The sequence below is a fragment of the Denticeps clupeoides genome, chromosome 12 (assembly GCF_900700375.1).
Source record: "Denticeps clupeoides chromosome 12, fDenClu1.1, whole genome shotgun sequence".
NCBI lineage: Eukaryota > Metazoa > Chordata > Actinopteri > Clupeiformes > Denticipitidae > Denticeps > Denticeps clupeoides.
The window spans coordinates 4,739,443-4,869,437 of NC_041718.1; the positions used below are offsets into that span (position 1 = coordinate 4,739,443).

Below are 129,995 nucleotides of genomic sequence, written 5' to 3' on the forward strand. Positions count from 1 at the left end.
TACCTCTGGCGAGCACATGGAGGGCTGTGCGGCCACCCCACACCATTACAGACCCACCGGCAAACCAGTCATGCTGGAGGATGTTGCAGACAGCAAAACGTTCTCCACGGCGTCTCCAGACTTGTCACATCTGTCACATATGAGCTCAGTGTGACCCTGCTTTCATCTGCGAAGAGCACAGGGCGCCGGTGGCAAATGTACCAATCTTTGTGGGCTGTAACCCCCACCTGAGGACATCGGGCCCTCATACCACCCTCATGGAGTCTGTTTCTGACCGTTTGAGCAGACAATGCTGGAGGTCGTATTGCGGGTGGTAGTAGCCTAGTGGGTAACACACTCGCCTATGAACCAGAAGACCCAGGTTCAAATCCCACTTGCTACCATTTTGTCCCTGAGCAAGACACTTAACCCTAAGTTGCTCCAGGGGAGACTGTCCCTGTAACTACTCTGGATAAGGGTGTCTGGTAAATGCTGTAAATGTAATGTAAATCCTGGATGAGCAGCACTACCTTACTTGTGTGGGTTGTAGACTCCGTCTCATGCTACCACTAGAGTGGAAGCACCGCCAGCATTCAAAAGTGACTGAAACACCAGCCAGAAAACATAGAAACTGAGAAGTGGTCTTTATTGGGGATGTCCCATAATTTCCACCTGTTGTCTATTCCGTTTGGACACCAGCATGTGAAATTGATTGTCAATCAGAGTTGCTTTTTTTTAATTATGAGAACCAATTGGACTCATGAGGACTCATAAAAATTGGAGCCACGTTTCAATAAAGGATATAAGTAAAATCATGTATATTTAACTGGTTATCTTTGAACGGTTCATTACGGCTATGGAAGTTCTGCTGAAACTGGAGGCTATACTCTTTTTGAGTTCTTATTGTTCCTCATGTAATAACTAACCATGCTTAAGTCCACAGTTTTACCTGATTAACATAAAAGGCTGGGAAAACATTTCATCGTGCAAAACACAAAACTTTAAATAGGGTCTTCAAGTCATCAGGTGTAAACTCATTTCATTGCATGAACATAATTACAATATTTCACAACATTAATTAATGATTGCACGGTAAAAAAATAATTTAGTTGCAGTGCATGCTGGGAAAGACCTCTGATAAGGTTTCCTGCTTGGACAAGAGAGCATGATTGGTTCAGTCAAATTACGAAACATGTCTTTTAAAAGAAGTTCATCTTAGGCAAAGTGGGACATTGCATATGTCAGTCAGAATGCAGGTCCAAAAAAAGGTAAGAGTACAAAATGTGTGGAAGTATTCAGTAAAATCACTTATACTCTTACTTATAGCTTATAGCTCTTATTTAATTAATGTCATGTGCAGCAGCCAGCTAGTCAATTCATTAAACATTGCTCAGAAAAAAAAGTGTTATGGAGAATATTATTTAATCTAATGTCGATGGTCAAGTTGTAAATAGTCTGGCCAAAAGAACATGATCACCAAAGGATTATTTTGTTGCGCACAAAATCTCAAATTTTTACAAAACAAATTATGTCTTTAATGAAACTTTTTATTTTTTTATTTTGTCATTTTAATCATTTTACAAATGCAAGAAAGGTACGGCATGCCCTGGATTTTATTTGATATAATTATTTATGATAAACAGGTAACATAGGGATCAGCATGTTGGAGCGTCGGTTAGCGACGTGGCCTTACAACTCCAAGGTTGTGAGTTTGAATCCTGACTCAGACCTTGTGCTCTCCTCCTATTCTCACAGGTTTTCTCCCACCATCCAAAGGCACGGACGCTCAGTGAATTAGTGACTCTAGGTTTTGTCTAGCTGTGTGTGTGTGTGCCCCCTGTGGAAGGCTGGCACCTCGCCTTGACCGAGTGCCCAGGGTCCCTGAGTAACAGGACTAAGTGGTTAAGGATAGTGACTGAGAGAGGTAAGGTGGGATAGGATAACATTTAGCACCTAGCATTTACAAAACAGATATAAATGATTTGTTAAAAAAAGATGAACAAAATAGGCATTTCAATATGAAATTTATTTGAATTCATTTTACAGTACATCTCATAGAGACCATGTTTAGTATTAATACAACAGTATTAAATCTATTGAGGAAAATCATAGTTATCTGTGCAGAAAACAGCAATTAAAAATGAACAAGAAATTCGAATTTCAAAAAATTAAACAAATACTATATATAATAATAAACAAATACTAAATTAAATATATTATTCCTTAAATATCACATAATTATGAATAACCTGTCTACTCGTACTGGTTCAGGAGGCATGTCATGAGCGCTGATACCAGTTGCACATTCTGTATATTGGAAACCATAATTTCATGGCACATGGGTGGAATGAGGCACAAATACTGTACTCAAGGTATGAGGTATTTCTAAATACATAAACTGACAATTCAAAAAAGAACAAGTAGCATTTCATGTAAACTCATATTTTAAAAGTCCCACCACTAAAATTCCCACCTCTTTTCCTTATGTTGGCTACAAATGATCCTCATCTACACGAAACATCCAAAGAGGGCAAATACAGCACAGGTTTCATTCCCTGTTTATATGGGATAACATGTCTGAAAGACAGCACTTCTCACCTCCTCTTAATTCCTTCCATACAGTGTAAAGAAATACAGGTCTTCTGGTCCCTCTTCCCATGTTGAGATCATGAGATCTCAATGTTTATTCAAGTCTCTGCATAACTATGCATAATCTCGGGATTTGAGAATGTTCGTTGTGTTCATTTGATGTATATTACCATCCTAAATAAAAAAGAACGAAATTCATATCAATGTTAATACTGCAAATTTGGTTGGAGACCTGTACCACTTTTCTAAAGTTGTAGGTAGTCATGTCCTCACAAAAAGAAAAACCTCACACACGCACAATAACCTTAAAAATGAAGTTTGCATATTGAAATATTTGTGACAACGTCTTGATGTAGCTGTTGTCATTTCAAAAGACTAGATCTTACGTGGGCTTAAGAAAAAAAAGGTGGGCAGTGGTGGCCCCATAATCAGAAGGTTGCCGGTTCGAATCCCAATCTGCCAAAGTGCCACTGAGGTGCCACTGAGCAAGGCACCATCCCGACACACTGCTCCCCAGGCGCCTGTCATGGCTGCCTAAGGGTGATGGTTAAAAGCAGAGGACACAATTCATTGTGTCACTGTGTGCTGTGCTGCAGTGTCTCACAATGACAATCGCTTCACTTTCACTTGTGATTAAAAGGCTGTTTATCTGTGCAGACATAACCTTCATTGTGAATGTATGGAGAGCCAGAGGGGCACAAGTGACATTTTGGGTGAAATAAATAAATAAATAAATAAATAAATAAATAAATATATGCTGAAAACAAATTAATTTATCAGTTTAGATTTTTTTTTAATAATTTAAATTTGTATACAGCATTGGAAAAATATCATTTACCTCCTCTGGTTCGCACTCTTTGATAAATATTTACATTACATTTTGAGGCCTTTTTATGTAGAGATATTTGCCATCACAGAATTCTGGGGGCACAAAATATTTACACTCTTACCACTACACTACCACCGGCATTTTCATGTCAGAAAAGCAGGCTGCACGTGAAAAGAACCGTTGTGTAAGGCAATGCAGCTTCATAACCAGGACCATAACCAGTAAAACCCATACTGTGTTATTACATGATTTCAAACCACTCCTGTAGAAACAGCCACGACAATACAAATACCAAGATACATATGTCCGCTGTTTTACGTCCTCTTGAATTCAGACCTGAAAAACAGAGTGGTGGGGGGATATAAATGTCAGTACTTGAGGGTACTTCATCCTGGAGGTGAGAACCACAAGGGCATTAGTGACATTTCACCCAAACAAAGCATGAGTCCTGATTTAAATATATAAAAACTTCAATTCACACAAAATGTCACTTATGCCCCCTCTGCTCTTTTCTTAAGAGTAAATTAAGAAATAGTACAGCGATGCAGAATCAGACAGCCACAGATATTTTGAGATATTTTAAAATCAGATCTGGTTTAGAACTCCATTTAATGTGACTTGAAATGGGGTGGTAAAAGCTGAATGGGTAACACACCTGCCCATGCAACTATGGATAAGGGTGTCGGCTAAATGTGTGCACTGCCTGATCTACACAAAAGCCTGATGTGCACCAGTAGTGACTGTGCAACACATTTCATAATTTTGTCAGATTTCCAGAAGTTTGGTATGAATAACGACTGCAGAAAAATACATGCCCTCAATGGGATGTACCAACACACTGGTACAGTTACTGTTACTCAACAAGCCTGGTGATTAGGATGATTTGTTACATTACATTGCAACCATAATCATGGCATTAAAACTAAATAATATTGTTGTTGGGCATATCTAACCAAATTACAATGCAAGGTCAGAACTAACTGGGGTCTAATAAAGCTTGTTACCCATTAGCAGTGTTATAAATGTTTTTACTGTGGTGAAGTGATCTGCTTCAGTTTATGACAGAAGAATATCCAGTGAATAATAACACACGATGCTGAAGTTCATTAAAATCTCATGGTCGGCTTAATAGGTCTCTGAACAAGGCTCAACCAGTCAGATTCAAGCAATGCATTGGACCAGATTATTCCATTTACACTGTGATTTTTTTATTGAGCGTTTGTTGTTGATCTCCTGTCTGTTCTTTTTTTTTTTTTTTTTTTAAGTAGATGTAGTATTCTAGACCCAGACTTATTTTTTTCAGGAGGTCACTCTGGTTACTTCACATTCATTCAAAGCAGAAAATAAATATGCCTGGCACCTTATACAGCTCTAATGCATACCTAGCAGCCAATAAGTTTTGAGTATTCATCCAATCCATGGTGTAAGAATTAATACTTCATTTGTAATGTATTCAACAGGTTTTAAGTAAATCACTAATACTTTATCTATACTCAATATACTGGACCTACTAGACATCTTTGGTATCCTGATCGGCCCACTGCTGCTGCCATCCCCTCCTTCACTCCGTGACCTGATCTCGATGAGGTAGTCCTCTCCAGATGGGACCTGTAGCTCAACCGATGTCCGGTTGGTCTCTACTATACTGGTCCGGCCATGCCAGTTCTGACGGTAGACAACCTGAACATGAAAGAAATGAAGAGTATTCATGTATTTTAAATACTGGATAAGTAAAAGCAAATGGGGTTGAATTCCGTGCCGAAGGAGTTAAGCTAATCTCTTCCACAAGTTAAAAAAAAAAAAAAAAAATCCAAAATGCATTATATTAAAAAGAGGGGGAAACAAATTACACTGACAGGACAAACACCAGCAGCAGCATGGGACTTTATTTTTCCAGCCATGCTTGCGTAGAGGTTATAGCAGTTAATGCTATTACACTACTGGCCCTCCACTGAGAATGGCATGAATTGCAAATTATTATTGGAGGTGCTTGTGCATCCCCCGTGGCGCCATGCAGACATGGGCCTGAATGAGAGGCTGTCTAAGAAGAGACCATCAGAGACGTCCAGCTGCTTTCTCGCCCTCAGCCGCACGCTACTGAGGGAGGCCGGCATCAATTAGGAAAGATGCGCAGCAGCAAATTAATTTTTGAAACTCTCTCTCCCTCCCTCCCTCTTTTTCCTCTAGCTCTCTGCCTCCGTTTCGCGTGTCTGTTAAGGCCTTTGAAACTGTATAACAAGAACCGGCGCCAGATTGAAAAGGATTTGGCTGCTTCTGATGTGAAGACACCCACAAAAGCCAGCAAGGAATTTGTTTGTAGAGTGGTAATCAGAATGCATTTTAAATAGGAAATGAGGGAAACATCAAGAGGAGAGGAGAGGGTGTCCCCTGCTGGCCTACTGACATAAACCCGGTACACGCGGGCTGTGGCTGCTGTTGAAAGTGAATAGGAACGCGCAGAACAATTAAAAACCCACTTGTGACCGTAAGAATTCCCTCAACCTTTAAGCCCGGCTTAAATGTCACAGTCCTCCAGTACTGACATTCAGTGGGCAGCCTGACCTTGTAACCCGTGACGTCTGACTCATTGTCCATGGCCTTCACATGCTCCCAGTTCAGGAAGATCTTCGAGTTGGTCAGGTTCCATTCGATGTTTCCTGGAGGCTGACTCGGAGCTGAAAGAAATATGCTCATCCTGAATGTTTATACAGCGGGAAAGGTATTCATGGTCGAGAGACAAACGCAGCCCGAGCTCTATATTCTGTGTCAAAATACATCCCTCACTGCTTCTGCTTGTCTATTAAAAAGAGCAGTTGAAAAAAGAACCAGGGTGGCATTAAAAAAAGAAACGATGCGGAACGTCATTCTGTCATTTTGTATTGTCCAGGGTAATTACAGCTCACATTTAAATGCATTTACTACTTACCCAGTGTAAGGACGTACTCAGAACCACAGCTAGTGTAGAGCTAGTATAGCGCTGGTGCTTGTAACGGTGGCCCCCATGGCACCTTCCCGCACCAGTTCCGGAAGTTTCTTTTCACCACACCAGCTTCTCGCATTATAATGGGTTGCCTGGCCAAGTGTTCCGGGTCATGTATTGAACCACTGACTGCACGTTTGCTAAGAGTCTGAGTCCTAGTCTGAGTGGTGTTTATGTTTTCCTTCCTGGTCCCCGTTACCCATTGCCGATGTCCTGTTACACATTCTGTGTTCCCCAATATTGTTTCCCTCAACCCATTTCCAAAATACTGATGCTGCATGAGTCTCTAATTTTTTTAATTTAGTTTTTTTTAATAAACACCTTAAAATCTCCCCCTGTTTTTCTATCTAATATGGGCTGCAACTCCCTAATAAGATTATTATTCTCTATTCACATTTAAAAACATGATGTACCACTGTATTGTCAAATTCTGTAATTTAATGGATATGTGGCAGCAAAAGTTAGATAAAGAGATAAACAAAATAATTTAATAGAAATAAAAAAATAGATAAAGAGATAACTAATGTGGGAGTTAGGCAGCAAAGTTGAATAGAATCTAGACAAAAAGTGGCAGCCAAGCGGACTTACCCACATTACCACATTACTACCTCAGACAACCTAAAAATATTGTTGAAATTAGTGCTGGTTTGTTTTTTTTGGACTAGTTTTTGTGATTACATTTAATAAAAAAAAAAGATTTGACCTGAGATTTAAAGTAGCTCTTTGCAGCTGTCACACATGCATTATTAAAATAAGCTATGCCATTACTTCACTCATAATTACTGGGTCATGTCTGGCTGAATGTAATACCAGCCTGCAGTCAGAGGTGGGAGGTTCAGGTTCAGAAAGTAAAAAAGTCCTCACCAGGCTAGTTTCAGCCTCCAGAAAAAAGGTGAGTGGTTTGACCTATTGAACCCGAACGTCCCACCTCTGCCTGCAGTATGGATGAAATGATCACTATATTCTTCAGCAGTGTAAACTTGCATATGGAGCTCCACTGGGCTATCAGTTGTCATAATTCGGTACTCCAGGCACACTTTTTAGAGAAATTAGAAGTCACATAGAGAAGTTAGAAATAATGAATAATAAGGTTTTGCCAAGTTTTATTGCTTCTTTAATCAGAGCAGCTGTTTTCAGTTGTAATAAGATAATTACTAGTAACCCAAACCAAGCTTTACGAATCATTTAGCTTCCACACACCATTCCACTGAGGCTCAAGACTATTTGATACTGATAAATTGTGACTGATTCCTCTCTACTAGTGTTGTTTTTGTGAACTAAATTCATGAAGAAAATTTCTTTGTCAATGAACATTTTTGACGTGAAGAAGACAATACGTAAATGCTGGTCATGTGACAATAAATACAATGAAATACACATTTAAAATTATGGTTTAAAATATGGTTTTCGAGATGTCTCTTCATTTTCGTTGACCACAACAACACAAGGAGTTATTTCTTTGCGTTTAATCTTCTCCCATCCAGTCACACAGATGACATAATTTCTGCAATACGCAATCGCAGCATCAATTAGATTTCGGTGAGCCGATGGCAATCTTTTGACTTAATTCATTTACAATAAAGTGGAGAAAAAAACCCTGAATGTTTGTGTTAAAAAACAAATACAAAAAAAAAAAATCAGAGAATCTTCTATGTCTGGAATGAATGTAGTATATTCTTGAGTCTATAATGTAACAATAATATAATAATAATAATGTAACCTTGTTTTAATTATGAAATGGGTTTGACTGAAGGAAAATATTTTTTTTGTCTGTTCTACTAGGTACCTGTACTATATTGACTGGGTTAGATAGAATTGCATTACTAAAAAACAGACTAAAAAATATTTTAATTGAATAAAATTCTACTAAAATGTCATAAGTTCTTGACATTTTTAAAACTAGGCTAAAATGTCATCAGTATACATGGATAATTTTGACTAAAATGTGGCTAATTAAATTTTTTTTTTATAATAAAACGCTTTTTTATTTTAAAACTCTTAGTCTAGACTTAAATTAAAACAGGCCACCAAAAACAACTCTCCTGGCTACATACAGTATATGCAGATGTTCCATCAACAGACATTTCCAATTACCAGAAAAAAAAATAATAAGTGAAGTGATTGTCACATGTGATACACAGCAGCACAGCACACGGTGCACACAGTGAAATTTGTCCTCTGCATTTAACCCATCACCCTGAGTGAGCAGTGGGCATGACAGGCGCCCGGGGAGCAGTGTGTGGGGACGGTGCTTTGCTCAGTGGCACCTCAGTGGCACCTTGACAGATCGGGATTTGAACCGGCAACCTTCTGATTACGGGGCCATTTCCTTAACCGCTAGGCCACCACTTCCCCAGAGTCATGTACAACATGATCAAAAGATGTTAGATGTTATTGTAATTGACAAAACTATTGTTTTCTATAGTTATTTCTAGAGTATTTAATAATTTTTATATATTTGAGTGTTAAAACTGCAAAAGTGCAAAAAAAAAAAAAGGTTCTCAAAAGAAGACTCACGTGGCTTTTTGGTGGTGACATTGACTGGGGTGCTGAAGGGCCCATTCCCAGCACTGTTGCAGGCGCTAACGGAGACAAGGTATGGAGTGCTGCCCTTCAGCCCACTGATGGTGACGACGGTGTCCGTGACCCTGAGTCTGCCAGACTCATCTTCAGCTGCCTCCCCCTCCTCTCTCCACACAACCTGGACCGGACACACCAAGGTCACCGCACCATCTCCTACTGTGAGAGGCAGATGTGTGTGTGTACTTGTGTTTATATAGGTCTTGTATGCGTATGGTGCTTGTTGATTTTAATTCTGTGTCTCGCAACCAGAGGCTGCAAATGACTTTCTAGGCTTTTCTCTGGCGTGTGGGGCTCAGCTGCCCGGTGTGTCCTTATAGGGAACCCAGGGTCAGAGAGAGAATGGGCCATATCCTCAGGGCTTTTCCCTTAGTGAGGGACGACCTGACTGTTGAGGTGTTCCACAGGGGAGGGGCTGGAGGGGAATTGATGTATGATGTTCACACATCAGAAGGGTGATTTATACTAGAGCGCTCAGGCAGCCAGGCTACTGGGCTCCTTGGGAGACATGAGCAGCTGCAAAACAGACCTCTTCATTCTCCAGATTACATGTGAAAAATGGGCCTTTGTAGCTCTGTTTCAGGGAAGGAGATTGAAGAGTCTGCCATCTGTTTTATCAAATGAATGGATGCATTAATGAGCTCTGATGATTGGGAACTTTACAGTCCTTTTTTTACCTGGATTGGATACTAGCACCTCACCTCATAACCCAGGATCTTTCCACTGCTGTCTTTCCAGGGGACGGGCTCCCAGTACAGTTGGATTTCTGAGGCAGACAGAGCATGGGCCCAAACCTTCGAGGGGGCTGATGATGGCTCTGAAACAGCACAAGACAGAAAGAAATGCTTGCATGATCGCCTGCTGATCGGCTCATGATAGCTTCCGGTTCATCTCTATAAACAGAAATGCCATTAATTTCATCACAATTTCACAGACTGAAAAAAGCCAAAAACCACAGCAACAAATTTGGTTTTAAACCAGACAAGAACACAGAGCATAATAGAATGAGCAATCTGTTGATTTTAAGTTTCATTATCATGTAAGTGCTAGTTAAGCCGGAATTTAAATGCAGTGAACAAAATCACATGAGGTATGCTGTAGTCAATTATCACTGTGGGATGGAGGGGCACCGCAATACTAAACATGTTTAAGGTGTCACGACTATAAATTTGCTGATACATGAAAACAGTGTTAGTTTGTGTGTATACATATTCATGGAATTTGCAGTGCCATTGCTTCCCATACACACAAGGCAATCCCCATCTATGTGGGTCTCATCCGTGATTTGTAGCTTCCAATCATGACCAGAACAGCTTCTTCACTCACTAACTTCATGTATTAACAGATTGCATCCTCTACAAAACTAAAACCATAGAGCACATTTATCACTCATCAAACCACATGAATTATCAAAGTAATTGTTAGTCCACCCCGTAAGTAACTTTATATGACTTTATATCACTTTATAGAGGAGGTTGGATGAATTACAGCTTTTCCCATTCCATTCCATTCCATTTCAGTAAATCCTGATGACAAATTTGACGTTTATGTGAAATATTTAGAAGAATTTTACTAGTAGCACTTGTCCTTACAAGCTGTGCTACTTAGTGAACTGTTAAGAAACTTTGATTAACCTTATTTGCACTGCCCTTAGTCCTAATTAGAGCCTGGCCTGAGCCTGACAGAATCTGACCTGACCCGGCACGGCAAGTAAAAGCCTGGTTTCTTTGCACACCCTATGAGTGTTAGACTAGGAGGGAAAGGAAATGTGCAGGGAAGTAAGCGGGTGTCACGGCCGACACCACAACATCCTCAATAAAGGACAGTCGGACATCTTGGGTGCCGCCCACTCTTTTCCCCACATTGACGCTAGCATTCTTATTGACTTTTACTTTTCCTCTCATTGAGGCTTTGGAACAACCTATTCTGATACTGAAAACACACGTTGCCGACCCGTTCTTCTGTCCCAGCCAAAGACGTCACCATAACCAAACCATGGCCACAAATCTGTTCACCCCTGCCCCGGTAAAACCAATCTGTTCTCTCCCTGCCTTGTGTCTCGCTCAACCCTTCTGAACCGCACTCTTCCACTCCTGCCGCATCGGCGCTTCCCAGCTACTCTCGTCATTGCCCCTCACCTCCAGTCTCCAAATGCCACCATGCTGCCTCCTTCCTTGCCTCCGTGTCCTCGTCCAATGTCCACTGTCCTCTCCTTGTCCAGCTGTACAACCGCCCCACTGTCGCTAAGTCTGCTAGTGCTAGCCTCTGTTTCAGCATCCATTTTTTAATCTCTCTTGTGATAATTAAAATGCATCACCTGACAACATTGGCCCAGAGTTTCAAATCAAATGAACATTCCATTAAAAATAATTAACATTTAATAAAACAAATTTTCAACATAAACACTTTTACCAGCCACTGAAACAAATTCATGTGCAGCGAATTATACGGAAAGGACAGGTTCTATAGACCGGGCGTTTGGTGTTTGATAACCGATCATTTCCCGTACGACCCGACCTGGGCTATGATTTACAGCTCTAGTCCTAATGATTTTATATTTCTATCCCAATTAGCATCCCAATAAAAAACGGGAAGTTTATCACTCTACTGCCACTTACCCTCTTCAGCTGAATACACTGTCACGACATCGCTGAAAGGTCCTTCTCCAACATTGTTGTAGACTCCGATTTTTGCCTCGAACAGGGAGAGGGGTGGAACGCTCTCATTCTTGAATGTGTACTTTGATGCCTCGGCTGAGGCCACCACAGCTTTTTTCCAGGTCGCTGTGCCGGTGCGCCGGAAAGCCACTATGTAGCCAAACCCCGCTCCATTCTGCAGTTCCTCTGGAACAGGCTATGTTTAAATGAAAAGAACTACTGCGTGAGTTCGAACAGACCGTACCGTCGGAAAAAAATGAATCATTCATGTGAGGCCGCAAAAAATGAAAAATTTGACATGACACAATGAGCATGACAAGCACGTCTCTGGATTCTGGTACGTATCGGTTCCTGGCAGCATTAAGTGTTTCACTGACATTCAACCACAGAGCTAATATGTCTGTGCTAGAGATTAAATATATATCTGTGAAAGTTAAACGCCTCATGCAACTCCCAGGCATCACAGAAACATAACAATTCAGTGTGATATGCCTCCTCGTGCTTTAAAAGCACCCCCCAACAGAAAAAAAAAAAAAAAAAAATCATTACAGCACATTCATGCACATCAAATATGTATCATTACAGGATCTTCATTTCGATTCGTGCATTGATTCCACCAAAGCGCAAACCTAAGGAGACAGCCCGGCTTTTAATTAAAGCTCGACTCATTTTAAGGAGGATCACCACGGGGAATTCCATCAAGATTCAGAATCATGTCAAAGGACTGATTGGCAACCCGTCCTGCCGTAATGAAGACGTTCGAACCAATCAAGTTGGGAGATGCTCTTACCTCCCATACGATCACCAGTTCTCCCCGGTTCCCGCCGCCGCCGTTCACGCTGGATGGTGCAACTTCTGGAGCTGCATGTGAGGAGAACGATAACAGCGGCGGGTTAACACAAGGGGTCAGCCTCAAAGAGCCCAGACAAGTGGCTGTCCCCTTGTTAAAGTGGCCCAGAGGGCCTTCTGAGGATCCACCAAGCACACGTCACCCAGAGCCGCCATCAAAACCAGAATTCATGTTTGTTGTGTTCCTTTGTTTTTTTTTTTTTGCCCTTCAGTGCCAGGCACTCTTTGCATCCTTATTACCCCATGAGTCTGTGTTTGACACAGATGTGACCAAGCCAGCCTTCAGCTGGCAGTGTGCATGTCATTGCATTGGTGAGTGGGAGGCCTCGAGGAAAAAAAAAGCCACTTTCCCTTGTGATACAGCGATGTGGCGCTGCATGAAAAAAAAAAACAAACGAAAATAGAAGCCTTTAAAGTTGCAGCCTGACGGCGTGTGTGGGCATCACATGATCAGCGAGGGCCGCAAACATAAATGAATCTTCTCTCTGGGTATTCCTGCATGTCAATGGCGACCCGATCTGAGTGCTTTTTTTTTCTTCTTCTTCTAAATCGAGGATTAAAAGGCGAGGGCTTCTGAAAGGCCTTCAAAACACAGGCGTATAACAAAGCTGCGCCACGGCGTAGGCACGGGGTTCCTGTGCCTTTTGTCACCGCGCTGTCTCGCTTGCCGTCAATTACAGTACTCCTCACTACAGTGTGCCTCTTAATTGCCCCTTAATTGTGAGGAGATTAGCCGGCGATCAGAACAGAGCATAAAAAAAAACCTGACTGACATCGAACAGCAGAGCTGGATTTCAAACGAGGAGCACTGCCTGCAATTTGAACTAATTAGAGAGTCAAATGACATTGAAGCAGCGAGATTGATGTGTCTGCCAAGGCGGAATAGAGGGAGAGGGATGAAGGCAACGTACCTGCTGCTCTGGTGCGCATTTGCTGAAAGGGCATGCTGGGCTCTCCCACACCCACGCCGTTGATCGCCACCACCCTGAATTCGTAATCCACCCAGGGGTTCAGCTCCACCGCGGTTGCGTGCAGCATCTGCCCAGGTACGTAGTCAGGAACTGGGAATGGACGAGTGGCAGATTAAAAGGAGGATCAGAGATGGGTGTGAAATGCACAAAAAAACACAGCAAGCAGTGCTTGAAGGAAGTGCATTAGTATGCACATATAGGACACCGAGTGAGCGAACCCAGCCCTCCCCCCCGTGCGTCTCATTACAGGCGGCTTCAAAAGACATAGAGTAGATGATTATAAAGCTGCATGCATCGACAATCACAGTGAGATGATTATGATTTGATATTCCAACAAAGGTGAGCAGTTTCACTAACAAGGCTCGCTGTACCACAGTCAGCTTCTGACCTCACTCTGATTGGCTAATGGGCATTTGAAGGCATGCTGATAGGTCATTGACCATATTTTTGCAGATTAGAATGTAAATGGACAAGAATCTAACCACTGCCTGACTGACACTTTTTAGCAACATGACCTACAGTTAGGCCATTGATAGGACTATTTTTCATTGTTTGTAGAATATATCAGCCAGTCTGACACAAGTTACAAAGTACAAATACATGATTACTGTATTTAAGGAGGTCTTAAGTAGGTCTACTCTTTCAAGTGGGTATTTTTTTTACTTGTACTACATACATTATTAACATGATATTAACCTTATACTCATTACTAGTAATGTAACGATGCTCTAAACTTGCAATTCTAAACTTACCATTTGCAATTCTTTTTTTCATGAGAACAAATTCTGGTTTTCCTCAATTATAGTACAGTACCAAATTTCCAACAATTTAAGTGCAGTTTTCTTCAACGTTGCTGTGAGTGAGATATGACCCCTTCTGCACAGTAGTAAATAAATAGTAACCTGATCATTTTATTCAGAATTTTTTTTATTTCCAATCACGTATGAAAGTGATGCTTTTACATGAAGAAGTTATTGCTGATTTGCAAATTTTGTCAACAGCATTTTAACTAATGAGAATTAAATGGAAAAATGTATACAGACATTTATATACATTTCTACATATATAGATTTATACTGTATTGGTCAAATTAAAATTTTATTTGTCACATACATAGTCATACACAGTATGATATGCAGTGAAATGCTTAGACGACTGCTACAGACCACAGTATTGCAAATATTGCAAGTATACAATGAACATAAGACATTTATTTCCTTAAAATACATCTGAAAAACTGGTGTTATTTTAGTCATGGTCTCAAGAAAAAAGCAGTACCATTAAACATCACCAAATATGATATGTTCATTAAATATGTAAATCTAAAGGAAACACTACCTGTTTTGACAGCTTGCCAGCCAATGGAGAACGGGGTCCTTGCCTGAATGATGTAGCTGCTGATGGGACTGTGGTTGTCAGACCCTGGGAGCCAGGAGATTTGTGCACTTGTGGAAGTGAGCTCACCAACGACTATTCCCTCTGGAGCACAAGGCGAGCCTGCCAGAGGCCATGCAAAAGACATGAAAAGGACAGGAGCACTGAAATGCCTTGTTCTCTGCCACAAAAGGCCAGGTGACAAGGTTACAATGGCTTGGACAAAAGCAGGCACAGCTACAAAAGACCATTCACTTAATATTCAAAGAGCGATTTTTAAGATCCTTCAATTGATGATAGGAATACAAAGGTTCTGGTGGAATGTCAAGTGCAGCACTAACAAATTTCAGATTCTTTAGAAAGAGTGAGGTGAGGGGCTAAAAAAATGACAGTGGAGTTGTACTGTGTGGAACATTCCTAACATTTGGGTTGATGAACAATTTCTAAATACAATTACCGCTCTGGAGACGTAAGTACCTCTTACAACAAGGTCAGCTGCCGCCGACACACTGTCCACCAGAGTGTGCACCATGCAGACGTACTTCCCCAAGTGCTTCAGCTGAACGTTTCTGATCATCAGATCACCGGCTGACACCTGCAACCAGATACAAACGTGACTATTGATAGTGACAATTCGCACTCCGTATTCTGCTCATGGAGACTCCATTACAAAGTGGTGGCCAATTTCAGGGTATATTTGAGTTTGTTGCTGCAACACCCTAATTAAATGACTAATTAGAGCACTAACATTTGATTAGGGTCCTGACACCTTGGTCTGAGCAGGTAACCAAAAGGTTATCACCCCTCAGAAATCTGCAGATACAACAGACCCTGGCACAATTAATTGGAGCCCTAGCATAATAATATCTTCTAGACCATAAACTGCTCTTGTTAATTACATGGATAGCATAGGTTATTGATCAGCATGGATGTAAGGCATATAACACACATTTGTGTTAAGCCAAATTCATGTACTGAACTTACAATGGGGCAAAAAAAGTATTTGGCAACCACTGAATTTGTACAAGTTGTACAAATTAAAACTGTGAGAAAATCATTATTGTATTATATAAATTGTATTGTTGTATTATAAAAATTGTATTATTTTTAAAGAATGTATTTGTATAATGTGCTGTTTGGTCAATAGCAAGTGTTCACCTCAATACTAACTAACAGAGGTCAAATGTTTCCTGTAGGTCTTCATCAAGTTTGCACACACACTGTAGCTGGTATTTTGGCCCATTTTTTATGCAGATCTTCTCAAGAGCTGTGATGTTTTGGGGCTGTCACTGGGTACAGATTCTCTTCATCGCTCTCACTGATGGAAGGAGACGTTTCCCCTAGATCTCACAATACATGACCTTAATACAGATCTGTCGTCCTGTCCCCTTTGCAGTAAAGCAGCCCCAAAGCATAATGTTTCTACCCCCCCATGCTTCACAGTGGGTGTGGTGTTCTTGGGATGCAACTCTGCATTCTTCCCAGGTAACGAGAAAAGGACACAAGAGCTTCATAAAGAAGAAGTAACAGGTCTGTGAGGGACAGAATTCTTACTTGTTTGTAGGTGCTAAATACTTATTTTCTGCACAACATATATATTTTTTTTCAAATCATACAATGGAATTTCCTGCATTGTTTAATTGTTCCTGGTCATAGCTGAAGTGTACCTATGATGAAAATTACTCTCATTATTTTAAGTGGGACAATTTGCAAAATCGGTGGCTGCCGAATACTTTTTTGCCCCATGGTATAGCAGAAGCCTTGAACAAGCATTGTTTGTTGCTATGATTATGGAGATGTCAGATCATGCAGTACAGGCACTTATTTCAAGAAACTCAAAATATAGGACCATGTAGAGGAGCTGTCCGTGGTGCTACAGTTCCTGTGGGTAAATTGGGAACAGATGTTGAAATTGTGATTTATTCGTGTCCTTTTGTTAATGCAGCTAATGTTTTTGTGATTAATCTGAGAACCTTGATGCATAATTAATTTTTTTTTGGCACAGATTAATCATATACCCTGATCCCAGCAACCCTCTCCAGTTATTTCACCATGTATTTTTAGTTTTCAGTTGCTTTTACTGCACAATAATGCAAACAGATTTTTATTGAATGGCAACCGAAAACACATTTTGGATTGATAGTGCTGTTTCTTTGGTCCACTTTACAACCAAGCTGGCAAAAACAAATTAATAAAAAAAAAACAATGTTACACACCATGCTGAGTGCACTTATGTTATATTAAAGGTACACTGATGCATGCTTTTGATTGAATTCCTGATGTGAATTTGCATTAGGATTCACTTCGCATTTTATTGTTTATTGTGCCTGTCAAAGATTTGCTAGGGGCAAGACTGGTCAGTAATCTTAAAAGCCAAACAAACTAAAATAATGCGATTCTTGCATAAAATGTAAGCAGACATAAGCATGTAATTAATATTTTAAATCAATTGACACCACTTGTTTTATTGATTGTTTGCTGGGCTTACAGATAAACCTGTGCACAGTCTGATATGACCTGAGAAAAACACCCAAATCCACAATGTGGCAAATATAACATGACCCTATAACATATAGCATGTTGGCTAATGTGGGCAAGGAGTTTTAAGAGCGTAGAGGGCAGTGGGAGATGGAAAAAAGGGATGTGCGGTTTATGCTCAGGTGTCTTAGTGGCTAAAGACTTGTAACCTGTCAGGATCCGGTCCGAAATGGGGGGTTACTCCGGTCCAGGATCCGGACCGGAGTTTCATTGTTGTCATGTGTAATGTTCCCTAATCGTTTTCACCTGTGTTAATTGTATAAAGCTGCCCTGTTCGTTTCTGTCCGCGGTCAGGTCTTTGAAGTTATGTTCTATGTTCACCAGCGTCTTCGTCTCGGATGTCTCCCCTGTCCTGTGATTCACCAATTAAACCCCTGTTCCGTGATGTCAGGTGAAAGCGTCCTTCATTCTTCGTTCCTCGTCACTCCTCGTCCTCCTCTACGTTCACCCGTCGCGTCATTCCCGCATGGACGTGACATAACCAAAGTGTTGCAGGTTCAAATCCTGAACCACCAAGGTGCCACTGAGGTCCCCTTGATCAAGGTCCCATCCCCACATACTGCTCCCTGGGCACCTGTCATGTGTGCCTACTGCTCACCAATGTGATGGGTTTAATGGAGAGGACACATTTTGTTTACACATTTGGTTTAAATAGCCCAGATTTAGGAAAGCAGTAAATTATTTCTATGGGCTCCTCCCTTTTAAACACTTTTTTTGGATACACACCATTAGCTCAGCACTCATCCCAGGACACTGGGCACAGGACCGGGCCTAACCCAGGGTGGGTTACACACACCTTCAGCTAATTCCGAGTTGCCAATTCAGCTAGTGCGGTGAGAAAAAACGGAGCACCCAGAGGAAACCTGCACCAACACACTGAGCTCAGTCCGAGTCTTGGAGGTGTGAGGACACATTGCGAACCACCCTGCAACCATGTGATAGATTCACTCTGACATGAAATGACAAATGTGTCTGTAAGGTTTTTTGGAGTCACTGGTGCTGCTGTTCATCTAAGGATTACAGATATCCTGGGCTTTGGAAATCCCACACCAACACCTGGTTATCTTAAACATTACGAGAGGAACCCAGATCAGAACTTTATCAGCAACAATTAATGTTGAGTTCAAGTGGGATGCTGTGTTTGTTAAGCCACGTCTGTCCCTTTAAAAGCTTTATTCATTGGTACAGCTGGTACAGTCAGTTACACTGACTAAAGATGCAATTCAACTGGCCCAAACCACATCAGCAGATGTGGGTAATTTATTTCAATTAAATCCCATTTCACGGAAAAACAAAAACATGTTTAAATGACCCTAAACATTTGAACGGTAGTGTTCATGCGTTTTATGCATTTTCGCGGTATGCCATATGTCTTGCCTTATGTTATGTAGGAAACATAGCTGTAGGAAACAAGCAAATTTAGTCAGCATTGTTTCTAATAACATAGATGTGAAGAATTCATCTTTTGTACTGTGCCTCGATCTTACCCATTATGAGCTACTTGGGCGTGTGCAGACCAGAGTCAATCCTAAAGTGTAAACTCTCACTGTGGTATAGTAGTTTTCCAAAAATTTTTAGTGTGTGTGAGTTGGCGGGTGGGAGGTGTCATTGACCCTAATTAGTGATTATAAAACACAGAAATGCACCAGATGTCCACACAAACTCGTGCCAGCAATAAAGTTGTAATTCTTGGCCTGAGCCCGAGCCGACCCGTAGTAAATGATCGATCAGCAAACACGAACGTCTGGTCTTTAGTACCTATTCTTTCTGTATGATTCGCTGCTTGTAGATTTGTTTCAGTGATTGGTAAAAGTGTTTTGCATGTTGTTTAAATAAATGTCATTTTTAAAAATAAAATGTTAATTTGATTTGAAACTCTCGTCCACCTTCAACAGGTGATGCATTTTAATCATCAGAAGAGAGCACAACAAAATTGGGCACCTTGGCGACTTGGGATTTGAACTCACAACCCTATGGTTATGCATTACGTGGCAATTAACAATACTTATATTGCAACGTGAAGTGATTGTGATACACAGCAGCACAGCACACGGTGCACAAAGTGAAATTTGTCCTCTGCATTTAACCCATCACCCTGAGTGAGCAGTGGGCAGCCATGACAGGCGCCCGGGGAGTAGTGCTTTGCTCAGTGGCACCTCAGTGGCACCTTGGCGGATCAGGATTCAAACCGGCAACCTTCTGATTACGGGGCTGCTTCCTTAACCGCTAGGCCACCACTGCCCCTTATTGCAACCAGTAAAGGACTGTGAAGACCTAATGACATGATTGTTCATTTGTTGCTTGTATATAAAATCACCTTTGATGGTACACTTGTATTAATTTTTGAAGCCCTGCTTCACACAAGCACTTGCTCTTAAGTTTCAAGAACCGACGAGCTCGCCTGCTCTCTGTCCTTGACTCTCGTATAGTTTCGCAGCCATTCGCCATCACAGGATGTGGTTTCCAGCGGCAACCCAAGGAGGCGCACCCGAGCAGACATGAAAACAACCAGAATGCTTTGCCAAGAATGCATGGACAGAATTGCAACCACACTGGAGCATGTGACGCAACACTTGTTACGTTGACTCCCGACGACGTGAAAGTATGATAATCTTCACACCACAGTGGATCAGAAGTCAGTGATAAAGCTATACACTTGCAAAAAAAAATGAAAAAAGGGTGGGGGTATGAATTATTCATTGCACTTCTGTCCGTGAAAGCTAACGCCCAGAGATTCAAGATCCTGGCTTGTTTTAAGCCTGGTAAGCTGTTAGTGTTAGAATGTGTAAGTGTGGATGAGCAGATCATTCTTTTTGTTAAATGTTCATTTATGAATTTGTGTAAAAATCCTTAAATCCTAAAAAAAGTACCCTAAAAACAAGGTCACTACATTCACGTGTCATATTCTACAGTCACACATACAATGGCGTTAACTAATTCATAATCACAAACCATCCTGTGGATGCCCATTTTTGTCCTATTATTATAACTTTGTTATTAAATTTTACCATGAGACTAGCTCAATCACCATCGATAGCTGATAATTGATAATTAGGCAAAAGTCAACCTTTTATGATTTATTTGATAAAACCTACTCATGATCCAAAGGCTTTTTAAGATGGTTCCTATATACACATACAAAATTTTTTTCTAGAATTTCTTCTTATTTTAAAGTCTTGTTTCACTCATTTTAATTACATCATGTGCCTTTCCATATGTTACCACTGCTCCTTTTAGAGACTTTGCACATGAGAATTTCACTCACATGTACTGTACTAAATATAAGTCACTTGACAACAAAAACTTTGTTGGATCTTTTTAGGTGATTTTGGATGGCCAGAGGGCATAACTAACTACACAGAGTGACTGAGACAAACAAAGAAAACAAAAGTAAACCTGGGGGAGAGAAAATATAGCTAACATACTGTACTATAATCAAACAAGGCTTCAATCCCAATGGGATTTTGTCAGGTATGCAGAATTCCCCTGAGGGATAGAGAAATATTATTTGTCTGACCTGATGCTCATACCCCGAGGAAGTGAAAAATTTTGCTTGTGGAGAGTCTTTTTAAAATATTATTTCCTCACTGAGCATTTTCATTTCCCTCTGTCTCTAAAGACACGGTGCTTTCCCACCCACAGATGCTTGCATGATCATTATTTAGTGGTTGGGCCTCCCTAGAGTCGAATACTTACCCCACCAATCATCTCAAAGTGTTCCTGCCTGCTGAAATCAATGAGCTTGCCGTTGAAGAACCACTTGAATGTGGGCTCCAGCGTGGCGTCCCGGAACACCTCACAGGGCAGCACAATGCTCTCGCCCACGGTGGCATCCATGCTCAGTGGTGGCACTGTAATTTTTGTTGGTTCTACAGGGGGTAAAGAGACAGGGGAACAACACATGGGTTTGTTTTCTGACAATGGAGACCACTGGAGGCGACTGCTCAGATGGATCTCCGACTGCGTGCTCCAGCACAAGCAATTGAAATAGGTCCTTTTGTGATTATGGAAATGTATATTTTATATACTCAACTATTGTTTAACACATGTGTATAGACTGTGAACACTGTGGAGTTATAAAACCACTTTCTAATATATTAGAATTTTTAGGGCAGCACATAAATCATAACTCGGTGATGCACTGGAGCCACAGCTTAAGAAGTCCCCCCTAAAAGCTACATCACATTAAATAAAAATAACAACCACCCACAATAATAAAAGATCCTGAACCTGCAATGGCATATCAAATTTAAATGCTAATTACAATTTAACCGCTTAAAATGATAAAAAGCAAATAAAATGAAAAAGATGTCATGATGATTGGGCCAGTCGTGTGGGCTGTCAAGAACTGTCATTTGTTTGTTCTAATTAATTCTATTTGTCCTACTAAAAATGTAACTGGTATCTATCTTGACTATACAAAGCATTACCTGGTTTAACCAGTTAGCTCCTAGACTTAATACTTGGAAGAAATTAAATTGGCCAAATCAGGAATAGCTGATCGTAGAGGAAGAGAATATCTGAAAACACTGGCCCTCAAGAAGCCCAGTTGGACACCCTGTTTATATAAGGTATGAGTCAACATACCGGACCACTTAGCAGCTCAACTTGGCACATGACTCAGATCCAATTAAACCTTTAAAACTCCAGCGGTCATGACAGCAGTATAATTAGCAACATTGTATTGCATGGGATGGGTTGAAAGGCATTGGTATACCGTCTCTACGAAAAAAAAAAAAAAAGTTTTATTGCAAATTCTTGCAAGTGAGCAATTCAGCTTAATGCAAGTGCTATGTCAACCAGGAGAAAAATGCATATGTAACAACCATAGGTTATTAAACTGACAAAGAAAAGAGCAAACTGCACCAGCAGCACATTTTTAATTAAGCTCACAATCTATGGCTTGGGGAAGGGAAGGAACATTTCTCCCCTCGGTACTGCAGATGCCTGGGACCTCCAGCCCCCACTGCACTGTGTGACCAATAACTCAAAGCTGACAAAACCCAGGATGAGTTATGTCGCTGTCAAACCAGTCAGAACATAAAACAACTATATATTTCATGATCAATTTCATGCTTGGGTTAGTATGTATTGTTTTATTTTATTAGATGTATTATTTTATTTTTATCTTCGAGAAACCCCAAGGGTCAACTCGGCAGCAAAATCTGGATATCCTACCTTTCACCACTAAGGTACCAGTGCTGCTGGCTGTCCCAAAAGGGTTCCTGGCAATGCAAGTGTACCTGCCCCCATCTGATTTGCTGACGTTGGTGATTCGCAGAGTTCCGTCCTCCAGGATGGTTCGTCTGATAAGGAAAGAAGAGAAGGGACAGCTGTCATCGGGCCTGCCTGAAGCATCGGTGACAATGCACAGATCACAGTGGCATTAGTCGGGCAGTGATGCAACAACTAAGCAACTGTTCCTTTCTCTCCCTGGTATTACGTTCATGTCATTTGAAGAGATCCCCCTGCCTGTCTTAATTACACCATGATCCAGTCAAAGAAATATATACTTGTCCACATATTTTATTTATGAGTGCCTTTCAGGGGGTAAAATGAAAAGCAAAATCACAGGCAATTATCCTATTTCAAGCAGAATAAATGTAGATGTGTCTTATAAGTGAGATTACAAATAAGGAGGAATAGAAGAAAGCTTAGACAGATAATTAACCAATTAATAAATCAACCAATTCATAGGGGAAAAGCAAAAAATTATAATCTTGAAAAAATAGAGGTTATTATTATGACAATTATTTTAATATCAACTGACTAGACTAGACTTGCTAATGTTAACATAGTTAACATAAGTTATAATAAATGTTGTAACATAGCTTTGTTGTCTACAACAAAGTGACATTTTTTTCAATATTCGTGTGGATAATCTTGCTTTATTCTTATATTTCTTTTATCGTTTTGCTTGATATTTTTAATTTTCCCAATTAATCTTTGCAATGTGGGTTTCACAAAGCTAAACTAAGGGGAAAATGAATCCCCAAATCAATACATAATGAATTCTCTGATATGTTAGAAGAGATTGACAGCTGGTTATGGGTAAAAAGGATGTTTTTACCCATTTTACAAAACTAAATGGAAACTGTAGCTTGCACATCATATTATTTCAGGATGGTATGCTTGTGCATCATCAGATATTATATTTTATATAGAATTATTTGATCTGAAATGGTTGAAGCGGTATGCCTGAGAAATAGCTGAACCTTTATATGGAATCTTATCACTAAATGCTGTAAACCTGACATTGAGGGGTGTCCCGGACCGGAGTTCTGTGTTGAGTTCAGCATCGTCCTGATTGCCCGATTGTTTGCACCTCTGTTCATGTGTATAAATGTATCCTGATCTGTCACGTCCGTTTCCGATCATGATTTTAGCATTGCTCTTTTCACAGTTTCTATGTATTGGTCTTTTGAGTTTAGTAAATCCCCTTTTTCAATAGTCTGTATCCTGCTTTTCCTACCTGTCACAGATTCCTGACAGATTCCTAAAATATATAAGCAAGTTGGTATCCACACAATAAAAGCCATTTGTCAATGAGAGCATGCAATATGAATGGACACCTTTCTGCACATGGCACGGAGCCGTGTGGATTGGCTACAGGCGCTGGGAACATGCTGGAATACTGTCAGACTGAAATCCTAAACTGAGAAATTGATCCTTCTGTGCAGCAGCAGCCCCACTGAGCTCCTCTCAGATGTCCAAAGGACACTGAGACACAGATTTGGTTTCAATATGAAACAATTTAATAGTAAACACCAAAATAAGGCGTTTTCTAAAAATCACTGAAATTTGAAGCTGTGCGTGGCTAACAAAATCCTAGCCCATAAATAAGCAGTATAGGGACCCCCTCAGCTACCGTGACCTCCGTGCAGCGTAAATCAAGAACCGGCTCCAGGAGGCCAGCTTCCTCAGAAATCAAACGTTTTCTTGGTGAGCTCTTAAAAAATAAATATGTATTCACTGCACCCAGGCTCGGGCCGAGAGAGCATGTCTGGCATGCTCTGCCCTGATTTATTGACAACATTTCAAACACTGAGTGATAGAAGACTGTGGTGAACATGACCTGCAGGGCAATGAGCTGCAAAACAAACAGGAAAAAAAATGAATAGCACTATTCGTTCTTACGAAAGAAAAAGTTTGCCTGCTTATTTATTTATTTATTTATTTATTTATTCATGCCTTTGCATTTACTGGATTCTTGTTGAGGCACACTGGCTGTGTAATCACTTTTTTTTTTTTTTTTTTTTTACCCCACTCTCTGCACTTCTCACCATGACCACCCCATGGAATATGATAACTAATCAATGATTCTCCAAGCATGTTGGGGCAGGGCCAGAGAATTACAGAAGGACTGCCGAGCTCTGGATGCACGTATTGATTTGAGCCCAGTCCTGCACCAAAAAAAGCCATAGATTCAAGATGAGGTGGGTGGGAAACAGAACAACGACAAGCATTTCCAGCGTTCACACTTCCACTGTCAACACCGCACCTCACATCCTTAAAAAAAAGAAGATAATGAGGCTCGGGTTTGCGAGAAGATTGGTGAGAATGAGCTTTCAGAGCACGTTCTTTCCACCGATGTTGCTCTCTCCATCGCCACAAGAAGAGCATATTTTGACATATTTTCAAACGCAGATGTGTTGCAACAAACGCCACGCATGTCCCTATCAGGCCTTTCTGGATGTTTCCTGATGCACCTCCACGACTATGTGTGAATATAGAGCTCGGTGCAGTGTTCTCAAAATGTACATTAATACGTTCATCCATAAATAAAGGTACTGGCCTTTATATCAAAATACATGTGAAATGTGGTCCATACCATTGTTCCACCGTGTGGCCTACAGTAAATACACCTGTGAAATATATGAGACCGGTCATTCTGGTGGACTGATCCGTCCATGATTACACGGTTAATGATCAACTAGGTGTACTGATGTAGGTGTTAATTAACTTAAGCCTTAAGCCTTTTTTCAGGATGGTAATGGCAGGTTTGAATAAAAGATAGGACTATGAGAATGACTAGCCTGCTTGAGGTGGTGATGTCAATGTTTATAGGCAAGAAGGAGGCAATGAGGAGCCTGATGCGTACTGCTACTAAAAGCCAGTGAACTGTGATGATATACAGAAGTTTATAGTCTCCTCGTTCTGAATCTTCAGCAGAAATTTGGAGAGCAACCATTGATGACCATTGTCTTGGCTAGTACTTGTACAGTTTGATTGAACATGGTCGTCCAGACTTTACCTGTATGACACTTTTCACAATTGATCGTCATGAACCAGCATTAGTGGCCTGAATACCTAAGGACCATTCATATTTAAACTTAATAAAGCATTTCAACAAAATTATGTTTAATTAGAGCATTGGAAATTAAATATATTAGCAGTTTTCTCATAGACATATTTTGCCCCAGTTGTCCAAAATTGGCTAATATGTGAACTTTTAGTTGGCTGTCAAAAACAAATCTACTGAAATTGTAAGTGGACAATATTATGGTATTTTTAATTACAAAAACCAATGATATTGTACACCTATTTAAAGGACTTCCTCAATGCTTCCTGGTGGAGCTGACAAAGTACAAAGCCTCAGCAGCTACTTAAAAAAAACGAATCCCCTGAAGTTTGGCCCGTTAAAGGTTTTGAGAACAAAATGGAAGACTAAAGTTGGAAAATGTCTGAAATACTCTAGACTCCTGTAGACTCATAGCTGCAGGTTTATCTGAAGAAAATCACAGTTTTGTGTTGCTGAATTCCCCATTGAGTGAAAGACCTGGAGTAACCCAGAACTCCACCTGGTTATCAGATCAGCAGTAAAAAACAAGCAGCGAAACGGCTTAAAGTGTCAACCCCTGAATGGCAAAAGAGGCAGGGTCAAAGGTAAAGCCCCACTGCACATCATAACCACAGCGAACAGCACCTGTTCTGTACCTCTTAGTGTTTTTCAGGAAATCACCACCTTTCCTCCAGGAATACGAGGCTCTGGGGGACGCATGGGGACGGCACTCAATGACCGCCTCGCCCCCCCTCTGGATCAGTGTGGACTTCTTCACTGGGCTCTTGGAGAAGTCCGGTGGAGAGGCTACAAAAAAGGACAAAGTTCAAGATCCTTGTGATTTGCCTTTGTACTTTTTTTTTGGTTAATGCTTACCCACGACTTTGAGCTCGGCGCTGGCATATATGACACCATGCTGATTCAAAGCTGCACACTGGTACATCCCAGAATCCAACAGGGTGATGTTGGAAATGGCTAATCTACCCTCATCGACTCGTACTCTGTCCTAGAAAGATGAAGGTAACATCACTAGTGGTCATGAAATTAGGGCCATGAAATAATGGGTTATTTGATTTGATTAATCAGTTAATTACAGATTATTTCATATAAACATATGAATCAAATATATTACATTGCTTAATTGTGGTTACTGACATGATAGGTATATTAGATATAGTTGGCTCTGGCAGTTAAGTCATTTCTGCAGCCAACTTGGACTGAAAGCATCTGGCATCTGGCTTCCATGTGTGACGTAGTAATGGGAATGGATTTCAATCTTCCAGAATTGGGAAGTATTGTGTGTTAATAATCACCATTTTATACTGTTTAAACACAGTTCATATTTTTGGGTGTCAGAAATGTCCACACCCTTTCTTTCTTTTATTGTTTACATGTTAAAAACTGAAGACGTGAACACTCTATTTTCATTATAGAGCACTATATGTTATGCTCTATAATTTATAGAGCTACAAAAATCAGACCCACAGCATCCCTCTATCTAAACATGGACATAGGTGTGTGTGAGTGTGTGTACTGGGTTCTCACCCCAGGAACAAAAGGCTCTCCGTTCTTAAGCCATTTGTAGGAGGGCTTGGGTTTCCCGTGGGCGCGGCACTCCCATTGCAAATTGGAATCGATGGCCATGTATGCATCTTTCAAAGTCTGAGCCCAGTGGAGATGTTCAACGTCTGTTGAAATTAATAAAAAAGTGCCCCTTTTGAGCTTCTTCACATTTCTTTTTTCCTTTCTGTCATTGCAGTGCCTCTCCTCTTACCACACAACAAAAAGGTTAATTGGTACAAATTAATACCCGATTATCCTGTCTTTATTAGATTCTCTCTCAGCGTCTGTAAAAAAAAAATGACGATTGTTTGTGCTGCAGCTATTTTAATTAGATGTGCTTTGCTAAACTTTAATAGGATAAATCCGTCCACCGGTTTCAGCTGACTGGTTCTTGCTATTTACTGAGTCGATCCATTATCTCACATTTAATTAAAATACAACTGTACCACGCACTGTATGTGTGACAGCTATCAATACAGCAAACCAAATAAATCTTTTCAAAAGTTGGCATCATACAGGTGCCCTGCCCGCCCATCACACTCTCACTTGAAGTTTCCCATTAGAGCAATGTTTGTTCGGCATACTGTTAAAAAGGAGCCGGCCTCTTGCGATGTTTTTGCCCCTGGAGTTCTCTGCAACGCATTCATACAGGCCAGCATCCTCTGGGCGGAAGTATGGGATTTCCAGGACCCCGTTGGACTGGTTGATTTTGATCTTGCCAGGGAAGGGGCTTCCATCTGTTCTCCGCCATGAGATTGAAGGCACTGGACTGAGGCGAGTCAATAAGAAAGGTCAGAGCCGCCTCATGCGATAGCCTCAACATTGTTCACACAATGTGAAAGGGACAGACACACAACAACACAAAAACAAAGCAATTCACGTGAGAGCTGATAGCCATTCATTCAAACATAAAAATAATGTATCTGGGCAACATATTGACATTATGGAATAATACACAAGATTTCAAATGGATCTCTCCAAAATCATTGAAAATTCCCTTCACCTTCTATGAATAATAGTTAATGTGTGGAGCATAAAGGAGCTACATAATGCGTCAGTCATCACTGTAATTTATTGCCATCTAATGTGTACGTATTTGTGGCATCAGCAAGTTCATTCGCGTTGTACAAAGGGACTGGGCTTGCTGCTCCTGAAAAGGTCCTCAGAGGCCTTGTACACGGCTCTCTCGAGGCCGGGACCATAAGCCAGCAGGAAATGAGACTTACTTTCCTAAGGCAAAGCATTCCAGCTTGACTGAAGATCCTTTGGCCACGTGGACCGTTTCCGGAAACTGCACCTCGATCTTTGGCTCATACTCGCCCATCACGGCTGCAAGAGTGGATGGCAAAGGCAAAATGAACAACAGCTTGCTGCTGCTGTTTTTCCTTTGTAATTTTATTTTTGTACTGAATCAGCGCTGTCGACATCACTGGCTGTTCTAATTGTTCTTTAAGGCCTGGTTCCTGTGGTGTGTTGCTGGGGCTAATTGAACGCGTGGGAGGTTCTGCGTTGTGCTGATGGACTGCAGGCTGAGTCTGTTTTTTTTTTTTCACGTAGTCCCGGGTGGGCAGATGTGTACATCCACACATTCTGGTGTTGTCATACAAATCTTTTGTGGTAGTTGTGTGAATCTGTGCAATCTATGTGATGGCTCATGTGCAAATGTGTGTTTATGGGTATGCGTGTCCAGAGCAGTTTTTATGCGTTAGTACACACTAGCAACTGAACTGTTCTGAATTAAAAAAAAGAAATTTGCAATTATTCTTTCAATTAGTCTTGAAAAGGGGGTGTCTTGATAGAAAAGAAATGCCAGTAACTGGTGGTAAATACAATATTTTACAGGAGTCATCTACCAGTGCTGCTAGATGTGTTGCTGTATCACGTTTGTGTGTTTGTGTGTGTGTGTACATTAGTCTGCATGTGTGCATATGACTTTGCATGACTCATAATACAGCTATTGTACAACAGTATATTATGTATATTATGTGCTTCTATAGACAGGTGATAAATTAAAACACATCCACAAGGAAACAGAACAGCTTCAATATGTCTGGTCACAAATTCTCCAGTGTCTGTTAATCTCTTAAGAAGAGAAATTCTTATGGCTTAGAAAATCCCACAGGATCTAATTAACATCATCAAATGTTTGCACTCACTTTGCATTGATAAGGATAGATAAGGACGCAGGTGAACTGGAAAAAGTCTCACAAATTAGTTTCTCATCTCAGTTATTTAGGTTTTTTTTTTTTTAATCACCATTATGTATGCATGTTAGTCCATATGTGGGACTATAAATGCAAGTGTGTATTTGCGTTTGCATGTGTGTGCACTTCTCAAGATTCTATCTCACATGTAAATGCATCCCAGAGCGCATTGACTGCAGCGCAGCTGAGACAGCATGAATTCACAGATGCTAAACAAACACGGCATGCTACACAGCACCGCTGCTATCTCCACCACCTCCGCCTCCGCACCAGCAGATCAGCTGGAGGTCAGCTTTAGGTCCTCACCATCGGAGCGCAGCACCACCGGGGTGGGGGAACTGTACACGGTGCCGTTGGTCATCATGTTCCACACCACACAGGTGTAGTTACCCACATCTGAGGGCTCCACCTTGGCGATGTACAAATTGCCAGTCCGCTGGGACACAAACCGGCGGTTGTCGCGGACCAGAAAACCAGGCCGCCCATTGAAAATCCAAGAATACTTAATCTCTGGGAAAACAAGAACATTGAACAAATGAACTACTCCATCACTGGCAGTGTAACAGGGCAAAGAGTTTATATCCCAATACAGTTGCGGATGACAGTGATTTAGGGTGCATGATTTATTTTACTAAAATAGAAAACTTATATTTGCTTCTCAGTTCAAATTGAGGCAATAAAAATGATAATGAAAGATTGTTCCGAAGACGTTTATATCATACAATCTATCATAAAAAACTATCCATTCCTGTATACCACAGTATACTACGCTTAAACTTGAATTTTTACCACAGTAGAGGATTTGGAAGATTTTAATGAAGTTAGTTTAGACAAACAGCAACATACAAGAAGCTTCACCAGTTGCTAAAGATAAAGATGACTCATTGGCTACATGAATTTTTTTAAAGTTGATATTAATCAAATAAGAAATGTATAAAAACAAACAAAAAAAAAACCTATTAACTCCCATGGTCCCATTGAAACATATTTTTTTAATCCCAATGTCACTGTGCAATATCAATTCTATTATTATTATAACTAATATATGTTTTTAGTAATAACACATTTACCCACAATTTAATACAACCGTGTCATAAATAAAGAATAAATAAAATGTTAATAAATTCTATTTATTAATTCTATGGCATTTATCAGACACCCTCATCCAGAGCGTCTTACAGTCAGTAGTTACTGGGACAGTCCCCCCCTGGAGACACTCAGGGAGTCTTGCCCAGGAGCACAATGGTAGTTAGTGGGGGTTGAACCTGTGTCTTCTGGTTCATAAGCGAGTGTGTCAACCACTAGGATACTACCACATTTTGATGAAGACGGAAAATGCTTAGACAATTAAACTAATTCTGAACACTTCTGACACTTCTTAAAGATGGTAAAATACAAAAGTTCAAAGGAGTGCTTTTATAATGCCAGCAGTGTGGGGGTTGTTCACTAGTGTTCACAAAGTTTGCGTTGTTCTCACAATTTGTATAATAAATGATGTATGCACATTTTAAACTCTGTTTATGGAAAAATATTAAAGATTGTGTTGTAGGTGATAGAAATAATTGCACAATGACAAAAGTTAGTTTCCCCTTTTCAAGATACAGATAACTACCAGTTGTTTTTTCTTATCTTCATCCTGAGTGTGCTGGACCTTATACTAGCAAACAAGCTCCACACTGGTTGAACTGCGCTTAGCATCAGGTCAAAGTGGTTTAAACACCAATCCAAATTCGATCCCTACGTACCTTAAACCCCCAGTCTAATTGTCAAACTGAGAAGAGAGAGAAAGCCAGATTCGATTGAATCTGTCCTATCACCCTTAAATCTACAGTGGCTCGTTTTGTGCATCCTATCAATGCTACCCCACTGCCTTTCCATTAGCAGGAGCTGGGCTTGTGTGATGGAGCACCGATAGGAAAGGATGACAATTCCTCTATCTGTGCTGCATTTACACCATGTTGAGTACAGAAACCCTTATGTATTTTAATCATTCATAAGGAACATAAATGTCACAATCATTTGCTCAGCAAACATTAACGGTTACGATTCCTCTGTGCAAAATAGACTTCAATGAATAGCATTTCCATATTGAGTGTATTGCAGGTCTTCGACTCTATGTGCGCTGTATGGAATAATAACTAATGGAATAATAAAAAATATTCCAGCCTACTGAAAGCCTCAGTGCTACTTGCAACACGCAATGATGCTCCGATGAGTGCAGCCATGCAACAAACATCATACAGTAAACAACATGCTGCAAATGTGAGAGGCTGCTGCTAGAAATAGAATTATGGGAAGGATGATTGCTCATTTCTAAGCCCACACCAGTTTCCCGTGTTCCTGGTTTGAATACGAAGGGGTGAACATAATACCCATGCCGATGATCTGACCTACACTGCATTTTCAATCAGGCCCCCTTCTCTTCCCGCCGTATTAGAACGGATTACTTTTCTTAATCTTCGATGGTTACGTTCCATCAACATCCTGTGTTTGCCGAGACTGTGGAGTAATGTGAACCTTCGGAAATGCTATCTCCATCTGGACCGTGTCCCTTTTGTCCTGACAGCCCTTTGTCTTGGTGGGCTCCTCTTAATGAGCAGCAGAGAGCAGTGGGGTCTGGGGACATCAATGTCAAATTACCCAGCGCTTATTAGAAGGCAGGGGCAGTAAGGGCGAGGTTGGGGTCTCAGTGACGGGAGGGCGACAGTGATCAGGAACACATTATGTCCTAAATCCACCCCCTATTACACTGTGTGGACAGTGTGAATTCCCAGAAGCCACCCTGGGAAGAAAGCGTTGAATTAAAACCATTAAAGTGGAAGTCAAGGACGAGTGACAGGCTTACGATGATCAGAAAAGGGGTTCTGTTAACGCTCTATACTCAAGCGGCTTTGGTCTCAACACAGCTGAAGACCTTCAGGAAATGAACATCCTGACTCCCAAACAGAGAAATATTTCTTCTCTAGTCTATTTTATAGAAAGGAACAGCCATTTTCTACATAAACCACCAGTCACACCTCCTCTGTGGAGGCCATGGTGACAGACAAGAAAAGAAGTCAGCAGAGAAAGTTTTTGTTTATAGCACAACCTGTATTATTAATATTTTATAGTTTTGAGTTTTAGAATGTAAAATCAGGAAGAACGTAAGAGAGACCCATGAGTAAATAAGTATGTTGAAATTTTGGGATCCATTCAGTGAGCACGACAATTTGGGAGAAGAGCAGTTAAAACAATGCTAGAATCATATGATCCTAAAGAAAAATCTATTACATATCTAATCATTTGTTTGTTTCATGCTACAGTAGTTTTCTTAAATTCATCGAGACCTTTTTTTTTTTAAGTCAGCAGAGGCAGCAGCTTCACAAATGTTGTTTTTTTAATCCTCATCTAGATTCAATGGAGTCCAGTGAGCAACCCAGCTTGTCCAAAACTAATATTATTTTTCTGAAAAAAAAAAAAGATTTTGCTCTCAAGATATATGTGTAGACAGGATTTAAATTATATAAGTCATGATATGAAGAGTTTTGCACATTTTTAAATTTACAGTGTTCATTCTCACTGTCTGTTTCTACTCGCAGCATGTGCAACTAGAGACATTTGTTGTTGCGCTCATTCATGATTTATTGCATCACATATTATGGTATAATGTATTTATTTTTCCCCCATTTCAGTGTTGGTGTTAAGTATCGAGTGGAACTTTGTATTTTCAATAGTTACTGTATTACTGCATGTCCATACCTACAGTGAGTCAATTTTATATGTACATGAAGTGCACAATAATTCAATAAGTAAAACAGCAAAGAGTGTAGGCTGTGGGCTTTTTAGGTATTAGGTAGGTAAAAAAAAAATGGCCAAACTATTTCATTTGAGCCCAATGTTGTGTTTATGACTTCACATCATACTGAACACACACTGAACAATGAAAAACATATTTTTCATTGTGTAACAGTGTGTGTACACCCAGAACAGTGTGTTTACACCTCACTCTAATCAGATCACCGCAAAAGTTGAAGTGCCTGCTTGTCATCGAAACCAATTTTCAGTCTACAGCACCACTTACCCGCTTGCTCTAATACTGGCCATTATACCTGCTCTCCTTACTTCAATCATGGGTAACTAGGCGTCTCTTTAAAACCGGTGTCACCTTGAGACGCAGCCAGAAAGAGCAGAATAAAAAGCTTAAGCCCCACCGCATATATGACGTCGGCTCCGGGCAAAAAAAAAAAAGGCGAAGGGAGGGAGCAAGCGAGCAGGGGAGAGCCGTGGGGCTTCACACCCAGATGAGTGCTGATGGATATGGGCTGAGCTGGAGACGTTAAGTGGGAAAATGGGAAGCGCCGGCGTGAAATTGCGCCGGTAGCGTGGCTCGGCGGCGGGAGTGCAGGGCACTTTGAGGGCCGGCTAATCAGCAGCGCGCAGATGCAGAGCTGCCACACAGCTGTGTGAGGAGGATAACCCACCACCGACTTCAATTACGCGCCCATACCTGCTCTTCCTTTTACCCTGAAGAAAAGACGTATGCTATCTGTCTAAACAAAGATACATCTAGCGTGCACTGTGTATGAGTTGTAAAATGTTGTTATATTGAACACATCGTTCATGTTTTATTGGCATATCCTTGAAGAGTCCGATTAAAAATTACATTGGAACGCATGCACCCTTCTGTTCATTCAGCTGGTCTTTCTTCTTTTGGACCTTGGCTCCTTGTGGTGCTTGTGACATATGCACTCATTTAATTGCTGATCATCAGGAAGCATTTCTGATCGATGTGTGAATTAAGGATGAATAGATCCCAGGTCTAGTTATAAACCTAAAAAGCAAGCACCTAACACAAAGTTGCTGTTCATGCGCCTAAGGCATTTAACCCTATGATTGTCCAGGGAGGGACTCTCAAAATAAGTATGTAGGAATCAGTATGGCTCACAACCATCAGGAAAAGGAAGGAGAAGAAGAGAGTAGTCATCCTAAGATTTGCAGCAAATTGAATAATGATTCAATTCAGACTGTGTATGAGGTCTGACATAGATCGCGGCCAGAAGAAGGAATTAAATGAAGCCAAAGAAAAAGAAGAGCTGGGAGCAAATCAGAGACTGAACAGTCGTACCTCCAGAGTGAGGGGGTGGTCCACATAGTAGAACTACCGCCTGACCTTCTCTTACTGACACAGCACTCCTGGGCTTGCTGCTGAAGCTCCGCAGATCTGGAGGGATGCAAACACACAAAGGGCCTCCATTACTTTTCATTAAGTGCTGCCATGCCTCCGCACCAGGGTGGAATGAGCTTCATTTGGGACCAAAACCTTTTGAAATACCATGGCGGTCCCAAAGGGGGGGGCAGGCAAATATCATCCACAATAAAGTCATCACTCATTTAATTCTGCCATTTGTGTAAGCTTTTTAATCACCCATCTACCACAGAAAAAGGCTGGAACTTTTCTGCCAGCCACATTTATACAGCAGAACACATAAATTTATAGATTTATGTGCTCAGTAGACAGTACAGTACAGCAGAGCACACAACCTCATGATGCCACAAAAAAGCAATTCACAGGACTCATTACTCTTCTGTCATTGCCACTTCCAACTTTTGCCATCAGGCAAAAGATATAGAGCAATTAAAACCTGGACAGACCGCCTTAAAAAATAATTTTCTTTCCAAAAGCAATCTAGACTCTAAACTAATCCACATTTGTCTCCATATATCTCCATAAAATGTGCAATGCAACCTCAATAGGTGAAGTAGGGTGCAATATTATCACACAATGTGCAATCCACTGTAAAAATCCAGTGCAATTTGTATTTTTGTACTTGTATTTTTTTACAATTTAATTAGTATATATTATGTTTATTACAATTTTATTTTATGCCTCACTGAGTCGACTGCACCTTACAATTTGTTGTTCCTTGAGAAGTGACAATGACAATAAAGATTTATCGTACCTAATCTATCTTACCATATAAAGATGTTTCAAAATATTGCATAAGCATAATTTTAATCATTTCACTTAATTTGCTTTGATGAGGTTTAGCTTTTCAGGGAATCCGAGCGATTTCATAGAAATCATTAAAGCATAAATACTTCAAAGACAGCCAAATGCATTCATGCATAAGGAAGAACAGATTGGCCATCAGATGTCCAAAATGTTCCGCTGAGAAATTTAAGTGAAAATGCTTCTCTGCTTGGGAAATGTAAACATGTTTGCATCCTTGGTAGAACCATGATCATGGCCTCGGAAGATTAGGATAAATCAGAGAACCTGTCAAATGCACTTTAAACATTCCTCTACTGAACATTCATTGCACCACAGTTACTGTATTTTAATAAAAGTAGAAATCTAGACATCAGTTGCCAAACGATCAGAGTGTAGTAAAGCGCGGTCAAATTGAGCCCCAAAGCACGGCGAAACTGACGTTGTTTCTACTCACAGGCAAACTCCACTCTGGCCTCGCGGCTGACAACCGTTCCAAAGGGATTGGCGGCGATGCACTGGTACACCCCATCGTGTTGTGTTGCCTGTGGGTTACTGATCAACAGGTTGCCTTCCACAAGGCTGTAGCTGGCGTCAGCGTTAATGCCAACCTCTCGCCCATTGAATTTCCACCTGAAAGCGGCTCGCAAAAATGATCAGCATCATTGTAATTAATTTGTCTTCATTGTCAGACGAAGAAAATTTGCAAACCCAGACTGATTAGAATGGCCAACTTAATACAGCTCACCTATAATTAGGAGGAGGATTGCCTTTAGCTTTGCAGTTGATGAAGACCTTGTTGTCGTCTGAGCTTAAAGGGAAAATGCTGTCGCTCGGCTCCTGGGTGAAGACGGGCCCGTGTTGGGTGTTTTTCTCTGAATGAGGAAACATAACTGTTTTTAGTCACATGAACTAAATCAGGTTAGTACAGGCCGACTTGCTAAATTTCTGATAATGTGAAAACAAGAGATGTTATCTAACAGAACATGTTAGCGAAAAAGTAAGGTTAGCATACAGTACAGTATTTGTTTGGGTAGCTAGTTTTTTTACACAATGCTTTGATGAGTCTATATGATTTAGTTTAATTCAAAAACAGTAACACCATGTGACAATTCAGAGTCAAATTTGACTAACTATTATGATAATAATTATTTATATAAAATTGAAAGTGAAGAGATTGTCATTGTGAAACACTGCAGCAGAGCACACGGTGACACCACGAAATGTGTCCTCTGCTTTTAACCATCACCCTTGGTGAGTCATGATCCGGTCCGAAATGGGGGTTACTCCGGTCCAGGATCCGGTCCGGAGTTTCATTGTTGTCCTGTGTAATGTTCCCTAATCGTTTTCACCTGTGTTGATTGTATAAAGCTGCCCTGTTTGTTTCTGTTCGCCGTCAGGTCTTTAACGTTATGTTCCATGTTCACCAGTGTCTACGTCTCGGATGTCTCCCCTGTCCTGTGAGTCACCATTAAACCCCTGTTCCGTGATGTCAGGTGAAAGCGTCCTTCATTCCTCGTCATTCCTCGTCACTCTTCGTCCTCCTCTCCGTTCACCCGCCGCGTCATGCCCGCATGGATGTGACATGGTGAGCAGTGGGCAGCCATGACAGGCACCCGGGGAGCAGTGTGCAGACCGGGATTCAAACCGGCAACAGTCTGATTACGGGTCTGTTTCCTTACCCGCTAGGCCACCACTGCACCAAGTACATGTAAATACATGTACATGTTAGTAAAAGTACATGTAAGTACATGACCAGGATGCTCAAGTTTTGGTGGCCAGGGGATTGGGGGCGTGAGAGATCTGCCCATGCACTCAGATTCCCTCCGTTATTCATGGAACACGTGCTTGATTTATTCGTAAAACACGCTGTAGGCGTGCAATTTAGTTAGTAATAAGATTTCTTTAGTGCGATAAATGTTATTAATTTGTAAGCGTGAGAAGCGTCATGTCTGAGTGTGTGAGCATGTGAACTTTTTGAAATGCATGTGTCTCACGCTCAATGCGCGAGACTTGAGACCCGGTACATGGCCTTGGTGTGCATGTTCCCACTATACTTCTATACTTCTATTTAATTTAGATGAATTGTCAGTGTTTGCTGGGGTTTTTTGACAGTTAACTGTTACATCACATTGATATTTTGCCAAATATGAAAGATCATCTCATGAAATTGCTAATGATGATGACAACAATTTGCAGAGCAGTTATTAAGGTAAGCAGAGGCTGTTCTAAAGAATCCGATTCCTCAAACTAACTTTTTCAATGCTTCAAATAGGATTTTATTCAGAATAGTATTCATAGCCTCCATACAGCTACTTTTGATTGGTAACGTATGTCATTTAATAACAATAATTCACAAAAGAAATTTAAACAATAAATGTTCTTTTTTTCATTTAGAACCCATGTACAGTAGAAATGATTATCTCCAAAGTGAAAAGGCAGTACTTCACAGCAGGCAGCGTGAAGAGTAATTAACAGATTACGGATACTGTGCATATTCACTCGCACAGTCTCGAACACGCTCTGACAATCCATGCAGAAATGGCTTTTCTTTTCCTCCTGGACTTGAATTCAAATTGACTTTCTCTCTTTCCTCTCCCGTTCTGTCTTTTCTTTCTTTTTTTTTTTTTTTTCTGGCAGACCCGAGACAGGCATGGTAGCCCTGTCAGGTCTGTTATGTCGGCAAGCTTCTGCCAAAACACCAATTCACTGAACTAATTAGCCCATGTTGAGGTAATTACTCCGGTGAAATGCATAATTTCTTAAATGGATAAACACGGGGCGCGGAAGTTAACCGTGACCACTGTCGTAACAGACGCTTTCTCTTCAGCGTTGATTCCTCCCCCACAGCATCTTGCTGTGCGGAAATCACCTGTCTACGCTCACGTGCAAGATAATATTCTTTGTCACAGGTCTCCAACCTTGACGGGGACAAAAATGAAAGGCTCCAATCTCCCATATCGAGCTAATGAAGAGGATTGCCTTAGGTGAGCGCCTCCCTTCGTCGGCTCTGTCAGGATGGTGGTATATTTTCCTCTCTTTAAATGAAGCAAATTAATGATCCATTAAAAGTCTGACTGCACAGCATGGGAAATGGAGTCTTTCGTGTGACTTTTACGGCAACTGAAAAAGTCCACATTAACCTCTGGAGTGGGTGCATTTAAATTTACAGTGCTTACGGAGCATTCATGTGAACGTAATGCTAACATCATTCATTCCTTTTCGTCAAAAGCGCATTGAGTGAATTTGCCATAACCTGCCTAGCAGACATTCAACAAGCCTGAGAAAAACAGACAGCGTGTTCAGTGCTTGTGAAAAATTAGTGTCCGACCATCACTTCATTGGAATTTTTGTCATTGTGACACACAGCAAGCACAGCAAATGGTGCACACAATGAAATGTGTCCTCTGCTTTTAACCATCACCCTTGGTGGGCAGTGGCCAGCCTTGACAGGCGCCCAGGGAGCAGCGTGTGATGACGGCGCTTTGCTCAGTGGCGCCTCAGGACCTTGGCGTGTCAGGATTCGAACCGGCAACCTTACAATTACTGGTCCGCTTCCTAGTTCGCTAGGCCACCCCTGTCCTTTAATCACGACACCTGTTACAGTACCTACCTCAGCTCTGTCTTTAAAACTCAATGAACTTTAAATACACTTGAGACTCCTCTAATTTTTTACAACAATTAAAAAAACCCATAAATAACTTATTTAGGATAAATAGATTAACATAATATTGTTTTTACTATCCTTTAGTAAAAGGACTTTCAAGATTATTTAAAGTGTTTAGAAGTAAATTAAGAACCCATAAAAATGAATTGCTGCTCCCTCAGGTAATGATGTAAGGTTGGAAAAAAGACATTAATTTCTCCTTTCTGTGAATAAGTGAAGTAGGTTATACAGTATATCTTGAAATATGCTAACCAAGAACATTTCTGTGAAAAGTAGATAAAACAATAGCTAGTTAATTTTTTTTCCAATCAAGTAATCAACAGTAATAAATTATATACTTTTTAATCTGTTAAACATTTATTGACTAGTCTTTTCCTCCTGTTAGTGTCTGTACTCTGTACTAGTGTACTAGTAGTTTATGATATGGTTTGCACATTTAATTTAATACAAATGGAATTAAATCTTCAAGTCAACATAATTCTTAAAAAATTCTTATTCAATATCTTACCACCTTTAAATTAATAACAAAAATAAGGATATTCAAATCTTAACAGTCACCTTTTATGAAAAGATTACATACATACAATCTTGGAGGATGAATCCAAACTTGTGTTCCTTTCTACTTAAATCTACTCTAATTCTATATGCGTAATGTAAATTAAAAATCGAAAGCCAACTTGGTCAGCTATCTGGGGCCATATCTATGTCTTAAGAAGACATCAGACAGGACTAGAAGAGGCAATCCAGCTCGGACTGTATAACAAGCAGCAGGAACCAAAATCAGAGCAATCGGGAGCCACCCTTGGCCTCTGATCATCCATGGAGACAGTGTCTGTTACTAATGCACCACAGGTGAATACGTTATATCTGTGCTGGTCTCGCTGTTCCACATTTTCTGCAGTTGTCAGAACACTGCAAGATGCTTGTATGCTTAGATCACTAAGGAGAGCTTAGCCAAAACATTTAACTTTGCGAGGCATTAATTGTAACTAACCTGTAATTTACCTGTGTTAATCATATAAAAAAGATGTATTTTATATATGCAAATATGAGGGCAAAAAGATGTCTGTTTAAAAAATCATAAAATGTCATGTTCAAATCTATACTGTTCTTTATGAGGGTAACCAATTGTTCTGATATATTGCATATGGTCATGCAAAATTATATAGGCGTGTAGTCTAGTATACAGTTTTTTGCACCATTAAATATGGAGTTCCACAAGGTTCAGTGCTGGGCTCCTTATTAATCTCATTATGCATGCAAACTAATTTGGCATGGAGTAAAATGTCTCTGTCAAGCCACACGAAGTTCTCCACCTTTCTAAGTCTTTTTCTGGTGACTTGTTTTAAAGGAGCGAGATGTGGAATAACAGAACTAAAGGCTAAAAGGCTAAATCATAACCGGAGAGCATCCCATTGCAGACTGACACTCATGCAAGTCATCTGTTGTTACCTGCCTAGAACATACCTCTATGGACTTCAACAACAAAACTAGATTCCGCAATATGCTGACAATTTCTGGATTTAGTTCAGAGTTCACTAGGAATGCGGCCTGACACGAACAACCCAGGCTAAACCAGTGCTCACCAACTTTTGTCAGGTGAGGAGAAAACATGAATTAACATAAGAAATGATGAGAGCCAACATGACACATTGTTCCAAAACGCAAGACACAAGTAATCCACAGTGTTTGTGCAAGGATACAACATGAACAAAGCCATGGTTGCAACTGTCTAGACTGTTGAAAGGAAAACCAGAACTGCAAATACAGTATGAAGTGAACCTTCTGTAAAATGCAACCCTTTGATATTTCATCACCAGGACTGATTTATCACCAGGCTGAACTCAGTTCTGCTGGATGAAGATGGCTTTCTACTGCTGATGCAACAAGTTGCACAATCTTAACTTATGCACACACTCATTTTCTACGCATTACATAAAACATATCTGAACATCGCTCAGCAGAACAGCTCGGGGACAGTTTATTCATTCTGAGCACATGTGACAGGACGATTTATGTCTCCACAGGAGGTCTCATTCAAACAGCATGATGCTTATTTTAAGATTGAAGAATGAGAGGAGGTAAAGAGACCAACACTTCCCCTGAGTGGAGCCTATGCAGATCAAGAGTGTTGCATCAAAGGTGACTTACCTGCAAGACAGTCCTTGAGTGACAGAAGGATTAATAGTTCCCATGGCAACAACATCTTCATTTTCCAAGGTCAAATATTTTCTCTTTTTCCCATTCACTTGTCAGGGAGCGATGTTTCCTAGTGTGGATCCTGTTCTTTTATCAGAGTCTAGGGAAATAAAGTAAGGAAAAAGGCAGAGTGTGAACACAGCAGCCGTATTGCAGTATACACTGATGCCTGTTGATAAAGTGAGATAAAGGAACTTGGAGAAATACATGCATCAGGAATACATTAATAATTCATTTATCCAAATAAGAGTGGAGCTAGGATGCAGTGCCATTGGGGCAGCTTGCACTTCATCCACTGGAGCTGATTTCAGGCATATACACTCCACAACTACAGCTGCTCCCAAGAGCAAGTCAAGGGAATATATATATCTGTGGCTTACAGCAGACTGCAACCATGTTTGGATTTCTCTAACAGTATTGGTTCAACATTAGGTGGAAATATGCACATTGCATTTAAAGATGTTCACACATATTTATCACGCCATATACCACAGGAAGAGATTATTATTATCAGCAAGAGGCTATATACTTTTAAAAGGCTAGAGAATGTGATGGAGCAGCATGGCATATTAAATCAACCATCGACTCTCTCTGGGGGATTGGAGGGGGTGGTGGTAACTGGAGAGAGAAATACATCAGTTCAATTCATTCTGCAGCCAATCGGGTCCTTTTGTACACTAGGGTGGTGGCATGGCCATTAGGAGATACAAAGATAAGAAATAATAACCTAACAATGCAACAGTGGGATTGCAGAGCATTAACGTATATTTATAACCATTAGATATTTATACTAACAATCAAATTTTGATGTATATACCAGACAGCAACTGTTATTAGGCTCCATCCACAATCAATGATTTTTTTTCTAAAATGGGAAAATTTGGTTTTGCATCCACATGGAGTCGATGTGTCTCTTTTCCACGTATTTGTGAATACGCTGACATTTTAGCCCAATCTATACGCCTAAATGTGTCATACATACAACAATGGTGGATAACATGTTTGTGATTATGCTGCAGCTGCAGAAGATCATAAAGCTCCTGCATGAAATCCTCTCTACAGTGCGCATTTCTAATGAAAAGATGAAGCTGGAGAAAAACGACGTGTTTAACTCACCGCGGAGGAGAACTAGACAGCAAACAAGGAGAGCACATTGGGTTGAGAGCTGGAAGTTACAGTGCCACTTAGAGGTGTGGGGGAGGGTTAAACTTTTCGGACCACTGTCTGTGTTGATAATGAAATTTCAGATCATTCTCCTGTGTAGATGCAAGATTTTTAGAAATTGAAAACCCTTTTTAGAGAAAAGTGGTAATTTATTACAGTGTACAATGTAATAAATTGTCCAATGAACAATGTAATACAATGTCCTATGCATGGTGATTGCTAATTAATGTAATTAAACAGAATTCTTAATTTGAAGTGCTAACAATTTGTTTATAAAAGCAGTAAAGTTGGTCTTCTGGGTGTCAGAAAACAAATTTCACCAACAAAAAAGGTTTGCTTGGTTGTGTACTTTTTATTAGTACTATGTAATATTTTAATGTTTAAAACTCTTACATGGTTAAAACATACACAGAACCAGTCATAGACTTGCAAGACAGAAGCATATCTATATATATATAGACAAGTGGCTTCAGAATGCGCTATTGGGGATAAAAGCTCTCGATCATAATTGTTCTGCTGTAAGGTGGATATAAGTTAATTCTTATCAATTAACCACATCCATATCTGTTTAATTATGCTTGTTAATTTAGATGTGATATTAGAAAAAAATCCCAATTGGTCCTGTTGATGTTTGACCCTCAATTAAGCAGCAAAATCGTGTCTAATGATGTTTGACATATCAAAATATATCTCTAAAAAAAAATTATGTTTTTAGGATGATCTTACATTGACCTTACAAAAAATAAATAACTGCATCACAGGTGTGACCAGACTGCCACATACACGCTAGCATGAATGCTCTTTGAAGGAAAAGCTGAAGGAGCTGTCAATCAAATGTCACTTGAAGACAGCGATGAATCATTCATGTCACTGAAGTGAAAATAAAGATGTTCTACGGTGAATCTCCTGGGGAAAGTGATCCGATGAGTCAAGTTCACAACCGGGTCCTACTTTCTGCAACTCTACAATCCCATGACGCCCAGGAATATGAGAATGTTTTTCCTTTATTATATGGAATCCAATAAGGAATGGGGCCTAAAAGCACTTGACAATGATGCCTTTGATCAATATTTCAAAGAAAAAAAAAATCCCTCCCACACCATTAATGTAGGTGTTCTTAGACATATGGTGCTAGAAATGAAAGAATGTATTAGGGGGGAAGTGAAGAGTACCAGCCAGCGGAGAAAAATGGAACCTGAGACAGAGGGGAAAGATTATATTAGAAGTGATTGATTATGTTCTTCCATCATCTACTCAGAGGATCTGGGACCCTGACCTTCTGTCCTCCATCTTCTGAGTCACTATCGATTCGAATCACATTTTTTAACCTCTTGTCTTTTGTTTGTCACTCTCCCCACAGGCTTGCAATGAGTCTCAATCAAGCACAGAAGACAAGTCAATAACTGGAAATTTGCTTGATGTTTTATGCAGTTGATGAATTGCCAATGAATTTTGCACACAAAACAATGCCTAATGGCAAATTATATGAATTTCTTCCTACTGAGGCTGGGCATACACTGGTCTACACTACAGTTGACAGGTTTTCAAACTCACCGCAGAGTTTACATCAATGAGTTTATGTTCACATTGTGAGGCGGGTTCTATTGATCGCTTAATTAGATAAACGACCTACAGTCCAGTGTTTTGATAGACAGAATGCCTGACATCTCAAACCTTTTGGTTTGCTGGCAAGTAGCTTAGTAAGTCATTTTCTGCAAGACCTCAATTGTCATCAGTTGGCATGCATTAGAGGTCACAAAGCCATTCAATCCACATCTACAACCGCATCTAATTATTATTAAAGACCGGGTCAGCTGACATACTAGATTTATTGCACAACTGACTATAAAGTTTAGACATTGGAGTAGAGCAGTAGTACAGTCATGCGGTTTTGGTTCTACTTTTTGAATATGAATGTCATGATTTGTCAAAAAATTGGACTGGCATGACATAAGGGTTGATGAATCATATGTCATGATCTGGTCCGGCAGGGGCTACTCTGGGTCCGGGATTCGGACTGGAGTTTCATGTTTGTCCTGTGTTTGTCCTGGTTGTTTTCACCTGTATATGATTGTATGAAGATGCCCTGTTAGTCTCTGTCCGCCGTCGGGTCATTGTTGTCTCCCCTGTCCTGTGCACCATGTATTAAACCCCTGTTTCGTGCTGTTGTGCGTATGCGGCCTTCTTCCTCGCCATGTCCAGCCATCGTCCCAGATCTACTGCCTCGCCATGTCAAACCAGCGTGACATCATAGGTTTTGACCAGATATGGATAGGATTTCTAAATTCAAACAGCATGTACATGACTGTCTTTATCTGCATACATATCCCTATGTTCTTAGTTTATACAATACTGAAACGAAAGTTTCGGCTGACTAAAATGAGACATTTTGGACCTTTGGGATGGCAAGCGGGTTACTGCAATCCATTTCCAGTGGTTGTTCTAACAAGCCCCAGAAGATCTGGGTCATTAATGTTCCTTCTTGAAAAAAAAAGATCAATGTTAATTTGCGTCCATTCCAAGTGAGCTGTCTTTCTTGTCTTCTCACGGGGAGGACACAAATGTCATAAAAGTGTCACATTGAGGAGACAGACCTGCAAGCTGAAGGCAGCCATGATTATGCGCATCAACAAACTACAAAGGGCTGGTTCCCATATAGAGCTCTATCTCTGTCAGATAGTGCCGCTCCATTTTAATGATGCATGGGTCCTCTGCATCCTTGGGGAGGACGTGTTTCCTGGTCACAGTCCAGAAATTTAAAGTAGTTTCTCATGATCCCCATGATTAATTTAGATAGCTGAGAAAAAATACAATGGTAATAATTCTTGTGCCCAGTAGACAGTGGTCGCAGGTGCCGCAAATACCAAGTGGGATGAATCCAAGCTAATGGTGCCTGCAAGCAAAACGATCTGTCAGGGATAATCCCTAATAATGCTGTGGCATGGATAATGTGCTTCGCCCCGCCACTGGCTTCAGATGTTGCGATAGCGCCGCCGAAATTATGCAGCGGCGCGGATATTGACACAGCTATCCACTGCATGCTGCCACATTGATAGATTGCTTGTTTGTTCCATATTAGTGATACGTGTTGTGCGGTTGTACTTTTAAAGTGACAGCGATGCATTGCGTCTGCTCGGATACAGCACAGTTGGGCACTAGCTGTGTTTTATATCACGGTTATTACTCACCTGTAGCTAGTGCGGTTCTGAAACTTTGGTTTATTGGATGCCCAGCAAAAGAAACTCAGATAGATGCTACATCTGTTACCAAGCATTAATAAAGTGCTCTGTAAAAATAATCTCAGCCATTCTTTCAGTTTGGTTTGTTTGTTTAACACGATCTACATCAATGAAAGTTTATTGCGATCTTTCAGAAAACAGGCCGCTTTGCAAGTTTTCTATACTGTGGCTTATTTTGCCTTTACACTAGGTACACAAAACTATTTTCCATGAATTCTTCCATGAAACAACACTCAAGACACCACATTTGTCTCAATGCATGACAAAATAAGCTTATGGGCACTGTTTTGGTGATCTGACGGAGATATTCAGTACACCACACATCCAGTGTCACACATCTCCAGTGCAATATGTGTATATCTACCGACTATGTACATATCTTTTATGTATATACCGACATTTTTTTTATTTGTACAACTTACATTGCCTGTTTTATTTTTTAGGACAATGTATTTGCTTATTTGTGCATTGAACTTTTATATTACAGTGGACATGTCCTATTATTTTTTGCTGCTCTTATCTTGTACTGTTCACTTCCTGCCGTGACAATGTAAATTTCCCACTTGTGGGACTAGTAAATAAATTATCTTATCTTATCTGATGCATAAACATTTCTTGGGCATGTCCAGGTCCATTTTGCTGCAGACCTGCAATTGCTGCAATTGCAGGGTGGGGAAAAAATTATGTTGTATCTCCCCTATTTATTAAACAGTGCATCTTGTGTGGAACATGTATTAAAACCAATCGGAATTGCCAGACACATCGTCTTTAAAAGGCAGAGGCACTGCTATTATGATGGTGTGTTTACCTGAGTAACAGTGGAAATGGACCTGCTTGGAAGGGTAGCACAGTTCTGCCTAATTAGAATGAGGTATGTTGTATGTATGTCCAGCCTGGCCAAGGATATCCAGCAGAATCCATACCACTGCTGTTTTCACCTGTCACCTGTACCTTGAAGCCAATACAAGCGTCTAAAACACAACGCTTGAATAATACTTTTATCACGCTTTTACGTCCTTTAGGCCGTAGAATGGCTTGGGGTGCTCTGTTTTGTGCGTGTTCTCTTTTAGGCTGTCTGCTGGGGGGGAGGAGATTTGGATTTACAGCTCCACCCACCAATTCCCTCGTCAACTGGCAGCCAATCAACGCACAGGACAGAGAACTACATAAGGACCATTCCAGCCACCATTCAGGGCTCATTGTTGTGGAGCCGGAGGAGGAAGCGAGAGGAGAGGTTTGGATTGTGTTAGAGTTGGATAAGAGTTGTTGTGTGTTAGTGATTAGTGTGGTTAGTTGTGGCTTTGTTGTGTAGTTGTATTGTCTCTCCTTTCATGGTGTGTTGTCCTCCTGTGAATTGTGTTGTTGTGTGTTTAGCACTTTTGGTTTGGTTTGTTGTTCACTGCTCACTGTAAATAAAAGCACAATATTTCACTTGGGCTTGGTATCTGTGTCTTCCCACTGCACCCATTCCCCTCGTTTGTTGTCGCGTCTCCTGACCCCTAGACAGGGACGTGACAACGCACAACTGTTTTTACATCAAAGCTCTCGGACTTACCTCTTGCTTACATGCATCCATTTAAACTACTTTAAAAAAAGAAAAAAAAAAATTTACATTACAGTAAGGAAAATTATATGCAAATATATCTTTGTTGCTATCAAATATGAAACAGCTTTGTACAAAACCCAGCATGCCTTTGGGCACCATAACCAAGACAAAGTTTCAACAAATGGGCCTTCTCTCTACTTGCTTAATGACGTAAGTGGCATTTTAAATGGCTATTTTCTTCCTTCTTCCTTGCACAAGTCACATCAAAAGGTGCTTAGTGGCTTCTGATAGAAATGCACATGTCTAATGGTTCATACATAAAGCATTATGAATGAGAACTATTAAAACCATAATGACAGCAAAAAAGGACAATAAAAAAACGGAACCTCCAGAGTTGTCTGTTTGTGGTTCCGGAGCATTTGTTCTGAGGTCTCATGCCCCCTCAGATCAAACCCTGGTGAATGAGGATCAATGCAGGATAACCACAAAATAGCCTACGGCATGGGCTTCACAGCTTTGAAAGTATTCTGGCGTGAAGTTTGCCACATCACCGCCTCCATCTCATCACTTTTGCTCTCCATTCAGAAAACATGTCTATTGTAATGTTTGGTTTTATTGCATAGGTCAGCAGATTAGCCAGTGTCTGGATTCTTTGAGTTAAATATTTAAAAGATTACAAGCTAAAAAGTTTTTTTTTTTTTTTTTTTTTACAGGAAGTGGGTTCTATAAAAGCTGTAGTCACAAACTATATGAAAAGAAACAGTGAAATCATGGAAAAAGTGAATTACGAGGGCCATTCCTCCATAAAAAGCTACACCACAGAACAGTCCACATTGATGGATGGTCCTCATAACTGACTGCAGGATAAAATAGAAGTGTTGTTAGGTTCATATAATGCCCAATTTCAAACTGTCAGGAGTTTTTCCTCTCCACAGAGATGTTAAATGACAGAAAAATGTCTGTTGCCAAAATATTAAGCCTGGTCTTCTGAAAAGGGATACATCAGAGGTGAAATGGTGGAATCTTGTTTCTACCCTGAGCATGCATATCCTGAGCAGGCATTCCAAAACCACCCCTCCTTCTCCTTCTTAAAACTGTATTAACACATTTTTTCACAATTATATTACAATCATAATAGATATAATACTTATAAAATTGCATTATCATCTATGACTGTGCACCCTGGCCTGGTCATTAATTCCATGATGAGCATTAGAAGGATTTTATAAAAGATGCACAAATAGGAGTTTGATGTTGGAAATGATAATATGCTAACATAAAGAATGGCAGCTGCTCAACATCAGCCTGGGCAGGGAAGGCTAATCCGTTATTTGCATGCACTCTCACACTCTGACAAGGAGCAATTTACAAGAAAACACCACCAAATTCAGGGAGTTTTTTTTTTGGTTGTGGCCTAGGGGAGTCACCCATATAATAAGATGTTACAAACACTAATAAGGGGTTCACAAAGCAGATACCCTGCAAAAGTGTATTTGAACAGTTCAAGTATTTAACTGTTTATCATTCTTCATAAAAATAATGTAAAAAAACTGTCATTTTGGATTTAAATTTCATTAAATTGCAGTATATTCCAGTATATGTTAATTGAGTGGATGCCAAGCAAAATTGTAACCAAAAGGTTGCGGGTTAAAATCCCAAAGTGGACCCCATTAAGCAAGGTACTGTCTCCACACACTGATCCCCAGGTACCTTTCATCACTAAGGATTAAATGCAGAGGGCACATTTAAATGTGTGCACCCTGCCGTGCAGTCGCTTTCCCTTTAAGATGTGCTCTCTAGGAGACGGCACCTATATTTGTCAACGGCTTTACATTTCGAGCCAAACATACCTTTAAAAGTATCACAAGAAGCAATCCAGCAGTACTAAGTGTCATTTTATGAAAATGGATGCCTTGTGCTGGGCCAAGGCAACGAAAACAATTTATTGAAATGGAATGATTTACTACCGCAAAGCATGGCTGATTACCGTGCATAATCTTACTTCTGATTGGCTGACACTTAGTCCTCAGTGAATCAATGTGCAATGTCTGCTCCAGTCGGGGATATTGTGTGCTGCTCCCTCTTGGATATTATAGACGCCATCCATAATGTAATGCCACCCATATCTATATCATTTTTGTGTAAGGAGAAGGGTGTCAGTGGCTGGTGTGAGGTGGGTTTTATGATACCGGATAGTAACAGCTTCTCTATTTTGAGGATTTGGACGTTAAGATGAAAGGGCATTGTGGTGATGTGTTAAAACCACACACTTCCTGACAAAAATGTATAATCTTGCTTGTTTGCAGCATATCAACAACAAAAAACTTCATTGCTACATTTGTTAATTTTCAAGGTGATAAGAAAATCATAACACATAACCTTCAAAAAGTCAGAAACCATGTGCTCTAGTAAAAAAAAATTAACACCTTTATTTTCCTGTTTGTTAAAAGAAAGAAGTTTGAAAATTTGACCTCAATTGAGTGACTCTCAAATGGGCAGAAAAAAGAGGGACTGTGTCATATGCTAAATCACTCCATAGTTCTAATAAAAAAAGAAAAATAAATAAATAAACATCAGTTTCAAATAAACGTTGTTAATAAATCCTGGTGAGCAACATAGAATTTACAATTTGTTCAATGGAACACAGTAACTGGAATGTAGTGCATCCCTCTTTAACCCTCCGTCATGTCCCTTCTCCTCTCCTCAATTATTCTCCTACCCTTTTATCACCAAATCAGAGGTGCAAAAGTTTTAAGACGGATTGTCATGCAACCCCCCCTTTTTTTTCTTATACATCTCAAGTATCATGGGAGACTGGGAGGGAATCAAAAAACTGCTAAGTGCCCGGAGCAGGGCATCACATTACCGCTGCCCGGAGATTATGAATGATAGGAAAACTCTTTTTACATTCGTTACTGCGCTGCACATGAATAATGTATCGAATCAAATTACGACACCCCCCAAAAAATATTCAACTGTGTTGTATCAGGTCCTTCATCTCCAATTGGTTACGCCGCATGAAGATGACAGATCTGCTCGTTCATTTGCTGTGCCGAAAGTAAAGCGTTCTTGCTGCTGGGGAAAGCACAAAAGGTTTGCTGTACATTTTACCTTTAGATTGCATTAGATGGCCATTTCATTTATAATTTAAGGTGAAAATGTTATTCGCTGCAGATAATGGATTGCTCAGGGATAAATATAAGGCAAATGAAAGTGTATGGTAGAGCTGGGAAACGATGATGGCAAACAAAACCAAAAAGAATGAAGGGGAGACGATGAATAGAAAGCACAAAAAAACTGCTGATGCCATAACACGGACATCGTCGCGCTGTATTGTGCCACCAGGGATTCTCACACTTCTATCATCTCCATCCTTCCTCATCGGCGGGAATTGCAGCTGTCAGTCACCTGAGTAATGTCACATCCAGCAGTGGTATTTCACAGAAAGAGGAGCGAGTCCATCATCTCTGCGGGGTTATGGAGTGACTATTTCTACTAAAGGTTAGGCGTGAGCTGCGATCGGGCCCCGTGACAGGCCCCTTTGACAAAGCGCCAGAACAACAGCAAAACAGGTCAATGTCAGCACGATCCTGCCTCTCTGGAGCCCAGATGAGATGACAAATTAAAGGGTAGGCCAGGAGGTGTTGGGTGTGGGTTTGATTGTCTGCAAGAAGCTGTAGTAAGCAAGTTGGGAAGTGTTTCCTCAACTGTAGTGAAAGTGGAGTGTTTACCACTGGTTCTCAAACTTTTCAAGAAGAGGACCGACTCCAAAAAGGAACTTCATTATCACGGCCTTATAAGGCAGTAGTACATGAAGATTTTCTCGGAGACTAGAGAATATATTATTCCTCATTCCCATCCATGCCCACATTCATAAACACAATAACAATACACTATGATTATCCACAGCATAATTAAGTTTATATTAATAATTACAAATAATTAAGAGCTTCTGTCTGGTTGTCATTTGTACAAACTTCACCAAAAAAAAATCACCAAAAACTTTCTCTTTACTCTTCATGTTCAAGGCTGTGAAGATGTTAATTAATTGAATATATTTAACATAATAACACAATAGCAATAATAATAACACGTTGTTTTATTGTTGAGGGTTCATTTGTCTGCCATGAAGGGAGCATGTGAGTGGCAACCAATCATTGTTTCTTGCTTGTGCCAACATTTCCAGCTTAACCAGTGACTAATCCAACTGATTGGTGTTCACATTCAGGGAAATTGCAGAAATGGATTTAAATGGCTGGGGCTGGCTCCAAAAAATTAGACACATTTTAACTTTATGTCATAAGTACTGCAAGTGCTTCCCATTCAAAACGAATGGGAAGTGCCTCCATTTACACCTATAGTGCTAAGCCTTATGGCTTGAGCCTTGTTCCCACACTTGTCTCTGTAATAGTTTAAAAAATTACAACAAACATTTAGTCTTAATAATTAATCATGACTAATCATGATTAATTATTTACAAAATGTGTGAATAATTAATTTACAAATCAATTGAATCGATTCACAGCCCTAATTCATTTAATCCAAATTGTGCCTTGTAGATGGCCGGACCCTACATAAATTAGCATTTTGCCTCTCACACTAGTTTTATTTCTCACATTCATTACTGTGGTCTCTCACAAAAGCTAAACAGGTGCTCTTGGCATCCATGTAAAATCAGAGAGTAATAAAAGGACTGTATTCACGAGGCAATAAAAGATTTTTTGTTTGCAGCCATGATAATATGAAAATCAAAGCTGAATCTGTTTTGAGTTTATGGCTCTCGTGACCCATCGTACATCAAGCAATCTTAATGACTTCTGGCGTCTCCTGGAAATTGTGATTGTTTACAATACACAAATGATTCTTACAATAAGAGTCATATTGAGAATCTCTAGGCAGCACAGCTCCAGTGCTACTTTATGCAAGTGTAAAAAGGCTCTTGTTACAATTTGCCAAGGTCAAATGTGCCACCTTTAGAGCTTGAAGTATTACAAAAAGAGAAAAGTAAAAGAAAAGAAAAGAATCTATGAAAAAAATTCATGTAGCTCATTTAACAGCTGTCACTTCATAAATACCTCTGATGGCACAAATGTAGTACAAAAGCGAATGCTTTTATACCATTATGTTAATTACAGAAATAAAGATAATTATATAAAAGAAGGACAAAAATTACAGATTTTGCTTCAGGTTCACTTCCTTTTAGAATGAATGTTTTCTATATTAAATTGCTAGGCTACTTGTGATTGAAACCTGATGTTTATTTTAGATACATTTTTGATGTGGGGAATAGAGATCATGACTGTAGGGGCAGGATGGAGACAAGTGCATATATAAAAACAGAGCATATTCTTTATAATTTTTGTCACAGGGGATCAGAGGTGGCGCACGTCTGGCCCTTTGATTGAGGTGAACCTGAGGTGAGACTGACCTGTACATCCAGTTAACACTGGAAATGGCGGCAGAAGTGTGCCACAAACTGGGAACCACTGTCAGACAGCAGGTTGGCGTGTGGCCTGTGGTGGCAGACTATTTATTTGAGGGCTATGTAGGTGGCTGTGGGAAGGCTGGCAGAGTGAGAAAATTGTTGAATTTTTTAAAACGATCCACCAGGACCGTGGTGTAGCCATTGGAGCCCCGTCATGAAATCCAAGGAAATGTGAGGCCAAGGGGGATGGGGGCATTGGAGTGGCAACAGGAGTCCCTGGGGTCGTTGGTTGTCTGCCTTGTGGGCCACGCAGGGTTGGACATGCGGCCACGTAGGCTGCCACATCTCCCGGTAGGCCTGACCACCAGAACATCATGGTGGTGGGGGTTCTTGGGTATGCCCTGACACCACTTCTTGCAGGAGGGACCATTGTACCAGGGCTAGGATGAGAGGTGAAAGGAGCATAGGTTCTGGGGGCGATGTCTCATCGTTTGCAATGTGCTCTCTGGAAAGTACTCAAGATTTTTGTTGTCTGTCAAGTCTAGAAACAGGCTTCCCTCAAACCAATGTCACCATTCGTGGAGAGGCATTTTAACCACAAACAGTTCCCAGTATCCGATGTCGTAGTTTCGCTCAGCATCTGTGAGGCATCGGGAGAAGACAGATGGGTCCGCAGTGGGTCGGATGCATCAGAATCCAACACGAGCAAACAAGGGCAAGGCAAAAGGCAAAAACGCGTGGGACAAAAAAACTGGTCGGAAACAAGGAAATCAATACAAATTGAAAGGATGCAGGTAAATAGGCTTTGCCGCGACAAAAGGGAGAACCACTTTACTGACCAAACAATTAGCTAGATGGCTGCCGGTCTCTTGTAATGCTCTCTGACCCCTGAGTCATCTTCTTCTGGGTCGGCGACCCCAACTTCTGGCATGGGAACCATGACAACTTTATTTGGAGTGTTGTTTTCTGTTATCAGTACTATTTAATCGGTTAATGCCTAGTTCTATATAATTTATTTCATCATCAGTCCACTGAGAACACAAACCTATTACTAATCATATGGGTCATATTAGTTTATTTCTGAAAGAACCTACATCCCTGGTATAAAAGAATAACCTTTTTACTTTACATTCATTCCATATGCTTTATTGTTCCATTTCAACATATTATTATATTCAGTATTCGAGTGAATTTGACCATTTATCAGACATATTTTGTGCTGATAACAGTGCACATGGTGGGGTGAGTACCCTTTTTAACAACGATTTAGCAACGTTTATTTACCTACCTGCCTTGAATATCACTTGTAATATTATCAAAAGCTTGACTTTATGATCTTTTTTCAATCTGAATTCCCTCAGATCGAGCTGTCCATGCCATTTGGCCATGATGGTAAAATCACATGAACACCATCACCTAGCACCGGCCCTAACAAATTTGGAGCCCGAGGCAAGATTTTAGGTGAAGCCACCAGAACGTTTTTCTATGCCGTAATGGGTGACACTTTACGCTGTAAAAAACTGAACTGAGGGCATGTTCAACGCTTTATTTAAACGTAATCAGGAATATACTGAATATAAGAAACACATTTGTTTCTAATGATTTTAGAAATGTAAAAAAAAATTAAGGTTGCTGATTTCATTTACTGTTTCATGTAATTAATTAAACAATACAATTCTAAGTTGTTCATAAATTGCATCGTATTGTGTGTATAGTGTGTGCGGGCATAATTTAAGGCACCTCAAAGCAAAGTCTCAGAGGTATCAATTAAAAGAAGATTTGGATGTCAGGCCACCAGCAAATCCATTCATTTACCCCGAAACAGCACAAGGTGAGTTCAAGGTGTCACCGTGTAAAAGGTGGTGCATGCCTAACACCATGCCCCTAACATCATGGCCTGGGTTGGTGGATTGAGTTTAATTACACTACACTTCAAATAAATAAATCAGAGGAGTGTTCTAAATTCCTCGGGGGATACAGCGCTCCCATGTCCTCTGCTTTACCTGACTTGGCTTGGCCTGTTCAGCATGCGGCTCACAAGCTTGCTGCCCAGAACGGATTGTCTCCGCGGCTGAGGAAGCGTGCCATTCTCCCGTGACACCGGCAGGCCCTTCGTCCGAAGCGTGCAGAGCAGCATTATCGCCACTTCACCCCTCATCCCCCACCTTTCATCTCCCTGCCATCAATTAAGACACGGTTTACACCGACTTAGCTTGTGTCAGCCCGACCAACGGTGTCCAATCCCTTCACAGTCCCATTTGCACCGTACGAGCCATTAGCTAGGCCTGGTCTTAATTGTTGTGGCATTATCTGCGGTGTACAGGTGGGTGTTGTTGATGTGGTGCGGTGGATATGCAGCCCACAGGGTTGCGAATTTAAAGTGCTATTTTATTACATGCCTTAAATGCTGGAGCCGGTCATTAGCAACAGGGACATCCGATGACAAATGCTCCCCTGTCATTGTTACAGACATGTTGTGTTCTTTTCATCTTATACTAAAACACTCATTTAAGCTGTATATTTAAGAAAATCTTAGGTTCTTATATTCTGACAAAGAATTGGCAAAAGATCAGTGCAAATCTGACGAAAAAATCTGAGCAAAATTATTGGTCTGAAAGTCCATTATTTATACTAAGACAAAGCCACAGTGCTTTGCAAGCAAACTGCTGAGGTCTGACTGCACATCGCCACTGTTGCCTGGAGACCCACCGGGTCTGAGATTAGTATGCAAAGCATTAGGAGAGGCCGCCGAACATGGTGTTGGCTGCCAGGGACAGACGGTAATGAAGCCGGTGCTACCTTATCAACCCGGCGGAAACCAAGAATGATCACGCAGCAACATTTAGTGGCACGCCAGCTGGAACGCTGACTGGAGGAGGGTGGGGTCTGACAGTCAGGTATGGCCGATAGGCCCTCGCATAACCTTTCTGCCGCTATTCTTTTACAAACCTGTTCCATTTTGGCAGTCAATAAAACTCTACTCCGATTAAGGGTCATTCAGTTGATTTCCATTCAAAATATATTTTTGAAAACAAGTACATTTCTAAATGAAATGCTGAATGGTAGTGCATCCAAGGTAAATACATTGGGTTTTAAACACATATTTTGTACCCTAACGCAAAGCATCTCAACAAACAGACTTATTGCAAAGGGAAAAGCATTTGACTTGACAGTGGGACCAAGTCACCACCAATTATTTTGACCCTCGTCCAATATAAAAATGCTGTGTCAATGTCCCATTGACAGCAAGACGCACACAGGGTTAAATTGTGTTCTCTCTTCTACTAACTCCTGAACACAAAGGGTCACAGTTCATAGATTAAGCCTTGTCCTTAAAACACTTTATGTCTAGGACTAAGCTTAAACAAACAAAAAAAGTCAAGTAACTTTCCAGAAAAAAGTAGTTGGACATTAGTAGCTATTTTTCAATGAAAGGTCTAATTACAATAAATGATACCACAATAACTGCAATAAGCATTCTGTTGCTTTGCTGCCTACACCAACCACAGCCTACAGCAGGCTAAAACAGGCCAGCGTTTTCTCTCTAGAAATAAATGAAATGGTCTGGAAACTAACTGCAGAACAAATAGCCTTCTAAATGTATGAATGGGGCAGAATGGGGCAGTGGTGGCCTAGTGGTTAAGGAAGCGGCCCCGTAATCAGAAGGTTGCTGGTTCGAATCCCGATCTGCCAAGGTACCACTGAGGTGCCACTGAGCAAAGCACCGTCCCCACATACTGCTCCCCGGGCGCCTGTCATGGCTGCCCACTGCTCACTCAGGGTGATGGGTTAAATGCAAATTTCACTGTGTGCACTGTGTGCTGTGCTGCTGTGTATCACGTGTGACAATCACTTCACTTTCACTTCATGTTCTCAGTTCTCGTGCAGTCTTCCTCATGTCAGACAGGAAGAGGAGATTCAGAATGACCCTCAGCACCACTCTGCAAAAACAGGTTGATTGGTAGGCGCAAATACTATCAAAGCAGTGATGTCTCAGTATGAAAATGTTTTGAAGACATGGCATCTGGCACAGGAAACCTATGCCCTTGGCATATTGTGGAACAGGTAAGTGTTATTTTTTGCCTTAATTTAGCGAACTTCCACACCTCCCAAGGGTTGTATTGACTAAATAAATCAAGTAAAACCCAAGTATTGACTGAATAAATGAACCTGCTTGTCAGAAATTGGACAATTCTGTATTGTGATTCATGTGATTGATCATAGGTATTTTTTTGAGGTACTGGATTTTCATCCACCAACCAAAAAAATAAATTCTGCTGCAAGTTCGTTAAGGACTTGCACCCACTTCTTTCATCTTTCAATTCTTAATTTCTACAATCTGACCTTTGCTTTAATAGAAAACATGTCCCTGAAGACTTTTCTCCACCATAGTTAATTAGTAAAGATTAAATGCTTTTTTGTGCCCATGAATTTAAAAAACACATCATTGGAAGGAATATAATTAGCAGATTTAATGCCAATGAAACAAATATGACTGTGAAGAGAATTTGTCCATAGATTGCTTCACATTTTCATATTTAGAGAACTATGTATCTTTTTTTCCTGGCAGCGTCTTTCTTTATGGTTATGTTGTTTTCAAGTATATGCTGCGGTTCTTTGGAATTGCACATGGGATCCCTTTGATATAATGCTGTCATTAAAAAGGCAATGGAATGTTAACCAATTAGTTCATGTAAAGCTGGATGGTTTCCATTTTATAATAATTAATACACTAACAAATCCTGGCCACATTTAACATGGGTACAATCTGGGTCTGGAAATACCTTCTGAATACACCTCTGTACGTATTTAGCCATGTTACAAAGAAGCAGACTGCAAATACATGCAGGACAGCATGCAACCCAAGTCATTTATATTCATTATAGCGAATGGAACCGTGCAGGACTACACACCACGCTGCCAATACACAACGTGCAGCGGTTACAATTATCAGAACTTCCCCCCTGCCCCGACAGACGCTGCCGCAACATTGCCGGATTCATAAGAAAGGCCAGTTAGAGTTCATTAAGATGGATCAGCCGAGTTGCCGAGCAAGTCTCTTAGCCCCCTCAGGTAAAAGAAATGTCAATCACATGTCCCAAGTCTACCAGGCCTAGAGGGAACGGGATACTGCTAATGTGGCTTGGGCATTCTCTGTGCTGAATTCCTGTATTTTTTCACCATGGAAATTTGAAAATACATTTAAGTTGTCGTTAATGGTAACAAAAATACACGTCAAGTCAGGGTGGTTGACATATAGTGGCTTGACAAACTGAAGTTTTGTGAATGCATCGTTTTGTTTCCAGCAACCTTCAAATTCCATAAAATGAAATTAGTATGATCAGCCCTTATCCAGAACGACAATCAGTAGTACCAGGGACAGTCCCCCCTGGAGAACCTGGGTCTGGTTCATAGGCGAGTGTGTTACCACACAATTAGTAGAGTGAAATGAAATGAAAATCAAATGGAAATCTATGAAGGGAATCTATTATATATAGAATATATAATGCTTTTGTTTTGTGTAAACCTGTAATGGAAACGCAACTGATGTCATTATAAGTACCTTCTCATCAATTAAATTCATGCAAAACAAAAAAAACATAAGTTGGCCATAACTTTGGTATAGCTCCACATTCCATATTTGGTGAGCGTAGTACTGGGCAGAAGGCTCTACTGGGAAATCATTATGGACCAAAGTCTAATTTAAAACTACTTTAACTCTGCAGACTGTCTGAAAATAGAGTGTGCCTGTTTTGGCAGCCACCGACTGTGATCATTATTTAAACTTATTCAGTCCGGGAATCACGTTTGGACCTCCAGTGTATAAACAGACCGGAAAGACTAATAGTTTGAAAGATATTAATTATTGCAGTCCATTCGTTCCCAGCGCTTTCTACCTACTGTTCCCAGAAACCCTTGCACCGCCTGCTGCCGATGCTATTGAGGGCAGGTCGGTGTTGCAGTGCTTAGTGCTGTTGCCACGTAACAAGATCTGGGTTGGTACCACTGGGCCTTCCCAGTGTGGAGTTCAAATGTTCTTTTCATGTTCTCTTGGGTCTCCTCTGGTTTCTTCCCACAGTCCAAAGACATGCATGTTAGGCGTGCTGGTGATGCTAAATTGGCCGTGTTGTGTCTGTGTGAGTGTGCAATGGACCGAAAAGCCGTTCAGTGTTTGAAGATGGCAGGAATAGGATCTTTTGCATTAAATTTTTCCCCTCCAATTTCCTTCTGCCAGCAGGGTTAGGTTTGTTTACTGTCAGGTCCCTATTACCGCACTGTCTCTCACGTCAATTTAGGAGGCTCGGGATCAGCACCTTCTTTGACACGTGAAGTCATCTGACTCTTGCAGCTGAGCGAATCTACTATAATTGGAAATGCAGGCAAGGGACACCTCTATTTCCTTCTGACGAAACCAATATTTTGCTTTGAAATTTCTTGGCAATGTAAGCCTGAGAAAATAAAGTTCTTAAAGTTCTGCATGGCCTGTTGCCCACAAATGGTAAATCGTAGGACTACACCTCTTGGTCATTAATGGGTTGATGATTCAAAATATCACAAATACGATTCGCAAATCCAAGCGTTGTGTCTCTGGCTAAAAAATCAAACCACTTTAAAGTCAATCAAAGAGTTGATAAAAGGGCTCAAAATGACTCACAATCGAGACCCTGAACACATGATTGAATGCAGTCCAGCCTCATGGTGCTATTCAAAGGTTTTTAATAGGGCTAAGGACCACCAAGAGCCTTGAGATGTCTTACCTTTGTTCAAGCACGTGGTTCATTATCCAGATGGAGATTTATTGCTATTTTGAGTGACCATCATTTAAAGATCACACAATGTAAGACTGATGATCAAATAGAACCTACACACGGAATCTGTGTATCATTTGTTCTCTCCACTTTCAATTGATAATGAACATTTTTTTGTTATGTGTTTGACAATCGGACACAAAAAAGGTTTAAGTTTAGTCTCTGATGAACACTACGAAATGGAAAATTGGACCGCAGGACTGAATTTGCTTGTGTGCAGGAAACATTTATGTCCATGGCTTCAGTCTTTACATTACTGATGACAGCAATGTTGCTATATCTTCCCCGAAATGATGGACACTTCAGCGCTTCGAATCTCATAGCATTACCTCCCTTAGTGTTACGAAGTGCATGGAGATTGTAGTAATTTGGACGATTTACCAAGTGTGCACGTGTCGTACAACCCCACCCACTGGAACCCCACCCAGTCATATAAAGACTGAAACCACGAACCTTTGAAAAATTACAGTGTAATGGAATATGATTTATGGACAGTTTAAGTTTTGTGTTTTAAATGTTTAGGGGAAATCCACAGGCTACTTGGAAAATCCTGCTTATCTTTTCAGTCATCATGTCTTCTTCCTTCTGGACATACACTGTGCGATTTTTTTGTGGTTGTTTACTGTCATCGGGTAAACACCCACCTCAAACTGTACGAATAAATCGGATGCGGAAAAAAAAAAGCTCACGATGCACTATGACCTGACTGCTCACACTACATGAGCCCTATGAACACATCAGAGGGAGAAGAATAAGAAGAATCCACATGAGTAGTGGCCCTGAACAAAGCGAAACGTGCTGATTTGGCCATTTGGCGCCAGCAGGTATGAAAAAACAAATACACATAAATGTATGTGATTTACCATATAAATAACTTTCTCCCTGTTGTTCCGGTCATGATAAGTAGGTGAGACCACCTTAAAAAAGGTTTGTTTGTGTCTGCCACAGCTGAATGAGCCGAGATTCCATGTGCTGCTGTTTAAAACCTCAATTCTGTTTTTGCAGATGCACAGTGAGGAAAAACCTCACAATGGGCAACACATTTCAAACAGGATTGATATTCTCACGAGCAGACAATTTTGGGTCGTGGCCTGGTCAGGAGTGTAAATTGAGGATCGTAAATCATGTAGCTGTACGGTGCCAGGCCAAACCCAATTATCACACGATTGCAAAATCGGCTATAAAATTGAAGTGTTTGCACCGCAGAAAAGTTGCTGTTTTTCATTATGTCATTTTGAGCCAAGACTACAATTAAAAACCGAATATGTACCGTTTTTTGGTATCCGATTCACAAACACATGACAAAAAAGTCACTTTTTTCATTTTTTTATTCTTAATTATCAACTGAAAGTGGAAAAAAAAAAAACAAATTATATGTGCATTAGATGGTTCTACCATTCATGTTTCTTCAAACCATTTCGCACATTTCTGACTTTTTTTTGTATGGCTCTGAGGAAGGTTTGGGGCCAAATTTGGACCAAAACTACTACATCAAATGGAAGCCTTCTGACTGGCAAACTAGTGTATGTTAACACACATTGTGTACTATGCTTAACAGCACCAGGATCATACGCGTAGGTGAAGTGATTGTGATACACTGCAGCACAGCACACGATGACACAACAAAATGACTCATGTGTCCTCTGCTTTTAAACATCACCCTTGGTGACAGGCGCCCGGGAGCAGTGTGTGGTGACGGTGCTTTGCTCAGTGGCACCTTGGCAGTTCGGGATTCGAACCTGTAACCTTCAAATTATGGTTCCACTTCCTTACCCGCTAGGCCACCACTGCCCCATATCTATGTGTTGGTTTATTATTTTTCTTTTGGTATAATAGTATTATTTAAATTTTATAAAAAATTTCCCTACTGTTTACCAAGAAAATACAGCAAGCATCTAAAGAACATGTAAGTGTGTGACCCTGGTCTGATTGCCTGGGAAACCCATGGCCTGAAGCTGTGAGTTTCCTGAAGCGATGAAGCTGTGCGTGTCTGTGTGTGTGCAACTGCTTGAAACTTTATTATTTACCATTCCAGCAAATTCAACCGTCCTGTAGTCTACAGGCAGCTCTATAAATACCACGGCCTCTCTGTTCACTGTTGCTGGTGGCTTTCAGCACAGACTTGCTATCAAATCCATTTCGAGGCGGAGGGGGAAACCGGAGCTGTGTGAAGTTAGTGCGTGTGGACAGTCACTCGGGTCATGGATCACTCAGAGTTTCACTTCTAACAAAACCACACAATTCATCCTGTACCACCACAGCCCAATCCAATATCCTCCGAAAACAGGGTGCTCAGCAGAGACAGAGGGCAAAATCAAAGACAGACAACAGTCTAAACTAATTATTTTCTTTCAGCTGCAAACAAAGAACAGAACTCAATATGAGATAACCATTTTCAATACAATTTTCTAACTGGGTCAAATTACCAACTTTGAGATAAGCCACAAATAGCGGCACATTTTCTAAAATGAGAATTGCTCAAAGAGACACTACATTTGTTTGTTTCCTTTCTCACGGTATTGCTTTGGGGCTTGAATGAAATAATGATGGGTTACATATTCACTGAGAAAATAAATAAAGATACATAGCACTGTAGAAAATGAGCTGGGCTTTAAGATGTTGGCAGAGAAGCTTCAGATCACACTGAAAGCTGTTACGCTGAGTGGAATCATATGCAACACATTTCTCTTTGCCATCATAAAGGGACACTGGACCATTTGCAATTACCCAACATGCGATCGAACAAAGTTACAACAAACAACAAAGCAAACCACCACCTTCAAAAAAAAAAAAGCCATTGCGCAATGTAAGAAAAGGCGCGCTACGTCTACTCAGTAAAATAGTGGCAACTAATTATACGTATGAAACATAAGCATGTTTCAAGCATTCTAAATTCAAATAGAAATCAAAATGGAATAAATTATAATGGAGGCAAAAATACTGCAGTTTTGGTACCAAGTAGATCCAGGAAGGATCAAGCCACCTGGGGAGCTCCCTTGAGATCTAATTTGGCCAAGAACTCATTCCACGTTAAACATTAATTCTGACTGCATTCACATCTGCAGTGTGAACGAACTGCAAACTTTACCAACATCTGTAGCGCCTGAGCTGCATCACTGCAACTATTTGTGTAAAAATGCTTTCTTAGTGTTGATTAGTTCAGATAAGCTTTTATTTGGTGATATGAGGAGCTGAGCACTGGTTCAACACTTCATTACAAAATGCAGTCTCGTCTGTGGGAGATGATTAAACAGTGAGTAACAATTATCTACCCGTAGTCCTGTTACTCAGGGTCGTGCCTGCCAGAAACTGGGAACTGACCTCAGGGCAGGGCGACAACCCACCACAGGAAGAGTGCACACACACACACACACACACATACACGACTTACTCACTCACTCATACACTCACACCTACAGTCAATTTCTAGTTGCAAATTCCTTTTCTTTTTTGCCAATTCATATACTGGAAATTCCTTTGGAGGGCAGAGGAAACCAAAGGAAACCAGGAACCCCACACCAACGTGGGGGGGGGGGGGGGGGGGGGGGGGGGGGGGGGGGGGGGGGGGGTCATGCAAACTCTGCACACACAAGGTCTGAGCCAGGATTTCACCTCACAACCTTGGAGGTGTGAGGCCACGTCACTAACAACTGAGAAAAAAAAAAAAAAGATGACATCCACAAAAGAATGGCACCACAAAGACAACACAATACTGCACACACCAACTATACATAAGATTGTTCAACCCTGAAATGCTGGGCAGTGACAAAAGACTTGCCTCTGCAGAGCACCCAAAAAAACTTTTTACACAGATATATTCAATATCATGTCTGTGTGGAACTACGTGAAAAGAATGTTTTTTTTAGCATTACTGCAATATATTTCATATTTTAGGAACGTTTGTGCATTCATGCATTAAAATGATCAACACAAGTACTTTGTAAAGTGAAGTGATTGTCACACGTGATACACAGTAGCACAGCACACGGTGCACACAGTGAAATTTGTCCTCTGCATTTAACCCATCACCCTGAGTGAGCAGTGGGCAGCCTAGACAGGTGCCCGGGGAGCAGTGTGTGGGGACGGTGCTTTGCTCAATGGCACCTCAGTGGCACCTTGGCGGCTCGGGATTCGAACCAGCAACCTTCTGTTTAAATTTAAATATAAATCTTTTTAATTTATACATTGAAAGGTTGCTGAGAATCTGCCTGGACACATGACAATTTCCCTGATAATTTTTTTTTGCCATTTTAACATTGTTTGTGGAGCCACCCTTCTTTGCGCGTTAGGCCTGTCACCGTTTCTTAGCCACAGAATGACAGACATCGATATTACTTCCAGCTGTTTGATGTGAGCTGGCACCAAGGTCAGTGCTATTACTGTACCCCAGCAGCCGTCAGATCCTTCTGATGATGTCTGTCAGTGCCAGACATCACTGCAGAAAAGAGGGCTGCTGAGTAAGTAATTCGAGTTCCACAGCAGTAAATACAAGCAGCAGGAAAACGCTGGCCTCCGAAATGACCTCATAACTGCGGCAGCACAAAGAAGCCCAAGGTCTCTTTAGACTACGTGTATGTTGGGATTGAAATCTAGCCACGTGATTAACACCAGAAACAGTGAGAGACACATTTCTATGTTGGCCAAGACTAAAAATTGCCCTGTTTAGCCTGACATCATATCATATAGGACACATCAAAATGGAGCAGTGTTGCCAGATCCTAAATGTTGAAGTACCAGCAGCTTAAAATTATCATATTTTGAGAAACATTATTATACGCATGCAATTCTGATGTTGTTCAGAAAATCAAAAACGCATATCATCATAGACTGTGCAAATTATAGTGTGTAGTGCAACTTTTACCCACAGAACGTTCGTAAAAACCTCCTCTGGGCAGAACAGCGCCTCCACCAAGTGCAGGATGAGTCTTTGCACTGAACAGCCAAGAATATCATTTACATGATATTCTGAAGCTTTACTGTTAATGCTAGCTGCAGCCTTTAACCACCTAGTAAAACTGGGGTCTTTCGCCCATTTCATCTGTAAGTCTGATGTTGATGTTGCATATGCGTAATCTATGCAACTCCACCATGCAAATCCGTGCTTAAACCACAGAGATATGTACCTAGTCGTGCTAATGAAATAACATGAAATGAAGGAGTAAAATGATCGTACATTATGGGATTTTTGGAATTATTGATTATACAAAAATTGTCATACGTCTGGCAACACTGAAATGGATGAATAGTACTTGCTAAACAATTAACTTGGTACATGTCCTTGGAGCCAAAAAAATTAAACCTTTGCTGAGAATTTTGTATGCAAAATAGTACAGATGGCGATATGTTTGTTAGTATTGCACATTTGACATTACATCACAGACCAAAATAACAGATAAAAAAGTTGATAGGTGCTGAAAGCTTTACTTATATTGCAAATGAGGTGCACATTATTTGTTGTGGTTACAGTGTTATGTTACAGGGGGTGAAATGTGATGCTCTATGATGGAATATGGATTTACTACAATTAAAAAGCAAGACATGAAAGGGGCCAACACCTTGTAAACCAGGCCAGGCCAACAAACCACCAGAAAACAATCAGAATACATCAGATGCAGGACTAAGTGGGGCAGTGATGGCCTAGCGGTTAAGGAAGCGGCCCCGGTTCAAATCACGATCCGCCGAGGTGCCACTGAGCAAAGCACCGTCCCCACACACTGCTCCCCGGGCGCCTGTCATGGCTGCCCACTGCTCACTCAGGGTGATGGTTAAATGTAGAGGACAAATTTCACTGTGTACACCGTGTGCTGTGCTGCAGTGACAATCAATTCACTTCACTTTCTAAGTACAAACAATTGATTATAAAAACATCAACACTGATATCAGACAATGCATTGACCTTGTTAATTATTAGGAAAGGTAAACTGAGACAAAAGAGAGGGAAAAAAGAGAGGAAGGTGCAAACTCTAGAGTGGGAGCATGGACAGGGGGAAAGCGGACAAGAAGAGCCCAGAAGTTAGTGGAGAAGAACCTCCAGCAGCTGAGGGAAAAGGGACCCCCAAATGAGGTCTGAACACCTCCTTGGTTGCCACAGACCAGGTTGTCCTTTGATGCTTGTGCTTTGTCCAGGCCACCACTGCACAACAGCAACCATGATTTTTTAACTGTTAAATAACCATTAAAATTGATGTTCATGGGATTCAAATAGGGCAAAGGACCCAATTTCCACATTCCACATTAGCATTATTAGTCATGTTCAAAATCCAAATCAGAAAGGCACTCTCATAAATTAAAGTAAAAAAAAAAAATTATCTGATTGAATTAATTTTTTTTAACCAAAGTGTCATGGGCTGAATAAGTCACCAAGCACCAGGATCCCACCGTTTTATAACTGTAACTCACTATTTCAGCTAACAAACCGAAAAAGTAGGTCTATAGGAATCACATGCTATTTCTGCACTGCCAACAACAAGCAATGTTCACTGTCAAAACTCACCTGGCAGCCCTACAGCAGCTGACTTCTTTTCTTCCTGGTGCAGATTTAATTAAATCTCTATATTCAACTTATAATCACTGCTGTACTCAACCTCTGTTCCAACTCGGTTTGAACGGCCACTTCAATGCTTTGTTTCTAATGGTTTGCGCGTTAATATTCAACTTTGACGGCAAAGTCTGCCGAAGATCGCAGAGCGTTGCGCATCCCATTGTGCTTCTGCATTGTTCTCTCCACGTTTCCCTTCTCCTCCATTTAAGTGTCAGTCAGGAGGTCAGAAATAGCTGTAAGCAGCCACAGAAGTGTGACTGCAGTCAGGGTAATTGCTTTTGGAGTGATTCAAATCTTAAAGCGGAACTGGGACTGAAAGGCCTCTGTGATCATATATATTCGCTTGTGCTATTAATTAGCATCCAATTCAGGCTGAGCATCATGGTGAATAAAAAAAAGCAAAAAAAAATACAGTGGTGTTGGTCAACGAGGGAATTATGTTATAATAATTTGAACGGCATCAAAATACGCAAGTGCGACTCGTGAGTTCATCTGTCCACATTAAGATAAGCTTGAGTGAAGATTCAGACGCTCCAGGAGGCCAGTTGGTGCGACGCTGATTTGAATTTGATTAATGTGAGGCCAGGTCTTATAATTTAATCCAGCACATGCTGCCAGTCAGAGGCAGATAGGCTGTAATATAAATATATGGTTAAATCTGCCACGGCGGAGTCACAGCAGTCTGTTTATCCTAAACTCCAGAGAGGGTACCGACCCCCTCCGTCCTCAAAGCTCACAACACACGGCTTTATCTGTGACAGGACATGGCTCGGTCCTGAGGAGAACCGCGAGGAACCTTTCCAACTGGATAAGGGTTTTATCCAGGCTGTGGGCAGCGGCGTCTGTTGATGGGAGACCAACTGTCTTCCTGCCCGCCCTCAAATTACACATACAAACACACACAGATCCACATGGAAACTGGGACTAGCAAATGTCATTACTGCATAAAGGATGAAACACTAACAAAACTGATAATATGAAGATTAAAAACATAGGCTACAATGTTGACAACATTTTATTAAAAATACATGAACAAAAACATGACTTAAACGGGGTAAATAAAGAGGGTACATTTTCCAGGCATTAGTTAAGCCCTAGTGCACTGCATGAGGTCAGGAATGCTGGAATCAATCAGAATTCTTAAAGGAAAGTGTTGATAACCGGCATGTTTGGTTTGGTAGCAAACGTTGTACAGAGATTGTGTTTGTAATGTCAGCTGACTAGTTTCATTAATCTGTCACGGGACCGGAACGTGAGCACGCGTTCGAAGAAACGAGAAACCCCGGTGCGATTGGTCGCAAGGAGGCAGGTAAGTTTCCTCTGGTTTAGTATGCGAACGAGAGCCGGCATGAGCCGCAACACCACACGGACGTTCTAGGTTGAATCGGGGAAGGGCCAGGATGAGAGGGAAGAGTTGAGAGCTGATAAGACGAGCAGGATAATTCTTATGGCTTGAGGTGGAGAAGGAGCCGAGTCGAACGAAGGAATGCCAGTCAATGACTGAGCGGCTGGCAGTGGCCATTTTGCCAATTTATAGGAGTCACGTTACCTCATCTCCGTGTTGGTCCCGGTCACATGGATGGAATCATGTGGTGGAGGGAAAATGCATTCTGTGTTGCCAGATTAAGATGTTTGTATTTGGTTTTCTGCATGATATTGCTTGTCAAAAAAAATCTTTAAGAATGTTGTTGTGGAAGGTAAAGACTCATGAGTAGTTGTAGTTTGGTTTCAGTAGCTCAGTAGTTTGGTTTCTTTTATCATAAACCAAAACTACCCAAACCGAGAAAGTGAAGCATGTGAGAGCTGTCAATCATCACTATAGATTCATGTTTTAAACTTTGTTTAGAGAAACATGATTGAAAAAGTTTGGGCTGTGTGATATGGAATAAAATTGATATCACAATATAAATGTAACCATAGACTGTAGACTTTTACAGGCCAAACGTTTGGACACACCTTCTCATTCAATGTGTTTTCTTTATTTTCATGACCATTTACATTGGTAGATTCTCACTGAAGGAATCAAAACTATGAATGAACACATGTGGAGTTATGTACTTAACAAAAAGTGGAGACCTGACCTCCACAGTCACCGGACCTGAACCCAATCGAGATGGTTTGAGGTGAGCTGGACCACAGAGTGAAGGCAAAGGGGCCAACAAGTGCTAAACACCTCTGGGAACTCCTTCAAGATGTCACGATCCGGGCCGAAATGGGGTTACTCATTTTCATTGTTGTCCTGTGTAATGTTCCCTAATCGTTTTCACCTGTGTTGATTGTATAAAGCTGCCCTGTTCGTTTCTGTTCACCGTCAGGTCTTTAACGTTATGTTCCGTGTTCACCACTGTCAACGTCTCGGATGTCTCCCATGTCTTGTGCTTCACCAATTAAACCCCGGTTTCGTGATGTCAGGTGAAAGCGTCCTTCATTCCTTGTCTCCTCGTCACTCTTCGTCCTCCTCTCCGTTCACCTGCCTCGTCATGCCCGCATGGACGTGACACAAGACTGTTGAGAACCATTTCAGGTGACGACCTCTTGAAGCTCATCGAGAGAATACCAAGAGTGTACAAAGCAGTAATCAGAGCAAAGAAACTAGAATATAAAACATGTTTTCAGTTATTTCACCTTTTTTTGTTAAATAGAAGGAGAAGAGAAGGCCTGTACTGTATATTGGGGTATATGATTTGATAAGTAAATTTTGAAAGTGTAACATGTCCATTATAATAAACTTTTTAAAGATACATCAACATATAGCATAACTGTATACCCGATAAAACCTGGAATCTGGCCAATTCTACTGAAAGAGGACTTTCTGTCACACCCATAAGGACCGTAAAATACCAGGCATTTGTATGATACGAGTGATTGTATAAGCTTTTACGAGTTTACATTAAAGAAATAGTCAGAAAATATTTAAATAACATTATGCTTGTTCCTATTTTATCATCCAGTCCCTCCAGGATTCCAAGATTTTATTTCATGATTTATTTCATATGATTTCATCATAATAACTTTTTTGCACAGAGCACCAACAGGCTAGGACCACCTGTGAGCATTTCCATGAGCACTGACAGTACCCAATCGGGATCACTCTTACCGTACGGTTTTTGCACCTGCGTGTGCATGCGTACTCCGACAGCCACCAGGTTACGGCCTAAACCAACTCTTATACCTAGCCCTAACTATTACGCATGCACATGCATGAGTGGACCCAACTGGGCATGTGGTTCTGACACGATGCACTTAGTAAACCCGGAAGTGTGCAGCGTGCAGTGACTGGCGGATTACTGACAGATTGAAGGCTTATTATTCATTTATTTATTGGGTCTGCAGTATTTTTAAGACCTTTAAACTCTAGATTTAAAGAATTATTAGTCACTTCTAATGATATATAAAGCCTTATTGTGGGGACTTTTGGGAATTTTTAGATCAGTGGAAATCTGGCTTATGTGCTGGCTTATGCTACAAGCAGGCGTAGTTTCGCGAGGAGAGCATATTTCTGTGGTCAGTCGGTATAATCAAAATTTCTCCTGGTAGCCAAATTGATATCGCATACCGTTTATATCATTTATACCGTTTATACCACGCAGCCCTACAACAAGTCTTCTGGGTAAAAAAATAATTATGAACCAATTATTGCACTTATTCTTCAAGATACAGATATATAGAAAGCGGTAATTTGTTTTTTTTTATTGATTTATGTAAATCCAGAGGATGTACATGACCTTAAATCAAAAATTAGAAAAATTAAACAGTGAAAAAAATGGATTTGATGTATTTCTGATGCATCGTATTCGGCTGGGTAGCAGAATTAACGTTTGCTGCTGCAGGTGTTTGTGACAATGCAGTTTTTCACATGGTGAGAAGAAATTAGTAGTAATTAAATAGGTATCACCACAGTCCTATTAGCAACATAAATATGAAACGGAAGATTTTATCGTCTGTCTGTATGTTATGTTGAAATGCTAGAAAACCCCTGCATGTCAATTGGACACACAAAACTGGAGGATGTGTGGACGGATCCCACTCGACACTCCTGCTCTCAGACTGACACCGCATTAACATCCTCACATCAAGCACCAGCAACACCCACTTGAACAGATGAGAGTGGCAAAAGAGAAAAAATACTTAAAAAACCATTCAAACAACAGAAAAATAAACGAGTAAATAACAGCGCCTGTACTGCATCTTCTGCCCGCGACTGAAACATGAGCAACATTGAGAACTGACTCTCAAAGTCATGCGGGTAATTATTTTACTTTCCAGTTCACCGACAACATGGAAGGGGGGAGGGGCGATGAAAAATGTGCGCCCCGGCCATACATCATCCCGGTACGTCTGTATCTGTGGCACCATGCGGTCAAGGTCTTGGCGCGCTCTGACCCTCCGTGTGTTTATTTCTCTTAACCATCTGGCTGATTGAGACCAACAAGGTCACACTTCTCTCTTACTCACCCGCTAAAATCCCAGATCCGGAGCCGCTGCGCTGTCGTGGAGATAAGTCACAAAGTCAGTGTCGAAAATCGCCACCCGCCATTTAAAAAGTCACATTTCAACACCGTGACAGCATGCATTTAGGCAGTCATGACTCTTCACCTATTTGGGGCTTTAAAAGCAACAGAGGAATCAACAGACACGAATCCCCCCCCAAAAACCACACATATATTTCCATCCTGCCCTGCAATCTCCAGGTGTGTGTGTCCTCAAAGTCTCCAAGAATGAGCGAACGAGGCCAAAGTCTCTTCTGGAACGTATACATTATTTACGCCTACAAACAGTTGCGTTCGTAGCACATGGGAAGAGCACAGTGTAAACACCGCCGCACCCTCGTATATATATGCAGGCCCCTATTTATAATTCATAACGCCATGCCAGGCAGAGGTGTGGCGGCCCCCGGTTTGCGGTTTAATGAAAATGGATTCCAGCACAAGACTGAGGCATTTTCACCATATCTACCCAAAAAAAAAGGAGAGAGAAACGATTAGATCAGAGGTTTTTTTTTTTTTTTTTGCTATCGGGAGGCAAAACTGCCTGATCGGATCATCCGGTTTTATGTCGGGCAGAACGTCTCATTTTCAATCTGTCTTCCCAACTGTTGCAACACAGCAGGAAAGCGCTCCTCATCTCAGCCACCATCCAAACACCAATGATGGAGTTTAGGCGTCTTTAGTAGCAGAAAGACAAGCAGTAATCTTCCTGTTGGCTGACTTTAGTTGCACCGTGAAGGTCAGGTTGTTTTTCGTGGAGTGACATAATGACTGGGAATCTTACATAATGCGTGTTGTGGTTTCCAAAAACAATGCCATCGAGCATATTTTGAGTGGAATATAGTACAGTTCTTGTGTAGGACGTACAGCACCAGGAATTGAATTCAGTGCACATCACATCATGTGGGTGGTAGTGGCCTAGTGGGTTAGACACTCGCCTATGAACCAGAAGACCCAGGTTCGAATCCCACTTACTACCATTGTGTCCCTGGGCAAGACACTTAACCCTAAATTGTCCAGGGGGACTGTCCCTGTAAATACTGATTGTAAGTCGCTCTGGATAAGGGCGTCTGATAAATGCTGTAAATGTAAACATCACCCTGAAGCAGACCCAACGCAGATTACCAATGACATCTCCGATCCGTGTGTAGCGCTAAATGAAACATTTCCAGGGAGAACGCACAGTTCTGCTGGATGAATCGATCGCGCCGACGCTGCGAGGATCGAACAAGTCTTCATTTTGAGGACTATTTAATTAAGAGAAAAAAAGAAAAGGTAGCAGGTTTTTCATGGATTTGCACTCTTTGGTGCTCATCCGGTGCAGGGTATCTGAATCTGGGGCGGTTTGCCTGATGAGGTGTGAAGGCGGACGTTTATTAACGCGATGGAGAAGAGCGAGATGGTTTGAGTTTTGGTATTTCGGCAGGTATGTCTGCGCCTGGCCAGTGGCTGAGGAGCAGCAGAGGGGAAAAAAAAGATGACGAGTGTCTCAGCAGTGCGGTCGGTCATAAACGATGTCTCCCAGCTCGGCGCTGTAAAGTCAGAGAGCTCCCATCTGGGTGACTGTCCCTCGCAGAAAGTAATGAGATCATCCCGGGTGTAGTGATGCCGAAAATGAATCACCGTTCCCATCTCCTGACAGCGCTCTGACCACGTCTCCCTTGGACCCCCCCGACCTACACTCCACATCCACAACCCCCTTTTTTTTACAGACCATCCATCTAGCAGGCAGGGGGCAGAGGAGCCTCCATCAATGCTGGAAATACCCGAGTCGAGTTTAGCAGGGTGCTCCAGTCCCACAGTTCCAGGAACCAGGAGGGGTCACATCGCAGGAGGGGTTTCCGAACTGATGCGAAACTGATGCTGTCAGTCATCATGTCCCTGCCATTATAAACTCCCATTATGAAATTATTACACAGCAACTAAAAGGCTCGTTGGTTTCTCATATCCAAGATCCTGTGGGAGCCTGTGACCTTACGCTAGCGAACACACCCCAAGTTTGCCCATACTAGCTGTGCGTCCAGATCACTTGTTTCCATTCCCTGATATTATACGACGGGGAAAAAAAAAAGGCATTCCTCCTCCATCCAGCGTGACTACAGTGTGTTTCACTACAGTGAAACAGAGTGTTTCAGAAAGTCATGTGACCTGTAAATGAGTAAAACCTGATATTCAACCACAGTTCATTTTATTTGCAACAGATTGAAGTGTTTTTTTATTTTAGTTTTTTTTTCCGTAATGTGTATTTTCTATTCTGATTTTATACGGAAATGGTTATTGAAACACTCATAAAACATAGAAAAAACAAACTCAAGCAAAGGCAGAAATCATTCTGCATGCAAACATTAAATGATTTATGATATCTGATGATTTATGTAGGCAAAATAAAACATCTGTGCTGTCTTTCTAAAAAAGATTGCTTCCCCCCCCCTTTCTTTTCTTTTGCATTAATACCAGGAAAAAGTGCATTAGCCACATTCCCTTAACCAAGGTGAGGCCAGGTAATGATTAATACATGTTGGGATAGGCATGGCAGGATTGTAGATCCTCTGTATTACTTCGGTGTCTTCAGGATATGTTTTCTATTAAGAGGGCAATGCAAGAAAATGTCTAGTTCAGTTTAAAGCAATTCCGCTTTTGGCACAAACTATAAAAGCCCTTTTCCCATAGTAATGATATCTCTGAGAACAATCAGAGCTGCAGGCTGGTTCTGATCCATAAGACCTGGCAGGAGCTGAGACACTCCAAAGAGTCTGGGCTCAAAGCCTCCCCATATTTGCATGCAAACCCATGACGCCTTTGGTGAGTGGATAAAGCCCCTCCAAACTGTTTTTGAACATCAACGAGTTAAGTTAAAAGAGGCCCAATATGGTGTGGAAGATGAAAAAAAAATATATATATATATATATATTTTTTTTTTCATCTTCCACCCCAATATATTTTATATACATATTTACAAAAATCAATCAGGTATAATGGGGAAGGACAGTTCAAAGCTCTGGAATAATCATACATGTCAAAAGTTATTTTTCACAGAGGGAAGATCCACGCCTTGCCTCGGTTATGGGCTACTGGCACCAGATGACTCGCAGCATGGTGCGCTGTGAGATCTGACATTTGGGTGCCGATAGATGGGATGGGGCAGAAAGCAGGTTTGGCCCATGAACGTGGAGCAAGTGGCTTGGAAAGAGACAAGCAACCCTGTCACCGCTGCTGTCTGAACGCATGGATCAGCATATGAAGAGCCTGCATGATGAACAAAATGAACCTAAAATACAACTAACATCTCAAAATATGTTGGAAGAAGTGGTGTTGTCTTACATTTGTATTCTGTACAAAACATGATCGTTTTACCCAATGTTTCCAAGAATAAAAAAAATTATGCAGTCAGCAACATCATTTGACCCAATGATAATCTGATGATTAGAGAATACATTTTGTGTTATAAGGTGTTTTTATTTTAAGTTTTCTAACTTTTAACTGTGTAAAAAATGGTTTACTGGTCAAATTTATTCAGAAGAAAGTCACTTTGTAAAACAGGGCAAAGTGAATGAATTTTTGCAAAACTGGGTATTTTGGAACTGCTTCAGTGACAGCACGCAACCTTGGGGTGGTCATGGACCTGTTCTTCCCCAGCCTCTACAGCACCAGCACCATGTCTTGTCACATAAGCCTCCCAAGTTCAGCCGTTCAGTGCCATTTGGCATCTCTGGCTAATCCACAATGCAGGTGCAGTGGCTTGATTTCAACCTTTCCCAGATCTTCTGCATCACACCACAGCGACGCTCCCTCCACAGGCATCAGCAGCTGTCCGCATCAGATTCAAAATACAGAGGCTTGCCTTCGCAGCCAAAAACAGCTTCCTACCTGACTAAAGACCTACTGCCAGTAGCTCCTACAATATATAATGACCCTACAATATATATTTTCTGCTGAGTAGATTTATATATGTAGGGGTGGGAAAAAAAAGTACAATATTGCCTAAAAGGAAATCACCTCATCGGTGAACTGGCCCATTACAAATCCATTTGGTGAGTAATGCATTAATTATGCGGCTGACTTCAGTGCTGCTTCTGTTGATCCATCCTCAATAACCAAGGTCTACTACAGGATTCAATTGTGGTAAAAATGTGTACCTTTCATTTGTCAAATTAATAAGCATCCAGGGGATCATAAATATCCAGTGATAACCATATTGATTACATGCTGACAAATCTTTATTAATCAGTAGTGCAGTAGTTGGGATATGGGGTAAGCATGTTGGCGCGAAGTGCATGCTTAAATATGAATAAATGCATCAAGCATGTGGTCTATCAATACCATGCAATATTATACAAACTGTATAAAAGACACTGTTTCAAGAGACAGGAAGAAAGAATCACCAGCTCAGACAGTGGCCCCATGTTTTTGAATGTGAAACCATCTGCACGAGCACATGAAATTAATATGACACCAGCAATTTCCCAACATATTCCTTGGGGACGTTTCTCTATTACCTTCCCTTAAATTCTGTAGAGTAGTAATGCTCTGACATCACATGTGGAGTTAATGTGATGTTAATACACCTACAGGAGAAGCATTACAAGAAGGTTACGTGAATTAACCTTGATATAAAAATAACATGCACGCACCTCGGCTATACGCCTGTATTATTAACATATACATATTTTAATCCCATCCATATAAATTAAAACAGGATGTGATTCCGGAACATTTCTGAGGACAGGTAATTAGTGCCAAGATTTAAGCAAGACCAGTAAATGCCTGTAAGCAAAAGTTTAATTAAAAAGTTAAAGTCTGACTAACTGCTTTGAGTAGCATGGAAAGCCTGCTTTTTAGCAATGCTTATTCGCTTTCGCAACTTTCTTTACTTTAGCCAGAAATCAGAAATGCACGGAGACATATGATGGCTTTTTATATTTCATTGCATGAAATCAGAATGCATACCCGGTTCTAGGTTTTTGTAAAAAGAAATAGTCTGGGTCGCAGATAATGGGATAACATTCTGTTCTGCTGGCACAAAGGTTCAAGCTTGTCTTGACACCTCTTTTCAAAGTCAAATAGAAGTGCAAACTCCTGCTAAACTCAAGGGTGCACTCCCTAAAATGTTTGTGTGATATATTCCAGTTGAACAGCGCAGCCTCATGAATATATCGCAAAAAAATAAACTAAAATATGCAGCAGAATATGGTGATTCCCCTCTGCATCAGTGAGCGTGACACAATTGTTTGAAGACACGCCATCAACACATCCATGAACGGCCAGGACCGAATCCTCAGAACACAAGGGAAGCAAAATAGAGTGATTCGTGCGGCTTCCAGATGTTGCTCTTGCATACGAAGGCTTCGGCTTACCCAACAAACAAGGGACATGTTCCAAGACATTTGTGGGATCCTTAACTGGTCACCACCACGGCCTTCTTTGCCATATATCGCTGGAATGTTATCGATGTCTGTAACAATTTCTCGCTGAGAAATGCTCCCATTTGGTCCTCCAGATTACGTTCTTATTTGGTACTTCAAAAACACCCTATTTCGGTCCCGCCACAATGTCATAATGGAGACACTGACGGGACTTTTAACATCAAGCATGCTCCGTGCAATGGTGCATGGACAATTTTATGGGCGTAATTTGGGGCTCGTGTTGCCATTCTCTTGTGGAGTTGGTGTGCAGGTGGTCGTCTTGTGTTTTGTTAGCAACCGTTTAAAATGAACATTGGATATGTTGGTGTGTTTGGGACCCTCAGGGCCTTACGACAGACCACCAGCTCCACCAGCACCTGGTAAGGTTAATAAAGCTCTGAATTATCTGCCACGCAGGTGAAGTGGCAACGCATTTCATCACCCCATTCAAATTGAATGAGAAGCGTGCATGTTGGTGCCTACAATGAGTACGTAAGAATCCTGCTATTCTGTTATTCCACCCCCCCTGATTTCATCATTAACAAAAATGTCATTATTACTGGAAGTGTAACTGGTTGAAAAGACAACTAATGATACCAAAACATACTGTAATAATGCATATTGTACTTGGTTGGGTTACATGTCACTTTGTGCCTTTGATGTTTTAACAAAATCATCAGCCTAGTTGTCCCAATTGCAGTCATTTCTAAGCCGCTACAACCATGATCACAAAGGAGCAGTACAAGGGGGGTAGTTGCTAGTAGCTTTGTTGTGTAGTGATTAGTGCGGCAGTCAGGATGGATGCCCGGGTCTTTTCAGACGTAAAATAGATCTTTTGATATTGCATAGTTTTCACAAAGTTACAGCACAAGCATTACAGTGTGCATTTAAAATGGAAGGACTACATTTTAATTCTGTCTTCTGCTTTTTTATGACAATCTAGACACCATAAACCACATGATAGGGCTAGTAAAAATCCCATTTACGGGTTATTAAGCAATACATTCAGTGATCTCAGGAAGGCATTCAAAGACAAGCCCACTGCCCAAGCATTTGTGAACAAAGCCAAAAAAAATTGGAATCACTTCACAGTCCATACAGACAGACTGGCTTTGTAGTTTGTAATCATAACCGTAGCCAAATGTCACAAAGAAAAATATTATACGCCATTTTTCAGCACAAAGCTTTAAAATATGAAACACATTCATGTCAATTTTGTACACATTATTTCTAAACTGTTGGGTTGTTACACATTTTGGTCATTATGTTAATTTCAGCATTTGTGTGATTTATCTGAAGCAAAAATTTTGTTTTAATGTGTAGCACTGTCATCATAGTAACACTGTACAGGTTATTTAGCAGGATTGTTAAAGTGATCATTTCATGTGGATTACATTTATCAGGCACTCTTATGCAAAGTGACATTAATTATGTCTTTAATTGTAATTTATAAGATCATTACACCAATTATGCCACCTTCGGCCTGGCATTATAATTGGCTGAGAGGACTCCTGGGAGAGACAATGGTACACATCTTTTAAATAAATTTAATCGAAAATCACAACGGAGCCGAACAATTGACAGCTCTCATGCATGTTACTTCCTCACTGTAGATGATTTGAACCCGTGAACCCGTGCCCATCAATATACCACATGAGCAAACATCATCATTTTTAGTAAATCCTGATGACGCCTTTGACTTTACACTAGAGAACATGCCCCGTGCGTGGTGCGTAGTGCTGTGCTTAGAATCAGTTCGAAACTAGTGCCTTTATAGAGAGTGAAATTCTCAACACTTACAGAATAGGTCTCCATTCAGAGGGCTTTTTCTCGTGGTTCTGGGCATGATTGAAGACTTGTTAACTTGGATAAAAAGCCTAGAAATGTTGGTCTCTGGCAAGCTCGGGCATCAGCGGATTTGTCGGGTGTCGGGAAAGCTCAGCTCTCTCCTTATTCCGACGGTTTAATCCTTGGGCATCTTGCGCTAAAACCCCTGGAGCCCGCTCACATCACCGTGTACGTTCTCCAGCACTGCTAGTGCAGCTGCCTGAGCTGGATCCCCCTCATTCACACTGCCACTTACTACCATCTGTCCGCACTTTGGACAAAATTGGGGGAAAACATGCCCATTAGATGATCCTTTGCATTAGGTAAAACACATAAAAAAGGCAAAAAATACTATCTAATAATACACATAAAAGAAATATTTTCTATGCAGTTTTTATACGCATTTTTAAAGACAACTTGCAGTTAATTATACTGTATATACTGACACAAATAATAGATTGTAATGTTAGTAATGTTTTTTTTTTTTTTTCCCCGGTATATTAATGGGGAGCGCAGGATACTTTCATTCCCCTTTTCCTCCAAGCAATGACAGTGAGCACCCTGGTTTATTCATGAACCCGGGCCTGTGGTGCCGAGAAGCATTAAATGAAGGTGGTTGACTGAGAGGTAAAAAAAAAAAAAAAAAAAAAAAAGGTGCTGAGAAAAGCAAATTATGAATGAAAACAAACCCGACTTAGCTTGTGCACAATGGCAGCCTCTGTCTGGCGGCCGCTTGGTGACAGAATAACCGTTTGTCTTGACACGAGCAATTAAAGCCCCGCCGCATGTTTTACGACTCGTTCAAGAGAGCGCGTATCCCGCAGTCCATTTCCTAAAGTCCCGCGCGAGACAAGTAGGGTGGGGAAAAGAGGCGCAGTTACAAGGCCCCCGAAAATTAGGCGCCGGTGCTGCCTTCCCGCGTCCTCGTCAGCAGGCTGAGGTCACCCCTCCGCCTGAACGCCGCCCACCCGCCGCCCAGCCACGTGTCCTCCAAACCACCTTTACCTGTCCTCCAAAGTGGAGGGGTGGAGGGTCTGCGTGCGAACGAACAGACAGACAAGCCAGCGAACCGCCGGGGCGGGGCAGAGCGCCGCAGCCGATTATTTACCACAAACCTCGCAGCTTCATTCCGGCTTCGGTGAAGTGGCTCCATTTCGTGCTCCAGCCAGCTGCTCGAGTCAGGGATAAATTCTCTGGGCCGCAATGCCTTGTTTACTTCACTGCTTCTATTCGGGTTTTTTTTTTTGTTGTTTTTCTCCCAACTTAAATCAAAAGCGCGCATTCGCGAGAGCGCAGGAAGCGGTACGGGGCACCGGCAAGTCATTTCAGCGCCGAGGTGAAACCGCATTCACCGAGTTGACCAGGGGGTATTCGAACGGGGTTCAAAACATGGCTGCCCTTGGCCAATGCGCGGTTCAGGCTGTGAGCTTGTAAGGCCTTCTTCTTTGGCTACTGAAGCAGGTCGCTGACCTGCATCCCGGTCATGCAAACCCGGTGGCGGTTTCGAGACGAAGAAAAAAGCACACAGGACTATTCAAAACTTGGCAATTAATTGGAATGGTTGTTAAAAAAATGTGAACCTGTTACAGGTAAGGGGGGGTTGAATTTTGATCTTGAATGACCTTACATGATGCTGGATGACCAACTGTCCTGCATGGAAATTGTATTTTATGGTCATTTGTAGAAAAATTACACAAATATACAAAGCCTGTTATTTATTTTCAACTAAAAAAATATGTTTAATATCGCTGAGAGATCAGAGAAACCTAACTACATATCTGTATATCTGACCCAAAAGTGTGCATGGGTACAACAGACATGGACATTCCAGTCTGCAAAACATGCTCAAAACCAGCATAAAATTCAGATAGATAAATAAACATGAATGAGCGTGCAAATTTGCTATTTACTCTGATATCACCGGACTGAAACCGAAACCGACCAGGTATGATAAACGGTTTATGACTATTGCGGCTCCACTTTCAGCTACTGCTCTCTATGCTGTCGCCCGGTATTGCCTGCGTCGCTTCCGTATTCCAGCACCTCAACAGCCCGGACATCCCAACCTGTAGAAATCCCAACCTGTTCTCATAGATTTGGTCCTTGAGAAGTTAAATAAAGGCCAACACATGCACTCTCTCTCTCTCTCTCTCCCAGTATTCCGTCATGTTCGCGCTTCTCTCGAATGCGCAAAGTACGCATGTTGCACTGGTTTCTGGGGTATTTTGTTGCCATAAATGCTCCATTTAAATAGTAATGTAAACACGCACACAAAATATGCCCATTTTTTCATGATTGTGAAGTTTATGGCCATCATAGATCAAGACTGTATAATCACTTAGTCTTAATGCAAAAGTGTGCTTTTAACGAGGTTCGCCATGCATTTTGCTGTAAGTGCCTCCCTGTTTTTGGCCATTATGTCAATACCATCAGGTATAATCTACGGACAAATTGACCCCAACACCAAAGGAGCCACAATCCTTTCACTCAAGAATGACCAGCTCCAAGTCCTCATTAAGCTGCCGCCGCGGAGGCAGCACTGCTGCAGTTAACACAATTCTCCCAGCAGCCTGCGAAGGAGGCCGGGATAGTGGACCGGGATAAATTGCAGCGCGCGTTTCACCGTCCTGACCCCATTCGCCAACACTGAGCCCAGGATGTTACACCAGCACACCCGCTCCATTCATCACCGTTATCTCTGTCAAGCAGCGAAGATTAGGCCTCCGACACCAAGAGTCTTGCTCGCGACTCTCCCGCGCTGGGTCTGCGAGCGGGAGAACTGCAATATCTTTAAAAAAAAAGAGAAGGGAAGCGAGAAAATCTCCAACTATCTGTGCTCTGTATGTAATGTGAGACGTAAGGCAGGTTTGTATGTTCCGTTACGCAAAGAAAAACTGGTGGATTAGGTGGAGGCCTGCCACACTGGTAGGTAGAAAAAGACATATCACTATCAACATAACATGAATATTTTACATAAATATAGATTTTCAATTAAGTTATTTGTGATACATTTATCCAATTTTAATATGAGTCTCATATATAATTATCCATGTCCACCCATGCGTAAAACCGGTATCGTCATAATAACACCCAAATAACAGCCATTGTTGAATACTCCATTAAAGTTGGTGTGCTTTTTATTTATTTATTAATAACTGATGCACATAGCAGTCAGGTAAGATTTAAAATGGGGAAAAAAAAAACAAAAAAGGCGTTTGGGCATGAGCATGTCCGCAGTTATTGCCGTGAATTACTACAGAACCTTAGCCCTCCAGTTCCGGTCCAGTCCGGTTGCAGAATGATTCGCGAAGACTAGAATCTTGGTAAGGTATTGCCTGATCAAGAAGGCTGGTGCCTGGTGTTGAGGAAGGCTGATGCAAAAACAAGGTTTTCTCTTTTTCGAAAGCTGCCGTCATGAGACCCACAGCCCCTTTGAGTGACTGTTTCTGCAATTGAATTTCATGTTGGACGAACAAAACATATGACAACCATGAAAGACCGACCGAGCAGCTCTTTTCAAGGCGTGAATGGCAGCAGTAAAGAAAAATCCATTTCGCCAACACAATATGTATGTTTCTGCCACATAAAAAGCATTTTATTAGGTTGAGCGTTCAGTTAATTAGCTTTGACAAATAAGCAATTTAAGGCAAATGAAGGCTGTTTAGGTGCAGTCGGTATAGACTGCACCTTAAACTGTGCGCCATTCTGCGAGTAACGACTTCTTAAGAAATGCACGTGTCAGGGGTGCACTGTTCATCACCACAAAAGAACAGCATCTATCGATTCCTCCAACAATTTTTCCTCCCATTTCACAGCCCTCCAATTACTTTGACTCTCATAACGGCTCTCTGTGGCAGGACACCTATATTACCTCTGTGCAAGGGAGTGGGTGGGCGGGTATACGTAACACATCTCACGGATGTACGAAGCACAGCAACCGCATCCGACCCACAAAACACGCCCAAGTTCCGGGGGAGCCCTGCCACCACAGAGGAACATGGCAAACTGCATTCCTAGTGACTGTTAAAACAACGCACCCTGTGATCCTAAACAGTGAAATGGGGGGAATGTGCACCCAGAGGACACTGACAAATGACAATGACAATTTTTTTTAAGGAGCATATTGGCCCAAGTATAAGACTTATTGTCTCAAATTTGAAGTCTAGACAAAAAAGGGAAAGGGGTAAATGGCAAATATAAAGTAGTACTGAAAATGTTTTAATTACAAGTACCTTTGCATTGCTAAAATAATACTCAATGAACTGCCATGGGTTGCCAGATATTCATTCTGAACAGGCTATTTTCATGAACCTAGTTAAAAACTGCCCAATCTGGCAACTCTGTCAGCACACGCCAAAAAAGAAATTACTTAATTACAGTAACATGAATGGTTCTAAATCATTACTTGCACTCCTGAGTAAGCTGACCACCCCTGTTTATTTTCACTTTTCACTCAATATCAATTAATGACAGAAACTAAGACCCATATGTGTGTGTGTGTGTGTGTGTATTCCTATATTTCCTGACAAACTAGGAAAAATAGATGATGTTATCAGTCAGGCAAAGTAATTTGACATGTGTTGTGATTTCCTCAGAGAGGACACCAGGCTGTCCTCCCCACCAACCCACCCTCGGCACAGCAGGATGAAGGAGCCATGGCAGCACTTTCTCCCCCCACCCCAGATCGCCCCACTGGGACGCATTGACAGGCTCGCCAAGACGTGGCAGGTTTATAAAGTCGCTTCTTTAGAAGTGAATCCACAGCAGAGTAGAATAAATCATCGTCTTCTTCATAGCCACTCGTGGGTGCCGGTCTGGGGTGGGGCGGGGTGGCCTGGTGGGAGTAATACAGCTGTGACAGGAGCAAGGGGGGGATCCGTCCAGCAGGGACGAGCTCTCCAGAGACCTGCACCGTGCATTTATGATTTATGATGGCAAACAAGCCCTTCGCTCTTCCTCTGCGTGAATAATGACCTACAGGCTCTTATGTCACCTTATGTCACCTTATGTCACCCGGGCCACTGTTACACTGCTGCACTGACAGCGTCATTGAACCCGCCTTTAATAATGAGTCCCAATCCAATTCATAATCACAGATAAGCACAGACAGACATGGACACCCGGAGCTGTATTGAACGCGTGCTGCAGACCAGAGCCTGTTCATCTTCGGAGGCGTGCGTGCGTGCGTGCGTGCGTGCGTGCGTGCGTACAAACAACCATTCTTCTCCATCAGAATAAAAAGATGGAATGAACACATTTTAAAAACTCGACTCGCCCGCGGCGGGCTCGCCTCCCTGCGTTCAAGTAAGAAGCAAAGTTGCCGAATTTAAGCAGCTCAAAAAATGTCGGGCGATACGTATCGATACGTAAATCGATACACGGATCAATACGCGACGCCAGGACTTTGAATTTTCGCTTTTATTTCGCTACAAACGGCCAAAAAAGAGAGAATTGACAAAATTAGGAAGGACTCCAAATGAAGACAGCGCGCCAAAACCAGGAACGTGCTAACTGCGGGAATAACGTGGAACAGGCGGAGAAGGTGAAGTTTTTTTGGGGTGACCCTGGTAGAGCGACAGTCACGACGTCACGGCGTGTTAAAAAAAACAAAAAAACACCACAACCAGTATCACTAAAAGCATAAATCCCGGTCCTACCTGCTGGCTGCGGCGGCGTCCGCGGCTTCTGCGGACAAAAAAAAGAAACGAACGAAGAACGAAGTAACGAGAGAACCCCGAACCCCCCTCCTTAATCCCTCCTCCCCGCGCAGCTTGTCGCTTCTATCTGCTCTCTCTCTCTCGTTCTCTCTCTCTCACACTGTCTCATTCTCTCTCTATCTCTCTCTCTCACTGTCTCTCTGTGTCTCTCACTCTCTTTCTCTCTATCTTTCTCAGTCTCTCTCACTCTCTCTATCTGTCTCTCTCTCTGTGTGTCTCTCTCTCTCACACACACTGTCTCTCTGTGTCTCTCTCTCTCTATCACTCTCTCTCTCTCTCTCTCTCACTGTCTCTCTGTGTCTCTCACTCTCTCACTGTCTCTATCTCTCTCTCTCTCACTGTCTCTCTCTCTCTATCACTCTCTCTCTCTCTCTCTCTCACACTGTCTCTCTGTGTCTCTCTCTCTCACTGTCTCTATCTCTCTCAGTGTCTCTCTCTCTCTCATTGTCTCTCTGTGTCTCTCACTCTCTCTATCTCTCTGTCTCTGCTGTCTGTAGAGGCAGAAGGAGGGATGCACCACCCAACCATTCCTCTGATGTTACGCACGTCGTTTTTAAATCTCATTGTATTTTTTTTTTCTTTTGATGATGTCACTGTGGAATTCCAATCGGCGACCAGTTCTATCGAATAGTTTGTGAGGATTTTGGGATTCAAGGCGTATAGTTTTTTTTTAGGCTTGATGTTGCGTGATAATTCTTTGAATGATTGATTTGTGTCCACTTTCCCTTTCACCCCGAAATTAAATGAACGGCAGACATTTATGCAAATGTTATGTAAAAGGACAAAACCCCATTGGTTGGCGGTTAATGTATTTTATGTGTTGAAATGCAGTTTCTTGAACAGCAATGACGGGTCCCAAAATGTCCCGAACCTTCAAGGAGAACCGTCATCTCAGCAGAAGTAAAATGTGGTTGGAAAACAGGTTCGCGTCACGGCGGTGCACGAGACGTGAAACACGGCAGGAAACAAGCCGGGTGACAGGTACAATGTTGGACACATTCACGGCGTATTTATCACATCTAAAAAAAATATAGCTGATGACACTCAGGAAACGGCAGGAAGACCCGGTGTGTGACCCGGAGTGCACAGCCTGGGAGGGATGGGCGGCCGTCCTTTTTTCTCTGAGATGGAGGGCAGAGGAGTGGCATAAATACTTCACTAACGTTCGGATGAACCTACAGTCGTGGACAAAAGTTTTGGGAATGAGACGAATGCTGGTTTTCACAAATACAAGTTTGCTGCTTCTGTTTTTTTATTACGGCCTTTTTTTTTCCGGCCCTGCCACAAAAGGAGCGGAGATCATTTCAGTGGCTGGAGCTCATCCTGTCATGCTGACTGAGTTCGAATAGCAGGCTGGATGCTTTAAAAGGAGGGTGATGCCATGGTTACCTGCAGGAAACGCGAGCAGGAAACACGTGCAGTCATCATTGCATAAAAAGGGCTTCACGGGCAAGGATGTTGCTGCTACTAATATTGCACCTAAATCAACCATGTCTCAAATCATTAAAAACTTTAAGGAGAGACGTGTTGTGAAGAAGGCTTCAGGGCGCCCAAGGAAGTCCAGCACACTGTAGCAGCAAACTTTGTATTCGTGTAATTCTCAAAACTTTGTTGGACTGCAGTTTGGTTGCAAGTACAACGAAAAGTACAAAATAAGTTTCTTGCACTGATTGCTTGTGAAACTGCAGCACAGCACACGGTGACACAGCAAAATGTATCCTCTGCATTTAACCATCACCCTTGGTGAGCAGTGTGTGGGGACGGTGCTTTGCTCAGTGGCACCTTGGCAGTCTGGGATTCGAACCAGAAACCTTCTGATTACAGGCCCATTTCCTTACCCACTAGGCAACCACTGCCCTCAATGCCCTTTAAAGCCCTCACTGTGCCTTTTGAGACAGTGAGTAGCAATCTTCACGGAGCGTAGCTCACTTGTGAGTCAATGTGAGACTAGACCATCCAACGTGCATTCAGGATGAAGCATTCAGACAGATGTGTGATGTTCCGAAAGGCTCATTTCCAAACATGATCTTTCTATAATTAATAATGCGTTTGGCAGGTTGTCTTGGTGTGGGAACAGGAAAAGAGAAGAGCATCGCATTCAGAGATGGCAAGGTCTCCTCACTGCAGGTGGGAGAGAGGAAAGGCAGCAGAACACACCTGGTCCAGTGTGTGACCTTTGGCATGAGTTAGGACATGATGGCCGATGTTGAAACAGCCCCGTAGTGACAAAAAAAAAAAAAAGTGGGCAGCTGTGAGAGTCCGTGCAGATTATGAAATCCCGGAGAAGAGGCAGTGGTGGCCGTAATCGGAAGGTAGCGGTTCAAACCCCTAACCACCAAGGTGCTACCGAGGTCCCACACACACTGCTCCCCGGGCACCTGTAATGGCTGCCCACTGGTCACCCAGGGTGACACACTTTTCCTTGTGTCACCACTTTCGCTTCATAAGGACACATCTGACTAGTAACCGGATGGACCCAAGTGGTGTTAAAACCAGTGATGGCATTAAGATCTCCAAGCTTTTATCAGGGATGCAGCGCCGCGACCAGATAAGGGAGGGTTCTGTACGTACACACAGTCTGGAGGACCAGATCACTGTGAGCTCAATTATCAAGAGATCTTGTTAAAAGCATAAACTCTACGGTTATTTATGGCTTCAGGACTGTGACAATAATCTTTGGGTGGTTCTGGTAAAGGTGGGTTCTCATTCTCATTTTATCTACAAATAAAAAAGAAGCATTATTCAGAGATTCAAATTTTTACTTACACAATACATCTTCATTAGTTTCTGTATTTTATAGGAAAGCACACGCACAGTTTCCCTTTCTTCTTAACATTTGTCATCTTAAATCTGTTCCTAAATTTTAATCATCAAATCTCATTATATTCTTGGAAGATTAGTAATTACTGTCACATCCACCTCAAAGGAAGAAAAAGTGGAACAAACAGATGGAACAAACAGATGTCATAAGATGACATTTTCAAGATTTCATAATGGCATGAACAAGCCTGCAAGGCTGGAGTCAAATTATCATAGAAAGATTAGGCATCTGGATGATTAAAAAAAAACTGCATTAAATTATGTTTTTAAGAAACAGTTGATTAGCACTGGAAGATTACACAGAGCTACGTGGAAAACAAGAACGTTCCAATTTTTTTTTAACTATTTAATGAAGTATCAACTAAAAAATTTAGAGTAAATGAAATCACTAAACATTAATAGACTGACAAATATTACCACGAAAGACTATTTGTTCATAATTGCCAAGACCTTGAAATAGCCTCAAACGGCTCTTGAATGAGCGACATGAATATGAAGCACCATCCATGCTAGGAACCGCACCTTGAAGATATCACTTCTATCCTCTGTTCACATACGGTATCAGGATTCCTTGTTCCCAAGTGGCAGCCCATTGACCAAAATAGAACGGATGTGCCAAGGGTAGATCTCGCTTTCATTATCAGCAGAGAATACGCTCAGGATCCAGGAATGCAAACTAGACCGAGGACAAATATGCAGCCATCATTAGCGTATTCATAATTAAGGTATTCATTTCCTGTAATTACCTCAGAATCCAAGTGGGACTTGACGTGTTACCCAACGAACTTCCTGATATCTGTGAAAGAGTTGAAAAGTGTAATATGATAATATGACATGTTACTTTTACACTCACTTTAAAGATATGATACGCCATCACCTTCACAAATGGAACTTCTGCTGAAGATCTGTAGCCTCTCTCAGAATTACAGGTAAATAAGATCGCTTACCATTTACCAAATGCATCATTCATAGATCCCACTTGAATTCACTGTCTGCTATGAAAGGTCTCTTTTGATTTTATCTCAGTGACACACACACACATACACACACACGGCAGAAGTGACCCGGCGGGTAAGGAAGTGGACTTGCGGAGAAAGGTTGCGGTTACAAATCCCAAGCTGTCAAGGTGCCGCTCTGATATCTTTCATCGAGGTACCGTCCCCACACATTGCTCTTCAGGCGCCTTTCAAGGCCTCCCACTGCTCTGCTCACAAAATGGTGATGGGTTAAATGCAAAGGACACATTTTGTTGTGTGCAGCGTGTGCTGTGCTTGCTGTGCGTGTGCTGTGCTTCCATGTTACCATCAATCAAGTGATCAACTCTGGTTCACTAGGACCCCCAACGATGAATACAATCTTTTTATTCACTCTGTTGTAGTTTCTATACATAAATCAGACAATGAGAAGGTTACAAGTTCATCTAAATATTCTCTAAAGAGGAAGGTCTTGAGCTGCCGTTTGTGACTCAGTGACTGAGCTGTTCTGACCTCGAGGGGAAGTTCATTCCAACACTGAGGGGCCTAGACGGAGAAGAGTCTGGATGAGGGTCTTCCTTTTACCTTCAGTACTGGAGGCTCGGAGTGTACGAGGTGCAAATACACTGTGGCCTCAACTATTATCTGCACCTCTTGTAAAAGAATAAAATCAATCCTGACTAACTGTAGAAATATAGTGAACATTTTCCGTACTATCTTTTCTTTTGGAGCACATATTATTGTATAAGCAATATTGTAGAAACAATATGTTCTATATGTAGAAACCATGTACAATTTACATGGTTCTTATTTTGGAGCATAATTGTACAACAATCTACAATCTCATTCCAATTCCACTTGTCTGTACCAGAGTTGATTCATATATCTTCCTTTTTGCCCTGCTGCTCACTTGCTGTTATAACTCCAAATAAAATATTTTAATTGATGAAATAGCATTAGTAATGAAATATTGCTCACAATTATGTGCAAATAATTTTCAGAATTAGATTAAGACATCTTGAACAGATTACCAACACCTCTGCACTTTCAAGTGTGCCATGTTCATTTCTGCCTGAAAGTGTTCTTCCTTGGGGACTTTGGGGAAGTCATTTGTCACGTTGCAGATGTTTGGTTTTGCTAACGCACTAAAACTGGCTCACTTGACAAATTCCCCGAAAGCCTTACTTCAGTATATTAACACATTTCCCAGTAACACAAGCTGAATTTTCACACTGTAAGTCACCCCATTAGTATAACGGTGAGGTGCCAGTTATCCCTGATCCCTGATCAGTGTTCCCCTTATACATGCCTTACCTTCCTCCGTACCTCTGTCACTCGTCTGATGTGTTTTGTCCTGTCACCAAAGGTAGACCACGCTACAGTTTGTGTATGTGTAGGCCCTCCAGCCGTTTCTTCTCCTTTCATTATTAAATGTCAATGTGTCGAGCACATGCGCCTCCTCCATTCTTCTCCACGGCGTGACATCTAGTCTTGAAGGCTGGAATTAAAGTCATTTTTGGTTTGTGTTAGAAATAATGGCAAGCAAGCATAAATCCAGTAAAAGTATAAATCATAACACCAAAATGGGAACATCAACATGAACCAGTGGATCCAAAAAAATGAGACGGAGAGATCATCAAAGAAAAGGAAGGAAGAAGTTGCTGCAGATGGTTTGTATAAAATGATCACACTCCATGTTGTCACGCGTTGTATTGATCGACAGCGGTTGAGACTAGGAGGCATGTCCAGCCAAATTCTGTCCTAGAAAATTGGGTAAATTGTTGTCATTTTTCTGTCTTGTGTTTACTGTGCCAAAGTGGAAGGTGTTGCTTTTTTGTACTGCAGAGTACTGTAAAGTGCAAAATTGTAATGTAGCAATAAAAAGAGATTGTTCCAAAAATATTGTGCAGAAAATTGCATGGTAAAGATGAATCTATTTAGAAAGCAGAGCTGCTGCAAGCCATGCATGATGCACGTAGGTACGTTTCTCTACGGATGAGGGCAGATCTGCCCAGAGAAGAGAAAGACTAGTTTACTGCTGCCGTAGGATGCGTTTCTGGAAACCAGTGCATCGGCCCACTTTACTTTTTTCATGCACGTTGCCCAAATTCTTAAAGAGTTGGTTTGAGCAGCAGCTTCTTGAGTGTGACGTTATTAAGCGCTGTTCGTTGCCATGGTGCTGAATTGGCTGGCATTGCAGGCTGAACAATCACTTATGCCTTCCACGAGGTGACTGCCTGAACATGTCATGAGAGGAAGTGTTGTTCTTTATAAATAAAACACTGCAGGAAGGCTTCAAAACGGCACACGTATCCGAACTTGTGAGAATGTACGAATAAAATGTACCCCTCTGTACTCTTTTTTACATAAATTAAAAAGGAGCTGCTGAATAATGCAGAGTAGCAGGTGCATAGTGTTGATTCCTGGGGTTTTTACTTACCAAATTATTGAGCTGTAACATTTTACATATTGGGTATTTAATATTGCACCTTATTCTGCTATCCTACTCAAAGTGTGATTTTTTTTAACTTTGTTTTTTGTATGAACATTCGATTTTTATCAGATAATAATACAAAATAATACAACAGGACACAGATTGGGCCCTTTCCCTAAAAAAATAAATGTATGCTGCTGTAAAAAGCATTGGGTGCATCTTGTATCAAATGTATCTGAGTGCAAAAGCACACTAACAACCGCTAGTCTTTGCCTTCATTGCAGTATATCAAAAATGACTGGAAACCAGTACATATAAGTATTTAATATGAGTTCTTGTAACCAAAACAAAATAAAATTACAATTAGGGGTGGCAATATATTGAATATACTTGGCCCAAAGAATCAACTGCATACTCACAAGTTTTCCTACTGGTGTTGTACATTTTAGTGAGCGAAAAGGTGGCCGACCATTAAACAAATGTGAGCCACTTCTCCACAACTACAGATCTGTGGTCCAGCAGAACCTGTGAACCTTATATTATATTTCGGTTTAATTGTAAATTCATTATATTGCCAACATGTTATTCAATAATGGGCTGAATATGGTGTATTTGGTGATTTAGAAGATACTTGAAGATATCCATGTATGTAGTTATATAGCTCTAATTTTTACTGTACTGTAATTTTTAAGCCATATTATGCAGCCCTAATAACAGTGTAGCAATCAATCAATTTTATTTCTAAAACACTTTAAAAACAACACAGTGTGTTGTTTGATTGTCACAACCAAAATGCTGTACAGAATTCTATTTAAATAGTTAAAATCAAACAGTATACCATTACAGTTAAAAACTAGGTAAAACAGGACATAAAATATCTAAACAAATTATATACGTAAATAGCAAGGCCATTCAGACGTTTAAAGGTAATTTGAAAAGAATTTTAAAATGACTCCCATAATTAGGCAAGACGGCTCAGCCCAGCCGCTCAGCCATTATTTGCGATTCCTGCAAAATCGTCAAAACAAGTAAGACTGATCCTTAATGTCTCCTGTCCTGTTGTTTTGTCTTTTCGCCCTGACCGTCCCGTTTTTGTTCTCATTTGCAGGTCAAAGCAGCGCAAACTCGCCTACCTCCTTGCGTCCCTCCTCACCAGGGTTATCAGTTCTCCCTGTCCTGTTGCGCCTTATTGTCGTGACAGCCATGGTGTCCTTGGCTCACCAGGTGGCACAAACTCATGTTATTATTATTTGTAATTTATGAAACGTATTTAAGTTGCGGCCGTCCTTACCAGTGTCATTGTATGTGTGTTCGAGTTTACCCCGTGTCTATTTCATCCATTCCTTTTTTTTTTGTATTGGCTGTGCTTTGCACAATAATCTTACCAGTCAAAAGCACATTTACAGGTAACTCAGACCAGACTTGTGGGATAGGCATCAATAGGCAGTGATTGGCATCATGTGTGGAAAGATTGCAATGTATTGAGTTATTCAGTGGGCATAAGCAGGAAACACACACTAAGAGGCTTTGAAAAGAAGTCCGGATTTGGATGCAATGTACTGCTTTAGCGACAAATGACATGCTACCAGAGCTTTATAACACTGTGAAAGAGTTAGTGAAAGTTGTTAATTTTTATCAAGTATAGAATACACAGAGAGATGGAAAGCCAGCATGAACACCTGCATTATCATGCTGAGGTACACTGGCCCTCCAGGGTAAAAAGTGTTATCCTGAGTTCATGAGCTCAGAGGCGAGTTGGCAGGGTTCTTATAAAAAAAAAAATTTAATTTTAACAGTTTCATAGTATTATTAAATTATTTTAACACATTTCCTCTCTCATGTTAAGAAACACTTTCATTAGATGTCTGTCTATCTGATCTAATTATTCCAGAATTTTCATTCATTGCTTGTGTATACTCCAGTGCCTGAGCGGGAGAGAACACTGACAAAGAGCAGTCACATGTCTAGATGTTCTTCCATCACAGTGTACCACTTTCACACATATTGGGCAGAAATTCACAAAGCACTTATCAGGCTGCATATATATTGATTAAGGTGGTTCAAAATGATGCCACCTTAATCAATCCACACCACTTTCCCCCCTTGATTTAAGCGATGTGTCTAAAGGACACCACCAAAGATCACAATTTGACTTAGCCTCACAGTAGGCATGGACTGCACTATGTACGGGCCAAAGGGGGTTGCAGGCTGCTGAATGTTAGATGAAATCTGTCCCAAATTAGACTTGGACTTTCTCTTTCAGTGGCATTATCTCAGGATTAAGGTTAATCCATGGCCATGATAGGCCTTGCCAAAATCATGTCCTCATTACGTTTTTCATGAAACATGAGTATGTTTCATCAGTGAAAGAAGTGCCAAGGTTGAGGTCATGTCTTCTGAAATGATAAGATAGTGAGATGTCCAATGAAAATTATACATATGCAGTAACTAATTCATCTTGTTTTGTACATTAAGATATGACCCTGTTCGGACATTGTTTATGTTTATGATAGAGGGAAATGGCTGTTCATGACTGGAATATCTGCATAAATAAAGCGATGCCCTTAACAGTCCAGCCAGGATTTTTTAAAGGTAATGAGAGATTTTGTGGCATGTTTTGTGAAGATTTGCTATCTTTTTTTGCCCTTAATAAAAGGTCCAAGGTCTACGTAGGTAAGAGGTAAATAAGATTGGTCTACAGATAATTCCTTTGACTTCCTGCTTGGTTTGTGCTCCAAAGGACCTTATATAGACTGGTGTGCGACTTTACAAATCTTTTTTTTTTTCCATAGGTGGACTCCAGATAAGCTGCAGAAACATCTCAAGGATGATCAGGGGAAACAGGATGCACCTAAAATCAATTTTGAGCTTCATGGCAGAGGCTGTGAACATGTGTGTTGTGTCACACGGCATATAACAAAGAGGGTTTAATACAAATAATACAAAGAACGTGCTGCGATACAAGACAGACAAATTGAGGACCCGACAAGGACAAAGCACAAAAGTCAAACTTGTTAAGAACAGCTGCACACGATCAGGGTAATAGGGGACACATACACAATAGAAATTTAGTTTCTGACATTATGAACATTATGAACATACCCATTGAGCTAAGTAAACTTTTTTCACTATGTCATTGTGGGATGTTGTGTGTAAAAAAGAATGCACTGTGAAATACTTTTCCCATGCACTGTATGACATTTTTCAATAACTACATAGAATAATGATGTGAAATTTGAGTCTGGGCCCTTGGAAGTGTAAAGCATTAAATAAGCCAAAAGAAAAGGGAAAACGGTACAAGGGAAATAAGAAACAACAGGGACAGAATAACAGTTGTGAACGTTGACAACTATTGTCTTTCAGCATCTCTTCAGCTTCCTGCTGCTTGCCACCTCTGGCCCATTGAGCTAATGAGCCTCTGAATCTGCAGTAGAGGGATGTTACCCCTTTCTGACAGAAGGCCCTTAGGACGTCTCTGCCTGTTGGCTGGGAGATGGCCACATCTCTGCACATTGCAATCCCGGGCATCCCCAAGGTGCTCTGAGGGGTTAAGGTCAGGAGAGAAAAGCGGGCCAAGGCAACTGTGCCCAGACCGGAGCTGTCCTGCCGCAGGGATGCCAGTCTGCATGCCAATGCCACATTTCTGTGCATCTGGTGGCATTCAGGATAAGAGTATGAATACAAGGTACAAATGTAAAGCGACAAGGCGTGGCCATATTACTCTGTCGGTTAAAGGTACAAAATTGTACCTTTAATTTCAGCTTGTACGCTGCAACAAGTTTCCTTGAGTCTGGGAACCTATAAACTCTATTTATATATAGTACGTTCGGATCACATGTTATAAATTTTACACTTTGAGACAACAGTACGTCCCACCCCAAGACAACAGAGAGATGCTTTTTATATTTGGACCTTTCAATGAGAGCCTGGTCTGCCTCAGATAAGTGACATTCCAGACGTGTAATATATGAGCTGTCTCAACAAATTGCCCCAACGGGGAGTACAGCAACACCAATCACTGAAATAAACCCCTATGTAGGTTGAACCCCCCCCCAACCCCATCCTTCCTTTCCATGTGCTCCATGCACCAAAATGAGCTGCTCTGTCTTCACCGGCGGCTCTAACATGCAAATCTAAGTGGCGTATTTAGGCATTGATCATATTTCTCAGCAGTAACATGCAGACAAATGAAATTACTTGGTGACATTAGCCGGGGGTAGACTAAATCATTTTGGTCGACTCCCACACATCTGGGACTTATTTATTCCCTTTATTTATTGGTATAAAATTTAGGAGGAAGGCGCTACTTTAAAGGGGAATGCTATCTTGCCCTTTCTGTTGCTGCAAGGCAAGACTTTATAAATCGCTACAGAGCTATTTGCTGTATTGCTTAATTGCCTCTTCAGGGATGGGATCTTCAAGACAGGAGGCATTAAACCGTGGTCCTTGACCCAGTTTTGCGTTTGACCGCGCCAAGCCACGGATTGACCTTACAATATCCATTAAGCCGTAATAGTTAACTATCCAGCAGAGTGTTTATCCACTATAGAAAAAAAAGAGAAGAAGCAGGTGTGCAGAGGTTACCACTCTGGCATCGCAATCTATTACCATGCAGCGGGTTGCAGATATGCGAGTCTCGGAATCATGCGAATAGCAAGAGCACCGGAATTAAAATGCATTTAAGCTATTACAGTTAATGAGGGGATTTTACAGATCAGATAGAAAATCAAAGGGTGTTTGGGATGCGGAATAGCTGGTAATGCAATTAGAGTGGTGTGAAAGGATAAAAAAAAAAGAAAAACGAAAGCATTAGAAGGATGCAGTAATTTTGAAGGCAGCGAGATACCCACCGCAGAGCTGTGGCAGGCGCGGCACCCAGGAATATAAACTTCTCTAAAGTGCCTTAACAAGGGCACAGAATGAAAATTACAAGTTGTCAGATGATTGAAAAAAACTCAAATAAACACCCTTTTTTAAAATCACGCACACTTGGATCTTTCAGCAGCTTGATTAATAGTGCAAATGCACCTTTTTTAAAAACAAATTATTATTTGAATCCAGCTGTTCCTAAACTGCTTTGTTCAGTCCGTAGCTGGTCACATGACATGCCATCTTCTGTCTCGCCAAACTATCATGACAATAATTTTTTATTGTATTATATATATATATGTATGTGTGTGTATATGTGTGTGTGTGTGTGTGTGTGTGTGTGTGTGTATATATATATATAAAATATTATATGTATAATATGAAACCCTATTCAAAAACTATAACAAAATTACAACCCTTGACTCACTAATATGTCAATGTACATATTGGTGAAGTGAAGTGAAGTGAAAAAAATGTATTACCACCTAACAGTGACTTATTTTCTCTTTGAACTTGGTGTGCTGCAGCAGTCAGGACCCACTGAAAGTGGCCCTATGAAAGAAATCTGGTAAACAGGCGACATGGTCCCATCCAGCCAAGAATTACTGATGCCAGTTGGGCGTGATGGGGGAATCTACTTAATGTTAGGTGGTAGACTATAATGTTACGGATGATCAGTGTAAAATGCCACGGTCTATGTTGTAATTGGACTTGTAAGTGAGAACTGACACAGTAGCCTAAACCTAGTCTACAGTTCATCAAAATTATAATTGCTAAGGGCATAACGGACGGACCATATCTGTACTTTCAAGTAAGTGCATTCTTTCATGTGTAGGATACATTTAGCCTCGCCAACGTAGACATGATTTGTTCAGCGGGACTCCAATACCATCATGCATTTTAATAGCTGCCCTATATGATATTTTGAAATGTGTTCATATGGCTTAACTATTCCCTCTGTTGCCCCATATGAAAAACAGCAGGCCGTGTCGGTTCAGGCTACACATCCTGTAGGGAGAAAAAAGTAAAGCACCGCTTGGATGTGGCCTCACATCTCACGAAAACGTTATCACTGAGAGAAGACAGCTGGAAGGCCATGGGGGGGTGGAGAAAATTTCCTGAGAGAGCGCTTCCTGGCTTCACCCAACTGGTTTAACAGAGGCCCCGCCTATGCAAGGTAGTGCAGAAGCTTCAACTTGTGGCTCCATTAAAGTTTTCATTGCCGTGTTGGTAATGGAGCTTGAAGAAAGGATCTGGCGGTGAGTAATTAAATGTGATAAAGTTAGCTTAAAAGTGCATGGCTAATGAGCAAGAGGGGCTCTGCTCTGACCACAGATGTGCAAGGAGGAAATCAAGTCCATGTGGCTTTCACGGTGTGATGTTAAAGAGGGAGGGCAAGACAAGGGCATAAAATTAGACTAAAATCACAATCACTCATTTATATTGTTATAAAATGAAACACCACAAGCATTCCAGAGCTATTTAGGGCACAGTTTAGTTTACTGACTTTTTTTTGCATATCATAGTCTTTCCGGTTGGTGTATGCAATATCATTTGTGAGAGTCCATAAAAATAAAGAGAGTCGGCCATCCATATAGTGTAAATGTCATACATGCAACTCAAGCCCTGACTGCAGAGAGCAAAGGTTTATTCACTCATTCACTATCCATAAGTCATCATTGGCTCATGAAGATGTAACTTCTCTGTATCGATTATGCATCTCAACCGGTATAATCAGTACTCTAGGACAATTTAATATAATAATAATGATAATAACAAGCATCATCTCACCCAGGGCCTGCCCACTGTACACACACACACACACACACATTTAGATTCACCAGTTCACCTGGTGTACATGTCTTTGGGCAGCAGGAGGAAACCCCTGCAGTCACGGGGGGAACATGCAAACTTCACACACACACACACACACACACACACACACACACACACACACACACAAATACAAGGTCCAAGCCAGGATTCGAACTCACAACCTTGAAGGTGTGAGGCCTCATCGCCAACCACCGTGCCCCCTAGTGGCCCTAATCAACATCATCATATCCAACATCCTTTTAGTAAGATAAGAATAAAATAAGAACTGCATTTGAAATAAAATAAATGATAAGGGCCTGTGGATGTGCACATTTGCTCTGCTTGCCAGCTTCACACCCCGGGGCATAAATCAGCAAGCGCTTAACAACATCTCAAAACCCTGCATGCATCATTCCTGCAAATATCTTTCGCACAGCATCTGCAGCAGCTGTAGGATTATATACTTTAGATATATTTCATCTTAACTGTAGGTGTGCCGGGTTAAGCTTTATTGGTTGTGATGTGGTTGTAATGGATAAAGCCATGACGTCCACTCATAATTAAACAAACGGGGCTAAATAAATTTTAATGAAGCAACAATGTGCTTTGCTGCCAGTATGGACCTTCAGCATTATTCTGATGACTGTAACACACAAGATCGTCACAGTACAGACTGACCTTGAGAGAATTAATGCAAATGCAGTTCAGTTTGTTAATTGTTGTTATAACATAAAATCTCAGTGAGGGTTTTTATGATTTTTATTCATGTAAACTGCATTATTCAGGCAGCAGCTTGTGTCATCATTCTGTGACCATAAAAAAATATTAAAACAAATCATAATATTCATGACTTACAGAAAAGTCATTAGTCCTCTTTTGATCCCTTGGACTGACCAGTTGAGGGAACTCATTTGTGCCTTTCCATATTTCTAAATGTGCAAAACAGTACTGAGATGAATGAGATTATTTTATGATGTGAGATTATTAATGCTGTGTATTATACCCGCTGGCATTGGTATTCTCATCTCAAGAATATTTCAGTGCTGAGATAAAAAAAAGTGTCATGGAGCTCAGGAAGGGACAAAGTGCATGACTGCGACCGAAGACATGATTAAGTATTGTTTGAGAGCTCTACTCTAAGTAGGACTGCATGATAACCATAATTATTTTGCTCAGCACTGAAGTCTTTGTTAATCACCACAATTGTACAGAAAGCAAGGTCATAGCCCAGAGAATTGAAAGAGTTCAAGCCATAATTCTTATTGTTTTTTATATATATATATATACACACACACACACACACACACACACACACACACACACACACACACACACACACACACACACACACATATATATATATATATAAATAACCTCAAAATTGGCTTGATGTACTGTAAAAAAAAAAAGAATGGTCTGCATTTTTGCTTGATTTTTCATTTTTTAAGCCTTGTATCCATTTAATCATCTAATTGAAGATTTGATTAAGAGACACTTTTTCATTTTTCAAACTCAAGCCTAAATATACTTATTTTTTGGTCTGATTGCAAGTATTAAAGCTAATTTATATCTAAATAGAAATATGACCCAACAACTAAGAGCCTATCATCCCTCACTCTAGTAACCTTGGCGATTTGGATCTTGGAAAGTAAAGAAGTGTGCAAATTAGCCATTAAAATGGAGGTTGCATAAAATAGTGCATTATAGGTCTTGCCTATGCATTGCTAATACAGCCTCCTAACAGGGTAGCTAACAGGCTGTACTAAACATGAATAAATGCAGATTCACAAGCATTAGCATTTCGCAAGCATAAGGAGAATTTGTTCCTATTAAATGAACATGAACTTCTGTCTTCCAAAATATTGGTAGGTATTTCAGAATCAATCCACACACGTCCCTACTAAACAGTGCAGTTCAATGAGCCTCTTCTGTCTAAAGCATTTTCACTGAGCTTGTAGTGGGGTCTTTGAAGTAGTCTTTGCTATCAAGGCAGAAGTGCAGCGTCCCTTGAAAATGCAACCTCAGCAGATCCCCTGGAATGGGTTATGTAGTATTTATGAAAAAATGAACCATTGTCACGTTTTTAGCTTCTTTCGTGCTGCTTTAACACGTTATTGTCAGATCTGTATCCTGGAGGCACAAGTAGGTTACCGTGTCAAAATTTCCATGGCGTCCATCTGAGAGGCTGCAGCGTCTGGCTTCAGGGGGGTCACTTCCCGTGCCTGGTGCTCTGACGAACCGTGGGAGAATATTGTGGGAAGGAGAGGCAGGCACAGGGCCTAAAATCCCAGCTCATGAGCCACTGCTATCCGTACTGGTCCCATCACTCACAATCACTAATTCTGAGTGTCTAGGGAGTAAAAGTAGTACATTCACACATTTACAATATATTCATTTTGACAAGCCTCTCCATAAAGAGAAATGACATCTGGAATGATCTCATTTTCCCTAATTTCTTCAATGTGTTTACCTCAGGGTTTAGTGGGGATTTTTGGCATACACTGCTGTCCCTTATTCGCCTCTGTCATGGCCAACGCGCCTCCAACCCGCTAGAGGGCGCCTCACCAGCCTGGGAGACGACGACCCGGAAGAGGAAATGGAAGCGGGCGGTGGCAAGTATAAAAGTGAGGTAACCCCAAGGAGACACGCCCGCTCTTTGTATGAGTTTACTCGCCAGAGACGCTAGCTCTCTCACCCCCGACCCAAGATAATTGTACCTTCCTGAAATACGACCTTCGTCTGCCCACGACTTCGAGAATTGCCTGACCCCCTGGAAACCACGAAAGGAACCCCGACCGGAACTTCCTGGCTATAACCTCTACCTGCCCCTGACCTTGAACCTACCTGACCCATCGGTTAAGACCGTCCTACCGTCCTGCCGCCCAAGACCTGCTCCCGTCCAGTCCAAGATCCCGGACCATCCTGAATCCTGCCGTCTTACGGTTCTCCTCTGCCCCGGTCCTTCCCAAAGATCCCGAACTGACTCCCCGCTGCGTTGCAGCGCGTCCATTGCTTCCTCATTCCTCGCCAGCCAGGCGTCCCCGGTCCTCCTGCCCCGCTCGCCCAGTGTCCTTTCCCGGTACGACGGCTTATCCCCACGCCCAAAGTATGTCTGCAAGTACGTCATCGAATTCCCCCTGTGACAGCCTCTTATGTGATTATGAGGGTGGTAGTAGCCTAGTGAGTGACACACTCGCCTATGAACGAGAAGATCCAGGTTCAAATCCCACTTACTACCATTGTGTCCCTGAGCAAGACACTTAACCTTAAGTTGCTCAAGGGGGGGACTGTCCCTGTAACTACTGATTGTAAGTCGCTCTGGATAAGGGCGTCTGGTAAATGTAAATTATATTTGCTTATATGTATGCATGTTCGATATGATATTCTATACAATGTTTGCTACAATTGCTTCATCAACATAGTCGCAAACATATTTTCCGTTCAAAGCCACTGTTAGGTGCTCAGTTGTTGAATTTTGCACAAGTAAGACCATGGCTGTATTCACAGATTAACTGGTTCTCTCTGCCAAGAGGATGCTGATGTTTGGGGACCAGGTGAGGAGTGCAAAGGCTGCAACTCCTGAGATGAACATGTCCCCAACGACAAATGGCTTCCCATGAAAAATTGATGTGCGGCAGAAAATAGACCTCCAGCCACGGGAAGACAGACTGTGACTGAGAGACAAGTTGGACTACAAGTTAGGGCATCCTAATTTACCTGAATCAATTACTCACTGCGGAAGAAGGGCAAGAGCGTCGCTATCGGCAACCCAGACAGACAATTAAATAGACAAGAGGTGGGGCGTGTTTGAGAACATGTCTAAAGCAGAAAACAGCAACCGAGCTCCACGCTGATGGATAGCAGCAGGTTATGCATCTGTTTATCTCCCCAGACAGTGTCCTGTGTGGTGCTGGAAATTTGAGAATGACAAAATAATTAAAGAAACGATGCTTGTATTGGAAGAAATTAGTTAGTCATCACCTTTCACTGATGCCATTTAGTTCGAATTAAATAGAGAGAAATGCCATGGGGCTTCTTGTGCTGTTGGTGCAATGTGGCATGAGGCCAAATACATATATGTCTCAGTTTTTATGATGTGATGTATAGAGAAAAAAAACAAAAAGGGCAACTAAATCTTTTTTTTTTTTTTTATTCAGAGGCGTTTTGGGGGTTACACCAGAATGGCATGTCACCTCACATTTAAAAGACAAGACCTGTGGTAGATGCATTATTTACCAGGTAATCCAGATTGGTTTTGGACCTTCTTGTGCACAATGTGAGCACCACTGTTCCACCTAATTATAGATCAGACACATATGTTCCCTGCTACACCGTGAGATGAACAGCATGGAAATGGCTTTTTAAATGTCGATGGCACGAACATAACATTATTCTTGATTCATGCAGCCCTGCTTACGTTGTGCAGGGTTAAATTCAACATTCCAGATGTTAAACTGGCAAATAATAAATAATAGCAAATAATGCTCTTTAAAAAGAAGGGTACCTGTTAATGGGTGTGTCATGAGAAAATAAGCATATGTTTTAAAAAAAAAAGGCAAAATTGGGCCCAAATTTCTTTCCATATGTAAATACAAATATCGTGTTTGCTCATGTTACAGTTGAAGTGTGCTGACTTGATGAAAGCAAATCTTTCTGAGTCGAGCAGGGCAACCCTGCATTTGAGTGTGTGTGTTTTGTGTGTGTATGTGTAAGTAAAAAAATAAAAAAAAAACACCCCAAGCTGACGGACTCCTGGGGCCAGGCCAGTGCTCACGCAAGTGATAATGAGCTGACTCCTGCCAGATTGTGCCGTGCCGTGGACCGAGCTGAAGGCAGATACACAGATAATCAAAGAGTGACAGCAGGTTCTCTACATTCCAAACAACCCCCAGTGCAGTCCCAGCAGTTATTTACAGAGTGTGCGCTGCTCATTCATTTTTTAGCACAGCCTACAGGTCCGGGTGACAGACAAAGCTGACAAGCAAAGCAAGAGAAAAGCACAGTTGTTGCTTTCCCTGCCCACAATATAAAGACTCAACAGTGGCTTTAAGCAAAGTGCTGCAGAATAAAATATTGATTGGGCCGATGCACTCGTCTCTGATTTTATGTATCAAGGTCACCACGTTGTCTTGCTACGTTGTACTTGAAGGATGCGAAAACCTTGGAGAGCAAATGCTGGCTGTCCTTACTACGTCGTTATTTTTCATTTGCTTCTGACTCACCTCTTTTCTCTGAACTCGGCTGGATTCTACGCACCAACTCCTGACTTCACATTGCTTCAGGTTACATAGTAACACTTTGAGATGGAGCAGCATTACTTGGTCCAAGAAAAAAAAAAAAAAAAAAACGTCTTTGAGGTCTATTAGGCATTTTAGGCTCGAATGGCAGGTGTGACCCAGGCTCCTGGCTCATTCTTTGGTTAACGTTGCCTGTCAAGGACACGCCTGTGGTGTCTCAGGGGAAGCATTCCTTTTGTGACACTCGAGATTCATGAGTGAAAAGACACAGTTGGCTGAGGGTGCACGCATGAGGGGGTGCACATGCTTATCTTGTGAATCGGTGAAGGTTTGTTGTGCCACGGTCAGGGATGTAGCACAAAACTCAATCCAAGAGTTTTGGATTGGCCTTCCAGCCAGTGGGGCCCAGGGTAAACATTACCCTTGGTCCCCCATCTACAACACTCACGGCTATGGTTCGGATGGAGCTAAAAGAAAATGGAGAATGGTCTTTTCTACATTCTCCAAGGACAACAGATTCTTTTCAGTAAAGAATCTGACAATGTTAATAATTTCATTACAACACTACTACAATAGACTCTGTAGGCTCTTGACCAATCTTATGTTTAAACTTTAATCTTATATTAAATTTTTTGGTCTAGTTATAAGCTGGGTCTTATTGAGCAGTTCATATTCTTCCTTCAGATTTTTATATGTGATATTATAGTAATAATTACCATGCACTTACCTTAATCTACTGTTGATTGTTCACAGAATTGCCACCACAGCATTGCACCAAAAACATTGTTATTCTATATCTATTATCTTTCTCAAATTCACTTCAAATTCAGCCAGGAAACAATTTAGGTCATTGAAAGACCAAATTACTGAGGAATGTATGAACTAATGAGTACAAATGAATAATTTCTATTCAAATGTAAAAATGCTCTACACTTAAAGGGTGATTTGCACTCAAATTAATTTTATTAATAATAGCAGCAAAAAAGGTACCATGTGGGAGTTAGTACTACTAGGCTAAAGAGAATTTTCCCACTGAGGTGCTTTGGTTGATTAATGAATTTACTAAACCATATAATAGAAGTTTCATCTGTAATATGCTCAGATGTGCTGTGATTTTTCTTTTGTACATGAGTAAATGGACATAAATGCAAAGAGACGTTTTTGATCTACCAAAGAACATCTTTATTGAACTCTCATTGAAGCTGCAGTAAGTGAGCTACTCTGCTCCCTTGAGACACCGGGGACCAGATATGAAAAAGGACTCTGCCTTTAGAGCGCTGAAGTGCCAGAAATGCTGAGAATCACAGGAAAGAGGGAAATTCCAAAGATGCACCTATATGAAGAACGTTACAACTTTGCATGAAAATTTTACATAAAAATCAGGAAATAAGGACAACAATATTAGAAATATCATTAACAAATGACTCACTATCATCAGCAGCAATTATAAGGTAAAAAGAAGCAAAAGCATCATGCTTTGGAAAGCCTCAAATGTTCAATCTCATGCGTGTTATTTCATAATTCCTGTGTGTTCAGTTTTGTGTTATAATGTGGAAATAGACCCAATAAATTAGCGTCCAGTTTTCTGACTAGTAGTGTACTGATCACACATTTGGCATTGGGAAAAAATGCCCTGCTGCAGTAGGTGGTTTGTGTGGTTTGTAAGAGGACAGTGACCTTAAATTAAGGTCTGAGAAATAAATGGAGATGCAAATGTCACAGTGCAACTACGTTGGGGAAAAAGGGGGCAGCACCCCATTAAACAAAAGTCTTGCCCCATTAAATCAAACTTTAAGAAGTTGAGAAAGAAAATTGAACTGAATATTACTGAATTTACTTTAGTAGTAAAGCACATGATGATGGGTTTCATCTCTTGTTTGCTCCTTCCCTCTCTATTCTGTTGGCAGACATCCCCCCAGTAAAACACCCAATCTCTGTTAGTATGCAAATGAGCCAATATCTAGGTTCTCAGTAGGCATCAGATCTGTAAATCTTGGGTCGGCTTAGGTTGGGTCGAGTTCAGGCTCAATTTTTATCACTTTGGTCTGGTCTGGTCTGGTCGAGCGGTAAATGAGCAGTCAGTAAACACAAACTTCTGTTTATTAGTGTCTATCCTTTCTGTATGATTTGCTGCTTGTAAATTTTGTGAAGTGATTGTCACATGTGATACACAGCAGCACAGCACACGGTGCACACTGTGAAATTTGTCCTCTGCATTTAACCCATCACCCGGAGTGAGCAGTGGGCAGCCATGACAGGCGCCCAGGGAGCAGTGTGTGGGGACGGTGCTTTGCTCAGTGGCACCTCAGTGGCACCTTGGCGGCTCGGGATTCGAACCGGCAACCTTCTGATTACAGGGACACTTCCTTAACGGCTAGGCCACCACTGCCCATGTGCCCATTGTTTGTGATTGGTAAAATTGTTTCACATCCTGTACATTTCCCTCTTCCCTTTTCCTCTTAGTTCGTAGCATAATAATAGCCGGGTTTCTCTGCCTCGGGTCAGGTTGGATTATTTCGTGCTTGGGCCAAATTCTGTCGGGCTCAGACTTTTCAGGTCCGATAACAGCTCTAGTAGGCAGCTGTACAACTAGTTTTGTTAATATTGGCAATACAGGCCTGGCAAAGTGCAATCCAATTATATGACAAAAAGAGTTATTAGTATTTGCACTTCCGCCTCTTGCCTACAACTTCTTCACAGTCCTAAAATTTCTTCAACTGACAAAGTTGCTCCTGATCGTGTTTTTTTTTTTTTTACAAAACATTCTAGTTAAATTATTTACATTTAACTCACCCATAAATATGCCAAGATCCGTCACAGACATTTTGAAGTGCTAGAGAAGGCCACATGCAAAAACACATCCAGTCATTTTGCGACCACTGCAATTATTTGATCAGAGGCATATTTGAATGCCATGGGGAGAGGTGGCCAATTTGCATACTTGACTAACAGATGAACTGCTGTATGCAGTAGTTTGACACCCGCATACGTGAATAACACCTCTGCAGCAATGTCAGTTTTGAGTCATTGTTCACAAGCTTTGCCTTCTACAGTCTGTGATTTCAGCAGTCTTTAAAGATCATTACAAGTCACACTGTACAAAATAAATCTAGATGTAGGAATGTAACTATATGGTACAATGGTGAATCATATTGAGGTCATGAGGTAGGATAGAAGAATATGAGTCATAAGTATGAGCCAGTTGTAAATGTAAGCAAGATTCACAAAAGAAATGGGGATCAAGCCATGGCTGGGGAGAGGTGGCCAATTTGAAATGCCTCCATGCCATCTGCTCTGATCAATGTCATGTTTTCATTTGCTGAATTTAGCTTGTACCAGCAAACACACGCTGGGACATTTCTACATATATGACAGAAAGTATCCCTTGCTGCAGCCGAAGACAAAGCAACAATGGTCACGATTGTTAATGTCAGTTGTCTGGTCTAGTGTATGATAATCTTGCTTTTGAGACACTCTAGCATCACTTTGGCCTTGAGCTCATGACAGTCCCCCTGAAAGGTTAACTTTCTCCCTAGCTGTTACTTTTTTGCACACCAAAGCAGGCTTGTTTTTTTTCAATCCATTTCCCCTTAACAAGATACTCAGGCTCTGCTGATGAAAAACATCCCATCAGAATAACGCCGTCACTCCGTGCACTCTGTCTTTCTGTAATGCAATGTTCACCAGGTTTTAATCAAGTTTGACACTGAAAGGTGTAGCGAAATGTCTAGAATTTTTTAGAACTTTACAGTAAGGCAGGATATTTTAGATCCACGACTTAACAAGGGCTAAATGTAAAGCCCCCACTCTGTCTCCAACCAGGAAAGGTAGTCAGAGGTTTAACAAAAAGTGCCAAGAAGGAAGGGTCATATGTGGAATGGAAGACCACTACATTCTTTCTGAGGTTCCATTTTACAAAGCAGAAATCAGAGTATCTGACTGATCTTTGGAAAGCTTAGTGTAGTATAGTATAATGAAGATACCCAGGGTATGGTGGGCTCTTCTTCTTTCAAATGCTCTCTTCTTTATTTCCAAGTTCTCCCAACATGTCGTTATTTCTATTCTCTCTCATTCGGGTCTTTCTGTACGATTTTATATACAATGTTATTGTTTAACTGCAATGTAACTGCAATAATGATTAGTAGAAGTGAGCATTCCTCTGTACAATTAAATTATATTAAATATAATAGAAATAATAAGTAATAAAATGAATAACCTCAAAATATGCCAAGGAAATTAATGTGCAAGAATGACGGAATGAAGTATGTGACACGTCCATTGGTCACACTTCCAACAGCTGTTAAGGAGTCAGATGTCAGTGCGAAGGAGAAGTTGTTTAGTCAGGAGGTTCCAGATTTCACACCTCTGACCTGAGTGCAGAAGTGTGAAGAGTCTTTGTTAGGGATGTGTGGGGTTTGTGAGGATGGAGGCAGCTCTCCTCAGCGAAGGTAGATGCTGTGCAAAAAGGGCAACTGAGACCTGATGATCTTCTCCACAGTCTTATAACACTCTCTGCAGGTGTTTGCAGTCAATAGCAGTAGTGCTGCCGTACCACGCGGTGATGTAGCTGGTCAATGCACTCTCCACAATGCAGCTCCAGAAAATACCGAGGATCTTGGTTGACAGAGCAAACCTTTATGGCGGTGGGGACAGTCGGTGTCTTGCTGAAGTTGACAACCACCTCTTTGGTGTTGGTGACATTGAGAGTCAGGTTGTTGACTCCAAACAAACATTAGCTGTGTTTTTATTGCTGTGTCCACAGATTACACCTTTGTAAAGTGTAATCTGATACTTCTGACTTTTGATTTACCTGAAGTGTTACTTTTTGCCTTTTCAAATCCAAATTCCCTCAGAACCACTGAGCGGTGTAAAAAAATGGTGTCGTTGAGGATTGAACAGTGTTTTTATGCTGCTTTCTTGCAACAAAATGTCATTTCCTTAAGGCATTACATTTAAAAATGTGATATGAAACTGCTGATACTTGGATGATTTGAACTGTTTTTATTTCAGGGGGGATGACAGCCCACCTCAACTCGAGCACTGGTTGTATTAATGAAATCGGACTTTTCATGTAGTGTATCTGCTGATATCTTGGAATAAAAAGAGAATCATTTAACATGTTCACTACCTGCCTCTTGTATATAAGAAATATGCAGAGATCAAATCCAGAATTTACAAATAACTTCTTCAAATTCAGTTCACCTATTGCATATTATGCCTTCATTTACCTTTAGTCAAGCCTCTAGACTACATTTTTGCACTGGTTGCACTGGTGAGTGTCACGACACCAAGAAAGGAGAGGACCCATGCACAGGTGATGTACAAAAAAGTTATATTGTACTATGGGACTACTACTTTGGGGAAGGGATAGAGGAGACGGGGAATGGAAGGATCAGGCCACGCCCGTTTCCCTTCTGTTAACAGTTCCCTGCAGCATGCGCACTTTCAAACGTACAGGAACTGTGGCAACTTCTTTTAGTTGCACTATTTAGAAATTAGGTTGCACTCTAGAGCTATGCTAGTCTGTGGCCATCCTAGATTCTAGGCTTTATTGAGTATCTATTGGTTATTACTGATGTTTTATTAATGGTTCTGGCTACTTTTTACATACTGGCAGTGAAGCATTCACAATGAAAACTGTAAACAAATGTCAGATGTGCAAATTTGTGCTTAAACAAGACTTTCTCATGCACCAGCTAACATGAGAAATGAATGCTCATATACAAGAGCATGGCTCAAGTGGGCTCCCCCAAGAAGCCTGGTGTGTTTTTGAAAGCCTCCAGCTCAATTATAATGTCATGGTTTGAGCCCACCAACTTAAAATATATTTTCTGTAGCTGTAATAAATTCAGTTATGTCAAGTTCAGTTTTTAATAAGTTACAAGGACACAACAAAGCTCATACAAAACTCATCTTATTTGTTGTGCCATTCTTACTGAAGAATATAATTGTGATTCACAAGCTTCATTCAACCATGATGCACCAATTTTATGGCAGTATTAAAAACTCCTCAGAAGCATACAGAATGGAAAAATGCAGGCAGGGACAATTGGTGATTCCTTTAGATCCTGTAAATTATTTTTCCTAATTATTTTTTTTCATGCAAATCCAAATTGATTATCAGATTTTGTTCACAAAATTCACATGATACTACACAAAATTCACATGAAACTACACATGTGAAACATGTTCACCTATTCACCTGGCCCTGGTATATAAACCTTGTCTCTCCTCAGTTCGTGGTCTCTTGTCTGTGATGTCTACCCTGTTTTGTGTGCAACAATGTCATGCAACTGTGCCTCATTTTCTACAGCGTAACATGAATATTTAATTGAAATCTATAACATACCACTGACTTTCTCATTATATTGCAAGTAATAGTGTTATTGTTTGAGATGGCTCTTTTTTAAGATTACCCAAAACGATTAGGAATGACATATTTCAATTTAGCTATTCATAATTCTAAACAAAAGTCCTCAAGAGCCCTATGAAAACGTATGGTTTCCTTTTGTAATTAGTACATCTAACATGTCATTTTGACTAAGAAAGTTGATCTTGTCCCCCTCCTGAGGCTTTGCAAAAATGTATCTCAAGCTGGTCTGACAAGTAGCTAATGCTGTGTGTGATGAATGCTATAAAATCCCACTTTAATACCCCATATGCACTCTGCATGGTATAACCCCTAGGAGATACCCGAACAGCTGCGGGGAATGGCCTTTCCTGCCACAATCCTCTCCAAATGAGGACACACCTGCCACATATCTTTCCTCACTGGCGCTGGTGGTTGTGCTGACGGTGGCACGCAGGTGTGTCTCTTCAACCCTCTCCAAGGAGCTGGGTCTGTGACAGCATGTACCTGGTAATCTTCCTTTCAGACTTCCCCAATACAGCTTTGTAATCTCATTACTGATGCGTGTCTTATTAATTTTTGTCATGGCCGAGTGGCACAGCACCCCTGCTGTCACTGTCAGATACTGTTCTGGCCCCTTTTATCTAAACTGGATGATAATATATTAATATAACATTTCTAATATAACAGAGGAACGTATCTCAGTCATCTTTCTTCTCTCCACTGCTGGAACCGATATCCTGTATATACTGTATATAACAATAAAAGGATTTTATGAAATTAGAAACCATAACAGCTCTTATGCAGTCTTTACTTCCTATCTAGGCTCAAATCATGGTACATAACCAAAAGGTTAGAATGATGGAACACAGAGCCCTATTTAAAACCTAAAAACATTGTACATATGTGACAACATATGACATATTTATCATTATCTTCCTTTTATTTGTTTGTGAGTTATAATTTCTGACAGATGATGATCTATAATGGTGTTTATAGCTTATATGGCTTATGTACATATATATACAGTACAGGCCAAAAGTTTGGACACACCTTCTTATTCAATGTGTTTTCTTTCATGACCATTTACGTTGGTAGATTCTCACTGAAGGCATAAAAACTATGAATGAACACATGTGGAGTTATGTACTTAACAAAAAAAAGGTGAAATAACTAAAAACATGTTTTATATTCTAGTTTCTTCAAAATAGCCGCCCTTTGCTCTGATTTCTGCTTCACACAGTCTTGGCATTCTCTCGATGAGCTTCAAGAGGTCGTCACCTGAAATGGTTCTCCAACAGTCTTGAAGGAGTTCCCAGAGGTGTTCAGCACATGTTGGCTTTGCTATGCTTTGTTTGTTGTGTCTGGATGGACGGCGCCCTTAGTATTTGCCTATGAAATCTATTTTATTTCCATTTTTTCCATTTTTCCGAATTCCATGTTTTCCTTTATAAACATATTTATTGATCTAAAAACTGTGTGATTATGGAGTGGATGTGGAAAAAAAACACAATTGCAGCATGACAAATTACATTTAATCACTGTTCACAAAGTCATTGGGCATTTACTGTTTGCAGCAGTGGTCTACTGTCGGGTGTCGGATGACCTTGCACAGAAATGCTGGAGAAGGCGAGGTGAGCGATATGCTGAGGCGAATAGGCAAATAAGGCAAATAGGAAAAGCACTCATGTAAATAACAATATCCCTAACTTATTGTGAGTAGTGTATGTGATACACAGAGAAACATTGTTTCACCAGAAAGGATCAATTCATAAGAAGAACATCTTATGGTGCCACACACCCTACCCCACCCATCCACTTTATCCTTGACTGTACAAATGGGTATGATTATACTGCAACTTTCATAAGCACTTAAATTGCAGACAGCATAAAATAAGACATCACAACTTGACCGAGTAGAAGGAGGCAACATGCAGGTGTGAAACAGCAAAAGGTATATTTTCAACAACTGTTCACAGAGCATCAGCACTCTCATTGGCAGCACTAGTATATATAGGGAACTTGTGGCAAACTCTGCACACACAAGGTCTATGAGACAGAATTTGAACTCACAATATTGGAGGGGTGAGGCCACACCGCCAACTGCATGCAACTGCGCTGATCCACCACCACCTAATGTTTAAATGCATTGTGCTCAAAGGTCCTCAACTGCTTTTAAATCTGCCTTTTTTAACACTTCTGTCATTACATTTCTTTCAGATATTTAAATATCTCTCGGTTCACAGATTACTGTTCTTAGTCTGTTATAAAAAGCCATTGCAAATGTTCCTCTATAGCCAAAAAGTTAAATTGAATTGGAATGTGTATAGGAATCAGAATCTGATGTAAAATATTGAGATCAAATCTGAACAAACATGGATCGCTCATCTGTACTCTAGATTTTCAAAACTCCCTCAGATTATGCTGATTCAAAGTATTCATTTCTTGAAGTTATAAGATATAAGTGGATTTCTAAGGTGTCACTGAAATGTGCAACAAATGGCTGATGAGTAGCTCAGGGAGGCAAAAGAAGTACATTTTTTTCTACACTGAAAATGATGACCTTTATGGGGCAGGACGGAAATTGTCTCAAATGATGGAGCAGAGTGCTCTCTCTCCTGGTCCTGCAGTGCATGTGATAGATGTTCATTGTCATTCAGGTGCTCTCCTACAGCTCTGAAGACTGGATTTCATTGCCAGAAAAGAATGGACAAACTTTATATGAAGTAGGTAACTGGCACAAATACATACAGAAGTGTTGCATCTTTATGAACTAAATGTGAAAAAAATGATTGTATCTGCAGCTGCTTTCCCTAACTGAACAACTCAAAAATAGATTGTCTGATTGTGTAAAATGGAAAGAAAAAAAAATGGTGTCAAGACAATGTCATGGGGTTCTGGCATGACTGGATTCAAGCAAAGCAGCTTAAGTGTTTACCAACAAGATGGAAGACATGGACTAAATTCAAATCATATTCAATCATAAACGTGCACCTCAATGATCTACATGTCTGAGGCAAAGCACGAGTTAAAGTTCACTGTGAACAAAGAAAACAGACATAAAAGTAACTCTCAGGTGAGTAGGAAACTAAATTGTGCATATCTGTGTGTAGTGTGAGCGACAAGGGAGAGCAGGAGCATGGGTGCTTTAATAAAGATATCAACTAGATCATTAGAAACACGTGAGGGAGATAATTAGAGACAAAACAAGGCAATGTTCTTTTCTCTAGGGAGAGAAAGACAGACAGCATATAGAGAAGGGAGGCCGAGACAGAGACAGAGAGAGAGAGAGAGAGAAAGAACGGATGATGGTGTGGCTAGGTGATGTGAGGCCAGGTTTAAACCGGCCAACCTCACTAGTGCTGGAAATCCTGACAAATGCTAGACCAGAAGTTGAGGAGAGGACTCTGGTGGTGGACCTAGCAACCTTGGTGAGACTGACCAAATGGTGGGAAACGGCTCAGGTTTTGTGAATCTTGAATTTTGGCAGACACTGGAAACTGGCACTAGAACCTGAAGTACAGCGGAAGGGCGTGGCCTGATGTGCTTGAGCTTGTAGACGCTGGTCGTGACGTTGGTGCATTTGGTGTCAGTGGGTGCAGGAGATGACGCAGGAGAGGAACATGGCTTGCAGCTCCGCCAATTTGCCCTGTAGAAGAGTGATACCCCGATATTGGCTGTAATCTGGTAGGTGATTGAGTTCACAGCACGGGCACCGTCAGTCCAGCTACCGGGAGAGCAGGGAGGGTTTTAGAGGGTCACCAGAGCCAGTCATACTCTCCTGGTCCTTGTCACATGTTCAGTTCTTTTCAGTCTCATTTCAGTTCTTTTCCTTCTTATGAATATTAGATGAGGAATGCTTTTTTAAACACTTTGCTCAATGCATTTATAAAATAAAATACAACATCAGTGCATAACCAATTACGTCACAGCCAGCATCGTCATTACCAATCACAGCCCGTATAGTGTGACCATCTCTCAATTTCACCAAGCAACGTAATGGTTAAATAGCAGAAAATTGGCAACTTTTAGTTTGACTGTGACTGGAAAAATATGTCATTATGCTCTTGGCATCAATAGCATTTGATGAAAAAAATTGCATTTATTAGTATTGATTGTTGTTTTATGAATCTCATGTAATTTTCCGAGAATCAGAATAAGAATAGAACAATTTTACATTCACATGTACAGCATTCACCAGACACTTATCTAGAACGACTTACAATCAGTAGTGACAGGGACCGTCCCCCTGGAGACACTCAGGGTTCAGTGTCTTTCTCAGGGGCACAATGGTGGTAAGTGAAGTGAAAGTGAAGTGATTGTCATTGTGAAACACTGCAGCACAGCACACGGTGCACGGTGCAGAATGGTGCAAAATATGTCCTCTGCTTTTAATCATCACCCTTGGTGAGCAGTGGGCAGCCATGACAGGCGCCCGGGGAGCAGCGTGTGAGGACGGTGCTTTGCCCAGTGGCACCTCAGTGGCACCTCAGTGGCACCTTGGCGAATCAGTATTCGAACCGGCAACTTTCTGATTGCGATGCCGTGTCCTTAACCGCTAGGCCACCACTGCCGCTAGGCCACCACTGTCAGCCACTTGGTCCTATCTCCTGCGCCGTTCCATCGACTGTCAAGCAACACAACAAACAGTATTTTATTTTAGAACTACTTCTTAAAGCATAAATTCAATTACGTTTAAGATTAGATTTATAGACATGCTATAAATATACATAATGTAAAATAAACGGTAAGCATAAGACCAAACAAACATTGCAAGGTGTGTAATAAACAGACCATTTGCCCATCTGGTTCCAAACCGTTAATTGTTTTTTTTTTTTGTTCATTTCAATATATGGTTTGTGTCCTCATCATCTTCAGTCATATTCTCACTATTTGATAAACTGGTCTTAAACATGCTCGCTTTTTTGTTGGCTACCTCGTTAATGGACCACAAATTTTTTTTTTTTATAATGCAGTATACTTCATTTGATTAACAACATGCTGCCTTTCACATGCACCACGGAAACTAAAACCACGCTTGTGGAACAGCAAGCCCTGTGTTCTGTTAAAGGGGCCGTAAGGGCGGATGGAGCGAGAGAATCTGTTTGCTGCATGTATATTTATTGAGTTGTATTCCACAGAGATGAAAGAGCATGCCTTTGATTTTCTAAGGCACAGCCTTCTTACACAAAGGCTGTGCAAATATGACCTTTTGCCATGATAATTTGAATTATCAAGTGAAAGAAAACCAGATATGATACGGCCCTGTCTGCACCATGCCATTCATGCAGCACCTTTAAACTGTAACAGAGAGAATGATTGGCATCATTGATTTGCCATCTGTTCAGCATTTTGGGTGTGGCCAGCTTACAGTTACAGTACAGAGCTTTCGAATGAAATGGAAACAAATCATTTAAATTGGCAGTTTAATATAAAAGCCATTTAGCAACGCTACACAATACCATGTAGCATCACAAGTTTTATAAGCGAGTTTTTATGTCATTGTGATACACAGCAGAGCCACAGTGTACACAGTGAAACGTTGCATTCAACCAGTCAGCCTTAATGAGCAGTGGGCTGCCATGAATGGCAGCCAGGGATCAGTGTGTGGGGAAAGTACCTTGTCCAAGGGGACCTCAGTGGCACCTTGGCGGTGCGGGATTTGAAACCACAACCCTTCAGTTCTGAGTCTGCTTCCTTACCCGCTAGGCATACCACTGCCTAGTGTGTATGAAAAACATGTTCAAAATGTAATATTTAATTAGCTAATACACACCAATGTCCACAGTAGGGAAGACAGATGAACACGCATAAAAGCCTGTTTTTCTAGTGCATGCACAGAAAAAAAAAAAACATACTATTAATCTCCTGACTCCATTGCAAGACCTGCTCACTTGGGGGTTTCCATTCACAAAAGTATTCACTTTGCCCTTGCCGCAAGCATTAGTAGGCATGCACTGCTGTAGGTTTTACACGCTCCCTTGAAGGTAAATGGCTTGTTTTTAATTGGAGTGTAAGACTCATGCCTCTTACTTTAATAATAGCATGGTGGTACTGAAGTATCCTCCTGAGACAACCCAAGCTTTTCCTTAGCTTGTTTAATCATCACCAATCAGTTAAATAAAGGTTTTTCTGTGCTCAGGTCTTTGCTGCTATATACGGGCTCAGATCATTAAAAAGATTTTTCAACCCTAAGTGGTGTCAGGAGACAATTTGGAGTTCCAAAAAGGAAGGACATGATGCCACGGTGCCCCTGCTTTGTGCCAGGGTGATTATGACAAGGTTAAATGCTGGTACTTAGCCTCACCCCCTTGTCGTTTGGTACCGACCCGTTTGCTTTGAGTTTTTTTTTCTAAGTGTATATTTAAGTGCATATTCATGTGCCACATTTATTTTTGGTTTTAAAATATTCACTTATTACAATGGTGTGCGCCTCTGCCTCCTTATTCCCCCGCCAAAACATGCCACTTTATTATTAAACTTATTAAAACGTATTATTTTGCCTACAGAGATGACAACGTTTTTGTTTAGTTCTTTCATGGCTGCCCACTGCACAATAAGGGTGATTGTAAAAAACAGAGGACACATTTCATTGTGTCACCGCGTGCTGTGCTGCAGTGTGCACCTCAGTTTCACTTTCTATATTTCAGGTCTTATTGGGAGAAATGGATGCTGTGTGTCCAAAGAAGAAAAAGAACCACCCATTATGTAACTAGTCCAATGAACAAGGTCTGTGACGGCTGTGCCACTGTCCTTGGCAACAAAAACTTATGATGGAAACTGTCATGTTGGGAAACATGACATGACAACAAACAAGGGGAATGTGCGCGGTGGGAATACACAGATACCAGGCCCAAGTGAAACATTGTGCTTTTATTTACAGTGTGTGGTGAACAACCAATAAAACAACTACACAACAATCCACAGAAGGACAACACACCATGAAAGGAGAGACCATACAAATATACAAACTAACCACTCCAACACACAACAAAGGCTTATCTCAAACTCTACAACAACCCAAAACTCCAAACTCCAAAACTCCCAAAGGGAAACACGCACAACACAGAGCACCCCAAACCATTCTACGGCCTAAAGGACGTAACAAAACATTAAAGTACATAAAGACTGTGGAGCAACATACAGGATGTTGGCTTCAAAGTGATACGTTTACCACAACATCCCTGCATATTTCAATGGAAACCCTATTCTGCGCACATTCTTAAGGCATGACTGCAAGAAGAATGTGTGGATCCCTGACCCGACCCCAACTAAAATATCCATTGGCACTTTTTTAAAAACTGGTAATGAAGGACATGCACACTTTAAGACTTGTTTGCAGGAAGAATAGGACAGAAATTCCATGTTTTATTATTTTGAGTCTTTGGTCCCTAAACATATTTTAAGTGTTGTAAAAAGGAATAAAAGTGGCAACCGTTTATAATGTTTTGCAGGGTTGAATAGCGAGAATTTTGTTCTTCGGAGAGACACCACTTTCTTCAAACATCTTGACCAACACTGGATTTATAAAACAAGGTAGAGCACAAAAAGGCCAGTGTCACAGTGAGCAAAGTGCCACTGTGCAAGGCTCCATGATACGGCTGAGCAATGTGGCAAAAATTGGTCACATTATAATTTCCCATGGTTTTCGATTTCTATCACGATGCTTTACTGACATTACCAGACTGAAACCTGTTTTACACAGTGTGTACATTTGCTCCATTTAATTTTTGGCCATAACCAATATGGTGACCGGACCTACACCCGTGGTCAATTTTGTCATCAATTCCTCTATTATGCCTTTGGACAGCAGAAGGAAACCAGAGAGCCGGGGAACCAACGCAAACTCAGTGAGAACATTCAAACTCCACCACACACTATTAATAAAAGATGAAGTGTAAAAAGTGATGACATCTGTAAATGACTAATGATTTAATATTAATTGCACTGCATATTTAACATAAGGTACAATCTTTATGTGACTCCAGTCTCATAAAAATGTCAATGCAATGACAGTAATCATTTGTTGTTTTTAGAACTTTAACAAAATAGAGAATATTGTTTTTCTAACCATGGCTTTAAAAAAATGTAGATTCTGAACCCTTTGCAGTAGTAATGACATGCACAAGCTTTCTAATAAAAGTAATAATAATAATAAATAATCAGCAAATAACAGCATGATTAAACAAATATATTTTTGTATTTCATGAAAAGCCTTTCATCCCCCTTGTACATTTGTCAACAACATTCTCTTTTATGAGATGGAATGGAAAGATCCCTTTTCTCTGCAATATGACTGAAATTGCGTTCTTGCAGGGAAATTACACTACCACCCACAGAGTAATGACTCTGATGGAACAGTCTGGATAGAAAGCACTGGTCCTTACGTCGGTGCCAAACAGCGTTTCGCTGGTAATGTTCCATAATGCAGAAAACAAAACCAAAAAAAACTTTCTCACATATTGGGGTGGGTTAAAACAATTATTGAATGAGTTTCATTACAAAGAACGCTATTCCGCTCTACGGTGCTATTAATCATGCCTGTGTCTTTAAAGAATTTTACGCCACTAATTATAATGGACGTGGCAGATTTAATGGCTCCAACATTCTGTGCTCCCTGACCTGGCAGACTGACTGTGGATGTGCTGGAGGGGACAGTTCATATTCCAGATTCCGAGCGGTTAATTAGAGTATGGAGCCAGAGCGATGTGGTGGAGTGAGAGGAGGGCAGGAAATGCTGCATTTTAACCACAGATCAGCTGTCCGAGAGCTCCGGCTCCCGCTTCGTACCGCCAACCCGACGCAGGAACAAAATCCATATCAAAACATTCCTTGCAAGAACAACAGAAGAGTAAACACTTGCTTCTTTCTCAGAACAAATAAAAGGTCTGAAAGACATGGTTTTTCTCCTGGCAGTCTAATGCGTTTACAACCTCAGTCCTGGCAAAGATCTGCGCTGCAGTTTTCTTGTCCACTGACATGTCTGTTGAAGCAGTTCAATGCACAGACACTTACCACACGGCAGTGCACTCATATCCATGGAGGGCGTGCTTTTACCCTCAACCGAAACCCATCAGTTAGAATGGATGTCAAAAAAAAGTGTCTTATTTCTTTTCCTTTTTTTCAAAGTCAGTGCTGTCAGGCTGTTCAATACAGGGCAGGCTTTACCTCAGGAGACACTTGAATCCATCCTGGAGAACAACACTGCTCTGTTCTCCAGTGTGACAGCCTTCAAGGTGCAGAGATAAGAAAAATGAGAAATGCCACCTTTGGGGAACATGGGCTCTATTGTTCGGATAATGAGCTGCTGGATGTGTTTCAAGGCATTGTTTGTTCGGTTTGTCACGCTTTCAAACTCGAAATGCCTTTTTTTTCTGTAAAAATGCTGTAAGGACGCCAAACTGCAACTTTTGGCCCTGGACTTTTTTTTGTTGTTGCTGCAAAACATTCAAATGGTTATGCATGACTTGGCTATCTCAGAGGATGAGAACAAAATGACTGCTGCTTGCCGATAAATTTTATAACTGCCAATATGTCGACGAGTTTGGAAATGTCCTCAATAATGAGAAACAAAACCAAAAACGGTACCACTAGGGATATCAAATCTCTTTAAGTTGGATTTTTGTTCATCTTTGAGTGTAAACTCTGCCTTCTATGCAGGACTTTACGACATTGCGCATTACCACACGTGTGAAAATGGCATTTTCTTGTATTATAATGATATCCGCCCTGTGCGGTCACAACCAGTAAAGTTGTCAGGACCCAATCAGTAACAATCAATCAACCAATCAGTAAGTCAGAAAACAGTCAGTCAAGGACATATCTCCTATGCTGCAAATGACTACACCCATTTGCTCCAATATTTTTTATAATATTATTTTTAACATTATGTAAAAAAAAAAAAAAGATCAAATCATTAAAGATAAACACTTACACAACATACACATACACATGATTATTATTTAAAAGAGTTTTACGTAATGGGAATGACTGACAATAGGAGCTTTGGGGAATATACCCCTCAGGCTAGTCGCAGCCGGCAACGTGCTTTTATAAGCTCTTACTAGAGTGGGGTATCCTCTCTGGCTGTTCTGTGTTTTGGCTGGAAAGTGTTCAGTAAAGTGAAAGTGAGTTTGATCCAATTCTGTGTCCGTCTCTGTATCTGGTTCTCGTTTTTGACACTGATCTGGGTAACGTGTGATATCCTAAAACGCGTAATTGAGACATGTTTAGAATGTTGCTTTTAACAACAGCGTTGTAGATATTGGAACGGCAATTTTATAGTGAAACTGAAGTGATTGTCATTGTGAAACACTGCAGCACAGCAGCCGGTGACAGAATGAAATGTGTCCTCTGTATTTAACCATCACCCTTGGTGAGCAGTGGGCAGCCATGACAGGCGCCCGGGGAGCAGTGTGTGGGGACGGTGCTTTGCAATTGCTAGGTCACCACTGCCCCGTTTGTCATCAAACTGGTGATTATTCGCCCTGAAGGCTTGCCATACATTTTACACAATGTGTCATTTTCAATCAAAGTGTACAAAGGATTATTTCTTATTTCCTCAAATTCATATGTCCATATATCTTAAATGCAATGAAGTCAAAGTGATGTATTAAAACAAAATACACAAAAGCTACAAGGATCAAATTCCCTACTGCTAAAACTGCCAAATGTGCAAGAACTAAAAAGTCAGTTAGCTGCACAGCAGTCAATTTTTTTCTATGCTGATACAATAGCATCGTATCGTATATGTCACACTTTCAAGGACAATGATGTTGTTAAAATAAGTATTTGTAGAGGCTGCAGATTTCCTCGCCATGTCCAGCCATCGTTCCAGATCTACTGCCTCGCCATGTCAAACCAGCGTGACAGAGATCTGCTTTGTGTGTTTATAAATCAAATTTATAAGACAATAAATCAGCAGTACTATACAGCATATATACTTTTAAAAATACACATAATATACATTTTTACAATAAGCCACAATAAATAATATAAATCCATAAATCCACAAATCAATAAAATAAATTAAAAGAATAATACAAATTGAAATAGATACATAAAACCAACTTCAGAATTTAAGAGGAATGAAATGTGTTTTAGGGAGGGTTTTATTAATGATTACGACTGAACGGCTCTCAACTGCAAAACAGATGCTGTTCCACAGTCTGGGGCTACTACCGAAAAAAGGCTTTGCTGCTCTGTTCTAAGAATATGCAGTAAATTGATGATCAGAGGACTGCAAGGACCAAAAAGCTCTGACAGGTAAAAAAAATGTCACTTGTGATATACAGCAGCACAGCACAAGGTGCAGACAGTGACATTTGTCCTCTGCATTTAACCCATCACCCTGAGTGGAGCAGTGGGCAGCCATGACAGGTGCCTGGGGAACAGTGGGATGGTGCTATTCTCAGTGGTACCTCAGTGGCACCTTGGCAGATCGGGATTCGAACCGGCAACCTTCTGATTACGGGGCCACTTCCTTAACCGCTAGGCCACCACTGCCCCAGGTAAGCAGGTGCCAAATTATTATTACATGACAAGTTACAGTAGTCAATGCGTTATGTAATGAAAGCATGAATTACTGTCTCAGAATGTACCAAAGAAGAGTTACTGACCATTTTACAATCAATAGCACACCTCATATAGTTTGCACACTTTTCCACACTCATGGAATTTCTTCAGGTGGCAGTCCCTTTTGTAAGCTCATTTCCATGTCAACTGATGTGCTCAAGCAATAGTTGGTTGCACCTGTTCTGCCTGAAATAAAAGATTTCCTGAAACCTTCCAATAAGGATATGCACTGCTAAACAACAACCTTTTGGACTTAGCTTTCCTGACAGACCTTTCTGAAGTTCTCAACTTCACTGAACTTCTAATTTTCATTGACTAAGACTAGACTATAACAGTCATGAATAATTCTGACTAAATAAATTAGTCTTTTATTTGACTGAAACTTGAAACGTGACTTAAGACAAATAAAAAAGCTAAAATGACAGCTTGACGCAAAGACTAGACTAAAACTTAAATTAAGACAGACTATCAAAAATTATACTCAACACACCTCACCTTGGTGGGGGCAACAGCCCTGGCAAATATTCACCCTCAGTGACCCTCACTTATCTGTCCGTCCCCAGGCAGCATGCAAAATATTTAAGAATGACATGTTGTCTCTCATTATGGATGAGACCACCAACAAAAGAATGAATAAATTAAAAAGGAAATTTTAACTATCAGCCATATGTGAGTATGGGCTGTATTTGAAACTTTTATAAATAGATAGTTTGGTTTGATTTTAGTCTGTTCAAGTCAACAAAATGCTGGATTGAATCTTTAGTATTGAAATTTTAATAACAAAAAAGTAATAATAACAACAGTTTGATGGCCCCAACAAGCAGAAACCACGGAGGGCTAACGCATGACAGTGGTATACTGCATGCAATCTACAACCATTTCACTGCATATCATACTGTGTATGACTGTGTATGTGACAAATAAAATTTGAATTTGAATCTACTTGTGAAGGGTCCTAACCACTCGCACAAACGAATGGTAGCTGAGGGTGATTAGGACCCATGCAAACCTGTGAAATGGGTGTCAGCTGACTAGACCAGTGACTCCCAGGCATCACAGGTTACAAGGCCAGACTTGAGCAGAATAATATTAACTTTGTCTGCATAAAACACAACCATATATCCTCAGATCTCAAACAGAAGAAAAGGGCATTTACTACCATCCACCTTGCACTAATTAACTTCCTTTTTCTGGCATTCATAAAATATTTATCTGAACTACTGCTGACAACTTTTGTGAATTGATTAGACTCACAAATTTGGCAATATTTGCATTAGCTCGCTTCATTTGTCAAGACGGCTTTAAAAATAGAATAGATCCTGCAGAGTTGAGTGTGTCTGACAGCGGAATGGATGTCTTTCCAGAGGACACAAGCAGAGTCTTTGCAGCTGCTGGATAAATGTTTCATGTTTCACAGGAATATTCGGCCTCATTTAAGCCATTCCGAGAACGCGCTTGTTCCCCTAATGAGTCTGCCTCCGCCGAAGCCCCTATATCTTTACTTACTTTATTGAAAGGAGTTAATAGAGCCAGCATTTTCACCGTGTGTTCCTCAGAGCCCAGAATTACGACTAGGAGCTTTGAGAAATAAGACCAAGAGCTGCAATGAATGATTAATCTCGCTGAGGCTGTGATTGCTGTGGGATTGATAAGTGGCAAAAGGCAAATCAGAGTTAGCCAGCAGGAGGGTGATAAGACCACGCAGCGGGGAGAGAGAGGGCCGCACAACTTAAACGAATGCCTCACGGCTACTGGGAAATGTACTTTTGGGGCTTTATTTGGATATTTATGACAGGACATAATAAAAAAAGGCCAATATCTGAGGTATTTGTCACGTTTGGTTTTCAAGCTCAAATTTCAGGGATTTATTGTTATGCTTAAAATGGCATAATTTGATCTTGGCCTCAAATTACTCTCTCTCACATTCAAACCAGTTCCAGCAACAGTGCCTGCAAAAATCCAAAGAGTAACAGTGAATATTATGAAGATTGAGAAGGTTCAACTTTTGCCTTCAACACAGCCCTGACCCATTGAGATATGAGCAGGTACAGGCATCTGTCATGATATCCAATAGGGGTGTTGAAATTATATATCATATAATCGCTGCATTGCGATGCAGATGTGCACAATATTGCATCAATTATCTCGATAATTCTCGATAAAATGTAGTGCCATTAATGACTGGCGGCCTGATCCGGTCCAGGTAGGAGTTTTACACTTGGCGGCCTTGTTCTCTGAACGTGGTCAAAGTTGACGTATTTTCGTGACGTATTTTCACACAACCAATAGAATCAAAGTGGGCAATCGTTCTTTCTACCACTTTGAAGCACACTCACAGACCGGGAATGAAAGAAAAGCTGATCTTTCTCTGATTTTATTCCAATGAGTAGAAAAAAGATCTGTGTTCAGTCCACGCTAACCTGGCACCACGGACATCAGGTGAGGTAGAAGTTCATTCACAATTTGCTCTGTTTTTGGCATGAACCAACAATTGTGCCACTCACAGTTGAGATATAGGTCTTGACACAATTGAAACGACTACAGAGAGGTTAGTAGAGGTATCATTGCAGAAGCTATAGATCAAAGCATTCACCTCAGACCCATGAGCTTAGGTCGTCATTCTTGTGTGTCGTGGTGATTTTCTCTTTTTATCACTGTTTGATCTTTTGATATTATCATGATTCAACTTGACGTTATACCTGATCTTGGTTGTCATGTTGGGTATGTCACAGTTCAGCGACCAAATCGTTCAATGATAAATCCTTCAAATAATAACTGGATGTGATGTAAGTGGCCTGGTAGGTCAGTTTCAATTTGGAGGGTCATTGAAATGTGACTGACAAATGCATCCTACTGCAAGGGAGACACTGAAGTTCCTGTATGTGTGTTATATATATGTTAGAGGTTGCACCGGTACAACAGGAAAAACTCTTCATAAACTTCCTGTGGTTCAAGCAACAGACACATATTAGGAACATATCATATTCTAAATCAATCAGAGATGATGAAGGCCAGGGCTCGCCTCTGATTGGCCGTGATAGTCCTGTACGTTTGAAAGTGCACATGCTGCAGCCAGACAGAAAGAGGTGAGTAGAAAATGGCTGTAGTCAGGCCTTAATAGTTAGACAAGAGACAGATCCTGGCCAACATGCAACTTGCTTTGTGTGCGCTATGAGACATGTATACATGTTTTTAACACATTTTTTTTATCGTCAAAGTTTTCCTCCTCACTTTAGACTTTGCTTTTGTTTGTTTGCAACCAGACTCATGTAAGATTGACCCAGAGTAAAATGCTAAAAATTAAATACTGTAGCGGGCTGCAGCCAATAGGGCTGCACTCATTTGTGAGGGGAGGTTCTACCCACAGTTAGGGTGAGGGTTAGGTGAGTTAATGGGCTGTTGACGTTCTTCCCTCCCCATTGTTGAGTGTGTCTGCTACAATAACAAAAGTGAAGTGATTGTCATTGTGAAACACTGCAGCACAGCGCACAGTGACACAACAAAATGGGTCCTTTGCTTTCAACCATCACCCTTGGTGCCACCCTTGGTGCCACTCACCCTTGGTGCCACTCAGTGCCACTTCACGACTATGACTGGATATCCTTGACTAAATTGATGCATTTACCATCGTGGGGCTCCGGGGTGCATGTGCGGACATCGCTGGAGGGTGAGCAGGGGCAGCAGGAGGAGTGTAGCAGGAGATGGGGAGCGGGAGCGCCCATGAGAGCTGTACAGTCTGGGAAGTGGCTGCTCGGCGGGGTCGTAGCACACGGTTGAAGAAAGGAGACTGGGGTTACCATGGCGTAGGTGTCCTGGATTGTGGGGGGCTGTAGAGTAGTTAGGTGGTGTTGGTCAGTTGCGAGTAGGACTGGATCATCAGAGGGCAAGACAAGAGAATGGTTGTGGGCAAAGTGGATAGTTGGCAACATGCGGGTAAGAAAACAGTACAGACAAGGGCAATCCAGAAGACGTGGTCGAGAAACAATGGCCTTGGAGTAGTGGCAGTCAAAGGAACCACAATAAGCGTGCCGTGTCCAAGTTCATGTGTGACCCCAGCCTTGTCTACTTTCGGGTCGTCTACCTCTTGAACCCTGTGGGCCCAGTGGTGCAACGGCAGCAGTGACAGCTGTGTAAAAGACCCCACAAAAATCCTTTTCAAATCTTGTGGCAGGTTTTGTCCCTATCAGTTCAGATCGTTGTATTTAACTTTCTCTACATTTTGCAATTAATTTTGACTGTGTATGCCAATCCATTTCTGAGTTGTTGTTTTTTTTTTTTGTTTTAATGGTGTCTCTCTCACTGCTATGTGTCTCATAGCAGTTTTGTTGTTTGTCCAACATCCAGCATTTTTCCAGCCATTCGTGCTATTTCTGGTTTCATCTTTTTTCAGAGACCCAGCAGACCATGATTACTCTGTGACCCCCTATCACCAAACAGCCATGTAGAAGTTGTTCAGTCTGAATCTGTTCTTAGACCTTGATTATAAGAGGCAGACAACATAAGTTAATGCAGCCTCCTCATACATGAAGATATCAAATTTATAATCATAAAGTTCATATTTGTACAGACACCTATCTGAGGTTACTGATTGTAATAAGTAATACTATTATTTGACTTTATATAATTAGTTTCTTTCTTTTATTGCACATTATATTTGTCTTCTTTTCTATACCATTTTCACAGTTTAATTATTACATTTTATTGTTTTGCTGCATTAATGATGTTCTGTGAAATAAATGAGTTTCCTTGCACTTCTTCTCCTCTTTAGACGTATTTAATTATTACAATAGTATATTATTATATTTTTATTCTAAAGTATGGATGCAAATTAACCTCAGTTCACATAACCTGCGGGTGCTGATTGTGTGGTGAATACACTCTTCATTATAATGTGCTGTAAAATGGCCATTATTAAAATAATGTTTTGTTATAGCCATTGTCTTGAGGCAACACTGCAATTATCTTTACAATTATATGTTCCATCATGCAATATTTCCATTTCTATTATAATGAGAGTATTGGGATCACAACTGATACCTCTCCATTTTTGACCTCTATTAGTTTTTGAATGTAAAACACACTCAACACTCCAATCTCGCTCTACAATCATATTACCGGATATCACAACCAATTAAAATAAGGCTACTTAATGAACTAGAAGTTGCTACGAGAAGACAATAGACACATTTAAAAAGCCATAATTGAGAGGCCAGATTCAAATTAAGATCCACCTGTTTCAATATTTGTATCTACATAGGTGACTAGATCATGTAATAAAACTGAAAAGGTAAATGTGCTGTTTTTTTATTGTAGGAGTAATGAGCATAACTTGAAAGAGGTGCAATTATATAATTCTATGATCTAAGGTTTAGAAAACCTTAATATATAGTTATACAGTGTCAGTATCAGTATCACATGCATCAAATAAATAGCATTTTGTATTTTCAGTACGAGATTGAGGTAAAGTGATCATTTAGAATGCAAACATGTCATTTACATAATAATATAATGCAGTCTGTATTAACTTGTAAAGTTATGAATAAAGTTCCAGTAAAATTATCATTTTATAAAAGCATTCCACATATTTGTGCCGGTTATCTATTGTATGAAAATAATCAATGTGAAATAAAATGATACAATGGTCAAAATTTAGTCAGACCTCATACTGCTGCTCTATGCTTTTAAGTCTAATCTGCACCAGTATCTAAATTAAACTTTCGATGAAGTTCTGTGTATGTTAGAATTTGATTCTATCTATCAACAGGTGATGCAATATTATATCCAGCTAGAACTAGGATACTTAACGACCATAGTTAATTTTATAAACTTTTTTAATAAAAAAAAATCATTTTTTGGGTTTTGGAGATGTAAAGGGTGAGCTTGCACAAAATGCAGCCAATGGTTTGAAATGAAATTCAGTGGGACTTCTTAAACCCCCAACACAGAATGATTTATTATTAGGCAACAGACTACTGATTCAGCATCTGGCTTTGTCACAGTTTCTCTGATCAATTTGGACAAACCCAACAAAACCAGTCCTTGACCAGATTTTGTTCTCTAGGTAGACATAGGAAAATAGTCATTTAACCACATATTAATTTATAGGAAAGGTTATTACTGTCACGACCGTGTGCTGACGGGGGAGAGAAGTGCAGAGGCAGGACATGCTGGGGGGCTCCTGCCCTGCTGTGTCCTCCCCTTGGAGGACTCGGTCCCTCTGACTTTTTTTTTCCTCTGAAAAAATTCTTTGGTGGAGCATCCCACCCCGACTGGACTTAGGGGCTCGTTCACCTCACTTTGGACCAGTGCAGTCAGGTTAGGAACTCCCTCCCTGTGGTTCGGCTCCGCTGCTGGGACACAAAGAGAGGAAGTGGGGGCGACATACGGACACAAATGCTATGCACACACACAGACAGAGACAAGTCTTCTTGCAGAGTCTTCTTGCCGAGTCTTCTTGCCCTGGATCCTGACTGGCGCTGGATGTGGTGGAGGGGCAGAGTTCGATCCCTGGCTCAGGCTCTGGCCGATCAAACTCCACCCTCAGTCTCTGCAGGAAGTCCTGAAAACTCCTGTCGGTCTCTCCCTGCTGCCAGAGGGCTGCGCTCTAGCCCCATGCTGACCCAGTCAGACACGTGAGGATGGTGGTGATCTCATCCGCGTCTGCTGCACCACTGAAGGGTCCCGGGACCATTGGGCTGTCCTACACGGGGTTGGGCACGTCGCTGGAGATGGTGGTGGTTGTGTGGCGTGGAGGGGGGTGGACATCATCTCCAGCATGCGGGGGCGCTGGTGATGGGCTGCCGTTCAACTCGGGAACGTCCGGGCAGAGGGAAGGCAGGTCGGCGACTGGAGCTGGGAAGGCTTACTCCCTGCGAGGCAGTTCCGGCAGTGCAGTTGCTGGCTGACGACCTCCTGTCGCCCTGTTCCACCAGCTTACCCCCGCATCGCCATCTTCCTCCTCGCTGTTGTCGCACCTCTGGGAGTGATGTGGGTCTCCACGGACCTCGCGACGATCCTGGACAGGCACGATGGGCGGAGCCATCCCAGCACCGACCGCCCAATGTCGTCATCCTCGTCGTAGTCCGTGTCGACCTCGTACCCTCGGAAGTCACATGGGTCTTCACGGACGTCGCAACAATCTCGGTCGCGCGCACTGGGCAGAGCCATCCCGGCCCCGACTGCCCAACGAAAATCCACATCATTGTCGCTTTCGTCATCCGCGTCCTCCCACCGGTGACTCCGAGGGTCGTCCACCCTGCTGGCATTCTGGACCCAGGGTGCAATCAACTCCCATGGGCAGTACTCTGGCCATTCGGGCTGGAGCCTGCCCACCTCCTTGCTGGAGGGACGCCGACGTTGTCGCTTCTCACCCCCCTACGGACCTTGAAACGATCGCGGACTGGCGCGATGGGCGGAGCCCAACTGAGACTTAGTCTGATTTAGTGGAGCCCTGAGGTCACACTATGGGTTTGATATAATCTGTCCAGTAGAGCTGTCTGAAATTAGCCTTTAATGTTTTATTTGGTGATGGATAAGGTCTTGCATTTTGTGTTGGGTTTGTGACTGCTTATTCACTGCCCAAAGGTAGCACTGCATTCTCAGACAAGATCAAATAAATTAGAGGAAGCCTAAATGAGTCTTAGCTAAAAAAATCCATAAAATATTAATAGTCATTTGAGCATCCATATCACTGCAAATTTTTAAATGGTAAATAAGTACATATTAGTTAGTTATTAATAGTTCACTTTAATGGTATATGAAGAGTTTGGGGGTTTTGAAGGTGACAAAGAGGAAATTTATAAAATCCATCAACCTTGGACCAATAGATCTTGCTCACCAGACATCTAGATTCACAATCGGAGAGTTCAGTAATTTCTCAAAAATGCTACTTTTACTGAAGGTATTCAAAGACCTTGCAAATCTTTGAAATTACTGATATGCAGAATTTATGCGTAATGAATGCATTATTGCAAAACTTAGACCACAAGTTTCATAATGAAATAGTTAATAAGTGCTACTGACAATGTCCCTATTGTCTAGTAGAGACCACAAGTCTGCAACATTCATCAAACTGTTCAAAGGGACCCCTGAGGACCACCAGAGCAAAAACCACACAAAGGGATTTTTTTTTTGTCAGGGGTTGCGGAATAAGCAGGACCTTACATGGCGAGCCTTGACCACTGCACATGGAATTGGAGGAGGCAGCTTGTTTCCAGCTCTGCAGAAAACTCAAGTGTCCTGATTAGAACTCAGCACAAGAGAATGATGGATGCAGTGGTCAGCATTGCAATTGATTCAGCACAAATTTGTGTTTATGTCATCAGAGCTCATGCAAGACCATATGTTTTGTTTCAGGTTTTGTAATTAACCCCTAATTACGGTTTTCTGCTAACCCGATTCAGTTTTTTTTTTTTTTTTTGAGAAAAAAAATCCTTTTTCTTTATGTTCTTATGGCTCATATTTTAGCCGCCTTTATGTTCTAAAATGTAACAAAATCCATAGGATAATTGATTATGAATAGAATGAAAAATATGATCTTCGATCCACCAGGAAAAGCAAGGAAGCTGTAAATGAATTGATGAATGACGAATTCCACATATGTGGGACGTTGCTCTTGACATAGGTTCATAATATTATCGTGATCGAATTATGCAAAGCACTGTGCTTCAATTTTTCATGTTATTACCTTTGCAGTTATAAAAGGAAACTATTAAAGAAAACGAGTAATTCTCACATTTTTCTCTGTGGTGCTTTTAAGAAAAGGGGAAATTCAGCCATTAAAAACCATTGCTTTGAAAACCTGACCTTCTATTTGATCAGGTCTGGCAGTCAGAGCTTAAAAAATGCAGGCAAAAGGCTTGTAAGGCTGTGACAGGAGACAAAGGAAGGAAATCTGTCTACCGTGAATGCTAGCAGGGACCCTTCCGCAATTTCCCCGCTGATGTTTTCAACAGTTTAATCAAGCCATGAATAAGACGAATGGCTGGTAAGTGAGCCGCGTATGGATAGCCTGTCTACACGGGGGGCTGCCACCGCCACCGCTGCGCTGCTGGCTGGAGGTTCAGAATCGTAGCAACACCCGGCCATTGCTCACAGTTTCTGATGCGCAGGCATACACAGCCTCTGGCCACTCCTCCATTTATCAAAACCCCACGCTGTTCGGCAGACGGGGGTTAAGATTGTGCATCGAGATGTCCTTTTGTCATTGAAATCCTGTGTGTTATGATACAGCCCTTCCTGTTTCCTAAAGACTTCATTTGTATAGAGCAGCGATACGTGCACACGGGCAGAAAATCCACAGCCACATCCAGGACAGCGGAGACGCACCACGTTTGTGGCAGGGCATCCAGGCCGTCACAAACTACAGGATCACAACCTCTGCCTGTGACCGTGACTGCACGGTTCAACACACGGAACAATGCGAGCGCAAGGAAATCCAACCCTCCTCCCAGTGACGGGAGGACAAGGACAAAGACAAGATATACTGAGAAGTTTAAAAAGGTGCAGCTCAACAAATGGTCCGTGCTCGACTAGCTTAGAATTTGAACCATTTGCTTAGATAAAAAAATCGCTGGCATGTTTCATGTAGTTTGAGAGGTAAAGATTTTTGCTTTGCAGATTGGACCATTATTTATTGATTTGTGGTTTTTTTTTGTTGCCCATCTGTGTCTGTCGTATTAGGAGACATAATAACTGCCAGACACTGCAAGGGCTTCTTCCCCCATGCAGTCTGAGCTCTCAATGCACCGCCATCTCCAGAACACAGGTAAACTCAACAACAATACTCTTCCAGCCTTATGCACCTGAGTTTTGCACATCTCAACTTGTTTTGCACATCTCTCTTCTTTTTGCATATTCCTGCACACATTTGTCTTGTCTTGTGCGTCCTGTTTGAAATATCCAACATATCCACTTACATGCAGCCTACATGATGTTGTCCAGTTATGTCCTGTTCGACCTGTTCATTGTAAAGAAAAGTTTTACTCCTGTAGAGATAGCCTGTACAGTGTTCAAGCTTCAGTTTTAGTTAGTTTAGTTAGTAGTGTGTATATACATACATATTTTTCTTTTATGATCCCACTATATGGGGGTCTGTGTGAGACATTATTTCAATACACGGAATACTGTGTTTCATTATTATCACATATGTGCTTTGTTTCAGTTCCTTTAGTCCTTCCTTGGCCATTCCTGTGTTGGCATGGACAAGAAATATTTTATGCATTCTGCCCTAAACAAGGCATGCTCCCTGTTTTGTGACTTTTACTTGCAACTGTGTCTGTCATCATTGTGCAGTGTGATGATCATTTTATCCCTGAAAGACAGAAATTTTAATCTAGAGAAGTATTGCATATGTTCATTATAACAGACACAACTGATGTTTAAAGCCTTGGATGAAGCCATTGTCTACACGTGGCTTTCTGGTCAATACAATAGTTAGCTGTAAGCTTCCTGTTATTTGTGGTTATTTGTGGTTATACTTCCAGAGAAAATATAGGTGTGGTGTTGTTGTACATTATTTTTATTAAGCAATTATAAAT

The 129,995-nt window shown here is 41.1% G+C and overlaps 1 protein-coding gene across 1 annotated transcript; it reads right to left on the reverse strand.

Moving 5' to 3' along the window:
• Nucleotides 1-3,074: 3,074 nt before the first annotated feature.
• On the reverse strand, nt 3,075-83,408 carry cntn6 (contactin 6). The gene is made up of 23 exons (XM_028999142.1): nt 83,326-83,408; nt 41,181-41,328; nt 36,111-36,237; nt 35,820-35,995; nt 34,499-34,594; nt 29,701-29,904; nt 28,417-28,519; nt 27,775-27,959; nt 27,173-27,315; nt 26,504-26,633; nt 26,284-26,434; nt 22,525-22,652; nt 21,043-21,215; nt 15,286-15,403; nt 14,773-14,931; nt 13,375-13,524; nt 12,405-12,475; nt 11,576-11,810; nt 9,659-9,774; nt 8,895-9,078; nt 5,960-6,072; nt 4,909-5,077; nt 3,075-3,733 (listed from the first exon to the last, which is right to left on the reverse strand). The coding sequence occupies exons 2-23, from the start codon at nt 41,239-41,241 to the stop codon at nt 3,639-3,641; spliced, it is 3,087 nt and encodes a 1,028-aa protein (XP_028854975.1). The 5' UTR covers nt 41,242-41,328; nt 83,326-83,408; the 3' UTR covers nt 3,075-3,638.
• Nucleotides 83,409-129,995: the final 46,587 nt, after the last annotated feature.

Coding starts and splice junctions, on each gene's coding strand:
- cntn6 (XM_028999142.1), bottom strand. CDS start 41,241: ATGAAGATGTTGTTGCCATGGGAACTATTAATCCTTCTGTCACTCAAG. Junction 26,435..26,503: donor CGCCGAGCTCAAAGTCGTGG/GTAAGCATTAAC, acceptor CCTTTTTTGTAG/CCTCTCCACCGGACTTCTCC. Junction 3,734..4,908: donor CAGGATACCAAAGATGTCTA/GTAGGTCCAGTA, acceptor TCTGTTTTTCAG/GTCTGAATTCAAGAGGACGT.